Raw genomic sequence first — 106,327 nt, 5'->3', positions numbered from 1 at the left:
CTTTATCATCTGTCAGTTAAGCCCCATCAAAGATGTAAAAAACAAATTTTTTTAAGTCTCATCCTACAGATCTTGGCTTGGATACAGCCTCTGCAAAGAGGCCTTCCCTGCCCACCCAGGCCAACGTTGCCCCTGTCTGTCACCTCACCCTGGTTCTTCCCCTCAGGGGACACACCACGCCACCATTTGAAGCTGTTGATTCACCTGGCTTTCCCCCTAGGATGGGCGCTCAGGGAAGGGGGGATTGTCTGATTTGCCCACTGATGTGAACAGGGCTTGGCTTCCTGCATGCTCTTTGCATGACTGGATGACCAAGGGCAGGGGCCCTGGGAGGCATGGCACGCAACAGCCCTGCCTCTGGGGCCTCCCTCCAGGAGCACAGTGAGGATGCGGAGAAGGGCAGGCACAGTCCTGAAAAAGACACCCAGAACAGAGTGGCCGCCTGCCTGTCTGTACTGTCGTCCAAGCTGCCCCTGCAGGAGAGAGGAAGGCCGCTCTCCCAGGGACCAGGGACCCTGATCCCAGAAGGAGCTGCCCATGGGTGCGCGGGGCTCATTCAGAAAATCCCCCTGGGTTTTTCTCCTTCTGTCCCTCCACACCCCTGGGGGAAAATCAGCTCCACACCCAGATCTTCTCTCCTTCCCAATAACAGCCAGGAGGCCTTAAGGCCTGGTCAGGCCTGGGCCTCACCAGGCATGAAATCCTCAAGATCCGGGAAACTGAGGCATGGACCCAATTCAGGCCTCAGATAGGTCTGGAGACTCATGGGGTCTGTGCTGGATACTGGGGCTGTGGCCTGGGCTAAGATAAATCTGACCGTTATCATCCACAACTTCCAGGTATGCCTTATTAACTAGCTTCTGGTTTGCTTAAGAAGGTGGTCCAGGGTGTGAGGGCTCAGAGGGATCTGAGAGCGTGAGACCCTTCTGCCCCCAACAACCCCTCCCCAACCTGCTTTTCGCTGAGATGAAGCCAACGTCATGCAGCAAGTTCTCGTGGGGGTGGCCCCAGCCCCAGCTTCTGACCCCCTCCAGCCCTCTTGCCAGCACCTACTTTATTGTGCTTATTTGCTGCTTTGGGTCATCTGCCTTCCAGGGAAGAAGCAAAGGCTTGACTCCAGAGCTTCAGACCCCGGCAAGGGGGGCAGGCAGGGAGCTGGAGGGTCTGCTTGGCCCTGACGACAGGGGCTAATGGGACGTCGGGGGCTGGGGAACACTTGGCCTGTTTACATGCTGACATGCACACACATATACGTGCACAGCTATATCAGTGTGCACGCCTCCCAGAGCCTCAGCCCCTGCCATCCCAAACACCCGGGACAGCTCACCTACCCCCTACCTGGAAACAGCCATGTTGTATGGCCAAACAGGTACAAGGGAAGTTAATGCCTTGAGAAGGGCGGGACATGGTGTGCCACCTGCCCTGAGCCCACCTCCCCGGGGTCTGTGTGTCGGTGGGCTGACACTTGCTTTTCAAATGCCCACTAGTTAGCCACAGACAACGTCCCAAAGGAAGCAGCCTGTCCTTGTGTTTTCTTGAGCCTGAGATCTGGCCACTTGCTGGCATCCCACCCAGGTGCTCGGTAGATGTTAGAGCAGCAGCCGCCTTGGCCTGGAGGGACCCTGCACAAGGCAGCGGGAGCCCTTCTCAGCCGTGTAGAGCCCTTCCAGCTCTGTAGGAGCTAGCGAACTGGGCCAAGGAAAGATACCATCAACAGCTACGTGTGCAGGCGGATGCCGCTGTTCCCAGAACCCTGAACCCCCTCTCCTCGCTGTGCTCCAGGGGCCAGAGCTTGGCCATCCAGGCTGCGTGTCTGGATGCCACCAGGACATGGAACTCTGCCAGGCCCGTGGTCCCTGGGACCAGCCAATGGTGCAGTGTCCCACAGGCCTGCAGGAACAGGAGTGTTTGGATAAAAGGAGCAACTCATCCCCACTTGTTTGAAGGGCGAGTAGCGGGGATTTTTATTCATTCATGGATTCAATAAACACCACAGGTGTGGGGTCCCCAGGCTCAGTGCTGGGATACATCAGTGACCATAACAGTCAAAATCCCCTCCCTTTGAAGATTTTCCAGTGAGGGGAAGACAAACAACAAATAAAATCAATGAGTAAAGCACCTGGCATATGAGAAAGGGAGCAGGACCATACAGAAAATAAGGGGAAGACAGGGAAGATGGGGTGTGCTGGGGGGAGGGGCACAACTTGAAATAAAATGGTCAGGAAAGGCCTCACAGAGAAAGTGACTTTTGAGTAAAGACATGAAGAAAGAAAGGGAGGGAGGGACGCAGGCCAAGGGGGAGGGCGGAACAGCAGCCCCGCCACCCTGCGCTGGGAGCGAGCCAGCCGGGCAGCTGGCAGGGGTGCGGCCAGAGGAGCTGTAGAGGGTCAGGCAGGGCCTGTGGTCGCTGTAAGGTCCTGGCTTTCACCCTGGGTGAGACGGGGGACAGTCAGGGGCCTTGAGCAGAGGCAAGGCGTGAGCCGACCTCGGTTTTTCTGGGCTCACTCTGGCTGCTGCCCTGAGAGTAAATGGCTGGGGGTAGAGGCAGGAAGGCCGGGGCGGAGGCTGGCTAGGGTGTCTAGGGAGGTGATGGAGGCTGGGCCAGAGTGAGCAGCGGGGGAGAGGGGAAGGGGCAGGATTCTGGGGAACTTGGAAGGGAGAACCAACCGATTTGCTGACAAAGCCAAGGGTGACTCAGGGGGTTCCGCCTGGGAAAATGGGAGGCTACTGCTGCCTTCCACCTGGGTGGGAGTAATTAGTTCCCCACTGGAGACTCTTAGGAGGGGGGGCAGGTGCTGCACCAGGTGGTGGTCAGAGAGGGATTCCCTTTGGAGGCAGCATTTCAGCTGAGAACCGACGGTGACAGCAGGCTGGGGGTGGAGGTGGGGGGCGGGGCAAGAACGGGGAGAAAGAGGGCTGCTGCGAAGACCTAGTGAGGGCACTTGGGGGGAACTTCCCGCGGCCCCGCCGTGCTGCTGAAGGCGAGGACAGGGCGCTCCAGAGGAGGCCCGGTGGGCAGGCCTGGTCCAGGCTGCTTACTCAGCACTCCGCTTACTCAGAAGGAAGGAGGCTTGGCCCTCGAGAAGCCCAATCAGACTGAGAAATGGAAATAGGTAATAAATAGCCGCAGATGAGTCATCTCAAGCCCCGGTTCTGAGCCTGCCTTGCAGCTCTCCCCAGCCTGCATCCTTCCCGGGAGGGGCCCCTGATTTCAGAATGACCAGGTCAGGCAGAGATGAGCCCCCAGGGCCCCTGGGCTGGGAGCTCGCCCCTGCAAAACCCCAGGTGGCAAGGCAGCTTGCTCCTTGCAGCAGCTGGGGCCCATCACCTTCCCCAGGGCTCAGATTAAAATAAACAGCACACAGAAAACCTGTTTGAAGCAATCACTGCTTCAGAGTTTTTAAAAAAGAGGAAAAGGAAAAGGAAAGCCTTGTACTAATAAAATGTAATTTGAGGTAACTGGGTGTTGTTAAAAAAAAGTATTTGGGAAAGTCAGACAAAGCTGGGTTCAAATCCCACCTCTGTCCCTGCCACAGCTGAGCCAGCTGGTTAACCTCCGTGGGCCTCCGTTTCACCCACTTTACAGGCTTATGCAAAAGCTAAAGGAAATGATACATCTTAGCACAGCGCAGGGCACACAGGAAGCTCTCGAATACTCGTTGCCCAACCACTACAAAGACAGGGATCTATTCTCAGTATGTGGCCCACAGACAGATGAGGCTGCCGCCTCCCCGTGGCCCCCAGGCCCCCCGGTTGCCCTGGAGTTTCAGGACCCCTATTGGAAGGCCAGTTCCCTGAGGGCCGGGAATTTTGCCTAATTTCTTCAATGCTTTTTCTACCCAGAGCATGGCACAATTAATATTTGTTAAATGAATGAATATAGCCATCCTGACTAATAATAATTGTCAAGCAATAGTGTACCTTGCCACGGTTCCATTGATCCAGTTGCTAAGGAGACAAGGAGCCCAGAGGGATTTAATTGTTTACTGCCGTCCGGGCAGCATGCAGCCCGAGCCTTGTGTTGAATTGGTCCCCTGGCCGTCAAGTCCCACCGGGTGATGTGGCATTGGCCCAGGTGAATGTTGAGCATAGGTCTGCCTGTGTCACAGTTTAAGAGATGCCCCAGTTTCATAAGGCTCAATCTTTGTCCCAGAAAGACATTACCTTCATTGCCCTGGAATGGAAGCAACTCTCCGTTGGGGAAGAAGTGGGAGACACCTTACCATCCTGGAAGGTAAATAAACTGGTTCTCTGACTCACGGGGAGACACTGTCTCTAGCTCCCAAAGCTGTTTGCTGTGCGACCATCCTTGAAAAAATTGTCCAAGACAAAAGGTAATATAAGACATGCAGAAACACCAGGGAGAATTCTCCCCCAACAATAATGCTGAGCACCGTTTATTGAGCTGCTACTATGTGCCTGCCAGCCAGCACAGTAAGAGCCCTTGGATAAGCTGGCTATTGCTGCTGTCACAGAACACCACAGACTTGGGGACTTGAAGCAACAGAAACTTACTTCTCACAGTTCTGCAGGTTGGAAGTCCAAGATCAAGGTGTCAGCAGGTGTACTGCCTCCTGAGGCCTCTCTGGTTGGCCTGCAGGTGGCCTCTTCTCTGTGTGCACATCCCTGGTGTCCTTTCCTCTTAAGGACCCCAGGCTCATTGGATTAGGCCCCACCCTATGACCTCATTTAACCTTAATTACCTCCTTAAAGGCACTATCTCCAAATACAGTCACACTGAGGCTTAGGGTTGCAAGGTAAGGATTTGGGTTGGGGGGGTACAACTCAGTCTCCAACAGCTCTTATCTGCAGGAGCTCATTATTTCCACCCAGAGGTAGAATGCCATGAGGCAGGCGTTGCAATAGCCAATTTATGCATATGAAATTGAGTTGAGGTGAACTGTCCAACATCACACGAGAGAGAGAAAAAGCGCCATTTCGTGCTATTCCAGGGAACAGCACGTTCTCCATGCCCCCCTTCCACCAGCTCCACAGAACAGTGGAGAGGAAGCGGGAAGTCATGAGATTTGGGGTCTGAAAAGTCTTGAAGCAGGAAGAGGCTGCTTTCTCCCCGGAAAGTTCTAAGACTTTCCCTATTTCACAACCTTGAGGTAACGGGGGCAGGGAGCGCCTGGCCTACAGTTACTGTGCCCGCAGTGGCAAAGCAGACCGAAGACACGCTGAAGGGGCCGGCACGGCGAGCCCCCGATCGGGGAGGAGCCGCACATGCGGGGCAAGCAGGTGTGAGCATCCCGGAGGAAGCTCTGCGCTCGCCGGTGACCCCGAGCCCCTGGAGGCGCTCCTGCTCTACGGAACGTCAGACCTCTCCGCCCAGGCACGTCTTGAACTGCTCACAGCAACTCCCAGCTGAGGCGGCTGAATGACACGCTCCTGCCCTCGGGGTCTGTCCGCAGCCCCCGCCCCCGCTGGGACGCCCCTCCTGGTCCTCCCATGTCCCGACCACCTTCCAGGCCGCAGATGGTGGGGCTGCAGGAAGGGCAGCACATGGGGAGGCAGGAGGAGGCCCGGAGGCGTGGGGCTTGAGCTACAGCTGCTGACGGTGTCGAAACCACAAGAGAGAGGGGCTGCAGAAAAAATCCTTCCCAGTCAGAATGAGAAGTGAGACCGAGAGAAACTGAGTGAGGAGCTCTCGGCAAAAGAAAAGCCAAACGTCGGCTTCCATGAAAGAAACACGGCCCCATGGACTGTTAAATGAATGACTAAGTGCTGGGGCCACCGTGGCACTGACAGGGCACCTGCAGCATGTGTGCGCGCATGCGTGCGTGCATATGCACAGGTGAGCATGCTGGAGTGAGAGGTAGGGTGAGCGTGAGGGTGTGTGCCCACAAGTGTGTAAGCATGAGAGGGCACGTGCCCTCAGATTAGGTGTGTGTATGGACGTACGAGGAGGGTGTACACAAGGGGGTGCGTCTGCTAGGCTGCCATAGCCAGGGCTACACACTGACCGGCTTGAACAACAGCATCTTATTCCGAGTCCTGGAGGCTGGAAGTCCCAGACCAAGGTGTTGGCAGGCCTGGTTCCTTGAGACCTCTCTCCTTGATGGCCGTCTCCGCACCACATCCTCACATGGCCTTTCCTCTGTACCGCTGCATGTCTGAGTCCAAATTTCCCCTTTTTATGCACCAGTCATGTTGGACTGTAAAGACTTCATTGTAACTTGATGGTTTTTTTAAAAGACCTTATCTGTGAATACAGTTACGTTCTGAGGTACACAGGTTATGGATTCAAACTATGAATTTGCGGGGGAGACATTGAGCCCATACCCCTGAGGCTTTTGCTGTCCCACAAGAACGAACTCCTGCAGCCCAGACCCAAACTGCGGGCCGGAGCATGAGCTCAGCGGGCCTCTCGTGGGCCAGCCCCAGCACCAGGCTCTGCCTTTTTCATCAGCCAGCCCCTCGTGAACTGGGACTTTCTGAGGGCGGCCAGAACAATTCCCACCAACTGGGGGGCTTAAAGCAACTGGAACGTATCCTCCCACAGTTCTGGGGGTCAGTAGTCCAAAGCGAAGGTATCAACAGGGTTATCCCTCCGGAGGCTCGAAGCCTCTGGAGCACCTGTGCCTCCCTGCCGGGCTCCAGTCAGCAATTCCAGGGCTCCTCGGCTGGCGGATGTGTCCTTGCAGTCCGCCTGTCACCACACCCCCTTCTCCGTGTCTGTGCGCTTTCCTTTCCATCTCTTACAAAGACTCCCATTATTGGAGTTAAGGCCCTCCCCAATTCAGAACCATCTCATCTTTTCTTTTTTATATCGTTAATGTACAATTACTTGAATAACATTATGGTTACTAGACTCCCACCATTATCAAGTCCCCCCAACATACCCCATTACAGTTACTGTCCATCAGTGTAGTAAGATGCTATAGAATCATTACTTGTCTTTGTATATACTGCCTTTCCCGTGTCTCTCCCCCGCTACATTGTATCTGCTAATTGTAATGCCCCCTTTTCCCCCCTTGTCCCTCCCTTCCCACCCACCCTCCCCAGTCCCTTTACCTTTGGAAACTGTTAGTCCATTCTTGGGTTCTGTGAGTCTGCTGCTGTTTTATTCCTTCAGTTTTTTTCTTTGTTCTTATGCTCCACAAATGAGTGAAATCATTTGATACTTGTCTTTCTCTGCCTGGCTTATTTCACTGAGCATAATACCCTCCAGCTCCATCCATGTTGTTGCAAATGGTAGGATTTGTTTTCTTCTTATGGTTGAATAGTATTCCATTGTGTATATGTACCACATCTTCTTTATCCACTCATCTACTGATGGACACTTAGGTTGCTTCCATTTCTTGGCTATTGTAAATAGTGCTGTGATAAACATAGGGGTGCAGATGTCTTTTTCAAACTGGGCTGCTGCATTCTTAGGGTAAATTCCTAGGAGTGGAATTCCTGAGTCAAACGGTATTTCTATTTCGAGTTTTTTGAGGAACTTCCATACTGCTTTCCACAATGGTTGAACTAATTTACATTCCCACCAGCAGTGTAGGAGCAGAATCGTCTCATCTTGAGATCCTTAATTATATCCATAAAGATCCTTATTCTGAATAAGGTCACATTCTGAGGTTCTGGGCGGACACATCTTTTGGGGCCACCAAAAAAAAAAAAAAAAAACACTTCGTGCAGACCCAGGGGTGATGCTGCTTGCTCCCGAGCCCTTTGGCAGCTTGTCCAAGCTGGGGCCTCCGGCGATGAGCAGCCCTGGGGGGCCCCGCCCCTGAGAAGCCTCCAGCCAGGAAGGCAGGCAGGTCCAGGGAGCCCACCTGGTCCTGGTCAGGAGACATGGGAAGGCGAAGGCCAGCATGGGGGTCTGGTGAGGGAAGGCTTCCAGAGCTGAAGGGCGCAGGGAGCGCATGTGGCCGGCCATGGAGACTGAGGGAAGGTTTGGCAATAGTTCCTGAAGGCAGGACACAAGAGAGTCTTCCCTCTGAAGGAGGCGACGGACGGAGGCTTGTGTAACCCCCACGCCCAGTCAGCTATCTTCCCGTGCTGTGTCACAATCCCACACCCTGAGTTTGAACCCAAGGATTCCTGGAAGGACCTGAGTGGTTTCCAGGCCTCTGACCCTCCCATCCCAGCTCAGGAGGGTTATGCCTACCCACCCCCAACCCACCTCTCCCAGGCACGCAGGCTTATGGGAGCCCACTTGGGCCGGGGAGCTGGGGCAGAGCCCTTATCATTTACAGGAGAAATTACCTAGAACTTTCCCCTTCCCTCTGTCCTTACTGCATTTCAGGCCAGGTGTGGCAGACCTCCCCAAAGACAGGACCCCCACCTTGCTATACATAATTGGGTCCTTGCTTTTAAATAATAATATCTCATATTTGTTAACCACTAAGTGAGTGCCAGTTACTGCACTAAGCATTTCATTACCTGATCATGTCACTTAGTTCTCAAAACACCCGTATGAGGTAGGTAGCATTATAGTCCCCATTTTACAGATGAGGAAACTGAGGTTCAGAGACGCTCACTGACTTGCGCTGAACCTCAGGCCTGTGATCCAGGTCCAACGTTCTGCGCACATATCTGGCGCTGACTCCACACACATCTGGGAAGGTGTTCTCTCTGCTTCTCCCTCTCCTGGCCAACTTTGGCAAGAAGAGCCAGGGAAAGTTTGTCTGAAATTGTTGGGAATACAGAGGAGTGGCGGCTGAGTCACTCTCTGGGCTGAACTTTCTGATCCTTTAGCCCTGGGGGCAGAAGGGATCCAGCACACCAGATATTAGATCTGGGAGAATTCTCAAAGCCCGCCCTATCCCCCTTCTCTCTCAGCTGAGAACAGCCTCTGCCTTGGGAGCTGTGGACCCCTCTGGTCCCTGCCGTAACAGCAGGCTCTGTTGAGTTTCAGAGGCTGTGTTGGGGGATTTCTGGGGATGGACAGAGAAGCCATCCGCCTTTAGCTGCAAAGGGGGCCTGGAAAGAGTACCTTGTGGTCAGAGCTCAGCCTGGTGCCACGAGAGGGGAATGTCCCCAAAAGCCACCACCAGGCAGGCACCCAGTCTCTGAGACCCGATTTCATGCCACCTCCACCAGCCACTGTATGGTCCCACAGGGCGCAGGCCTCCCCTCAGGCCTGCAGGCACAGCCTACCCTGTCCACACTCACCCTGAGGCGCCAGCCACTGGGAAGGCCCGGGGCGCCCAGAGCCCTGCCTGCTGACTTCACACCTCCTCCTCAGCGGTGGGGACAGCGCCTCCGAGTCAGTGAGCCTGGGGAGAAGGCTGCTCGCACTCTGCATGTGCCTAGCAAGCCCCAGGAGGAGGTGGGAGATCGATGCACCTGATACTCTACATCCTTCTCCCCTTGGGAAGGTGAGCAAGAAAAACTGCATTCAGAGCCCCGTGCAGATGATGCTGACCCTGCGACAGGGTGAGGTGGGGTGGGAGGCCAGGAAGAGCTGACGACTGTGATGTCTTACCGTGTATTGTCCTCTTCTCCACTCAGCCTCTGCCTGCCCCAGGTCCCCAACCTCTTACTGCCATTATCACCCCGTACAGATGATGAAACTGAGCTGCAGGAAGGTTAAAGGATGTGCCCAAGGTCACAGTCAGGAAGCAGCCAATCAGTGGGGGGAGCTCAGAACCCCAATTTCTTGGTGGCTGTGCTCTCTGCCCCTCCCCAAGATCACTTCAGAGTGGCACCCAGTAGGAACTTTCATGGCACCAAAACGTTGTGAATTTTCAGAACATCAGAATGCTACGTTCAGAAGACACATGGGGAAATAACTCCGGCAAGTCTAGTGTTTTGTACTTGGTGCTGTGCGCAGTCCGTCCACCTTCACGAGGTTGGACAAGTAGGAGCAGAGTGGTCATTCAGCCCTGCCAGGGAGATTCGCCCTCCGAGATGGCAATCAGATGCGTCTGTCCTTCAGGAAGTTGGAGGGCCCCTTGGGGAGCCAGCTGGTGTTCACTTGTCTCCATCTGCACTCCAAGGGACTGGGACACACAGCTGCTGTCACGTGCAGGAAGGTTCCGGGATGGAGATGTCCCAGCTGTCCCCAGTCACTCCCCACCTCCCATCCTAGAAGGCCAGACCTCCATGATATGCCTGAGACCTAGGACAACATATGACATGCTGAGACTAGGCCCAGCTACAGTGTACCTGCCAGGGCCAAATGCCTGGGACACAATTAAGGTCCCAGGGCTGTGTGGCCTCTATCTGCCCAAGACCTGGGGGATCATTCGTGAAATCCTTCACCCCACGTCTATTTACTGAACACCTATCATATGCTGCATGCTATGCTAGGATACAGGTAAGATAAGACAGGCTTGGTTCCTGCCCCAAGCATCTCACAAGTAGTTTGAAGGATATGATGGATAAGTAGAGGCAGAGCCATGGGGCCTCAGTCTCAGGGTGCCTTAGCCAGTTCTGTGGGATGAGGAAAGGCCTCTGAGGAGCGACTTAGGAGCTGAGTCTGTGTAGGAATTTGGTGGTAGGCAGAGGGCTTCGAGCAGAGGGTGCAGTATGGATGGAGACCTGGAGGCCAGGACGGGCCAGCAGGTTTAAGCACCAGAAAAAGCTTCAGCAGGGCTGCGGCCTTGCTCATGAGGGGTGCCAGAGGTGAGGGGTGTGGAAGAGGGAAGTGAGGGGCCAGCCCTCCTGCCACCAGACACATTTTCTGTGCTGGCTTGTTTCAATCCGTGTCCCAGCACCAGCATGGGGGCTCGGAGGCCAGGTCTCTACTGTCACTGCTGTCTGGTCCACCTCTGTGTCTGCAGAGCCTAGAATGGTGCCTGGAACCCAGCAGAAGCTCAATGCATATGTAATAAAAGAATCCATGAATGAGTGAGTGAATGTCCTGTGTGGGTCCGTGTGTCTGTGCTGTGGTCATGCAATGGGGAGGCAGGCCCTTGTTCTTATTTCTAAATGAAACTCAGTGCATTAAGTTTGGAAGCAGGTGATCTTGTTTTTTTCCTTTGGGATTTATGGAGGGTCCCCCCCACCACACACACACACAAAATAAGTTAATTTGGGGGAGGGAGAAAACCATGTAAGGTGCACCAGGGTGTGCGCCCAACCACAGGGTGGTTTACTTCCTTTTGTGCACAGGAAGTAAAGCTTCCTCCCCATCACCTTCATGAGGCAGGTGGGAGACCAGGTGAGAGGAAAAAGCCAAATCCTGAATACAGTTCAGGAACTGCCTCTCAGAAAACAGGAGAAAAACAAACAAAAAAACCAAAACAGTCCAACTAAGAAAAGAAATACCATCTCGCACTCTTGGAGCTTGTTTTCTAGCAGGGGAGAAAGACTAAGTAACAACCTCACAATGGGTGCTTTAGCAGTGTGTGAGGGCTGAGGTGGAGATGTGCACGGAGGCGACGTGCGGGTGGGGTGTGCCGGACCAGCGGGGCCCGGGGCTCAGGAGGCCTCTAGAAAGGAGACACTCCAGCTGAGAAGTAGAAAGCAAGTAGACGCTGGAGGGGATTGGGGGGGTGGGGGGACAAGAAGAGAGATCTGGTGACCCCAAGTGAGAGGGAGGGAAGGGCCCTGGAGAGCTAAGAATGGCTCGCAGGCACCTGGGAGGGCAGTGGGGACGTTCTGGGACCGTAGGGGTGCAGGCTGAGTGGGGTAGGGCTGGAAGACATGAAGCTCTGTCCGGGGGCCTATCTGCCTGTGACCTTCATTGCTGGGGCTCCTGAGGGTTGCAAAAGCCTTGTCCTCGAGCTGAAGCTGTCATAGAGAGTGACCGTGCAAGAGACAGTACAGGTAAGACAGAAGCCCAGGGCACAAGCCCCTCCTGGAAGCATTCACAGGCTGGCCAGCGGCCAAGATCGGGTTATGATTGCTGTCTTTCCACCCCAGCTGATCTTTCCAGATGGCCTCAAGGAGGCCACCACTGAGACCACTGAGATCGCTGGCTTATGCAGAGCCCAGGGGTCAGTATACAGAAAGACCGGATTTCTTAGACTTAAGACTTTTTGGATCTCCCTAATTCCAAGATACAAATTATTTAGCATTTGAACATCCCTGAAATTAGCACTATCTCACGGTGCGAGTGGCAGAGTTTAGCACCACTTTTCCTGGTGGTACAGGAAGCAAGGGTGAGTCCATTAATGGCATCACAGCTTTGATGAAACTGTGTGGAGAGCCTGGGCTGGGTTTTTTTTGCACATGGAACTGACTGGAAGCAAGCAGGCTAGAAGCCCTGACAACTTAATGGACCCAGCATTGCAGTCTGGACTTTCACAGGGAAGTAACGCTTCTATCTTGTTCAATCTGGTGTTATTCTGGGTCAGCTAAACTTCTGAGCTAATCCCGGCTATAAATTTTGTTATTTTTGTGTAACAGAAGGCTCCCAGATTATCTTCTCCCTCTGGCCAAAGAATTGCTAACAAAACCACTAACTCCAATAGGCTCTTTGATTTAAAGTTACATGTGGGAACAACAATAAAAACCCCAACAACCTTATTTTAGAATGAGCGAAGGGCTTGAACACAAATTTCTCCAAAGAAGACATACAAATGGCCTAGAGGCACATGAAAAGATGTTCAACATCACTAATCACCAGAGAAATGCAAATCAAAACCACAATGAGACACCACTTCACACCCATTAGGATGGCTACTATCAAAAAAGCCAAAAATAAATGTGGGTGAGGATGTGGAGAAACTGGAACCCCTTTTCACTGCTGGTGGAGATGGAGAGGGGCACAGCCGCCGTGACGCACCTAGGGCACTTCGGCAAAACTCTAAACGCAGAATTACCATAGGATCCGGCAATCCCACAGCAGGGCAGATACTCAGAAGAACTGAAAGGAGGGACTGAGCTATTGGCACAACCGTGTTCACAACCACAAGGTGGAAGCAACCCAAGTGTCTACTGATGGCTGAAGGGATAAACAAAATGTGGCAGATTCATACAGTGAAATACTACCAGGCCTTAAAAGGGAAAGTCTGACATATGACAATGTAAATGAACCTTGAGGACATTATGCTAAACGAAAAAGCCAATCACAAAAGGACAAATACTGTAGGACTGCATTCATATGAGGCACTTAGAGGGGTCGGATTCCTAAAACAGTAGAAGGTGGCTGCCAGGGGCCGGGGGGCAAAGGGAGGCTGTTTCCTCGCTATGGAGTTGGCAAGATGCAAGAATTTCTGGGAATAGATGGTGGTGATGGTTGTACAACAGTGTGTATGCACTTAATGCCCAAGAACTATACATATAAAAATGGTGAAAGTGGGAAACTTCATGACACATATGTTTTATACAATTAAAACAAATTTTTCTAAATTAATGAGAAAAAATTATATGTGGAAGAGACTTAGCTTCTCCAGGTCCTGTAGTCAAGTGGGAAAACCTGCTTTGCTACATCTGCCTAGACACATGCAGTTTGGATCAGATAGGCATTTGAACAGTAAAGCCTTTGGGGGGGAACACATGCTCAACAGGTGGCCCTGTGCCCTATCACTCTGTCACCTGAACTGCCATCCACCAAAGGCACCTGAGGTTGGAACCCCAGATCAAGTGAGAGTAGATGTCAGGCAAGAATTCAGTGCCTACAATCTATTCTATTCATGGCCTGTGTCATGCCTAGGACCTGGGAGCTCTGCGTGCCTGCCTTCCACCTGGGGGCTGGTGGAAGGCAGGTGACAGGCCCTAGAGGATGGTAATACTTACCAAATATCCCATTTGCCCCCCACAACCACATCTCAAGCCCCTGCTATCAGGCAGGGCCCCTGTGATGAGTTCTGGCCAATGAACCATGAGCAGAAGTGACCTGTGTGTCACTCTGGGCTGAAGCAACCGGTGATGTCCCCCAGGGTGGAGCCTCCATCGGCCTGGGCCCCTGAGAGACCATGTCAGAAGCAGAGTCCCACGTGATTCATGAGGGACAAGTGGTGTGAGCAAGTCAGCAAAAAATAGCCTTTATGTCAAAGCACTGAGATGTGGGGTTAATGTAACCCCGCTTATCCAACCACACGTGCTGTCAGCACTGGAAGAGAAGGTTTCCATGGCCTCACAAGCTCTGGTGGAAGGCGGGAGCCCCACGCCTCAGCCTAGACACCCCAGCAAGCACAGGCCTTCTCTGGGCTCACCAGCTGCTCCATTTGTCTCCTACAGAGACAGGGCTTCCCTACTGCTCACCCCGTGGGGGGAGGCCGGCACTGCTTATGATCTGGGGGGATCTGGGCTCTCTGCCAGCGGGCCCCCGACTAGTGCCTGGCCCTGTGCCTTCACCTGTCCCCGCTGCGGCTCTGATCACCCACGGCTTCCAGGGCTGGGCTGGAGTGGGAAGAGGAGCCAGCTGGCCCGATGACTCCACGATGGCCCTTCTGCTGACGGACCCCAGTGTACAGGCCAACAAGGGGAGAGCTCGTCACTCCCCGCTGCCCACGGGCACCTGCAGGGGTCAGCCTGAGACTCCGAGCCCCTCGCTGAGATGGTGGCCCCAGCCTGCCTTGGGGACCCGCAGCCCTACCTGGGAGGCCATCTACCCAGAGTTGGAAGGTGCACAGAGCCACACCAGGGTGCTGGATGCAGGCGGCCCAGTGCAGGTTGTCAGAGGTACCTTTCCCAGGTGAGGGGTGGGCAGGCTGGGGACAGGGCGCCTCCCAGGAATGTGGGCTTCAGCAGGACAGACCCAGCACATGCGAGCATCTGGAGCTGCAGACAGCATGGAGCTTTATTGACAAACAGGTCACAGAATCCCCTCTCCCCCCTCACCCTGGAGTCCCCCCACTTTGACCCCAGGTAGGAGAAAGGCCTGGGCCCACCCACCTGCCCAACTCTGTGGGCTGAGGCCTTAGTCCACCCCCAGCTGAGGCCGGGCAGGGCTCCCCTCTCGTGGGGCCCCTGCCAGAGAGGCTAGAAGCAATGGTGGGGGCACTGTCTCCAAGTGGCTGGTCCTCGGGGCTTCAGTTGGAGGACACGGGGCTGGGGGACCTGGGGTTCTGACCAGATCAGGGTGGGGCATGAGACCCAAGTTGACAGGGGCTGGGACAGTGAATGGAGAGGTGTCAGCGGGCCACTTTGGGAGCAGACTGCCCCCAGTCCAGCCTCATTTCCTTCTGGACTTAAGAGTTAGGGTTACCTCCATGGGTGAGGTGTGGTAGCCAGCGGGGAGTGGAGGAGCCTGGGAGGCTGTCTTGGGTCAGGGCCCGGGACAGGCCCTTGTAGAGACGCTTTATCAGGCTCTGCCCTTCCTGCCCGCATCCTGCGCCCGGGGGCAGGGGCTGTGCCCTCCCCAGGGCTGCCCCAAGACGTCTGTCCCTCCTGGGGCACCCTGGACCACACCACGTGGGAAGGGCCGCTGGCCAACAGCTGCTGGTGCTGAGCCTCGGAGGAGACACAGGACCAGAGGTCCAGGCTCTTGGGCGCTGAGCTCCTGTCGGACTTGGGAGGGAGGACGTCCCAGCCCAGCAGGCAGTGCTGTGGGGAGCAAGGGGCTAAGGTGCCTGGCCGGGCGCAGGGCTCCCCCACCTGGGCGCACCTTCATCTGGGACTGGCAGCATCCCCTAGGATGGGGGGTGTCCCCCATGAAGGTGGAGGGGCCTCCAGTCACGGTGGCTCCCCCGGCAGGGCCTCTCTCTCCTGAGCCCCCTCACCCAGGCCTCGGGCCCTAACCTGAGGTGGGAGGAGGAAGGCCATGGACACTGACGACAGGCCCTGTGTGCCAGTCTCTGGCCCAGGCCCCCGACAGGTACTGAGTCACTGAACAGCCCCAGCTCACCCCACAAGCCTGAGGTGCCTCTTCTGCACCCCTCGTCGCAGCTCCCCGGCCTCACCTGGGACTGAATACCCAGGGAACACAGAGGGACATCTCTATGGGAGGCACCACGGAAGCATACGGACCTGGGTGCAAATCCCAGCTCTTTCACCTGGCCGACCTTGGCTACGGCCCCTCCCTCTGCCTCAGTCTCCTGGTCTGCAGAGTGTGCTATAGTGGAACCCACACTCGCAGTCACCACGGGGGTCCGTGAGATAATCCTAAGGAGGGGAGGCACTGCACACAGAGCTCAGCGCTGGGGACTGTGTGCGTCACGCCGGCGTGCAGGCGCGTCACTCATCCCGGAAGCCACGGGGTGGGTGGGGTGCCCCATCTCACTCAGGGGACAAGCACAGCATGGGGTGGGGCGCCCAGCCTGAACTCGAGCTGGGTCCTCTTCTTCCTTAAGCCCAGCTTCACTGTGTGGCCTTGGGACAGTCCCTAGCTCTCTCTGGGCCTCGGGATCCATCTGGGGACCTGGGCCAGACAGGGGGCAGCCCCAGGCCCTTCCCCACCTGGCCCCATGTGGCTGCTCACCCGAGGCAGGGCCAGCGTGTCGGAGGCATCGAAGCTCTTCCGCCGATGGATGTGGTACCGGTGGGGGGGGTCCAGGACAGACAATGGGACACTCACCCTAGGCGGGGGGACAGTGAGGGCATTGCCCCAGGTGCCTCCTGGCTGCTGCAGGGCCCCAGGCTCTGCTCCTCTCCTCAGCAGCTGCCCCCCAGCTGCCCCACAGGTGCCCTGCCTGCTCTGGCCACTCACCTGACCTGTGCTGGCTCTGCCAGGGTCTCAGGGCCCCGTTGGTCCCGTGGTGTCCTGCACAGGCGGCAGGGGGTGCCAGGATCCGATGGCACCAGAAACAGGCGCCGGTTGACACGATAACTGTACACGCCTGCAAAACCACGAGGAGTAGCTCCCCGCCGAGCTGGGGCTCCTAAATCCCTGGGCCCCCTCGCTGCCCCCAACCACATGGGCCCACCAACTCCTCCACGGTCCCAGGGGCCTGCTCACATGCACACATCAGAGCACACACACACACACACACACATGCTCACATAAACACTGAGCTCACCCTGGCCCTCCAGCATGACACACGTGTGCACAAACACTTGCTGGCATTTCTACATGTGCAAATGTCACGTGTGCAAACATGAAGCACAGCTTCATATGGTCACCCTTGTGGACACACGTTTGTGCATCTATCTGTAATCATGCACACAGGGCACATGCACATTATTCACGGGAACACCCCTCGCACACACATGTACATACACATACGTATGCACTGTACGCTGCAGAGGCAAACCCAGAGCAGTGACACAGGTACCCGTGTGACTGCGCTGGCACCGCCACACACCTAAGGCATCCATGCATGGGGGGCAGGGGTACATGGGAAATGCGGGGAAGGGTGTGACAAGGGGACACAGGGCCAGCCTCATCCCCACCCCCATCCCCACCCTGGGGCTTGCCGTCCTGTCAGGACCCCCGGCATCCCTCTCCAAGTCCCCAGGGCACACAGCAGCCTCCTCAGGGGCAAGCCCCTCAGACTTCCACCAGGATACAGGGCGCCTGCCAAGGTTTATACTCACATTCGTGCTCCCACTCCACACCACTGCTCCCGGGCAGGCCTAGGAACTGGGATCTGTAAGGGTGAGGGGGGTTAGCAGGCCAGGGTCACAGGGTCCCTGAGCTGCCCTGTCTCCCCAGGGCACCCCTGCTCACTCGGGGTCACTGTTAATACATTCTTCCTTGTTGGCTTCCCGGAACTTCTGCAGCTTTGAGAAGAAGGCCTCAGGCTTGCTGGTGACGGGCGAGATGTTGTCCAGAGACCCTGCAGTGGGCAAAGCACAGCGTGGCCACTGGCCGAGGCTTAGGGGGTGCCCAGCGCTGGCAGCCCAGTCCCCCTGCCCTGCCCTGACCATGCCTCAGACAGACCTGAAAGGGACCCTCCACTCACTGTTCCTATTGGTTTTGTCTCAGTGTCTGTCTGTCCTGATGTGTAACCATCATTCATGCAAAAAATATTTACAGAGCCCCTACTCTGGGCCAGACACTGTTTCCTGTGCTGTGGAGAAAGCAGTGAACTAGGGAACGAATGAGGCCGGTGCTGAGCCCTCATGAGGCTTACATTCTAATACGGCGGCAACAGACAAGCTGGTGACAACTTGTCACCAAGAAATGAGATAAACACCAAATGGTGGCACCTGCCAGGAAACGAAAGAGAACAGAGCCAGGGAACCACACCGGACAGGGCAGAGGTGCCAGGGAGGCCTCTCTGAAGAGGGGACACCTGAGCAGAGACCTGAGCGGGGAGAGAGGGGGCCATGTGGACTCCCAGGCAGACAGACGAGCAAGTACAAAGGCCCTGGGGTAGACGTGTGCTTGGTATGTTTGAGGAACAGCCAGGAGGTCAAAGCGGCTGGAGGGAAGTGAGGATGACGGTCGAGGAGACGAGCTGGAAGGTGGCAGAGGGTTTGGGGACAAGGAGTGACACAATCAGATCAGCTGTGTATTTTCACAGGATTCCCCTTCTGGCTGCTGCAAGACGAAGGGAAGCAGGGGCACCAGTTAGGAGGCTGCAAGAGGGCGTCCTGGCAGAGAGACGTAGTCAGACTCCAGAAATACGCTGAAGGCAGGGCTACTGACGAGCACTAACGGACTGGAAGATGAGGACGCAAACAGGAGAGGAGAGACTGAGGCCGACCCCAAAGTACGGCCTGATTATTAGTACCTGGAGTTGCCATCTACAGACAGGAAGGACTGAAGAAGCAGGGGCGCTGGAAACCAGGATCTTTATTTTGGATGTGGGATTAATCTTTAAGATACCTAATGAGCAACACGGAAATACACAAACCAGCACACAAGTCTGGAATCCAGGGGAGTAGTGCGGGCTAGACCTAAAAACGGGCCAGTACCGTAAGAGCCGAAAGCCTCAGTCCTTAGGGGAGCAGAGGCGGGACAGCAGACAAGACGGGCCCTGCGGCCTCGGGGGCCTGGCCGTGGGAACAAGGAAGCGGGCCCAGCGGAGGAAACTAAAAGGAGAGCCAGGAGTGTCCAGCCCTGGGAGCTGAGGGACGAGTCTGAGGGAGGAGGGGGTGGCTGCTGCGTCCCTCGCTCTGCAGGGCCCGTTACGGCACAGACAGAGAACCGAGCCGGGAGCCGGCAGCCGAGGTCCTGATGACCCGGGAGAGGACAGCGTTAGAAGGTGTTGGGAGCTAACGCCCAACTTAGGAAAAAGTTTTTCCAGTCCTCTTTTCCAGAAAAGTGGAGAAAATGGTCAGTAACTAGAGGCAAACAGAGGAAAAGAGAGAAATGTTTCATCAGCATGGAAATATCGGACGGCAGCTGTACTCTGACCAGAGGGGAGACCTGGCTAAGTTTCTCCGTCTCCTGGCACCTCAGCCTTCTCCTCTGCCAGCAGGGATAAGAGCACCTCCCTCCTAGGGTTACCGTGAAGAGCAGGGAGCCAAGGGGGTCAGGCAGCAAAGCTCTTGGAAAGCCAGGCACATAAAAGCACTCGGTATGTCAGTCAGTTCTCATGGTTAGCCCAGGGCATTTTTCACATGCTGATGGGGCAGAATGATGCTGGAGGGAGGAGAGACTGCAGGAAGCCCGCCCCTGGGAGCCAAGAGGGGATGAGGCAGGGCACAAACATGGGGACAGGCCTTAGATGATGCAGACACATGCCCTTGGAAGGAGAGCGCAGCCCACAGGGGCGCAGGGCAGGCAGGGGGCAGGTGCCTCCTGGGGACGGGGCCTGTGTCCCCACCACCGCTGAGTTGCAGCAGCCCCACGGACCACCTGCCTTTGGGCAGTGACTCAACTTCTCCGTGCCTCAGTTTCCTTCTTTGTGAAGTAAGGATCCTAACAGCAGCAGCCTCTGGGGGTCATCCACTCACTCACCAAGTACTGGTCGAGGGCCTACCATGAGCCAGGCACCATTCTAGGCTCAGGCTTGGAGACACAGCAATGAGAAGACAGCCAGGCCCCTGCCCTAAAGGCGCTTATGCTCCACCACAAGAGTCAGACGAGAAACAAGCGAGAGGATTTCTGAGAATGAATGATATGAAGGACACACGAATGACTGATGCCACAGGCATGGGTGCAGGGGTTGTGGCCCTCTAACATCATGCTCATGGAAGGCCTACAGTTTGAGCAGAGTCTTCACTAATGAAAAGGAACCAGTAGGAATAAACCTGGGGAAGTGCGTTCCAGACAGTAAGGACAAAAGCGCAAGGCCCTGAGGTGGCCGTGAGCGTAGCAGGTTCAGTGACCAGCAAGGAGGCCGGCAAGGCCGGAGCGAAGCACCCGGACAGACAGTTAGAGGTCATGGTCACAGGGCCAGCAGAGGCCGGGCCATACATCCTAAGTCTAGATAGGACTTTGGATCTTACTCTAAGTTTAAGTACTCTGAGTGGCATGATCTTATTTCTGTTTAAAAATTCATTCTTCCTACCATGTCAAAAATGGGTAGTAATGGGGGCAACACAGGCCAGGAGACCAGTCAAGAGGCCACTGAGGTCTGGGGCAGGGCAGGGCAGAGGACAGTAATGTGTAAAGAGATGAGACACATACATAATTTTTCAGTGGCATGGCACATAATAAATGTTAAAAAGTATGGCAGCTCTGACTCACTCATTCATTCAATGAGAGCCCCAGGTACATTCTCGGGGAGCCCCATCTCTGTACCTGTCACTGTACCAGGGTCCGAGAGAGGAGTCCCAGCACAGAAGGTGCTCACTGAAGAAGGTGGAACAGCCAGAGAAACAGCAGCAGGGCCCAGTCGGGGCTCAGGCAGGTGCAGAAGCAAGCTGGGCCCTCCACCCCAACCCCAGGCCTGGCGTGTGGGGGGGACGGGCCACACCTGCAATCCAATCGTAGCCCAGGTACGGTCTGAGGCGCCAGCTCTCCTCAGGCACTGGAGGTTCCTTGCTGAAGGTCACTCTCTGCTGAGAGGAAGACAAAGAGGTGCATGCGGTAGGCCAGCAGGCCTGGCCCAGAGGAGGGCCCATGTCCTAACTGATGTCCTGACGTGGGCCCCAGGGCTCAGCCAAGGACTTGGGAGCTGGAAGGTAAGAGTTGGGCCCCCACCCCCTCTACTCTGAACACGTCTGGCCTCTGAGCCTTGGTCTTCCCATCTGTATAATGGGGCTCATCGCTTTCTTCCCAAAGTAACCACCACACTTATAAAGCACTTAGGCTGAGCAGACATGACTCAAGGTATCTCCCAGAAGCCTTTCACCCTGCAAGGGAGGCTGCCCATGAGTGCATTTGTTAGGGAGGGAAACTGAGGTACAAGGAAGCTCCCATCAATGGATACCCCACTCTTCCAAGTTACCTTGGACAGCATACTTCGTTGATCCAGGGTGGATCTCAGTGAGCCCAGGGACTTCTGGTACTGGCATGTGCCACGTGAGAGGGAGATCACCCTGGAGCTGGCCCTGCCAAGCCAGGACACATCACAGGGATCACCCTGGTGGGCGTCCGGCAGGCAGGAGGCTCTCAAGGCCACTGAGGACATCTCTTGGGAAGATGGTATCTCTGAGTCGTAGCTGCTGTTGGAGTCCGGGCTTGACTGGAACAGAGAGGCCCAGTCACCCAGGAAGCGGCTCAGCCACCTACCCAGCTGGCCTATGCCAGGCATGAGGCCTGGTCTTCATTCCTGTGCCAGTCTGTGCAGTGTCCCAGGTCAGTCCCTTCCCACACTGGGCCTTGGTTTTCTCATCACAGCAAACTAGGCACGCTGCCCAGGATGGGCCTGGAGGCCTGAGGGCTAGGCAGCGCCTTCCTCACCCCCGGGGAGTTTCCACAGTGGGCACTCACCTCTGAGGCTGCCTTAGCCACTGACTGCTGCACAGCCTTCTGCCCAACCCACAGCTGCTGCATGAGCTCCAGGTTGAGCTGCCGCAGCTGCGCCAAATCCTCGGACTCCACCATGGCGAGGGTTCTGTCTGGCCTCACCCGGCAAGTCACTGAGCACCCTCAGGGCTGGGTTCTACCTGAAGCGAAGACAGCACGACCCAGGCCTGAGTTTGAATCCCCATCTGATACTTCCTAACTGTACATCCTCAGGCAAGTTATGTAGCCTCTCTGTGCCTGCTTCCTCCTCTGCCAAACAGGGATAATAACAGTACCTACCTCATCAAGTTGTTGTAAGGATTAAACTAGATAATGCATGTTAAATCAGTGCAGTGCACAGCACACAGTAAGCATTCAATAAATACCTATTATTATTAAACTGGCCAGGGAGTGTTTCCTTACATGCCAAAAGACAGCAATCTCCCTTTAACAACCCCAACTATAAGATAAGTTTAATTTGTAGAAATCAATTAAAGCAAATCTACAATCATGAAGCATTATAACTTGTGAATGCAACACAAATAAGGCTTCTGAGGGGGCTCTTTCCTGCCCACTGTTCTTCTTCCCTTTCTTTTCACAATGAAGAAACCAAAGTTCAGAGAAGTTAAGCAGCTTGCCCCAAGCCACACAGTTATTAAGTGGCACAGCCGGGATCTGAGTCCAAATCTGGCTCCAGGGTGCATGGTCACTCCACCCTCTCTCTAGCGTGGAGGGGGGCCTGGGAAGCCTCCTTCTCCCAGCCTTGGCCCTCAAGGACCCAGACTCAGGACACACAGACGCCTCTGGAAGGGGATTCTGCAGGCTGGGGAAAGATGCCTCACACTTGGCTCAGAGCCCCAGGCCCAGATCCTCCAACCACAGACGGTCTCCCTCAGTTGGCATCATCCTGGTTTTAACACTGGGTCGGGGCAGGCACGCTACCCTCAGAAACGGGGCCCTACCCCAGCCTCCTTACACCTGCCCTCCTCACCCGAGGACCGCCCACACGGGAGTCCCCTCCTCAGGGCCCGGCTGCAGGGACCAAAGCAGAGAGAAGCCACACTACACTGGGACCGCCCATCCCCACCCCGGCGTACGCCCTCCGCAAAGTACAAACGACTCTGGGGGCGTGCAAAGGAGGCAAACAGCCTGGTCCTCAGGGCCGGGAGTCCCGGCCCCCGCCCTTATCCGATCGAGCAGTTCTGGGTCATTCCCTTACAGGCCTAGGGTCTCCGTTTTCGCCCGGGGCTAGAGAACTGCCCGCACGGTCCTCCGGCTCCAGCCGCGCGCCGGTACCCTGGACTGCGCAAATGCACCGGGAGGCGGCGTTCAAACAAGAACCTGGAGCAGCAAAACTATCAGAGGCAGTGCCGAGGTGCCGCCTCCCCGTCCTTGCCCACGGAGGCGCCCGAACCTTCCCGCGAGCCCTCGGTTCCAAGCGCCCGCCGCCCGGTCCAGCAGCCACGGCCAGGAAGCTCCCGGACTGCGCGGCCTGCCACCGCCTCCGCCCAGAGCTCCGCAGGGCAAGTGGCCATCTGGGGTCGGTGCCTGATCCGGCCTCCCCGATTGGTCAGACAGGGGACGCGGTCGACACTCTCCTGCGAGCGTTACTACGCGTTCCGAAGAGGCGGTTTCAAAATTAAGGCGGGGCTGAAGCGGGGGCCAACAGATGATTGGTCGACCTCTGATTTCGCGTACCGGCCGACGATTTTCGGAATGGGGCGGGCCCCGGAGGGCTGGCTCGGATTGGTCAGGAGCGGGCACGCTACGCCGCGTTCGGGCTGCGACAGTTTCAGAGTCTGCACCGGGCGCTGCTCCCAGCCAGCGGGTTGCAGCTAGGGGAAGCCAAGGGTAGGCTGGGCGGCAGCTGGCAACCCATTGCTTCATACTGTCTTTCAAGGAGTTATCGTGCTTACTCCGTGCCAAGAGGCATTGTACTCGGCACTGAGAGGCAGAGAATTAAAAGGAGTCCCTGCCTGGAGGAGGGGGAGAAGCAGCAGGCTGTACGACAAGAACACAGAATCTTATAGCACAGTCTGTGAAATAAGAGCAAACTTATATGGAGTGACTAGTCTGCGCCAGGTAGTGTCCATATGCCAAAGAATGCCAGCCTCATAAATATACTTTAACGTGGGTATTGTCCCATTTTACGGACAAAACAAAAAACGAGACCATGAGAGATGAAGTGACTTGCCCAGAACATTTTTTAAATCAGTGTAATTCATAAAATTAACAGAAAGAAAGCAAGCGGAAAAGTCATCTCAATATATGCAGAAAAACCCACCAACCATTGTCCATTTTTCTTAGTGGTTGGAGGTGGGATGGGGGGTGCCACAATCCATCTTCTACCTTATATATTTCAGCTTTTGACCAAATCCAGCATTCATTTCTGATTTTTTAAAATATCCCAAGCAAATGAGGACTGGAAGCGAACTTCCTAATCCTGATAAAAGGCATCTAGGAAACACAGTTAACAGCATATTTCACAATAAAACACAATGTTTTCCTCCTAAGATCAGTAAATGATAAGATTGTCTGCTCCCACCACCTCAGATTGTACTAGAATGCTAGCCAGTACAATAAGGAAAGAGCAATAAAGGCATATAGATTGGAAAGGAAGAAATAAAACTATTCTCAGACAGCATGATAATAGAAAATCTCATGGGATCTACAAAAAAGATACTAGAATTGTTAAAAAGTTTGGCAAAGTTGCAGGAGACAAGATGAACTTACAAAAATCAATTCATTTCTATATATTAGCAATAAGCAATCAGAAATTGAACTTTTTAAATACGGTATTTAAAACAGCATCAAGAAATAGGAAAATGAAATACTTAGGGATAAATCTGACCAAGATGTGCAAGACAGACATATGATACAAGTTAAAGAAGATTTAAATAATTGGAGAGATGTTCTGTTCTCATGGGTTGAAAGACTCAAAATTTTTAAGATGTCAAGACCCCAGATTGACCTATATGCTCAATGCAATCCCAATCAAAATCCCAGTAAGTTCCTTTGTAGAAATTGACAGTTTCTAAAATTCATATGGAAATGCAAAGGACCTAGCTATCCATAACAATGTAATCAAGAGAGTAATTGGCATCACAGTATACAAATAGATGAAACAGAATAGAGTCCAGAAATTGTCTCATGCAGGTATGATAAATTACTTTTTGACAAAGATGCAAAGGCAATTTCAGCAGAGAAAGGATAGCTTTTTCAGCAAATGGTGTGGGAACAATTAAATATACATATGCCAAAGACAACCAAGCCACAAAACAAAAATTTTTTAAAAGCCCTCTATATGTTTATACCATGTGTACTCAAAATGGATCATAGATCTAACTGTAAAACCTAAAACTATAAAGCTTCTAGAAGAAAACACAGGAGAAAATCTTTGTGACCTTGAACCAAGCAGAAATTTCTTAGATATGACACCAGAAGTACAATTTACAAAAGCAAAAACTGATAAATTAAACTTTATCAAAATCAGTAACTTCTTTGAAAAACAGCTAGAAGAGTGGAAAACAAACCACAAGATTGGAAAAAATTGCATCTCGGAGTTATATAAACAACTCTCACAACTCATAAGAAAACAACCCACTTTTTAAAATGAATAAAAGAATTGGACATTTTACCAAAAAGATGCAGAAGACAAAGAAGCAGAAGACAAGATGCTCAACATCACATAAAATTCTCCTATTGAGGCTTGACAGAGACCATACAGCATTCTTATCCACCACAAGGACCTCTAGCACCAGCCTTCTCCCCAGTCTGGTTCTCTGCAGTATTCTCTTGCTCTGGCCTCCATTCACTAGAAAAATGTAAAAACAAATCACAAAGAGATGTCACTATATAGTTATGTGTCCAAAATTATGGTATGTCAAAGACTCTCTATTCCAAGTGCTGGTGAGGATGGGTAAAAAGTGGAACCCAGATGCACTACTGGTAGAAATGTAAAATGGTACAACCATTTCAGAAAACAGTTTGGCAGTATCTTAAAAAATTAAATGTAAACTTACCATATGACCCAGCAATTCCAGTTGTAGGTATCTACTCAAGATAAATGAAAACATATGTCCATGCAAAAACTTGCACAAGAATGTTCCTGGCAGCATTATTCATAATTGTCACACAAAAATGGAAACAACCCAAGTGTTCATCAACTCATAAATAGATAAACTGAATGAGGTATCCATACAACAGAAACTATTTGGCAATAAAAAGGAACAAAGTATTGATACATGCTATAACACGAACCAACTTCATAAACATGATGCTAAGTGAAAGAAGCCATAAATAGAAGACCACATATTCTATGACCCCAGTTACATAAAATGTCCAGAAAAGGCAAATGTGTAAAGACAGAAAATAGATTATGGTTCCCTGGGTCTGGGATGGGAATAGGGAGTTAATGCAAATGGACACAAGGGATCATTTTGGGGTGATGGACATATTCTAAAATTGGATTGTGGTGATGGCTACACAACTTTTTAAATTTGTTAAAATGATTGAATTGTACACTTAAAATGAATGACTTTTATGCTATGTAAATTACATCTCAGAAAAACTGTTAAAAAATGTTAAATATACACCTACTACACAATCGATTCATTTTACTCCCAGACAGTTATCCAATGGGGGGAAAAACTGTCCATACAAAGGCTGGCATATGAATGTCCATAGCAGCTACATTGTAAACCCAAATGTCCACCAAGAGGTGAATGGATAACCAATATAAGACTGTATATCAATCATACTTCAATTAAAAAAAAGAGGTGAACAGATAAATTGTGGTATATCCATACAATGGCTACTACTCAGTAATAAAAACAAAATATCAATACACACAACACTATGCACACATCTCAAAATAGTTATGCCAAGTGGAAAAGAAGGTGTAGATACTGCATCTTCCAACTACATGAAAACAATTTCTTAATGGTGGCAAATGAGCTGGCTGGTGGTCAGGGGCCTAGAAGGAAAGGTTTGGAAGGCTAGAGCCAGGGTGAATGGGAAAAGGGAGGAAGTTGGACCAATGGTAACCAATGGGAGGGGCACAGAGGGTTAAACCTTCATGTTTCACGTTTCAAATTCATCAGAGAATGTCCTCTGCAGGGGAGCCAGTCAACAGCCAGCTGGAATGGGTGATGAGGCTGGTAGATGTCAGCCAGCCTCTCTTCTCAGTCACCCAGGGGCAGGTACAGGGCCCTAGGACAGAGCAGCCATGACGACAGTGTGTAAGGCGTGAAGTGAAGTGGCCTGGGCTCCTCTTGGTCCTTCTGCTGCTAAAGGCTCTGAGCCCTAAAGGCTCCTGTAGGTCCTGCAGCTGCTGAACGCCTGGTCTGCCAACAGCAGGGCCAACACTGAGCCCTCAATGTGCCATCTCCAAGACACCAGCCAGCCACTGGGCAGGTCAACTCCATCAAACCCCCTTCCACCCAAGGGGAGCAATTTGCATTTGTTGAAATGGACATTACTCCAGATATGGGCTTTCCTGACCTGTCTGCAGGACCTTCACCCCACCACCATCTGAGGGCTTGAGAGGGCCTGATGGGGTAACACGGCATGCCACATGTTGCTCACACATCTTGCTCCCAAAAAATGTTACGTATTTTGGCAAAATGTGGAACAACGGCCAGCTAAGGGATCCATGGATCTTGCCAGAAACTCCAATGCCCAAGTGACATAGCCTGAAAAGCTTAGCTCGGGGGTCATCCCCTGCAGCTCTCTTCTCCAGGCAGCTGTGTCCCCTCTGGCTAGAATGCACGGTCACAGGAAACAGAGGGTGTAAGTAGAGGCCCCTCTACCCATCACTCCCAGTGACCCATTTGTGAAATTTGTTTCCCGTCCCTGCAAACATTGGCTCGGCTGGGTGGGAGGTTCCAGTGCCTGAGGGCAAGAAGCCTCGGCCAGGAAACACAAGAGGGTCCCATCAACTTGAAGATGTGACCATCACCTGGTCTTTGGGCCCTTCCTCCTGGTGGACCAGCAGGCAGAGGTCTGCTGCACCGTAGGGGCCAATAGGTTCCGATCACATGAGTCCAGGCTGCTGTTACACAGTGGGACATGGGTTGGTCACGCATCCCCTTGGGTGTCCTTGTTCCCACACCCACTGATCACAGTGAGCGGCCACTATGGTAGTCACAGCCCAACCAGGGTAAGACAGCCAAGGGCTCAGACCCCTGGCAGTAAAGGTCTGGATCGTTAGTCCAGATAAGGGGAGTCTGGAATGGGGCGGGTGAGGGCCGGCTGCAGCAGCAGGGCCTACAGTTTGGGCTGCTAATCCTGAAGCAGAGCTGTGTTGGCTACCAACCCAAAGGGGACTCTGTTCAGACTTAGGCCTCCCTCCCAGGGAGGATGGAAGAAAAGGAAAAAGTAGCCCCGAGTGGTTGGAGGGGCGGGCTGTTTCACCCCATCCTCCTGCACCCCTGCAGGCCTTCTTGGCCCTGTTTGCCTTCTGTTCTAGCTCTGTCCGGGCTGAGCAATTTCATGCAAGCACCACACACCACACACCACGCCCCTGCCCAGCACCTGCACCCCTCTCATGTTCACCTACTCCACGGCCCCTGCCCAGATGCATTTACCACGCACCACGACCCCTGCCCAGACCCAAGCCTCTCACCTCCCCCACCCAGCATGGGCCCCACCTTGGCACCCAAGCATTTATAGATGCAGCCCAGAAAAAGGGGAGTCACCGCCCTGGGGTGCAAAGCTTCAACCAGTGGGGAGTGGGAGACAGTGGGTAAATTCATCCTTCTTTGTCCCCACCAAGAAATGATGCTGAAACTTGTCCACATGGCTTCTCAGGGTCCCAGTCTGTTAATTCTGGAGTCACACTTAGTGGCGGCCACCTCCGTAACCATCCTTCTGCTAGCTCTCCCTCCTTCCAACTTCTCCTTCTCTCCCTCGATGCTCCTCTCTGGGGAGGTTCTACAGAATAAAACCAGGGCTCATGAGCCTCTGCTTTAGACCCCGCTTTCCGGGGAACTCGGTCTAAAGCACCATCCATGGGCAGACTCCCAAATGTGTATCTCCCCACCAGATTCCACCTGGGCTTCAGGTTTGCATATCTGACTACAGAAAAGGGAACTTGAATTTAACACATCCAAAACAGAACTCCTGATCTCCCCCAACTCACTCCACCGAAGCTGTCCATCCTACCACTGCTCAGGACCAAACCGAGTCATCCCCAACTCATCCAGTCCGACAGCACGTCGCAACATTTCTATCTTCAAACGTCTTCAGAACCTGACTACTTTCACCACATCCATCCAACCCACCAGCCCCAGGTACCATCCTGCCCTGCCTGGAACACTGCTGTCACCTCCTGCCTGGTCTCTCTGCTTCCATCCTTACTCTTGTTGCACTCTTCACACAGCAGCCCAGGGGGACCCCATTAAGATGTGTCAGCCCAAGTGACTCCTGTGCTCAGAGCTCCCCAGTGGCATCTACCTCACTCATAGTAAAGCCAGAGTCCTCCCAGTAGCCTGGAAGGCCCCCTCTGCCCTCAGTTACCTTTTTGGCACCTATCTCTGGCTACTCTCCACCTCCCTTGCTCTGCTCTGGCCACAGTTTGTTAAGATATTGGGCATGCTCCCACCTCAGGGCCTTTGCTCTTGCTGTTCCCTCTGCCTGCAATGCCCAACCCCAGCTATCTACAGGGCTTCACTCCCCTGCCTTCCTTCATTTTTCTCCAAATGCTGTCTTCTCAGTGAGGCCTATCCCAGCACTCAGCTGCAACAGCCCCCTGACCCTTCCCGCCGCACCTCCCTCCATGGCCCTGTCTTCTGGCATACCGTCTTTCACTCAGTTGGTTTCAGCTGTCGCTTGCCTTTCCCCACTGGCATACCAGCTTCACACAGGATGGGGTTTTATCCACCTTGGTTCCTGCTCTATTGCCTATGCTTAGCACATAGTAGGCACTCGAATATTTTGAATTAGTGAACTTCCTCATTTGTACAAAGAAGAAAATAGAAAAGAAACTTGAGTTTTTTAGAGGATTTGGGTTCATGTATATGACACATTCTAAGCTCTCCATAAAAGTCGACTGTTCTAATCTCAAGCCTAAGAGGCTGACTCAGTGACAGAAAAGCCTGTCCCGGAGGACAGAGTAAATTTAGCTGACATCTGTGAAGAAGGCTCACACTTGGAACAGAGAGGTATTTTCCTGGCTACATCCTCTGTGCTTAAATAGGGATGTTACTGCAGAGCCAAAAATCCCAGCCTCTCTTAACTCCCCAAACCTCTCTGGGAGGCTAAGGTAGGTTGAGAAACCACAGGCATGCGGCTGGCCTTGACTGGAAATGAGGAACTAGGGGGTGGGGAGGGAGGTGACAGGGTGTAGAACACCCTTTTTCAAGCTACAAGGCATCGCCCAGGAATAACGGAACAATTTAATGGCTTGCAAATAGCAGCTTCCTTTTTTTTTTATTAAGGTATTATTGATAAACACTCTTATGAAGGTTTCACGTGAAAAAACAATGTGGTTACTACATTTACCCACATCATCAAGTCCCCACCCAGACCCCAATGCAGTCACTGTCCGTCAGTGTAGTAAGATGCCACAGATTCACTGTTTACCTTCTCTGTGCTACACTGTCTTCCCCATGATCACCCCCACACCATGTGTGCCAATCATAATACCCCCCAATCCCTTTCTCCCTCCCTCCGCCACCCCTCCCCTTGGTAACCGCTAGTCCTTTATTGGAGTCTGAGTCTGCTGCTGTTTTGTTCCTTCAGTTTAATAGCAACTTCTTAATGAAAAAATACCTGTACATTATAGAAAAAGTAATAATTGATTTAAAATTTTGGTTTCATTTATGTGTGCACGCATGTGTGTGTGTGTGTGTGTATCGGACTGTGGTGTATTTTTAATTGTGGGTCAGGATTTTTTTTTAAGTCTGAGAGCTACCAAGCTTTGCAAAATTCAGACTCGGACTCTGACTCAGGCTCCATCACCCCTCCAACTGCAAGACTTGAACACTTGAAAGTCCCTTGCACTATGCTTACCTAGAGGAAAGTTCCAGGGGCATTTGTTAGTTCTGTCCCCCAATGTTAGAGGGCTGATGAATGTGTACACTGTTATCAGGATCTGTTAATTTATCAAGTATTTACTGAACTCTGATTCTGTGCCAGACTCTAGTCCAGATGTTGGCATATACTTAATACACAACACAGATAAAAATCTCAGCTCTCACAGAGCTTATGATCTAGCAGGTAGAGACACAGAACAGCATTATGGGCTAGTTCATGACAGTTATGAAAAAATAGATGTTACATATGTTGCAGGGTAAAGTTACCCACAAGTGCCAGACAATAGGGAAAGAGAGAGGGATTTTTAAGAAAGTGGCCTGGGTAGACTCAGTCAACGAGGTGACACATATTGGCAGACTTGGAGGTAGTTAGTTAGCTGTGGTAGCCATCTGAAGAATGGGCAGAGGGTCAGCCATGGCAAAGACTTCAGGAAGTATGTGCTTAGTGGTTTCAAGGAAGAGCAAGGCACCAGTGTGGCCAAAGCAGGGGGCACCAGGGAGTGAGGGGCAGCCAGAAGGAACACAGATCCCGAAAGAACTTCAGGGACTTGGGCCTCAGTTCTTGGCCAGATGGGTAGCCAGACAGTGTTTCTGAGCACAGAAATAACATGAGCTGAGTCCTGCCTCCATTCTGTATCAAGGTCACTCTGGCCCTGGCATTGGAACCAGCATAAAAGGGCAAGGGTGAGAGGAGGGGACAAGGGACAGGCGCAGGTCCACTGGGGCAGAGCAGTGGAGGGGGTGGGAGGGGGGAAGTGGGCAGGGTCTAGATATATTTTGAAGACAGAAACTGGCAGGTTAGATGCAGTGAATGGCAGTGGAGTCCAAGCGGACGCCCCAAGTTTGCAGCCTGGGAATCTGGAAAGATGCTGCCACCATTCACCCAGACGTGGAAGCCTCTGAAACAGAAGAGCAGTGAAGGCAGTGGGCAGCACCAGAGCCCAGGGTACAGGTGTGGAGACCAGGGAGACTGACTCGTCACACCCACAACCACTACTGAGGGCCTTTCAAAGAGAAGAAAAGGTCACAAGTTCTCAGAAGGCAAACTGGGGTGGACCAGTCTGACTCATTACTGTTTAAGTGACAAATGAATGGTTTGGAGTTACAGTGAAATCTATAAAGAAATCACTCTAGATTTCCTGGTCCTTAAAGATCAGTTACACTTTTTGTTCTGAGAGCACCCGACTCCTTGGTAAGAGAGAGGAGGAGGGGCCCAGGGGCAGATCACAGTGGGAGCTTCCCCTAAGCAGAGTTAAGGTCATTTCAAAATAGAGCCTGCGGACTTGGTTATGTCAAAGAGAGTTTGCAGAAAAGCAGTAAACCGAGGGGGCCCCACAAAGGGTTTCCAACTGGGTTTTATTTTAGTTTTCAATATTATCAGCAATGATATAGGAGTAATTGAGGCAAATATATCACCTTAAATACATCAAAGAAAAAACTCAGTGTGTCAAGCACACCTTGAACTCCAGCAAATGAACATAAAAACAGAGATCAAAGTTAGCAGCAATAAATTCAAGTGCTTTTTGCCACACTTCTTTCAGAAAGCATCTCCCCCTTAGTGGTATACATTTAACATACTGTATATATGAGCTCAAAATGCCATTCATTGCCCAGTGGCTACATTCAAAAAAAACTCGTGTAGTTACTCTAAATAATTTTTCCCAAAAAAACCCACAAAATTCATTGGAATTTGGAAATGTGTGTGACACTGATTCCTCCTGACATGTGAGGTGACCACCACCCAAGCCTGGCAGAACAACTGAGAACATCCTCGCACAGCATGCCAACCTTGACTAAGTCCATCACTCCGTTCCACACACCAGGGTAACTGAGGCTCTGAAGGACAGCTGGATACCTGGAGAGGATGCCACCTGCATGGCCACCCGCCAGTGAACGGAGGCCACCAACTCATTCCCCTGAGTCAGGAGGGCAGGTGGATTCCAAGACAGACAGGCCCCAAGTCTCTGCCCGAGCCCCACCTTTCTTGGAGGGAGGCGCTGCTGGTTTCTGGGAAGTTCTCTGACCTGGGCTGCAGAGGCTGTCACCCCAGGGCTGCTGGCCCCAGACAGCTCACACTTGGGAAACAGGAACCTGCCTCCACTTCAACCAGTAACAATCCCCAAACTCAGCAATGGGAAACATTTCTCAAAGTCAACATGAGGCCATGTGTGTGTCAGCCAGAGGCTCGGGGGTTGGAGGGGTGGGGGAAGGTGCTCAGCTTCCCAGGGTCTCTCTGCCAACGGCAGCCTTACCAGCACAGGAGATGGTCCGGAGGGTGTCTGGACTGGTGGCCAAGGGTGCTTGGGCCAAGGTGGGGCTGGGGCTGCCAACATGCCTCTTAAGGGGTATAAAAGGGATGCAATCAAGCTAGTCGGGTGGCCTCTAAGACTTACGAGCCCCCACAGAGGGAGGTCAGAGGGCCCTGCTCCGCATCACTCCACACTCCCCAGCCATCCTGCTGGGCGCCTCTCCTCGGAGCCTGCCACCGAGGCCCCTCTCCCACCACCTTTCCTTCTGCGACATCCTTTAAGCATCTGACGAAATCAGCTTTCCCCAGGAATAAAGACAACCAGACTACTCAGGACCAAAACCAGAACAAGGGACACAGTGAGGAGGGAAGCAAGTCCCTCCTCCTCACAGCAGCGGCCACTGCACTGCCGGCACGTGCCCCGGGACACACCCTCTCCCCTAAGCTGCTCTCCTGCCTCCAGCTGCCACTGCAGCATCTTTCTTACCCCTTGGGTGCAAGGCCTGCCCCAGCCAAATCCAGGGCCTACTGAGACACATCTGAAAGGCTCCGCAAATGGGGGAAGCATGACTGCTGAAGGGCTGAACGAGTGCACAAGCCACCGTCCTTGGGGGGCAGACCCAGCCTTCCTGGAACGATTTCCGATGCAGTCTGGGAAGAAAATCCAACATCCCTAAGTGGCCTTTCTCTGCAGGTGTGCTGGGTGCATGTGGCAGGGGTGTATGGCAAAAGAAGGGGGTGTCTGCCCAAAACCCGTAAAGGCTCTGGCCAGGCATCACACACTGCTAGCAGACCCCACGAGCTTATCAGGCAATCAAACGATTCTCAGTAAGTGGACCTGACAAAGCGGAGAAAAGACTCAGCTCCTTAGTACCATGCTGTCTATAGCTTGTCATTAAAAAAGTCTCCTTTTGGGATATGAGCTGGAAGCTCTTCCTGCAACAGCCGGCGAAGGGGCGGGGGAGGGCAGAGGACTAGCGCTGAAGGGCTCATGGCAGTATGAGACGGTGGGTGCTTTCGTTTACACGGCAGCCCTGGAGGCCACGCAGCTGGCAGCACCGGCCCGTCCCCTGCAGGCCCCGGCTCCCACTATCTGCTGGGCTGCAGGTACTGGTGCGTGAACATGTTGAGCTCGCTGTCCAACCATCCGGCCTTATTCCTGCAGAGACATGGTTATTTTGTAGTGGAAACAGCTGACCAGAGGTAACAGCACTATGCGCCAAGCACGGTTCCAAGGAAACTCGACACGTAGCCTCATTTCCTTTGATGACTGCCCCACTTTACAGATAAATGAGGCCCAGAGAGGGGAAATAACATCCTACGGTCACACGGTTAATCGGGTGGAGACAAAAGCCAGGCTTTTCTGACCCTCAAGCCCTGTGTTTGCTTCACCTGGGCCCACAGGCAGGTCCCTGAACTGCTGGGAACCCAGTGTTCCTGTCAGAGTGCGTTGGGCTGCAATACTCAGCACTTTGCAGGTGTACCCTGCCCTTATGTGTGACAAGCAGCAGACACACACTTACGCCCCCGTGATGAGTTATCTCAGGGGTATGTCCCTAGAAAATGCTGTCCTAGGCTGGCGGGCGGGAGGCACAGCCACACATCAGGGACAAAAAGCCCCCTGGGCTGCTGAGGGCACTGGCGCTGTGCCTACTGGCACAGCCCCCCTCTGGTGCTGACGTCAGGGGCAGGGGCAGGAAGCACAGGGTCCCCGTGTACTGATGTTATCTTGGGCCGAGGGCTTCTGCAGAGCACTTGTACGTGCAGCTCTGTGGCTGTGTCCTGAAATCTTACTCCATTTTACAGACGAAAACGCAACACAGGCAAGCTCAGCAATTTGTCCCAACGTAAGTGCCTGGCCCAAAGCCCAGGACTCCTGAACCCTACGTCTATCCTCTCTCAGCAAACTGCTGATGGAAGCTCAGACTTTCAACAGAGACGTCACGCAGACCTGGGTTCCATTTCGGGATCTGCCAGTTGCCAGCCACCTACTCAGTTTCCCTGTGGGTAAAAAGGCTGATACCCCTTCCCTGGACTCTGACAGAAATGGAGTAAAGTGCGTGGCGGGTCTGGCCCAGTGTCCACAGCACTCTTGGACTTCAGGCTTGAACTTACTGTGGGATCCCAGACAGGTGACCTCACCCCTATAGGCCCTAATTTTCCTTTTTATAAAATGGGGATGACGACAGGCCCCCGAAGGGATGTTGGAAGCTGAGTGGAACAACATGTGTCAAATGCCTGAGCTGCTGCAGTTAAGGAGCAGGTGCCCGTGGGCTGTAACCTCAGGAAGCCACAGTGCTTGGTTCCTCTGCTGCCACTGTGGCCCCGGCTGCAAGTGCCTGGAGGGCAGTGACAGCGTCTTGAATCTCCAGCACTGGCACCGTATCTGGCACCCAGCAGGGGTTCAGCAGACACCTAACACATGAGCGCACTAAATCCCCCCCAGAGGTTATGACCATGGCAAGACACAGAGAGGAGGCTCAGCTCTTAATGTGTCCAAGGCCCCTGCTGCCAGGCCAGCCTCACCTGAGCAGCTTTGCTTTGCTCTGAAGTGAATCAAGAACCTCAATTTTCTTGTTCATGGCAGAAATTTCCTGCTCCAGGTTCTCCCGGGTGACATCAACTTGCTGGCACAGATGAGCAAAGGTCCCAGACAGTTCTCTGAGTGGGGAGAGAGAGGGATCAAATGGGCCACACAGCTCTTTTGCAGAACATCATTAGTGTCTAAATCCGACCCAGAGCGGGACGGCAGCTGGTCCATCTGTCACCTGCCGGCAGCTCTGCCCGGAGTCAGTCCTGGTTTGACCACCGTGGGTCTCCCCCACCCACCCTCTGCTGAGACTATGGACATCACCATCACCATCCACATTCACAAACACCACAGAGTGAGACCCAGCAGCACAGAGCAGCGTGCCCCAAGTGGGGCACAGGAGACCAGGATTCAAATCCTGACTCTGTTGTTAAGCAGCCAAGTGGCAGGGGACAGGTGACTACTCTTCTTGTCTCCTCAATTTGAAAAAGGAGATGCCAAAAAAAACAATGCCTACCTCAAAGGGCTGGAGGAGAAGATGAAACATCAGGTGCAAAATGCCTAGCAGAGGGCCTGCCACAGAGCAATGAAAGGCAGGCAGCTAGCCATGCACCCCCACCACCCAAATCAAGCAACCGATTCCCACCTGGCCTAAGACGCTATGAAGACAGGGCTGTGGCTTCGAATTTCAAAGCTACATCCACAACCCAAGCCCTTCAAAGACAACCTTCAAAAACTTCTACAAGTAACATCCCTCAGCTTCCTGTGTCCCGTGTCTTCCTTCCCTGGGGGACCAGAGGCCTACATGATCCCAGCCCTGGACATCAGGTGTCCCTGGAGAGACCTCTTTCCCATTCCTGGCCTCAAAGCTGGCAGTGCACAACGGAAGGCCAGATGATGCTCAGGACCCAGTGGGCTCCAGGCCAGGTTATAAGGAAGCCTAGGGAGACATCCTGAACCACTGGAGCCGGTGCCAGCCCCTCAGGGCTGATGGGGCCACTCACTGCTGGACCTGGTGGCTGCAGTTGGAGCCGGTGTAGCTGATGATAAGCTGCAGTTTCTCGCTGGCATACTCCACAAACTGGCGCTTGAAGGCCCTCTCCTTGGCCTTGGTGGTCCAGGTCAGACGCTCGTAGACATACAGGAGGCCATACAGCCCAAAGGAGAGGGCAATGAGCCGCCAGCCCACCGCCTTCCACACCTGCAGAGGCATGATGGTCAGCCGGCATAGCCTCTCTGCCCACCATCTTGGCCTGTCGCTACCAGAACTTTCCCAAGAGCTCAGGGGAGCCTGTGCTTCTACTCAGAATACCTCTTCTGATGTCTCTTTGGTCCCACTGAGGCCAGAAGGGCAGTGTTTTGGACACACTCTAGTTTGGAAACAAGGGAAGCTTAGTGTTGGCTACGTGATGTGACTGGTGGAAAGGGCCAGGGGGAGGCGGGTGGGAGGTGTTAGGACCAGAAGCACAGATCCAGGCACACAGAATTCTGACAGCTAAATGCTGGCGTGTTCTGAAGCTACATTCCAGTCTCGTGATGAGTAGAATTCAGCACACCATTCCTCAGTGGGTGGCTTCTTTTGGTTTGGTTTGTAATACTTTGGTTCAAGGCAGTGTGGTTATAATCAAAGAGCACTAGACTTGCAGCCAGAAATTGGGGCTCCAGTGCTGCCTACCATCCTGGATATGTGACCCTGAGCAAGTTTCTTTATGCCTGTTTCCTCCCAAAACAGGCATAATGGTTTCTGCCCAACTCACAGGGTTGTCTGAGTAAAACAAGACCATGTACAAGCATTACAGAGCCATCAAATGTCAGTGTCTCAGCCAATGACCCGCTGCCCAGCCATAGTCTAGGAGAAAAGAAACCAGAGTGTGCTGCCTGAGGAGAGGGGGCCTCGGGGGGGGGCCCTTGGCTCTGCCACACCTGGTCTTACAAGCCCATAGTGTCACAGTTCCATTCTGCCACCAATCTACAACTCAATGCCCATGAAAGAGAGAACTTCCCACATCACCAAGAAAATTCAAGGTATGAATCAGTCTGGCTGCTGTGTGTCCTATCAGGACATGGAAGCACCCCAGTTATCAAGAAGGCCACCTGGAAAGGAAGAGACAAAACTAGGAGGTGGAGGGATGGGGTTCAAAGGCTGGCCTCTTTTTGCCTTAACAAAACCCCTGTAGTTTTGCTCTCGATTTCCTCACCTACAAGTGAGAAACTCCTGGTCACACCACCTCTCTAGAATCCAGGTCTGTCACTTTCTCTCCCCACCCGTCATGTAGTATAGGCCCTACAGGGGAAAGAACATGGCCGGTGGCGGGGGTCAGATGGGGCCAGAGTTCAGTCCTAGCTGTATGTCTTCGGCAAGCCTACCACAACTTTCCTCTTCCATAACATGGGAATGGTGCTGTCTACATGTCTCATTTGTCAAGTGAGACTTAAATAGGTCAATAAATATACATTAAAAAGCTAAGGCTGCACAGCTGACCACAAGATCACAGCGAAAAGTCTTTGCTGAATGTGAAAATGCTGTGCTCACTGTGAGAGGCAGGCATGCCCACCAGAACGGTGCCCCTCAGTCCCTGCCTGCCCGCCCCACCCCCAGCCTTCCCCAGCAGGGCTAATCACTGACCACTCCTCCGACAACGAGAATGCCCATGGAGGTCCTAGATGTCAGAGACGCCAGGCCAGTGACCATGGAAACCATGAGCTCTTCCTGGGTGAGGGAGCCCTGTGGCAGTGGAGGCATGCTGGGGTTGGCTGGCGTCAGGGGGACGGGACGCTGCACCTGGAGAGAGAGGTGAGGAGAGGTAAGAAGAGCTGGGCAAGCCTTCCATTCAACAGACCTTCAGTGATTCTCAAGGCTGAGTCCTGCGACAGGGACACAGATACTAGCTCTTCGATTTCAGGAGGGAAAGTGAGCTTTGCGTGTAGCAAAGGATTTAAGCTTCGTAACAGACCTGCCAGCCCAAAGGTCAGCAGTGTGGGGACCCTCTTTCAGAATGGCTCATGTGTGGAGGCGGGGTGCACAATGACCTCGTGAGATGACCGCGGTGAGGGGCTTTGCTTGCCTGGTCGTTGTAGCCCATCAAGGCACGGCGGCTGTTCTTGGGGCCCAGGAACCTGTTTACCAGCATGGTCCACCCGAGAGAAAAATGGAACTCAATGTCCTCCTGGAAGTCAGCACACAGCTTGTCACAGTTGAGGTCATAGCTGAGGGAGAAGCACTGCCGAGGGACCAGCATGTCTATCTGACTCCGCAGAGACACAGGAAGGAGCGGTTTCAAGCCGTCTGTGAGGGACAGGAGTGGGTAGAAAGCACATCAGCTCAGGCCTGTACCACACCAGGGCCAAGCCTCAGAATGGGGGCCGACCCAGCTACTGCCAAGGATGCTGCCCAGAAACCAGACCTGGATAAGGGGGCCTGTGGGGCTGGAATGTGTCACTCGGGCGTGTGGGCCAGCTCTCCCTAGGGATATGCAGACCGAGGATCCACACCTGACATTTACGACTCGTGTGCACTTAAGGAGCAGGCCAAGCTCTCAACCTGTGAGTCCCAAGTGGTAACAAGTTGGCTCACTGAGTCCATGTGTGGATGAACATAACATACCCAGAATCAGAAGGTATCAAGATAACTCATCAGAAAGGTGACAGATAAGGGAAGGTCACTCTTTCTGCAGACTTGCCTCTGAAGCTGACCTCCAGGCAGCCCTGAGCCCCAGTCCTGAGTCCCTCGGCAACACTGACCTATCATCTCCTGCTGCATGGTTTGCAGGGAGCTGGTGATGGCCGTGGAGCAGCGGTCAGACATGTTTCGGCCCAGCCCTTCCTCTATGTGGCGGTGTAGTTCCTGCAGCCAGAAGAGAAGTTAAGGAAAGCAGGGTTCCCCCGGCATCAGGAGTTCCTTCTGGGGAGCCAACAACAAGGAGACCCGAGCTGGTCAGACTACACCCACCAGGTGACCTCAGAAAACTGAGTGGAACCTAGGTCTCATCCCCCTCCTAGCCGAGGGGCCCGCACACCTGGCAGGGGCCAAATTGGTGTCTGCCTAGCAATTCCACATGGTAGCCAAAAGGATTTCAAGGGGGTCCCTGCCAGAGCACCTGCTGCTTGATGACTCACATTCTTATAAACCTTGAGGACTACTGGCGAAGGATGGAAATCCATCTGGTACTCATCCACCAGCACAGAGAGGCGCCTGATCTCCTCCGCCATGGCAGTTGACACCTAGAACAGGAAGAAGCACACTGCGGGTATGAAGGAAGACTACTGTTCAACTCTGCAGCACCGAGAGAGAGCCTAACAGGTTCTACTAGACCGCGTACCCTTCCCCTCAAACCAGCAGTGTCCTGAGCTGTTCTATGGAATTAAGCTTCTCAGGAGAAAGGGTGTCGGAGACTGGCTGACCAAACACTCATCCAAGATATGGACAGGGAGGCCCAGCGGGCAGCTCGCTCAGGGTCACACGGTGGACGGACCAATGCAACTCGGACGCTCTACATTCGTGAACCAGAGCCACAACTTCCTCTGGAAGGCTGAGAAGCCCCCTAAGATGAGGAGGTCTGTTTTCTCACCTTTCCAGCACCCTGGACTCTATTTTAAGTCCCACTCTCCCCCGGTACTTCCTCCCTGCTTCTCACCTGCCTCTCAACTTCCTCTGTAATCTGCTTAATTCTCAGTTTGTAGTCTTGTGCCAAGAGCTCCAACTGCTTGTCAATAAATCTCAGCCGCTCCTGCCGCTCTTCTCGCAGCTCCAGACAGTAAACCCTGAAAGAAAGGGTGCTGGTTACAAGACCCAGGTCCGCAGCCAACTAGGCAGAGGAGCGAGAGGGGACACCAGAGAGCCTGAGTGGGCCCCAGCTGCGCCCCCGGCCACGGTGAGGCCAGGGGGCTGTGGCAGTTTCACACACATACCCAGGGCACATCTTCCCCGTCCCTGGCATGAGGGAGAGACACACCAACTGACTCCCTCTAAGTCTTCCAATTTGGAAGACATGGTGGTGATAGAGAGGGAGGTGTTGTCAGGGGTTTAGAGCAAGTTCTGCCAATTAATATAGGTAAAAAAAGAACTCAACCTCACTAGTGATCAGGGCAATGAAATTAAAAAGAGGTATTACCCTATCCAGAAGCTTGGCAAAAATCACATCTGAAATACTGGTAAGGGCTGGGGAAATGGGAGTTGCAGTGAATCCTGCTGGTGGACTACGAGTGGGTTCAGATGTTCAGAAAGCAACAAAGTACAACTGGGCGAGACTGACAAGGTGTACTCCCCAGAGGAGGCAGTGCCACCTGCAGGAATGAGTCCCAGGAAGCCTCACCAGTGTGCACAAGGGCACGCACACACTGGCGCCCGCTGCAGGAGGGTGTGTAATAGCAAAGTAATGAAATCTAAAAATCAATCTATGGGAAAATGGGGTCTATGCACCACGGAGTACTCGACAGCACTGAACAGTCATAAACTCCAACTCCATGTACCTACAAGGATAAAGGGCAAAAAAGCTGCTGAGCGGGAAGAAATACAAGGTGCAGCAACACGCACAGTGTGAGACTGTTTCTGCACTTAAAGCCTGTACAAAGCAACGTGATATTCTTCACTATTTACATAAAAGGTGCTTTTTAAATGGACAACAGGATTACAGGCCAAACCCATGACTGTGGCTGCCTGAGTCGGCTGAGTGACACTGGGACAGGGGCTGACGAATCAAAGGGTGTTTAACATTTTTGCCTGTTTCATTTTAATATTAAGCAAACTATCAATTCTGTGTGGTAGAAGCAAGGTATTTTAGTATTGTTCTCTGTATTCTCCTATATCTTAATTTCTCCTAAGAAGAGCTACTTTTAAAAACTGCTCTGCTTGCGGCCCTGAGAATGGCTGCAGGACACGGAGCGGGGCTGGGCCAAGGCCTCCACTACAAACACGTCAGGTAGCCCCACAGGGAGCCACGCAGCACAGGCCAGACAGGCCAGGCAGTCATCCAGTGTCCCCTCGCCAGGCGGCTCCACATGGATCTAACATGGCCTGGGGGGAATCCAAGGACTCATCTCTGGATGCAGGGCTCTAAGCCTGGGCCCGTTCCCCAGGCAAAGGGTCAGCGATCACTGCCTGGCACTCCCCTCCGCCCGTCCACGTCTCGGTCTTACCGCTGCTCCTGTGCTGCGATGTGCAGAGAGTCCATGATGAGCCGAACTGCCTCTGCGATCTGCTTGGCCCGGACGGTGTGCTGCTCAAATTTGGTCTTCACCGCCGACTGGGAGATGCACTCCTGGAACAGAAGAGGTTCTGAGGGAGGAACAGGCCACCAGGGGCCACTGGTCTCGGGCCAGGCTCTGGCCTTCACTGCCAGGGACAGGGCCGGGAGAGGTAGGGAGGCGCAGACCCTCAGATACCAGAATCAAAGGACTCACCTCAAATCTCCTCTCAAAATTCTGAAACTCAAACATCCTCACTTGAAAGCCTTCTGCAAGAGCGCCCCCTAGGAGAATTGCACCACATTAGTCCGAAAATAACTTGTCCGCACAGGAAAATGAAATCCCCCAAAGCCAACCAACTCAGGGCACTTGGCTCAACACTGGCTGGACAGCACAGAGCGTCCCACTCGAAGCTTCGCACCAGCTCCTTCTCAGGGCCGTTTCCTACCAACTGACTGGGCCCAAGAGCAAATGTCTCAAACACGAGGGGAGAGGAAGCAGTCTGTTCCATCCTCACCTCCTTCGGGCATGCCCTGGGCCTTCTGGATCCTGGCATTGAGCACCTCCTTGGCAGACACAAAGAAGATGCGGTCCCCAGCCTGGCCGCGATCCACCACGCCCAGCTCATCCACCAGGAAGCTCGTACAGCGCTCCATGTGCTGTCGCCGCACCTGGACCCAAGCAGATGGTGTGCGTGACCAGGTGGTGGAGGCGTGTGGGCCCCTCCTCACAGAGCCCACAGCCTCCAACTGCCCCTGGTCAGGAAACAGGGACTATATTCACATGACTTGGTATTCCAAGGTACAAACAGGGCAACCGTCTCCCACCATCCCTGCTGTCTGACCACCAGGCTCCACAGAAGCAATGCCAGGGGGTTTCTCGGGGTACAGCCTGCCAAAGATGTCTTATGCATAAATAAGCAGAAATGCTTAAACATGCCTCAAACTGCCTTTTACCAGCCCTTCTTTGGTACCCCAGAAGGAAAGGAACTGGGGGTCAAAAAACCTAAACCTGGGCTCTATACTGATAAACCAAGTCCTTCCAGGACCCCATTTACAAAGTGAGTGGATACCACCTGAAAATCCCTTCTAGCCTTAAGTCCTAAGACTAGCACAGAACTTAAAAACGGCAACAGCCTCCTGTGGACAGCTGCCACGTGACAGGCACTTTTCTCAATGTTAACAGATTCCATCCTCTCAACGACTACTTCTTAGATCCATGAGACAGGTGAGGAATTTCCCAGAAGGCTTAAAGAATTTACCAGTCACCCTGGCGAGCATCAGCCTGTGGACAGCACACCTTATCATCCCATGTTGCTAATCTGTTACTCCTTTTTCTTTCACTTCACACATAAAGAGTAAAGAATTATGAGTTGTCTATAAGAACCAGTATTCTCCATTCCTCTTTCCAATTTCTTTCTTGGATGTCTTGGGAAAGCTGAGCCTGCTCTATAATGATTAACCCTTTATGAATGAACTAGAGTGAGCACTGGCCCCAAACGAGGATGCAGGGAGCGTGGTGGGGACATTTTGCAGATCTGGATGCAAGGCTTGCGAGTGGAGGGACCCAGGGACGTGAACAGGGAGATGTGAAGGGAGGGTTTTTACAGCCATCAGAAGACACCACAGCGAGTGCATGGACACTTGGGAAATCTCTGGTGATGAAATCCATTCTGGGAAGTCACAAACCTGATGGAGCCTGGGCGTGCAGGAAGAGCCCCAGGTGGGTGTGGGGTGGCACCCCCCAAAATGCTTAGTAAAGGGGCACCAACCTCCTCCATGTACTCAGGCTCCGAGGCAGACGCGTCCCAGCGGTTGTTCAGGATGAAGATATTCGGGCGAGACAGGCGCTCGCTCACCTTGTGGAAGAATTGCTTTTCCTACATGAGAGGGAAAGACCTCTGTGGCGGAGTGGCTATACCAGCCAAGGCCCTGTCACCCACCTGCACAGACATCCTAGGAGTGTGGGAAAAGGCTGGAAAGGGGTACCGTCTGCATCAGGGTGGACTCCGAGTTAGCCACCAGCACAAACACATCCGCATCCAGGCAAAACTTGTCAATCCAGCTGTCCAGCTCTGTGGTGACATCGATGCCAGGGCTAAAGGGGACAGCAGTAAACCATCATCAGGCACACAGTCTATGAGCCCTATCCTCCCTGCCTTCAAGAGACCTGAGTCAGCCAGGCACAGCAGAAATCTACAGAGGTCGTTTTGGATGGAGTTTCATCTCTCATGTTGTATCCTTCCAGACTGTCTGAAGGTTTCTGTCACATCCATCTGTCACTTTTATAACAACGTAATGATTTGTGACTTTACCTTGGGGATATATAGTTAAGGCAAAGGCTGCATTTATGGGCAGCTAGTGGGCACTACAGTACCACACTGCTTGGTACAGTTATAACCGTCCACAAAGCAGAAGCAGAGTGTTCAGGACGAATCACATGCAACATGGGCCCCACCCCCACACTAACACTGGGCACTGGGTTGAAGCTGAAAACCATCCCAATTTTGACACTCCTTCTATCCCTCTTCACAAACCACCACCGGGAGACCTTCAGGCACTGATGCCAATGGACACAATTACTAGACCCTCGGGAAAATCCAAGAGGCAGGAGGATTTGGTTGAGCCAGTTTGAAAGGCAGCACCCTTAAGCGCAGAGCAACCACCAAACGTGGGGGACCTAGGCCTGGACGACCCAGAAATAGAAACATGGTGCCCTCCCAGTCTGGACATCCTAGGGAGGCACCTTCTCTCTTACCTGTCCATCAACACGAGGTCATCCTTCAGAAGTGGGCACTTGGAGTTGGGCCACATTACACTCACCAGGCTGCCAGCATGCAGCTGCTCATCCTGGTGGAGGGCGTGGGCCAGCTGGTTCACAGTCTGACGGTGGAGGAGGGAAAGGAAGAGCAGGGCTGAGGCAGAGCCGCCAGCCAGGCTCCCTGTGCTGCCTGGCTCGGCACAGCAGCCCGAGACTGCTGCCCGATCGCTACCCCTTTTACTTTCACACAGTCAAGAGCTGGGAGTTGCCAATAAGAACCAACTCTTCTTCACTCTTTTAACCTTCTTTCTTGGAGGTTGTCCTACAGCTGAGGTTATTCTGCGTTGATTAAGTCCTTATGAATCAAAATGAACATCTGGTCCCAAACAAGAATGCAACTGACTCTCACAAAAACAAAAATGTGCAAGCCCCTAGCTGATATGTCAGAATCACAGAGCAAATTCAGGAATCCCTTTCTGGAAAGAACATACAAAAAAAAAACAACCAGGCACATCATCTCTTCACAGCAAAGAGAAAGGTCAGATGGCTTGCCTGGCAATACAGGGGGCCTCTGCACTCCAGGTTTCAGACCCTCCCCGAACTCCTGCCACCTCTGGACAACCGAGCTAGCCCGGGGCTTCTGTCCCCACCACAGGGCACTGTCCGCTCCTTAGAGGGCTGTCGGTCCTGTCACAATGGTGTGCTGGTTGGTCTAAGCCCGGACTTGACCTGCCAGTATGCCCAGGGCAAAAAGCCAGGTTGCATGCCACCCCCAGCATGGTCCCCGCCACGGCCCCCTCACCTTGACGCTCCTCTTCTCCTCTGAGCCCTCCGTGAGGAGGAAGGCCTCGTGGCCATCTGTGCCCTCCACCCGCAGGAAGCAGTTGGTGGTGTGGCCGATCCCAGAGGGCAGAACTTTGTCCCAGAGCATAGCATTGATCACAGTGCTCTTGCCATTGCTCGTCCTACGGGAGATGCTGGCTGTCAGCGAAGCTGCTGGCGTCTGAGTCCTGGGCTTTCACGATGAAGTTAACCAGCCTGGAAGGCCAAAGCCCGTCCTGTGCAGTGACACCAGTGCCCGGACAGGCAGGGCGGGTGTGTGCTGATGAACATGGATGGATAAACACCTCCGTGCCTGCTCCAGGCTCATCACTGCAAACTCATCTGCTCCGGCCCGCCGGCTCACCGGGGTGAGGGTGAGGCGACGGCGACAAGATGACAGCCCCGAGGAGCTAAGCGCCACACCTGAGGCCACGGGTCATCAGGGGCAGGACTCGAGCCACACGGCCTGTTCCTCAGGCTACCACTGTGAGGATGGCATCCAACCTGTCTGGGTGGTGGACTTTTTCCCTATATTGGATTTTAATTTTTTTAAAGGTATTAAATATAAATTTTTTATATTTGGTCTTTGTCCCCCGTTTCTGGCACAGAGCTCCTAAAACTCTTAGCATTCCCTGAGTGAAGGGAATGTCATTTACAGGAGCCCTTTGGGGCACACCTGCCTTTGCTACGCTGAGGCCCTTAGACAGCCTCAGGATGGGACTGGCCACCAGAAAGATTAGAGGGTTGGACCTGTCACCCCTGCCCACTGCCCTCTGGGGAAAGGGAGGGGGGCGTGGTTTAAGCTCCATAAAAACTCTTGAACAAAGAGCTACAGTGAGCTTCAGGGGTATGAGGCACCCCCAGCTGCACCCCCAGCTCCATGGGACAGAAGTCCCTGTGCTCGGGACCCTCTAGGACCTCTTCATCTGGCTGCTCATCTGCATCCTTTATAACATCCTTTATAATAAGCCAATAAATGTGTCCCTGAGGTATGTGAGCCACTCTAGCCAATCAATCAAACCAGAGGAGGTCATGGGAACCTCTGATTTACAGGCAGTCAGTCAGAAGCACAAGTTTCCAAATGCAGTCTGAGGTAGGAGAGGTCTTGTGGGACTAAGCCCTTAACCTGCAGGATCTGATGCAGCCTCCAGGCGACAGCATCAGAACTGAGTTCAAATTGAAGTCACAGAAATTGGAACCTGACGAGAATGGAGAACTGCGTGGTGGCTGGACAACCTTCCAAAGGTGCTGACCAGGCCTCAGAGTGGGACAAGGAGATCTGACGGTGAGAACAACAAACTTGTAGAAGAAAACAAGGGGAAAGCCTAGTGACGCTGGATCTGGCAATTTCTTATATATGCCACCCAAAGTATAAATAGATAAACTGGACATATCGAAATAAAAAATTTCTATGCATCAAAAAACATTGTCAGAGTGAAAAGGCAACCCACAGAATGGGAGAAAATACTTCAAATCACATATATGATAGGGGATCAATATCCAGAATATATAAAGAACTCCTACAACTAAACAGAAAAAAAACTAATCACACAATTTAAAAATGGGCAAAGGACTTGAATAGACATTTCTCCAAAGATACACAAATGGCCAATGAGCAAATGAAAAGATGTTCACCAGCACTAATGTGGGAAATGCAAACCAAAACCACAATGAGGCATCAACTCACACCCACCAGGATGGATACTATCAAAGACACAGAAAACAAGTGTTGGAAGGATGTGGAGAGACTGGAACCCCTATACACCGCTGGTGGGAATATAAAATGGTGCAGCCCAGGAGGAGGGAGGGCTTCAGGGAGGGCCTATGGCAAACAATACAGTGGTCCTCAAAAGATTAGAAATAGAATCACCACAGGATCCAGTAATTCTACTTCTGGTTATATACACAAAAGAACTGAAAGTAGGGTCTCAAACAGACATTTCTATACATACGTTCTCAGCAGCATTAGTCACAAGAGTCAGAAAATGAAAGCCACCCAAGTGTCTATTGTGGATGAATGAATAAAGAAGGTATGTTACAGACATACAGTGGAGTATCATTCAGCCTTAAAATGGGATTCTGACACAAGCTACAACACGGATGAACCTTGAGGACATTAGGCCAAGTGAAATAAGCCAGTCACAAAAGACAAATAGTGTATGATTCCACTTATATTGAGCTCCCTGGAGTAGCCACATTCATAGAGACACAAAGTCCCTAGGTGGCTGAAGAACAGTGGTTGACGGGGGCAGGGAGAAGAAGCGAACGGGGAGTTAATAGTTTGTTTTGCAAGATGAAGAAGTTCTAGAGATGGGTGGTGGTGATGGCTGCACAACAATGTGAGTGCACGTAAAACTAGTGATCTATACATTTGAGAATGGTTATGATGGTAAATTTTATGTGTATTCTACCACAGTTAAAAATAAAAATAAGGAGAGCAACGAACTGAGGCATGCCGGCTGCTCCCAGCCCTAGAGTGCTCAGGCTGTGATTCTGCACAAAGTCCCTCCGCCCGCCCAGCCGGGAAGAAAGAAGCTGCGAAGGCTTGGACTCACCGGCCGAAAAAAGCCACTTTCATGTGCCGCCGAGCCAGCACCTCGCTGATGCCCCTCACTCTGGACAGGTAACTTGTGACATCCAGAACCTGTTCTTCTGTTGTAACTGGGTCCAGTTCTGCGTTCCTGTAGGTGTCTGGGGTGGAGATTGAAAATGGGTCAGCACATGGTCCAAGGAGCTCCACAGTCACAAGTCTTGGAGGGGATGGAGTCCGCCACCAAAGACCAAAGCCCCCTGCCACCGCCGGCCCCAAGAGCCGGTTCCCCACTGGGGGGCCGCTGAACGGAGCTAAGAACTGGGCTTGGGAGCGAGGCCGCCTGCGTTCCGGTGCAAGGAAGTGGTGGTTCTTCCCTCTTTTTGGCTTTGTGACCTCAGCCAAGTGAACCCTACTGGGTCTTAGTTTCCTCTCCCATTAAACAGACAGAAGAAGTTCCATATGCAACTGCTGCGAGGACTAAATGAATGACACCACAAAAACGGCCAAGAGCGGTGGCAGGAACAACTGCTACCACTTACTTAAGTCATTTTTACTTTACTTAATGAGTGCTTTCAAAGTTCTCACTACATATCACACTCTGATGACTTTTCAAACAGTGTCATTTAATCCTTCATCATTCACCTGCCACTGTTAATAACTGGCAGAACCGGGACTGGGACCAGGCAGCCTGGCTCCAGAGTCCGAGCTCTTAAGCGCCCTGCCCCCTCCACGAGGCCCCTTGTAATCTGGCCCCATTGCTGCCTCAGCCGAGGCTCCTGCCAGGCCCTGCCTCACATTCCACATCCCCATCGCACACACCACCTCGTCATTACTCTGGGCTTTGCTCGGGGCTGCAGATCCCCTCCTCCGACTCCGGAGAACTGATGCACTGCCTTAGGGGGCCCTGGCTCATTCCCACTTAGCCTCAGGTCTCGCCTGGACTGCACAGCCCCCGGAAAGCCTTCTCTGACTCCCCCACCTGAGCCAGGACCCCTTGTTTGTGCTCCCCATTACAGCCCCCGTACTTCTCCCATCATAGATCGTATCTCAACATAGCGTAGCCAACAGGCTCACCTGTGCACACCACCTACCAAGCGATCCCAGCACCCAGCGCTCGGCAGGTGCGCAATGTTTGGGACCACTGCACTGCTTTTTCCCAGTGCCCTTGACAGGAAGACAGGTAACAAATTTTGATAGATAGGAGCATCTGAGCGAGACGCTGCCCCTGCCCCACCTAGTACTTGCAGCAGAGTAGGCTGGTGAGCAGATGCACGCCTGGCACTGCTTAATGCACTCTGAGTGCAGCAGACTGTTTATGGCCCCCCACATGATGGTACATGGCATGATGGTATATGGAGGTGAGGCCTCTGGCAGGTGTTTAGGTCATGACAGTGGAGCCCTAATGAATGGGATTAGCGCCCTTATAAAAGAGACCCCGGAGAGCTGACTAGCCCTTTCTGCCATGTGGTTACATGCGACATTACAGAGAAAAGATCAGTCTAGGAGGTGGGCCTCACTAGACACCCAATCTGCTGGTGTCTTGACCTTGGACTTCCCAGCCTCCAAAACTGTGAGAAATACATTTGTTGTTCATAAGCCTCTGGTATTTCTGTCACAGCAGCCCAAACGGACTAAGACACTTGAGAACCACCGGGCTGAAAGGCCCCGTCCCTGAGAGCACCCCCACAGCACCCAGAGCATGGCAAGTGTATCAGAGACTGCCCAGTGAGTTCCCCCTGCAGCTGGTGCTGTGCGGGAAGTGACCAAACCAACAAGGCCCCCAGGTCTGCTGACTGCCCCTGCATTAGACCCGCCAGCACCCATCCCTGTTGTGGGTGCGGGCCTGCGGCCTGTGGAGGGCGCCCCGGGAGAATCTGGCTCTCAAGCATGTGGCTACATTTAAAGGAAACAGCCAGCAAGTCAAAAAGCTCTCATTACCTGCCCTTTAGAGAACAGTCCCAGGGCGGTCGCCATCCTCTCTCCTAGCCTGGGCAATCCCAAACAATCTCAGGATCACTCCAGGCCTTTCCCTTCCAGTCCACCAATAAGAAAGGCCTCATATTTTTACAAAAAGAGAAATCATCTATATTTGCCCTCTTACAGCACTAAACTATGTTTTCTACCTTTATCTTGCATCTACCTACCACTTTAGCATTTTATTAAATAAATAATAATAATAATAATAATAATAATAATAAGGGAGAAATGTGGGATTCACATATAAATCAAGTATAAAAATCAAATGAATAATCATATCTGACCTGATTGTTTATAGTTCATGATGCGTGATCAAAACCGAAAGTTTCTGTGATATGACTGCCCTTGCACTGTTCACCATGTAAGAACTTGTTCACCATGTAAGAACTTGTTTGTTATGCTTCAGAAGATTGGAGACTGTTGAGAACTAGGCTTGGGGTGGATTAATGATTGTGCATTGAGTCCCCTATACAGAATTTTATTGTTGTTAACAACCATTTGATCAATAAATATGAGAGATGCCCTCTCAAAAAAAAAAAAAAGAGAGAAATCAAAATACCCGTTCCTGATGCTATCACTTAAACACCTTCATCACACACGTTTGTGCACAGGACTACCTGAGTAAGTGACTCGGAGCATCACGGAGGGCCAGTCTGGGCTCCGGTGTGCCCCACCTCTGCGTGCACAGTGCCATGCACACCAGAACCGCTGCTGAACAAACAGGTGCTGAGCTGGAATAAGTTCAACTACAGGATCATAACTTTAAAATTCAGATTTTTAAATTTAACAAATACTTAGGGAATCCCTCGTCTTGCATCGAGCACCATGCTAAGGGCAGGGCATGAATAGCCTTTCCTTAGTCTTAGTCTGTGTGGATTGCTGTAACGAAACACCACACACTGCGTGGTTCACACATAACAGAAATGAATTACTCACAATTCTGGTGGCTCGGATCAGGGTGCCAGTCTGACTGGGCGAGGGCCCTCTTCCCGGTCACAGACCTCTCGCTGTGTCCCCACATGGCAGAAGGGGGCTAAGGGAGCTCTGTGGGGTCTTTTAGAAGAACACTAATCTCATTCATGAGGGCTCCACTCTCACGACCTAAGCACCTCCCAAAGGCCCCACCTTCACACCACCACACCGGGCCTTAGGATTCCAACATGGGAATTTGGGGGGACACAAACATCCACAGTACTGCGTACAGACCCTTTCTTTAAAAAGAGCCTTACGAAGCAGCCTGACATGTAAACCAACCAGAAGCCAAGTCAGTCTAGTGAAAAGCAGAGTGGAGAGAAGTGTGTCTCCGGGGCATTTCCACTCAACTTCTAGGGTCTTCACACTAGACTCCGAAAACCCCTGGTCTCACCTGAGCCCCTGTTTCACAAATGAGGAAACCAAGGGCAGGTAGCGCTCAGCTCCTGGGTCTTCACTGACAAGCCCAGTACCCGAGCCAGGTGTGCCTGCTGGAGAGGGAGCCTGAGAAAGCAAAGGGCGGGGCTGGCACTCAGACCAAGTGAGGCCCTGGGAACCCGTCCTTCTCTGCTGACAGAGCAGGGACTAGCGGTTGGGCCCAAATTAGTAACTAGCGGAAAAGGTGCTGGTGACGGAGGTTTCCTATTCATAGTCCTGTTGTCTAAAAATATCAGTGAGAAACACCCTGGTCAGGGACGACCAACACCCAGATGGTACCTGGCATTACTGGTGGCCAGAACTGGGTCAAAGAGAACACCTGGGCTTTGACGTAAGAGACACCGTAAAGCCCTACTGGGTCATTTACAAGGTCACCAAACAATTTTCAAAACCTCAATCTGCTTGTCTTTCAGATGGGGATAAGATTCACCTACCCCTCGTGATCAAATGAAACAGACACGCAGACTTCTTAAATGACAGGTGCCTTGTTTTCCTGGCCCAATCTCCCTAGAGCCCAACTCCACACACCCCGAGAGCAGAGCACTGCTGACAGGGACAAGCCGTCTGGGCATGAGCTCCCCAAGAGCCGGGCCATACCTTCCCACCCCCAAATCCTGCCACCTAAACAGCAAAACTGACACAAGTGGGCCTAGCTGAGCAGATTGCCTTTCTCACCTTCAAGGAAGGTGGCACTCTCCTGGATGTAGGCCCCCAGCTGCTCAAAAATGCCATTGATCTTCTTCTTGGCAGTGACAAAGTGCTTGAGTGGAGAAGCATTCACCTCAGCCATGTGTCTCTTATCCTTCTTGACCGTGACAATGGAGTTGCATCGAGAGAAGAGCAGGGACATTGCGCTGCAAGAGAAGACGACATAAGCCAACCCAGGAACGCCCAGCTCGGGATGTTCTGCTTGGGGCATTTGCAGGCTGCAGCCAGGGCATCTGGGACCAGGGTCCACCAAGAACATGGGCCCTCCAGGGCTAGGTCAGGGACGGTGAGACAGAACCAGTGTCTCACAAGGAGGAGGGGACCACTGAGGACATCCGGGCCTGTCTCCCTGCCACACGGTGTGGGCAAAGACAGTGGAGCCAGTGCCTTGTGCTAGCTGTTCCTTTCCTGCTGAACAGTGACAGGCCCTGCCTTTCCCACTGGTGACAAACAGAGAAGCTGTCCTCTTAGTCATAGGTAAGAGTGTGACAAAATCTCACATTTCCTATACATTCTACAACATGTAGAGGAAGCACTGCATGTTGCAAGCAGTGAAAACAAAGTGATCTTCAAGATCAGTGACTCCCGCCACCCTCCCCTGGCCACTCTGCTGGTCAGGTCCCAATGGCCCTAATTCCTAACATGTTTTGTTTTTTAAAATTTTGTTTTTGGTGACAGTGAGGGTGGTGGACAAGGAAGGGTGATCCTCAAATGAGAGATGTCTGCTTCTACAACTTACTTAAAAAACATTTATTGGTCTCTTATGTTACCAATGTATGTCCTGTAGAAAATATGGAAACTAAAGGGCAAAGATCCCTAACCCCAGCCACCTGTGACCAGCACTACCGTCTGTTTATCATCACAGCCTCCTTTTGCTGGGGTAGCTCTCTTGCTCTTGACTACTTGCACATCTTTGTACCTAATTTTTTTCATGTAGCAATAGTAAGTTAGGGGCTTTGAGGCTTCACCCCCAAGTTCTAGAGATCTTTGTCCAAAGTCAAAAGAGGTAGGTAAACCAAAGAAGGTGACAGCCAAATGTGGCTGGGAATCTCTGGTTCCCAAAGTGAGCCACTCCTCAGAGTTCCCACCATGCACAGAGCTACTTCCAAAGCAGAGCCCTTAGATCCTGGGTCAAATGGAAAAGGCCCCTCTGGGGACAGCTGTGTGTGTCCAGTTCCACCCTCCCCAACACCCAGCAAATTCTTGCCGGCCACGCCCTCCCAGCTGCCCTGATCACAGCACCATCAGCTCCCCACCCAACCCGGCACTCGCTCAATCTGGAAATCGAGAAGCCAGTGCTCATGAGTTAACATACATGAGAACCTTCCCAAGGGTGCCAAAGGGTACTGAACAAGTCCCTGAGAAGCAGAGAGAACATTCAGAAAAAGTACATAACTGAAAACTGGCTCTTAGGAACCAACTATCCCAGAGTGGGCAGAAAGACAGACAGACCCACAGGGAAATGGAAACACACAGGTTTGGCCTAAACCTACAAATTATTTTGTGATGTTGATGAGTTCTGAGCAGAGAGGAGAGAGGAGCAACTGTCTGTCCATCTCTACCTTCCTCCTCAGCAAAACACCACAACTTTGAGTATGAGTGTCTTAGTGTGGAGGCCACGTGTCAGGGGCTTAAACAAGATGGCAGGGCTCTAAGAAGGGGAACCTGGAAGAGAATACTACTGGCTCCTCTAAAGCAGAAAAGGAGAGTGCACCGAATCAGGGTGCCCGAGATCCAGCAGGCATGGCTCTCAGAGAAGGGATGCGCGCAATCAGAGGAGGAAAGCCACTGAAAGAAGAAAAGGGTCTGTGATGGGGCCCCATGGAGCATCACAGGTGACGGATTCTGGAATCAGGGGTGGGTTCAAATTGTGATCGTACTACTTCCAGGCTGTGCTCACTGGAGTGACTTCTTTAACCTTAGAGCCTTGGACTCCTCGCGTGTACAACAAGCATGACACAGGACTGTGAGAAGACTCAGGGGGACACAGCACAAGCTCAAAGGGGGCTTTAGGTGTTATGAAGCACAACAACGACAAACTCCACCAGCGAGACCATGGTGGCCTTCTCCTCCAACACCCAGCCTACAGGGAAGGGCGAGGCCAACCCAGAACACCCACAGCTCCCTCACCACCGCCATGGGGATGGAGGCAACAGGTCCGCCCAGTGGGGAGGACCGGCAGTGCAGCCCCAGAAGTGACCTGCTCACAGGCAGCAACTTCACTGAAATCAGCTGGGCTTTTAGAAACAAGTGCTTTCAAGTTCTGGTCATTGTTTGCAAGACAATGGTATGAAACCAAAAGCATTAGTGTTTGGTAAGTGCAAGATTCAAGGCACACACACTAGTAAAAGCTTTGCAGTTCAAGGTTACAAGTCTGCTTGGAGTTCAGCTGGTTGAGGAGCTGACCTGCCTCACCTTCCCCAGCCTCCAGCTGTGTGCCCCAAACCTCTTGTGGAACCTACCACCAAACCCTCCAAACTGATTTCTCTCTGGCTGCAAATTCTCGAGCTGAGATTGCATGATTGTGTTGCACATGCTGCTTTCAGTCTGGAATCCTCTCTCCTTTCTCACCCATTTTGCACACTCCTGCTGTGCTTAAGACCTGACCACAGTACCATCCCCTCTGTGAAGCTTTACTGACATCTCCATGGAGGACATGCAACTGTATCAGACTTCTGGTTTTTTTACTCAACTGTCTGTCTAATCTATGAGCTTCTAGAAAGCCAGTCCTTGACATAAAGCAAATGACCTACTTCCACTTCTACTTTCCTCCTCCACTGCTGTGAGAAACATGGCTTCATTAGTGAATGCCCCTTAAGTGGAGTACTTTCTTATGCTTCCATCCCTGGAACACACAAATCTACTTTTTTCTTAAAAAGCAGCTTTTGGCTAAGCATCTACTAATACTTGGAGCTCAGTGAAATCAAGAGAGTTGAACAAACCTTTCAGATTCCAGCATTTAATCCTTCCAAAGAGCAACCTGGACACTTTATATAATGTGTGTAATGAGACCAAAGTTACAAAATACATGCACATGAGCCAAAACAAGGCTCCCACTGTCTTGGGGCTTCGCCTGCTTTCTTCCTATCCCTTCAGAGTGGCGGGAAGCAGCTGGGTTCCTGTTCCTCCTCTGGAAAGCCCTGATAGTCCCCACTTCACTGCAGAGCTCACCGCCGGCCTGTGGGGCCAGTCCCCTAGGCAGAGCTGGGCCAGAGTCCAGCTCCAAAATCAGCTACGGATTAAGCGACCTGCTTCAAACTTGCGCCTACCGAGAAGTGTTCTTGAGGTCATGGTTTCAGATAGTTTACAGCCAGGATTTCCCAAAGTGTGGTCTTTAGAACTCCATGGCACCCAATGTTCCATGTCAAAAGGATTCCATAGCAAAATCAATTTGTAAAACACTATATGCTAGTCACCCTCCACTGAAGCACATGAGCACAGCAAAGACGCCAGGAAGGCAGGCTTAAAGAAACTAGTTTAACTGTGTTTAATGCAGCATTTCATAAATGTATCTGATGAAACCCTTCTTCTATGCAAGAATTTTTTAAATCCTCGGGATCACACTTTGGGAAAAGGCTCATTCATCCTGATAGTCTCCCACTCCAACCCAAAAAATGCACCTAAGATCAGAACCAAACCCAATTTTAAAATTAAACTGCTATTAGCACTCCAAGCTTTGCCTCAACCTAGGCCATCAGTTGTGGAGGATTAGGTGTCTTGAATATAGAGAGGGCAGTAGCAAACAGCACTGCAAGGTGTGTTTGGATCCTAAGCACAGTCCCAGAATCCACACCACCTCCTTACCCAGTTTTATGCACAGCAACTCCTAGCAGGGAAAATAAAATGGATCCACGGATCGTCTGTTGGCACAACTGGAACAGAGGAGAAGCTGAGAAATTGAAACAAAAGAGTATACAGGGTAAAGAGGGCAGAGTAGACTCTTGGAAGAGCTGTGAAAAGGAGCCAACGTCTGCTGGACAGAGAGGGAGAAGGAAGGGCCAGCACAGCAGAGAACAAACAAGGGAGAGAGAGCCTAATGCTTCAGGGAGCTCAGAGCTCCCAGCCATTTGCTGAACTGTCAACCTTTAAAACAGTCTCTCTCAGCAGTCAGTGAAATCCTCCGTAAAGCAGAAAAGACATAGTTTTTTTCCCACATAGGCTGGAAAACTCTGGCTCTGTGCAAAGATGACCCCATCCAAGAGACCTGCCACTGGATGGCCAGCAGGCACACACCCCTCTCCTCTCAGGCAAGATCCAAGTGCCAGATGTCACAGCCACCACTTACTTTTTAGATGGTAAAAGACCTTCACAGGGTGGGCATCATGGACATGGCAGGAGTCAAAAAGATGAAAAGAATCTGAATTCTCCTCTGTCCTGTCTCCGTTGAGGTTGGCTACTGATTACGCTGACTCCACGAATTCTGACTTAGTTGGAAAGAAAAAGGGACGTGTCAACACGCAGCAAAAACCTGGTATGCAAGACATGTCTAATCAGGTTTAAAACCAAACAAACTCATCCCTGAGGAAGCTTACTCATTGAGGTATTGGGGTGGGAGCGAGGAAATGCCCTGGGGGAAAAAAAAACAACACAGAAGTGTGAAGCCAATCCTGGGTGTGCACCAACACGTGTTCAGCCACGTGCTGGTGGAAACAGAGGATCCGGTAAAAGGCGCATCCAGAGGGGGGTGAGAGGAGGGGGAACCAGGACAAGCACCAGGCTTGAGGGCTGTGGACTAAGGACTAGAGACGGGAGGACAGGGGGTGGGGGAGGATGAGGAAAAGAAGGGGAACTTACTGAAAGCTTATGTGACAGATGCTGTAAAAATATCTTACTTAATTTTCAATTCTATGGGGAAAACAGAGGCTTGGAATACTTAAAATATTTCTAGACTGCTAGTTAAGAGAAGCCAAGCTGGGAACTGAGGTATCACCTCCCTTTGACTCCAAAGTACACTTGCTTGCAACTTCCTGGAGCCGCCTTACTCCACCCTTGGGGGGGTCGGAAGGGCAATGATCAGAGCGCAAAAGAGAGAAGATAGAGACATTAAAGGAAAAGGGCAACGAAGGATTACAACAGAGAATACCTTCATGCATCTAAACAGCTAATTCTTTGGCATGTTGTGTGTGCCTTCTCGGTGTGTGCTGGGTGCTACAGCTAGGGATGGGTAAAAAAAACAGCTCCTCTCCTCAAGCGGCCTACCGCCCGGTGAGAAGTCAAACAAGTAGACAGACAACTGCACAAGGCTGCATGCAGTAAGTGCCCAAAGTGGGGGAGGGCAGGGCAGGGCTCTGTGGTCATGAATGTGGGTACTTATGTGCTGAGTAAATGCTAGCAAATATAGACTGGATAACAGACGGGGGAAGGGCAGGGATGCAACGTGGCCGTGAAGGCTGGGAAGACGGGGGCGAGGAGGCCCCGGGGGACCCCCACTCCCAGTCCGCAAGCCCGCGTCCCGCCCCCTCCTCTCAGGGCAGCGGAGGGCCCGCGGCAAGGCCGGAGTGTGCGAACGCCCGCCTGCCCGGATCCCGAGACTCAGGAGCCCCAGCGTCCCACCGGTCTAGGCCGGCCCGCTCAAGATCCGCAGGGCCAGGCCGGTCCCCACCACCGCGGTGCGCTCGCCCTCTCACCTTCACCTTCCGGGCCTCGCGGCGGCCATCATCCCTCCAACGTCACCAGAGAGCGCCACCCCAGGGAGAGGCGGGAGGAGGAGCAAGGACGCGAGCGTCACCAGTCGCCGCCGGTTTGCTGCTGTGGCTCCAGAGAGCCGGTAGACTCCGAGCTCAACCGGGCCGGCCCAGTACTTCTTATGGGTCAGGGGTCCGTCGATTCAACGCCTGGAGAGGCGTCTCGGCGCGGTGCTTAGCCGCCTGGGCGTCCCTAGCCTATAACGTAAGACGAGGGACTCCCGCTGCTTCATGGGAGCTGTAGTCCCACCGCAAACCTTCAGGGCTGGTGTGGGCGGGGCCTCGAGCTGTCTAGAGGCAAAAAAAAAAAAAAAAGGGGGGTGGGTGAGAGGTTCCGCTTTCTCCTGTTGCCCCAGGGGCTGACCCCGAGGCCCCGACCAGTTTTGAATCCTGGCTTGAGTTTTGTAAGGTTAGAGAAGCGCTCTCAAGAGGAAGACAAGAAGCTTCCTTGGGCCTGCCCTTCAATTGATTTTTGAGGAAGAATAGCGAGTCTCTGAACGGATACCAAATATGCATCATTTTACTTAAGCTTCACAACAGTCCCAGAGGCCCAGCGGGGAGATTCCTGCAGCTCTCCGGGCCTCCTGTACCAGGCCCTCGGACTCAGCAGGAAGCAGCAGGAAGATCCCACCCAGGTCTGCGTTCTCCATACCTTGGCCACCAGTCGCATGTGGCCCCTCCTGAGAGGTGGTGAGTGCGAACTGAGTCGTATGGCAAGCCTTAGAATGAGAAAGGAATGTAAAGGATCTCATTAATATTTTTGTATTAATTGTGTGCAGTGATTTTTTTTTTTTTTTTTTTTTACTGTTTAAAATGTGTCTACTAAAAAAATCTAAAATTACGTTTGTGGCCTGCTGTGATATTGTGGTTTATAATAAATAGACATTTGATCTTCATCCACTGTTCTTGTGAAATGGGTGTCTTTTGTTATTCCTAACAGGCCCCTTTCAACGACACCTGAGTTCATGGAATGAGGTGACTTTTGGCAAGTCCCTGAAGATGGGGGCTGGTTACCAGAGGAACCAACACTATTATAAGAGGGTTGGAGTTTTCTGCCCCATATCCTCAACCTCCTGGGAGGAGAGAGGGGCTGGAGATTGACTTGACCACTAGTGGCCAATGCGTTAATCAATCACACTTAGTTAAGGAAGCCTCCATAAAAATCCCTGAATTTATGAGGCTCGGAGAGCTTCCAGGTTGGTGACCATACAGAGATGCCAGGAAGGTGCTGGGCCCAGGGAGGGCATGGAGGCTCCTTGCCCCTTCCTACATACCTCGCCCTATACATTTCTTCTATTGGGTCATTCCTAAATTGTATCATTTTATACTAAACTAGTCATCTAGTAAGTAAACTGTTTTTTTCTGAATTCTGTGAGCCATTCTAGTAAATTGATCTAACGTAAGGAGGGCGTCATGGGAGTTTCCAGTTCATAACTAGTCAGTCAAGCATAGGTAAACAACCTGGACTGGTGATGGGTGTTTAAATGGGGGTGGGAGGAGTCTTGTGAGACTGAACCCTTAACCTGTGAGATCTGACGCTGTCTCCAGACAGAGCATGTTAGAATTGAAATAAATTTATGCAACACCCTTTCGGTGTGGGGAGGAACTGCACACATTTGGCAACTGGAAGTGGAGTATGTTGTGGAGCATAAACAATAGTTTTTCTCTGTAGTCGCATTTTTGGCTCACATATTTCTGCTGAACAGCACAACTCTATAATCATGGTAGAATCTTGCCACTAATACCTCAAATTGGTACCTGTGGACCTATCGGTATCACTTTCCAGTGAGGCTGGTCAGAGGGAGCTGTCCAGCCCCTACTGCCCTGAGTGAACTAGTAACCTGTGTCCTGTGGGGCCACAGCCAGATGCCAGCTGTGGGGTGCAGCCAGGCCTCTGGGATGTGGCCCACACCAGGCCTGTTACTGGCCTTGCCATGCTGCTGTCTCCCTCTTCAAGCTCCCTGGCTTCCCTATAGGACTGTCAATTCTCTGAAGGTAGCAAGTGAATTCCATTTCCCTCGCCTCCTTTGGCAAAATCTTGCCAGAGTCAGGAGAAGGCCTGGAGCATCTCTAAACATACCCGTTCTGTCCATTCCCTCCTGCAAGCTCTGGCCTAGGCCCTGGTCACTTGCTGGGACTGCTGCAGGAGGCTCGGGTCCATTCCCAGCCTCCTAGTCTGGCCCACCATCCAACCCCCAGGGGTTCTCTCGAAAGCCCAGTTTCAAGCCATTAAGCCCTGGAAAACGACTCCCCGAGTCTGGCTGACATTGTTACTGGGGACTGGGGAAGGTTGCGGGGCAGGGCTGGTGTGCAACTGTAGGAGACCTTTTCTTTCTACATTACCCATGTCAATTTGAACTGACTCTTTCACAGTGGACAGGATTTACATTTGTAATCAGAAAAAAGTAAGTTAAAAACAGACATGCCAAAGTTGAAACCACAATGTTGCTCATGTGAAACCTTCAAAAGACTGTGTATCAATGATACCTTAAAAAAAAAACATGAAACATGCTTATAATATGCAGACCAGCTCACAAAGGACACCCAAGAAACAGATTAGGCATGGTTGCTTCTGGGGAGAACTCTGCAGTCGGGGGTGAGATGGGAAAAGAATTACATTTGTCCTGTTTGAATTTATCATGGGCCAATTTAACAAACAAAAAACTTAAAATTACCTCTAGAATGAATACACAAAACCCCTGAGTGACTCCAATTAACTAGGTACAGTGCAATTCTCCTTAGCCTGGGAAAATGGGCTTTTACAATCTGACCATCCCCTACCCCACCCCCACCAGGTAACTTGCTTTTTACAACCCACCTGAGCCTTGCTGGCTCCAGTCACCTGACCTGGAGTCGCCCTGCCTATTGGAAACTTCCTCCGTGTCCAAGGCCCAGCTTCGAATGCATCTGCCATCAGGCTTCTCAGTCTCTGCATGGGTGATCTTTTGGGTTGGGTAATTCTTTGTCTGGGAAAGGAGCTGTCCCGGGCGCTGCAGGCTGTGTAGGAGGCATCCCTTGCCTCTACTCACTAGTGCCAGTGGCATTCCATTCCCAGATTTCTGGTTGTAACAACCAAAAATGACAAATTCAGACACTGCCAAGTATCAACTGGGGGGCCAAACACATCCTTAGCTGAGAAGCATTGTGTTGCATACACTGCTGGGGCCTCTTGCTCCCCACAGCAGTTCTTACAGCCATTGAGGCACTTACCACACTGCTCCCCAGTAACTGCATTTGGTTCTTTCTGTCCCTACTGCTGACTACTGGGTACATCAGGGACAGGGACCAGATTTCTTCTGAAATCGAATTCAAATCCTTGTTCCCACCATTAACTTGTTATGACCTTAAGCCAATTACCCGGCCTCTCCAAGCCTGCATTTCCTCACCTATAAAGAGGAAATATAGCCCCTACCCTAGAAGGCTGTGTGCTGAGTGCCTGACATGTGCAACGGCCAGCCCACAGCAAGGGATGGAGAGCTGTTAGCTCTTAGGAACAAAGGCACCGAAGCGGTATCAGAGCTATAAGGGTCCGTCCAGGGTATGGCAAGGGCCACCAGCACTTCTCTGTTCTCTGATGTTCATGCTTGCAGGAATGGCAGCAAGCAAAGGCTTCAGAGCAAGAGAGACACTTGATGAAGACCTGAGGATGAAGACGCGTGCCCCAGGCAACCAGCCCGGCTCACATGCAAGGCTTTACGGAATATGCAAGTGACGCTGAGATCACACGTGACTGGATTTGGGAAATATGTCACCGTGTCTGCCAACACAGCATTTCTTGCTACACGTGGGCTCTTAAAACCTCTCCCTGCAGACACTGGCCTTGGCATGCACACACTCATCCATGCAAGCAGCTCCCACTTGGTGGTTTGAGACCTTTAATAGAAACTCTCCTGTCTCTGACAGCCTGTCCCTCTCTCCGCAGGTAATCAGGACAGGGGGATGCACTGCAGTGTGTGGACATCACTCCCCTTCCCACAAGCAAGGGTCAAGTAGAGGATAGATCTGAGGCACTGATGTTTTTCCTTCTCCCAGGAGGTTTTCTGAGTCACCATCTCCAGGGCACAATGTTTTTGGTCTCATGACAGGAGCCATGGAGGAAGGGGCTTCAGCAGTCCTGGGGGCAGGGTAGGGACTTGAGTCTGATCCAGGTCTCTGTGTCCACCCTGAAACTTGAAGCAGAAGTCCCCGGGGCAGCAGCCCTGCCTGGAGACGCTCTGGAGCCCGGCTTCTCTCCCCGAGGCTCTCTGGGCAGTGTGTAAGCCCTCATTCTGCCCAAGTCCCGTCCCAAGGAAGAAGCAGAGGAAGGGTGACTGGGTTTTTCAGGAAGACAGGCGGGAAAGGACGAGTTGCTACAAAACCGTGAAAGTGATCAGCACCTCCCAGGGCGGGGCCAGAGCACCCGGAGAGCCCCAGCCAAGGAGGTGCGCTCTGCCTCTGGCCTGCAGCCCAGTCCCTCTAATGGTGGCTCCAAGGGCAACGGGAGGTCCAAAGCCTGGAGGCTGGCCCGGGTTCTCTGGGACCCTGAGGCCCCAGAGGCTGCTGGGCAGTGGTTGTTGGCAAAGAGAAAAGGTCCGAGGTGGGCAGGCCTGGCCAATTACGGATCAACGAAGGAGACAGCGATGTAACGGGTGCCCTTGGTGGTAGGGAGCCCCTCGTGGTAGTGCGTGAGTCGCCCAGGGTGCATGAGGGTCCAGCCTTTCCGTGGGGCTCGGATGGAGCAGTTGTAGCGCAGGAACCGACAGCCCCCGCCCTGGGAGACAGGAAGTGTCAGTTCCCGGACAAGAAGCTGGGCCCTTCCCCTGCCCCCATTCTCCCACCTGAGCCCCCCAGCCAGACGGCCCTCAGCATGACCTGCCCAGGATGCCTGGTGGAGTGACAGCCATAAGCTGCCTAGGAAAGACACTCAGCAAAGATGGAATGATCAGAGCACCAGCCTTGAAGTCAGGCAGACCTGCACAAATGTCAGCTGCATCCTTTACTAGGAAAATTGGCATTAAACTGCACAGGGTTGTGAGAATTCTATGAAATGATGCAAATAAGAACTCAGGGCTGTGTTTCTCAACCTCAGCATTATGGACATTTGGGGCCCGAAAAATTTTTTTTAATTGTGGTAAAATACACATAAACTTTATCATCGTAACCATTTTTAAGTGTACAGTTCAGTGGTATTAAGTACAGTCATACTGTTGTACAGCCATCACCATCACGGGGCACGCCAGGTAATTCTTTCTTATGGGGGGCTATCCTGCACATCCCTGGCCTCTACCCACCACACACCACTAGCAGCCCCATAGTTGTGACAACTGAAAATGCTTTCAGATATTGACAATGTCCCTTGGGAGGGGAGGGGAGGGGTGAGCCAAATCATCCCCTATGGGAACCCTTGATACATTGTAAACTCTCAAAAAAATGATAGATGTTTTTATGGGTGTCCTTCACAATGCTTAGCCCAGAACTGAGTCCCAAAAAACTCTTAGAAAATAGTAGCTTAAGGAATGAATGAGTGAGTGAATGGCAGGCTCCCTAGCTGATCACACCTAGAGGCCTGCAGCCCCCAGAACTGCTCCTGCCCTACCCTCAAGTCTTCCTGCTTTCCTGAGCTCACCCCTCCAGCCACAGGCCTGTGCCGTGCACTGGGACTAACCCTGCTCTGCCATTCCCAAAGCAGCCCTCTTACTTCCAAGAATGATGAGATTCCTAAACTCCTTATTACGAGCAGCTATCATTCCTTGAGTACTTACTACAGAGCCAAGTGAGCAATTACCCAGAGATACCCAAGTAATTTTCACAGCAATTCTACGGACAGCACTCTGTTAGTTTTCCCACTGAAGATATGAGGAAACTGAGAGGCTAAGAAACGTGCCTGAGGCCACAGATGCGGAAAGGGGAGGCAGGACCCAGATGCGGGTAGTCCGGCCCAGGATCTCCCATGCCCTTGATTTCTTGTGTCAAAATTCTTCTCCCTCCCACCAAATTGTGCTCTGAAACCCCCCTTTCAGGAAGCCTTCCCCATAGACCTGGCACCTTCCCCTCTGGTTCTCTGGCACTGGTGTCCCCTGGGCCCCTGTAAGCTGCTCACCAGCCAGCTCTCCCTCCTGCCCGCCCAGGCCGATGTGAGCCCTGCTCACCTCATAATCCAGCCCGACCCGGTTCAGGGCAATGTTGATGGTGAAGGTGGAGGCATCGTGGTGGGGCATGAGCGAGGGCTGCTCGTCAGGCTTGTAGCGGACGACAAAGGCCAGGTCGAACTGGGCCTGTGTCAAGGAAGTGAGACGAGAGAACTCAGCACTACAGAGAGGCCACGAAGGGCCCCAGGCGGCAGGGCTGCACAGAAGGGCACTCTCATCCAGTCTGCTGCAATGTCGGCTCCCTGAGGACAGGCCTGTTTAATGCTGTGTTCTCCGGTGCCTGGCTCCAAAAGGTTTTCAATAAAAATGTGGAGAGGCAGAGGAGGTCAGGAAAGAGGGAAAGAAGAGAGGGAGAAAGGGAAGAGGGGAGGGAGGGAGGGAGGCGAAGAGTAACAGGGTGGAAGGAATGAATCTGATTGTCACACCCTTACTGGCAAGTGTCTAGGCTGGTGATTCCTTGAGGGCAGAGCCCAGGCACAGGCAAAGCAGGTGTCTGCAGAAAACCAGGTGAAAAAGGAAGTGACGGAGTGAGGGAAGGAGCAGGTGAGCCGAGAGGTGGCCAACAGATACACCTGCAGCAGAGCTAAAGAGAAACTGAGGCAAGGACTGGGGATGCTGGCCAGCTAGCTGAGGCCCCCACCTGCAGGGCCCCCACCTCCAGGGTCCCCTACCTCCAGAGACCTCTTCCACCTCCAGGGGGCCCCGCCTCCAGGGGATCCAGCCTCCAGGGGACCCCCACCTCCAGAGGCCCCTACCTCCAGGGGGCCCTGCCTCCAGAGGACCCTGCCTCTAGAGGGGCCTGCCTGGAGACCACATATTCAGGCTTCTCCCCCAAGGTGAGAACGCTTTTCTCCCCGCCCCCAGCCACTGCACCTCCCGCCCTCATCCTGGCTGCACCCCAGAACACCCACCCTGGTGTAGTAGCCCGGGTAGAGCTTCTCCGTCACGGGGGCGATGTACTCCACCAGGAACTTGTGCCACTCCCGCTCAAAGCTGATCTGGTTCATGTGGATGTCGATGGTTGGCACGTTTTCATAGCCACCCTGGATGCGGCTGTCCTGGAGGGGACGGAGGGCAGTGTGGTGAAGCCGAGTTCTAGGATGGCCCCCAGTTCCCGCCACCAGGTGAACAGGCCCTGTCTAACCCTCTCCCCTTGACGAGGTTAGGTTATAGGGCAAAGTGAAGGGGCTTTGCAGATTGAATTAAGGCAGCCAGTCTGCTGGCTCTGTGCTAATCAGAAGGGAGGCTATCCTGGGTGAGTCTTTAAAGGAGGATCTTAAAGAGACCGTCTCCTGTGGCCAGGAAGAAGCAAGTCACTACGAGGTCTGCAGCTGCCAGGAAATGAACTCCAGCCCATGGGCTGGGAATAGGACCCCGAGGCTCAGATGAGACCCCAACCCCAGCTGACACCTCAGCTGTACTGTGAGACCCTGGCCAGAGGACCCAGCTCAGCCCCGCTTGGACTCTCGACCCACTGAAAGCCAGAGAGAGTAAGTGGGTGTTGTTTAATGTGGTTACGCTTTGCGCTCATTTGTTACACAGCGTAGATAACCAGTGCATGCTAGCTCAGGCACTTGTGTCCCGGGGCTAGCTCAGTCACTGGGGAACAGCAGCTGGCCGGACCCCAGAACCGTGGGCTATGCCAGTACTGGGTTCTGGAGATTAGCTCAGCCACCACAGCATGTGGAGTGGGCAGGTAACCAGAACCATAAGTTAGTTCAGCTGCTGGGTCAAAGGCCAACCAGTCTCCGAGACACCCAGGCCCAGGGGCTCGTGTGGCTTTAAAAACAGTTCCCGAACTTTCCAGGATGAGCACAGGCATAGGATTCCTCCGTCAGGGAACGCACAACCTCTCACATGCGCCATGCCACTTGCTTCTGCTGTCTGGTGATCTTGGCACTGAAGTCACTTCCTGATTCTTCCTCATCCCACACTCGCTCATTCCTGCCCATCCCACACCTGGTCTGGGGAAGGATGCTAAACCAGTCCAATAACAAACCAGAATCTGGAGACCTAGCACCTTAAGATTAAGGCAGCTCAAAGTCACCCAGAAGCAATGGCAGTCTGGGGACCAACCCTGCATCCCATTTCTCAATCCTTCTACTCTTAATGCCTGCAGGCACCCCTGCCAGTGCCCCCATCTAAGGAGTCCCAGAGAGGCTGGCTAGCTTGCCAGGAAAAGAGCCCAGAGAGTGGGCACGGGTGGAGGGATGGCTTCCCCACAGCCCCAGCCCAGGCGTCTGGGGCCCCACCTTGTTATCCCCCAGAGACCACTGGCCGTAGTGCTCCATCTCCTCCACTAGCTCGTCACAGGCCGTGTCCGTGAAGATGGGGAACCAGTAGACGTCCGGGCAAGGCTGGGGAAGGAGGGGACTCAGCCGCAGGTGTCCAGAGTGGCACCACCACATCCTCCCCGCCTCCAAGGCCCTCTGCAGAACCCGACGCAGCCGAGACCCCTCACGCGGCCCATGCCCTGCCCCACACCCCCTTCTGTGAGCTCTCCAAGGGTCCCCACAAGCGTCTCCATGGAGCAGGGGCTCAGATAGCTGCTGAACGAGAAGGAAGCAGAGCTCAAGCTGGCCCTTCTCAGCCAAGGCCACAGAGCTGCCAGCACCGGCCCAGGAAAGGGACCCTCAGATGGAGGGAGCAGAGGCCCGCAGGCTCCAGAAGAAGCAAAGAAGCACTCGCTTCTTACTCCTGGCTCACAGCCCACAGTCGAGGCCAGATTTAGGGACATTTTCCTCGTTCTTGCCTGGGCGCCTGAAGCCCCTACAGGCCCAGCTGGAAGTACCAACAGCATCCTGCTGCCCGCTCTCACACCCCAGGCACCACCAGGGCACAGAAAGGTGCCTCCCCTCCCCGTCCAGGCCAGCTGGTTTCTCCCCTCTGCCCTCCCAGCCCTGCGGCAGGTGTGGGGTGTGAAGCCAGCAGCTTTGTTCCCAGGGGTGCCCGTCCTTACCGTCTCCACCAGCTTCCCTGCCAGGGCCTTGGTGTAGTTCTCATGGATATACTTCTCCTTCCAGTCCTGTGGGGAAGGGGAGTGGGCCGGGATCCTCAGGCCTGACTCAACTCTGTGGGGTGCTCCAAGAGGGGTTCCACCCCCCAGGCCCCCTGCAGGGTGAGGGACGTGTGCACGCCCGAGGGAGCTGGTATGCACCTATGCCCACTGGTTGCATGTGTGCTGTTTGGTGCACAAGTGTGCCTGCAGGAGCTGGTGTTTGCACATGTGTGTACCCAGGTGTGCATGTGTATACAGGTCTAGGTGCAGGGATGTGCATGTGTCTATGTCAGCCACAGCTTAAAACATCTAGAAACACTGTCACAACTTTCTCTTCCTCTGACCATCACAGCACCCTCAGAAGTGAGTCGGGCTGGGTAGTATACCCATTTTAGAGCTAATGTAACGAAGGCCTCAAAGGTTGAGAGGCTCAGCTAAGTCATAGCCAGTGAACCACAAACAAGGCTTTTGACTCCTGGACCCTCCTCCACTAGGTGGCGCTGCCTCTCAGTACACCCTCCTCTCCCCACCCAAATCCTGCTGGGGGGCAGCCCCCAGGGGTGGAGGGAGGCAGGTGGCCCACAGGGCCCCAGCCACTGTCTGCCTCTGAGAGGGAGGTACCTCGGACACAGGTTCACTAGGGTCCCTCGCCCTCACCCCTGTCCGCCCACTCTGGGCCTTACCTCTGGGTTGCTGAACACCTCCCAGAGGTCGTTGTGGAGGTGGGTGGTCTGGTAGCTGTCCAGGGAGAGCAGGTGGCCAAAGGCGTTCCGGTTGGTCAGGAACATGAACACGTCCTGGGGAGAGCAGGCCAGATAGAAGAGACACTCCCGGCCTAAGATCCTGGGAGAGGCATGACTACAGCCCCCTCTGTCCACCGGGCGGCAGTTCACACGATTAGAGAACTGAGTGTGGGCCACCCCACCTCCCCAGTGGCCGGCCCAAACCGGACACTGGGAATGCGATCAGGAAAGGCTTCCCGGAGGACTGAACAGGAAGGAAAGAACGAACATGTAAAAGAAAAGGATGGTGTCCAATCCTGAAGTTTTGGCCACAGACGAAAACATCATGCTGTCACATATTAAAAAAATAACTACAAGAAAACATCAGGTGGCACACGGGGATAGGGTAAGGGTGTCTCCTGGGCACAGTACTCGGAGTACATTTAGATGGAAAATTTAGTTTTCTTTAGCCTCTGTCACAAACATAAATAAAATAGATGGTGTGAAAAGTGGGTCTGTTAAAATGATCCCCACAGACCCGGAGGACCAGCCCTCATGCCCAGTGCCCCGGGTGCCCATCCAGGCCCCCTGGCAGCCTTTGAGCAGCCCTGCTGGAATCCCAGAAGCTCCAGGGCCTATGGTGACAAGGGACAGCCCACCTCCCCCATCCCAGGGGTCTCGTCCCAGCCAGGCTGACCTGCTGCCGGATATTGGCACAGAAGGCCATGTCAGGGTCCAGCTTTCGGTGGTGGAACAGGTCTGCCTGCTGCAGCTCAGCCCGCAGGGCACTGCCCTTGATTAGGTAGATGTTCGAGATGTAGGGCACATTCCAGACCCCGCTAAGGGAGAGAGAGGAAGATGGAGGGGCCAAAGGCCAGCAGTGGGGGTCACAGGCTGGGAACCAGGGCCGGGGGAGAGGGAAGTCACAGACTGGGAGGGCAGGACAGTACTGGTTTGACACCCGGGGGCCCAGGGTAACTGTCAGGAAGTCCTCTGTGTTTCTGACTGCAGTGCTCCCTGACTTGGGCTCAGCAAGAATTTGTGGACAAAAGGACAGGAAGCCAAGAGAGGGGGTGCAGCAAGGGCACGAAGCAGACAGGTGAGGGTGCCCCAAGCCCGCCCCACAGGTACTCACACACGCCGCCCCTGCACTATGTCCACGTAGTCCTCCGAGCGTGCGTAGTAGCCATCAGCACTCAATGCCCCCCAGAAGTTTGACCACAGCCTCCCATGGCGGGTCATCAACGGGGCGATGACGTTCCTGAGGAAGGGAGCACCTCAGTGGGAGCCCCTCTGCCCCCAGACTCTGGGGCAGATCTAACTGGGTATGGGGCAGGGATGGGCAGCCTGTTGACCTGCAAGCACCTCCCTGGGGCAAGGTGTGTAGGAGGGTTTGGCTCTCCGGTACCTGCTCCTCCCACAGGGCAGCCAGGAGCAGAGGGTGGGAGGGGGACGGCTTGTGGCTTGTGGCAGGGAGGTGGGGAACATCATACACCAAGACAAGGTTTGCAGAAGGGGCAGGCCCAGGGTAACAGATGAGGTCAAGGCGGCAGAGGAGGAGAAGGCAGGGGAGGTGCTCCCACCCTGCACACAGGCCTATTATGAGCCGTGCTGAGCCCCGGAGCCCTGACTCTGAGCCTCACTTATTCTGCTCTATCAGCACTCGAAGGGTTTGGGGCTCCGTCAAGGCCACATCGGCATCCACGCTGAAGTAGTAGGTGCAGCCACGGTCCTGCCGGCACAAGTCCCTGCAGGGAGGGGGTCACAGGGTCAGGGAGCTGGGGCTGTGGCACCAGCCTCCCCACCCAGGATCCCGGAGCTCCACGCAGCTATACTCCCCAGCCTGCCCCCTGATCCCCAGGTACCAGCCAAGGCTCTGTACAGGCCAGACCAGTCCTGGTGCAGGTTGGACCAGGAGCCTCAAACGTCCCTCTGGACTCTGAGACCCAAATCCTGGGCTGCTAAACTCTCAAGATGAAGGCCCAGAGCTTTACTGTCTGGGGCTAAAGAGCACAGTGGCTCTGCCTTTCTGGAAGGTGATTTGGTAACCTGTACCAAAGCCTTAACAATTGATGTCCTTTCTATTTATCTGGTCCAGGGCTCAGTCCGCAGTCCAAATCCAGCTTTCTGCCTGGTTTCATAGAGCTCATGACCTAAGAGTGGTTTTACATTTTTAAATGGTTGGGGAAAACAAATCAAAAGAAGTCATGTGAAAATAATGAAATTCAAATTTCAATGTCCATAAATAAAACTTCGCTGGAGCACAGCCATACTCGTTTGGGCTACAGCAGCAGAGCTGTGGCTGCAGCAGGGCCCACAAAGCTGATTTACACAGATCTATTATCTGGTCCTTTATAGGAAGCTTGCCAGTCTTGGATCCAGACTGATTCTTCTATAGGCAATACAAATTATTTGTTTTAAAGATAAAGGAAAAAAAAATCAATAATTGCATCTCTAATTGTCAGCATTGATCTGCTCTGGCCCTCCAGTCCTTCCTCTTCCTCTGATTTGCTTCCTGGACCCAAATGACACTGCTCAGCCCTGCCCAGAGTCCCTAGGTTGGCGGGACTATTTCCCCATTCGACAGACAGGCTGAGGCCGCGAGAATGGCAGGCATCTGTTTAGAGACCGCACGGCCTTCTCAAGTCCTGTCTCTTGGCCTGATGCTCCTGACGCCACGGCCCCTCTGCTCACAAATCTCAGCACAGATAACAATGGAGGCCTGGCCCCCAACTCACGCGCCCATGTTCCTGGCGTCAGCGTTTGACATCCGCACCTCGGGGCCCACCAGTTTCACGGACTGATACTCGCCACCATGCTCTGCCAGGAACCGCTCCACCTGGGCCTTATGATGTTGCTCCTGAGAGGTGCGGTGGGGGGTCAGGGTGAGAAGGGGAGGAAAAGGACACAGGGTCTACCCCTAAGGACCACAGCGCCTTCTGCTACTGCAGGCTGCTCCCCCTCATTCCCGGTGCATCCCTGGCCATCTGCTTTCCCATCTCCAGACCTTCTGCCTGGAGCGTCCTCCCCTGGCCATCCTCTGACCATCCTCCCTGACCAGGCCCACAGGCCTCCATCACCAGGACAGTATCCCCCCACCCTGCAGGCCCCACATCCAGAGTCACTGATTCTGCTGATCAGGAGTGTGGCCCAGGGATCTGCTTTGTTACAAAACACTCCAGGTGATCCTTGGACTGTGTTTTGAAAGACATCAGTCTACCCAGGGCTCCCCGCATGCAGAAGAAGAGCAGGTCTTTAGAATCAGACCCAAGGTTTAGAGTGAAGCTGGGCTCTGCTTCGATTAGCTGCATGCCCTTAAACGAGCCACCTCACCCATCTCAGCTTGTTTACCTCCCTTGTAAAATGGGAGGGCAATCGTGACCCCAACAAGTCAGGCAGAGAACACAGCAGGTCCTCAAAGACTTCCCGTGACAGTCCTTTTCCTACAAAGTCACAGTTCTTGGGTGTGCTATTTGCTGTCTGCAGGGAGGCTGGGAGCCTCCCAAGTGCGGCTGACATCTTTCTGGTTCTATGAGGCCTGTCAGCCAGGTGAGAGTTGAGCCGAGCAGGGGACGACAGGCCCCGGGGAATGGGGTGCAGACTGTCAGGGCTGAGAGATCCGAGAAAGGGGTGACGCTAGATGGGGCAGCGGAGAGGACTTTCAGGAAGACAAGGGCCTTGAGAACAGCAGGATTTGGAAGGCGCAGCTGGCATCCCCGCTAGGGAAATCGGGATAAGCAAAGGCAAGAGGGGGGACTTTATCCAACCAGGAAGGAAAGGCAGGAAAGAAGAGAGGGCTGGGAATTCTGAACCCAGGCCTGCTCCTGACAAAGCAGCTGGCCTCAGGGTCCTCCCTGATTCCCCAGAAGATACTAAAACCAATCTGACTGTCCCCAGATCAAACCTGGAGGGACTGATTGAGGCAGGGGAAGGATGACAATGACAAGAGCTAGGAGCACCTCTTAGGTGCCTCCTGAGTGTCAGGCACATCTGTGTGCTTCACACGTCAGCTTGTTCACACTCGCAGCAATTCCACGTGGTCAGCTCTATCACACCCCCATTTAACAGATGAGAAAACTGAAGCACAGAGAGGTTGAGTGACATGCTCAAGTTCACACAGCCAATACAAGCAGTGGCACTAAGATTCAAACCTAGCCAGTCTGACTCCAGAGTCAACCCAGTGGTGGAGGGATACAGCCCACTGCCCACTTCGACCAGGTCCAGACAATGCTGGTCCAGTCGGTTCCCCAGAGGCCTCAGCCACCTCATGAGACTGGGCCCTTAATCCAAGTGCCTGCTACTCACGTGGTTGTGAATGAAAAGTCGCATCCGTTTCTGGGGGTAGTGGAGGCGCAGAAGCCGCTGGAAGAACAGGGTCAGGAAAGGCGTGGGCTGCTCTAGGAACACACCGACCAGGACTGTGGGCAGAGCTTCATCCTGTATGGGGAGGGGCGGCACAAGAGTCTGGCAATGTCTAGCCACAGTGCCACTGCTGAGCCCTAGGGTGCCTGAAGCACTCGGTGCCAGAAACAGAGGCATTTGGACTTAGCAGGAACGGGACCCAGGCCAGGGAGCTCCAAGCAGGTTGTGCAGTGGGCAGAGGCAGGACTGGTGGGTAAGCCACAGGTGGGGGTCCCTGCTGGGGATGGGGAGCAGTGTGGAACCAGACTTGGAGCAAGGACAGGCTGATGGCATGCTGTTGGGACAGCATGGCTGGCACAGGGTTTAAAATGAGCCACAGTTAAGGAGTAAGGTCGGTGCGGTGGGAAGGGGGCTGCAGGACAGGCTGAAGCAACTGGAGTTTGGGCATCTTGGGGAAGCTGGAGCTGCATGTAGTCTGAGAAGGCTTCCAAGAAGAGGTGCCTGGGTAAGGAGGATGGAACCCCAGAAAGGGAGTGACTCCTTCACCGCCCACCCAAGACAACAGTCTCTTCCAGGAACCACCTGTCCTCCCCCATCCCAAGGAACCAAGCCCCATGTCCAGCAGCCTTACCCCGATGCCCTTCAGGCTGCGCAGGCCCTCGTCACACACGGCGCAGCCAGTCTCAAAGGTCCAGAACCGCGGGATGTAGTTGCCCAGGTAGTTCAGCTGCAGCTGTCAGAAGTGGCGTCTGAGAGGATCCGGGCCAGCCTCACCCGCCCATAACCACCAGGTCACATCTCCCTGGGCCCGGCCCTCTACCACCCCTAAGAGGGCAGGAACGTGACTGTGTCTAGGGTGGGTCTCGGAGAGCATGTTCTGTCCCCCTGGAGGTCACCGAAGCTGCTCTGAGGGCTCCGCACTCTCCCACATCCTCCTCTCCGGCTCTCCCAGGAGCTTGGGAAATGCAGGTTGCTGGGCCCCACCTCCCCAGCGATTCCAATAGAGCAGCTCTCGGGTGGGGTCAGGGATTCTACGTTTTCAACCAGCTCCCCTTCCTCTCCTGTCCACACGGTTCCGACATGGGTGGCCGAGGACCACATTCAGTGAAATGTGCTGTGAGCCTGGGGCAGTTCCCTAGGAGGCAGTTAGGTCTGGTCTGCACCCCGGCCCCTCACAGCTGCAGGAGCACAGGGACCACTGGGTTTTGTCCATTACTGACTCTGCCTTGTGCCCAAGTGCAAACATTCAGTAAATGTTTAGTGAATGAAGAAGCAAGGGTGCCCTGAGGTGATGGGGTACATCTGACTCGGGGTAGCCCACCTTAGGCTTAGACAGGACAGTGGCCTCCTTTGTGACCTGTGGCCCAGCAGTAATGGACAGGGCATCACTGACCACCACAGGAAGGTAACAGGTGTCATGGTGAACTCGGATGTGACCATGGAAGCAGTGAGCTCCCAGTGGGGCCCAGGTGGCTCTGACCCAGAGGAGAAGCTGTGGGCCCCCTCCCACTCTCCCCAGGGCCTGGGGCCCCTCCCTACCTTAGTGGGCCCATTGCCGTGAATGAGGACCGGGAGGGTGTCATAGGCTAGGTTCCTTGCTCTCACGTGGCCCATTTCAAACTTGAGCACGACCTCATCTGGGGGTCAGAAAGCACAGCCCTGTCCAGCACCAGGCCCAGAGGCCAAGCTCTGGGGCTGCAATGCTGGTGTCAAATCCTAGCTCTCCCTCAGTGAGTGGCATGTGGCCCTGGGCTAATCACATCACCTCTATGAGCCTCAGTTTCCTCACCTGTAAAACAGGGCTAAGAGCAAGAGGCTCTCGTGTCCCATCAGCACTTAGCACCACGCCGGCACAGGGTGAGCACGGAATCCACAGAAACCCCCGTTATTTATTGTGATTACTTATTAGAGCCAGAAGCAGGGGAGGGGAGAAAGCAAAGACTTGAAACGTCCCGGCCACAAACAGAGCTCAGAAAAGCCCCAGGGACAGAGTCTGGGAGGCACCTGCTGTGAAAGGCACATGGTGCAGCACCAAGAAGATGCCAGCCAAAGAGGAAGGCGTGGCCGGGGCAGGGGACAGACCCTGTCCTGGTGGAGAGAGGCCCGCGACACGGTCCTAATCCTGTTACACAGAAGACAACGGGAGGAAGCTGACTAGTCAGTTGTAAGATGCACAGAGGCCTTTCTCCGAAGCCTGAGAAGATGCTGGGGAGGGAGGCCACCTGCGGAGGGGGGTGATCTGGACCCAGCTTCTTAACCTAGCTTCATGAATTCCCAAAAGCCACAGGCAGAAGGGTGCAACGTGGGAAGGAGCCACAGCGTTCAGCAGCGTCTCAAAGAGGCCCACTCACCCCACTAAATTGCCAATCAGTGATCTGGTCCAACTTCTCTTTTCTAAAGATGGGAGACCTGAGACCTGAGGGGGGTGTGTGTGTGTGTCTGTGTGTGTGTGAGACTTGCCTAAGGTCACCCAGCAAGATAGTGGCAAAGCAATGTCATCACCAGCCACACACTTGGGGCCAGTCCAAGGGCATTTATGGTTTCAAGAACCAAGTATCCTCTCTGCTTCCGAATCTTCCGTGAACTCCCTGCCAGCTCATTGCCCATCCCCAGGCCAGGAAGCCATCACCTGGGAGGTGGGAGGACAGGGGAGGGAGGTAAAGCAGGCTCACCTGCAAGGACCAGGGAGGACGCAGGGGTGGGCTACCTGTTGTGCATCACCACCAGCTCCTCCCAGGCTGAGTGGCAGCCCGCTCGCTCTGGCGTCTGGCAGGCTCTGCAGACTCAGCCCTTGGCCCTCCTTTCTCCACCCCCAGGGAGACATGGCTCTGCCCCAGGATATCCATGTGGCCTCTGGGGACCTGGAGATGGGGCAGGCCACCTCCCAGCACAATGGCCAGAGAGAAACCAGCCTGTCTTCCTCCTTGGGCTCAGGCTCTGCCTAGATCCTCAGCTCCTTCTTATCATCCCTCTCAGGACCCCCCTCCCCATGGGGGCTGCTCACCCAGTGCTCCATCCAGGTTCTGGAAGATACGGCAGCGGTGGTCCAGGGTAACATTGATCTGCTCCTTCGGGAAAGAGGGCACCAGTTTGCAGCAGGGCCAGGCCCTGGCAGAGGACAGGGCTCCATCAAGCCCAGTGTGGGGGGGACCTGCCCTTCCATCTCAGCCACTTCCTCTTCCCACACCCGCTTTGCCTCATCACATCAGGGCAGCTGGGAGCCCTGGAAAGGCCAATCAGAGGCCGAATCCCTGGGATCTACTGGTCCAGTGGCTCTATTCACAGAGAACCAGAGATTCTCAGAACTGGAAGGAATCTAAGGAAACAGCTGGTTCAACTAAAACAACAACCATAATAACACTTGTTTAGCACTTTCCTATTTCCTAATCAGTAGTCTAAGTGTTAAATTAGTTTAATCTGCACAACATTATTGTGAGAAAGTCACTGCATTTTACATTTTAAAAACAGGGCACAGAGAGGTTGGGTAACTTGCTGAAGGTCACACAGCTAGTAATTGGCTAAGCTGGCATTTGAACCCAGGCAACCTGGCCCTGAGGTCCCTGTTCACTGCACAATGCTGCCCCTTTAAGATCTGACTGTGTCTCATGGAGCCCTAGGCCAGGCCAAGGAACCACAAGTGGCACTCTAGGCTTGAACCTCATTCCTTAGAGAGTAGCTCCACTTCTATGTCTTAGACCCTAGGCTTCTACAAGTAATGTCATTGGAAGCAAAGGGGGAGGAGGAGGAAGGATGGAGTTAACAAAAAGATCAAGTTCATAGTTTCTACTGTACAAGTCCAAATGCTTCGTTATTTCACGGATGATAAAGATCAAGGCCCAGAGAAAGGAACCAACTTATCCTAGGTAACACAGCTCAGCATGGATAGGAGATTAGGGAGGTAAGCAAGGCAGAATCTAGGAATCCTAACCTCAAAGGGCTCCCTGAGTTTCCTGCCTCTCCAGAGGACACTAGCTGGGTCTGGAGCTACGCTGGCCCACTTCTGCCATCTCCACTCCCCTAGTGGGACAGGCTCAGAGGCCTGGCTTCTGGGGCCCAGGTTCAGCCAAGATCCCATCAGCCCCTTAGGAGCTCCCCAGGCAGGGTGGGGTAGGGGCAGCTCAGCCTGTGGGTTCCTTTCAGCACCATCTGACATGAGGTTGTAAACGCCTGTCTCCTCCCCAGCTCGAGGGTCCATGAGGGCAGAGACCCCTCCTGCCTTGTTTGTTGCCATGTCCTTGCCCTGCACCTGACATTGTCTTACACATGACAGGCATTCAATAAACCTCTGCTGAGTAAATGAGTGAATCAAGGAATGGATAAATGAGGGTGTCAGTGCCCAACCCAGGCATCAGGCCTCAGGGGAGCTGCTCACAGTGCAGCCTGGTCCCTGGGATCCAGTGTCAGGTCCCCCAGCACCGCCCCCACTCCTCAGCCCCACCCACTGCCTCTTACCCTCTTCTCTGGGTCCAAGAAAATCTTGGTATAAAATAGCTGGTCACTGTCGCTGTCCTGGCCCTCCCACTCAGCCACCAGTTTGCGGAGGTTGGGGGCATAACCGATGAAGCCTGGGGGTTGTGGCAGAGGACACACAGAGACAGACGCTTAGCTTCCAGCCTCTATGTCAGGGTTCTCTTCTCAGCCTCCCCTCTCACCCACCTCTCAGACCTTTACCCATAAGCCCTGACTGCCTCCTCTCAGAAGTCCTCCTCGATTGCGGGACGCTGTCTATAGGCTGGAAACAGCCTGCAAGTTAATGCCACTTGGCCACAAATTCCCACTGAGCCCAGAAAAAAATATCAAAGATGTTCACTAAACTGCACCAGCTCAGGTGCTGGGTACCACATAGGTAGTAAATGAATGGATTAGACAAGGAGTCCCTGAAGAGCAGAGCTGGTGGGGCATAGGATTGGAGCCTCTTTTCTACAGTTATCCGGGAAACTTGATCCACAGAGGGGCAGAGGCTGGGCCAAGGTCACAAAGCACTTGGGGACTTACAGAGAAAAGTGCAAACTACCAGACAAATCAGTGATAGGAGAAAAGGCGAAGGTGGGCAGCCAGGGAGGGCCCCAGCCCAGGGAATACCTCCACCCCTGGGCCAGGGCCAGGCCATCTGGACTGTGCTAATTCCGGGCCAATGGAAAAAAGTGGCTGCCAGGGGTGGATCCCCCTCTGGCGAGAGGACTGTGCACTGGAAGCCACTGAGTGCTGTGCGTGGGTCTGAATATGGATGCTGGGTGGAGGATGGCCAGAAAGAGGTAGAGGGTGGGGGCTGGCGGGGCAGTTCTAAGTCTAATGCAAATGGCCAGGAGCCAGTGAGGCGGTGGTCGTGGGCGTGGATGTGAGCGGGCAGATTTCAGGGATCTTGCAAACTTGCCCACAGACTTAGGTGGGGAAGGGGGAGGGAGGAATGGGGTACGGGTGACGCACAGGTTTTGTCCTGTGCGGATGGGTGAGGAAGACTAGAGCGAAGCAAGTTCCAGGCTTAAAAAATCAGGTATTCTACTCAGGACATGCCGAATTCGGGGCCTGTGAGACGTCCACGTGGGATGCCAGGCAAGGGAGGCCTCGGGAAGGCGGCGGAGGGGTCCCCCTGGAGCCCGGCCAACCTCCCACCCCACGGAGGCTCCTCACCACCGGAGCCCAGGAACCTCTTGCCGTTGGACACCGCGGGGTACTTGGCCTCCAGCCTGCGGTCGGGATAGATGAGCTCCTCGGCCGAGAAGATCACCCGGCTCCTGGACTGCCGGAACTTTTTCAGGAGCTCTCGGGGCCCCGATGCAAACAACACATCGTAGCTGTAGCCGCAGCGGGGAGAAGACGGCGCGGGGCGGAGGTGAGGAGGAAGGGAAGCCGTCCGCAAACCCCCTCCTCCACCCCACGCCGGCTCTGGCCACATCTGGGAAATGCATCTGCCGCGTTGTCTCTGGCCCAGACCCGTTTTCCAGCCCCAACCTGGGCAGAAAGATGGTCTCTCTAAGCCGGGCTCTTCTCACTCAAAGCACAGCTCCCCACGGCTGGACAGGTCCCTCCTCCTATCTTTTCAGCAAGGGTGGGAGCGGGCCACACCAGAGGGTCTTTTCTGGGGTTCATAGACCCCCTAAAGCTGTAGGCAACCTTGGCTAGCGTGATCCCCCCTTATCCCTGCTGTCCTGGGAGGGCCTCACTGTAGAATATTCTTCTATCTCTCCACCGGGGGGACCCGCCCAGGAAGCCCCCGCTACTTACCTGTCTGTGAATAGAATGACCAGGTTCTCCTTGTCTGCATGCTTCTCCAGAGCTTTCTTCAGCAGCCGGACCTTCAGCCCTCCACCTGCAGACGTCTCCTTCTTCCCATTCCAATCCTCCCCCAGGCCCAACGCCTGCAGAGAAAGGCCCCTTAATGTGGGCTTTTGGTAAAGATCTAGCCAGTCATATTTCTATCCTCACCCAGGGAGTGAACATCTTTGCTTCTGTCTGTCCAGCACCTCCTCCCCTCCCCTGTGGGGAAACCATTCTACAACCGTGCAAGGCCGGCTGGGTTCCCGGGCAGTCACGTGGCCGTACCTGGCCAATTAGAGTGTCCCATTCTTCCCACAGCCATGGGTTTGTACATGTGACCCAAGCATAGCCTATCAGAATCTTCCCTGGGACCGTTCCATCAAAACTATGGAAAGTTTAGTTATTTCAGGTTGAGAAGCTATAGCAGGGGCAGTGGTGACCTTGCCACCATATAAGAAGAGTATGTCTGCAAATGAAAACAAACAAGGGCTAGAGATAGAAAGCCAAAACCATCACCATGCTGCTTGAACCCCTAGATCAAGCTATGCCTGAAGCAACCCTCTGCTTCAACCCTCATTCACGTGAGCCAATACATTCTTTCAGACTTAATGCTGCTAGATTGCAGCTGTGTAGGCAGGGCCATGGTCTGTTTTGCCCACCATTCTGTCTCCAGGACCTACCGCTGTGCCTGACACAAGGAAGCGCTCAGGAAGAAGGAATGTGTCCCTGCAGGGCTCAGCCCCATGGACTACACACAGAGGACACCAGGCCCATGCTATCGATGGGCTGGGCATTAGCCTGTGTTTCTTTAGAGCAGTGTTGATACAGAGAAGATCTCCAGACTATGGCCACCCCCAAATCACCAAGAGGGATTTATGGAAATGCTAATTCTCAAGACCTACCTGCTAAACCAGCCACACACTCCCAGGTGAGTTTTAAGCACATTAACGTGAGCACCACAACATGCCTCTCCAGTCCCATTTGCCCCACCCTGTCCATCTCCAGCACCCCCTAGACTTTGCTTATGTTCCTGTTCCTCTTGCTTTTCCTAGCTCATCTTCATCCTTCAGACTTCTAAAAGCCTCCCCTGTGGCCCCAAGTCGGTTTGGGAAAGGCAGACACACAGCTCCGGGGCTCTCCCACCACCCCGCCCAATGACCCCTCACCTGGATCTTATAGTTGAAGAACTGGGCTGAGCGCTTGAAGCGTCGGAACCCCTCGGTCTCTTTCGTGGCCACCGTGAGGACTAAAAGGTTTTCTAGGGACAGAGGAGAGCATTGTGAATGGAATGGAGGATGAAGAGGACCGGCAGGAGCAGGTCGTTGTTCCCAGAGGATGTGTCAAAACCTGGCAAGATGTGAATTCCCGTCAACCTATTAGAGACAAGGACCCAGGGCCAAGATAGGAAGGGATGCCCCTAAGATCATGCAGCTGGTTAGCAACATAGCTGGGACAACCTGGGTCTCCCTCCTCTCCTCCAGGGCCCTGCCACCTGGTAACTGACCAACATGTCAGGAAGCATCCGGAGCAGAGCTGTCAGCACCATGCATTGTGGGACTGGGTCTCTGGATTTAGGGGGCTCTGGCCTCACACGGGGCAGAAGGAAGGATTTCCTCTGAATGCTGAGCCCCAAGAGGACCTCTCTGGCCGATGTCGGACAGTAGCCCATGGACAACCACAGTTCTCCATGTCTGCACCCAAGGCAGATAATGCTCACCAATCCCCACAGTCTTTCTTGCTGAGCCTCACTCCGCCTTGGGTTCTCCTGACAACATGAGAACCAATGAGAGTTGGCCGGGAGTGGAAACCGACATGAAACCCTCCCCCTTGGCCAGAGCAGCTGCACTACCTTTATAACCTGTACAGGGACCCTGTAGTGGGGCTTCACCTCTGCAATACAACCTGCTTGCAAGACACGTCCCCAGACAGCATCCCTGGGAGCCCTGGGGAGGCCCAGCCCAGACCACCCTTTGAGGCTGTGTTCTCTGAGCAGTGAAGGCTCTGTAGCTGGCCCGCCTGGTCAGAATCCTAGCTCAGTCCTTACCAGCTGTATGGACTTGGGCACGTCCCTGACCCTTCAGAACTTCAGTTTCCTCTTTGTAAAACAGGGACAATAGTACATAATCCCCCCTTATCTGCAGGGTATTGTTCCAAGCCCCCCAGCAGATGCCTGAAATCATGGGTAGTACTGAACCCTTAGGTGTACTGGTTTTTTTCCTATATGTACATACTTACAATAAAGTTTAATTTATAAATTAGACATGCTAAGAGGTTAACAACAATAATAATAAAATAGAACAGTAGACAGTGTAGTGGAATAACAGTGATGTGAGTGTGATCTCTCTCTTTATCTCACAGTACCTTATCGTAACACACCTTTCTTGTGATGTGAGATGATAAAATGCCTATGTGATGAGAAGATGTGTAGTGAATGACATGGACATAGTGACACACCAAGAGGCTACCGACCTTCTGACGTTGCATCAGAGGAGGATCATCTGCTTCCAGGCAGGGGTTAAGGTGGGTCATGGAAACCACAGAGAGTGAAACTTCCGATAAGGGGGCACTGCTGTACCCAGGGCTGCCGGACTAGTTAAATGAAATCAGGTCTGTAAAATCTTTGTTGGGATGCTAACACAGGCTGAGAGCTATTACTGCTGCTGATTAGTGAGAGGCAAACACCTTGCTCTGGCATTCAAGGCCCTCTCTGATCAGCCCGGTGACATACTCATTCATCCTCCACTGAGTGGACCTTCCTCCAGCCAGGGGTCTCATGCTGCTGGGCTCCCCCGCTTCTGCCACAGCCCCCTCTCTTGCACTCCTTCCCCTAAAGAAGCCCCAGTCCACCTTCCTGCGGGTCCCAGGGCCAGTGACGGCGACACCCCTTCCCTGCCACCTCCTCTATGAAGCCTTCTCTCAGATTTCTCCTGACCCCTCTCCTGTCCTCAGAGGCAGGACTCCACTTGGCAGAGTTCATCGTTGCTTTACTGGGTTCCAGGACTTCACAGTTTTCTGATGAACCCACCAAGTGGCCAGGCCAGCAGAGGTAGGTAAGGCCCCCCAAACCTCTGCCTCTACAGGAAGTCAGGAGGAACCTAGGCTAAAACAAACGGGGCCAGGTTGGCAGAGCTGGCTGAGAAGAGGGGCAGACTGCTGGCCCCAGAGCAGAGGGCTGGCAACAAGCCACCCAGCAGGGATTAGTAGGAATCTGCTGGGGCTGTGCCCAGGGACCTGGGGCAGTAGGGGTGGAGAGGGGAGGCCTCACCACCTGACCCTGAGGTCCAGGCAGGAGGGGTGCTGCTCACACTTGGGAAAGGGCTCCCCCAATCCACCCCAAGTGAAGAGAGCCAGAGGCACCAGCTCTGAGGCCTTCTCATAGACAGGGGCTGTGGAGGACAGCAAGAGTGTCACATTTCATGGGTGGAAAAAGCCAGCATGTGTCTGTGAAAGATTCTGGATTCTCAGTTGGACCAGAGCCCCTGAAGGCAGACAGTGGGGAGGCGCCAGGGAGGGGGCACTGTGTCCCGAGGCTCCTTTCCTGAGTTCCTGCTTCCAAATAACAGTAAAGATGGCTAACCTTTATTGACCCTTTAGTATGCTACGCTCGGTTCTAAGCATTTATACGTACTGACTCCCCACTTTACAGTTAGAAACCCAAGGGTCAGAGATGATGAGTAACTTGCAGAGGGGAGCCAGGAAGTGACAGCCCCAGGATTCAGACATAGAAGCGTAGACCCAGAGTCCCCTCTCTGAACCTCTGCATGCACTGCCCAGGCCTGGGACAGTGAGTGACCAGACCATCTGTCTCAAGAAACTGCCTAGTTGAGGCGGATGGGAGAGCCCCAGGCCACGTTGGACCCTCCCCACATGCCCAGCCTGTCTCTCTTCTCTGTTTTCCTGGTTGCTTCCAGGTACCCCAGTGGAGCCTTCACAAACCCTAGGTTTCTTGGGCCAAGAACCCCACAAAATAAACAGTCCAGAGGGTCCCACCCTGCCTGCATATCAATATCACAAGATAGACTGTGAAATACAGACCCCTGAGCCCCAGGACCAAGGGTCTGAGATGGGCCCGGGAGTCTAGATTTTTCCTACATTTCCTAGGTGATTTCTGATATCAGCCACATTTGGGAACCTCTGATACAACCCATCCCCCAGACCTGACTCTGGGCCGCAGCTAGGGGCCTGGGAAGTGGTTCACAGCAAGAGAACTCCAGGCAGGCCCCTCAAGGGACCCTAGCATTATCTCTCACCACCTTCACAAAAACTGCCGCAGTGTACCCAGCCTGCATCCCATTCCCTTGTCCTGCCTGCAAAATGCACTCCTTCCCCTAAAGAGACCCCAGTTCACCTCCTCTGGGAAGCCCTCCTTATCTTCATCCCCTTACCTGGTCAGTCGTTGGCCTGTGCAGTCTCAGTGTGCCTCGGTATGCCCAGCAGGGGATGTACCAGTAAAACCTTTGCCAGGCCAGGTCCACATCTTTATTTCTGGGGTCTGTTTCCTTCTCCCTCACCACGGCTGGGACTGAGGGTGACTTAGGCCTGCTGTGCACTGGCCTTGGGGAGCACAGTGGGAAGATGATGCCAGCAAGTATGACCACTGGTGGAGCCCTCACACTAGGTGCCATGTGCCGGGGGCAGCGCATTACATTCATCATCATGTTTAACTATCCACGCCGTATCCAGCCCCCCTTCTACAGGTGCAGCAACTGAGACACAGAGAAGCCAAGTAACTGCCGGGGGTTACAGAACCCTGAAGTGAGAAGGGGATGAGCTGGAATTCCAGTGCTGGAGCTCTTGGACCTCTCCATTCCCCCGTCCGACATCCCGCGAGGCTGGGACTCAGTAGCAAACTGAACCCAGCATTTCCAGCACCTTCTCTCAGGTTTTCCCGATGGGGATTTTGGCTCCAGTCACTCTGAGGTCTTTTCCCAACTCACTGGCAGGTCCAGCCAGAGCTCAGGCAACCGGTAGGGTGTCAACGTGGAGGATTCTGAGCGTTTGGATTCTAAGAATTCAGTTTCTGAGCACCAGGCCCCGCCCACCTGCTTTGGTCTGGTTCGGCCACAGGCTTTCACTGAGGCCAGTGCTGGCATGAGGTCCGACACCCAGGGCTCTCAGGCCTCCTGACCTGCTGCCCAAAGTCCAGCAGTGGTTTCCCCAGACAGACAACCTGTGATGCAGGGTCAGCAGAGATAAATGAGAGACAGGAGAGTGGGGCGGCTGAGACAAGATTGCTGAGCAAGTAACTTAACCTCTCTGTGCCTGTTTCCTCATCTGTAAAATGTGAGTAATAACAGCAATAACAGTACCTTCCTCCAGAGACGCTTGTGAGGATTAAAGGAGCTAATGCCCATAACGAGCTTAGCACAGTACCTGGCCTTAGTGGCCACACAGGCTTCTGTCCTAGGGAAGCGCCTGAAGGGAGAGAGCTGTGCGTGGATGAGTGCCGCCCTGGGGTCAGGGATGGGAGCAGCGGCCTTCCTCAGAGCGAGAAGGACATGGCCAGGCTGAGCCAGGGGCTGGGAGAGTGCAGGCAGCTCTCTGGGGTCCTAGAGAAGGCTGAGAACCCAGGCCTGGTTCAGCTGGGCCCCTCCTCCAGCCCAGGAAGGGGAGTGGGTGGGTGGTCAGTGGCTCCCAAAGCTTTGGCCTGACACACCCCGTCTGCTCTCTGGGGAGGTGGGAGGAAATGAAGCTCCTCCCCTACCCTCCACGGATATGGTCCAGCCCAGAACCCTAGGCTGTTCAAACCATGACGAGGGTCCAGAAGAATGGCAGGAGATGGCCATTCCCAACCTCCCCTCCCACTCACTTGTGGCACCTTGTGTCCCCTCAGAACCCCCGTCTTGGCGCACATACACACATCCAGCTGGGCCTGCTGGACTCCTGGGACAACTCCTTTCCCTGTTGTGGAACAGCAGGACCTGGAACCCCCACCCAAGCCCAGCTGACATCCCCGGAGCCTCAGAAGCCAGCAGCTGTCAGGCCCTGGCTGTTTCTTCCCTCTCTGTGGTCAAATCAAGGCCTGTGGGGAAAGGCGCAAGCCTAGGGAGAAAGTGGGGACATGCTAGAAGCCACTACAGAGGGAAGGACCACAGGGCATCTGGGCCGTTTCATGTCCTCAGCTCTGTGGAAATTCGTTTTTCTGGGTTTTGCTTTGTTGAAGGCCTTTTCTGTCCCCCACACTTGTCTGGGGGCTCCCCAGGACAGGACAATGTCTCCTCCCTCAGACACAGGGTCCTCAGGGAGCAAAGGGCTGTGTCTCCTCCCTGATCACTGGGGGTCAGGGCTATTATAGGGCTCCTAGCCAGTGAGTGGACCCAGGTTACAGGCCCTTTGCACACCCTGTCCTCAGCCAGCCCAGCCCTGTCCTCAGTACCTCCTTCACTGGATTTTTTTGACTTGCCTTACTGCCCTGCTGGGATACTCCAGGAGAGATACACCAGGAAAAATGCTTCCATGGGCCGGGCATTGAACCAAACCTTCACCAGCAGGCCTCATCCTGTGAGATCCTTTAAGAGCTCTAGGACTCAAGGTATCATCACCCCCATTTTGCAGGCTAGAACACCAAGCCTCACGGAAATTAAGCACCACTGGCTTTCTCACGAGAGATAAGTGGCCTTGGACACAACCTGGCACAAAGGAGGTACTCAGAAATGGTGGATCTCATCCCTTCCCTTGACCCACAGGCTGGCCGCACCACCACCCCACCCCCTCTAGCTCCCAGGTTCTCCAGGAGAGCGGGCTGAGGGAAGGGGGTACTGTGGAAGGTCTGGCAGAGTTCACCTCTGCTTTGCTGGGATTTCCCACAGTCTGTACTCCCCTCGGGGCTCTCAGATACTCAGTGGGCAGCCCTGGACCTGGCCTGGGGAGAGCTGGAGAGGACAGTAGCCCCTGCTCAGGATACTGGGACACACTCTGAAATCCAATCTGACTTGGGGATGTAGAAGGAGCACTAGACCTGGAGCCCAACAGATCTCAGACCAACCACTCCAAGGCTGGACAACCCTGGGCAGTCACTGCCCTCTCTGAGCCTCAGTTTCCTTATGTGCAAACTGGACAGAGTTAGACCCACGCAGCAGGGGCAGAGCAGACCACAGAGGACACAGGCAGACATGCATCAGCTCTGCAAGATGAGCCACCCCTTCCCCCTCATCGCAGTGTTTGTAAGGCCTGGTGACTCAGAGCTGGGCTCTGGAACCATACACACTGGGGGTCCTCCTGGTTCCAAGCCCCACAAGCTGTGTGACACTGGGCAAGTTAATTAACACGCACCGGAGGGCTGAGATCACACTTCACCGATGCACAGCCCATAGTAAGTGCTCCACTAATGGTAGCCCTTGCCATTATTATTATGGGTGCAATTATTTTTTGACCCTCTCGGTAATCAGGGGCTCCACTGTCCCTCCGCTCCCAGCTGCCACGAGTGTGGGAACCGCGGCCCTAAGAGAGGAAGTGATTTGCCCAAGTCATCAGCGAGTCTGTGGACAAGCAGGCGGAACCCAAACCCCCTCAGAAGCCCAGGCCTCCGGCACAGACCGGTCCTTAGGGAGATCCCAGCCCCTCCCGCCCCTGACCCGCCTCCGCACCCCTGCCCTCCTGCCGCCGGCCGGGCGCCCTCACCCTCCGGCTTGGCGTCGCCCTTCGCTTCGGCCAGGAGCAGCCAGCCCAGCGGGGCCAGGAGCAGCAGGGGCCGCATGGCAGTGGCCTAGGGACGTCTGCCCAGCCGGGCGGCGAGAGCAGGCTGGAAACTTCGCGACGGGGCCGGCAGTCCGGCTGCCACGCACTGGGCCCGCCCCGGGGGCGGTGTCGCGCCGCGCCCTCCCCTTCCCCTCCGCCCGCCGCCCCCCTCGGGGACGGTTTTCCTCCAGACCTGCCCCAACCGAGGCCTCCCCGAGTCCGGGCAGCTCCCGCGGGCCTGTCCCCGGGGCTCCCGGGTCCTCCCGCCGCCGGCCTCCTCCGTGCCTTCTCAAAGCTGCCTCGCACGGCGGAGAAGCGGAGGGGGGGCAAGACACCCATTTTTATAGCCTTGATTGCGCCCCAGGTCATGGTATCCTAACAGCGAGCCTCAGTTTCCTCACCTGAAAAGTGGGGGTTATAATGGCATCTATCCACCGGGTTTTGCACGGGTTGAAGACATTGTTACCTGTAACGCACTTAGAACTGCCTTAATGAGTCTCAGCTCTTGAGATTTCATTAGTCGCTCCGCAAACTCGTGGGCGTGAGGATCTGAGCCGGGAGTGGGCGAGGAGGGGACGGCAGTGTGTTCAGAGTGATTCACACCCTGGCGAGACCCTCCTGGCTGCTGGAAATGTAGAAAACGCATCACGAGGCCCCCCAAAGGAGAATCGCTTAATTTACCTGATGCGCACACGGAACGTCTAAGCTAAGGAAGGTCTTGTTGCTGAGGTCACATTGATGAATGAATGAATGAATGAGTGAATGAAGAGTGGAAAAGGAAGGAAGGGAGGAAGGGCCAGGGAGGGAAAGAAGAAATTGTTTAGGGCCTTTTTACAGACGTGGGTCTTCAAAGCCCAACAAACAACTCAAGGTTCTCTAGAACAAGGGCTCCTGGGGCAGATGTCAGCTAGGAGTATCCATTTCTGGCGGGGGGGGGAACCCTCCTTTCCTTGGAAGGGACCTTCAGACAGAGGTCTAGAAGCCTCTTTCCAGCAGCTTAGTTTCCAGAGGAGCAGGCAGCAGGTTCAAACCTATTGAGGGGCAGGGATGCCCTCCACCCCTTGCACTCTGGGGCAAAAGGTGGAGGGCGGAGGAGGAATGTCATGGACAGCTGTGAACAACACAGAGCAGGCTATGCTTAGGTGCTGGCAGAAGGAGAAATCAACAGCATTCTAAGATTTCTCCCGCAAGGGAAAAATACTGTAGACTACCAATACGATGTCAAGTGGAAAAAACAGTATGAGCCCACCCAGTAAAAATACGTTCTTAGAGATACAATGCACAGAGACACGCTAAAAGAAAATGACAGCCAAATGTGACTATTTCCAGGTTGTGGAATTTTATATATATATATATATATATATATATATATATATATATATATATATATATACACACTTTTTTATATATTATGTTATTGCCAGGTAGTTTTTATTTTATTTATATTTTTCAGTTTTTAGATTTTTTAAAAAATAAATATATACTATTTGGACAATCCAAACAAAGCCAACACATGCTGTTTAAAGCAGATAGATGCAATTCCTGGGAACCTTGAAGATTATTCCCTTGCATAGAGATTTACTCATTTTATAGATGGTACAAGTGAGCCCAGAGAAACCCAGCCACAAGCTCAAGGTTACACGGCAAGTAAGGGGAAGAGGCACGAATGCATTCCAGGGCTTCAGCCTCCCAAATGGGACATGGGGTGGGGAGTTTCTGCAGCTGGGAACAGGACTTGGTGCCAGAATCCACCGGATGTTTTTTAATTCAGGAGGGCGCAGACAGAAATTCCAGATCCTGCAAGGAGGAAATGGAGGGCTGAGCAGAGAGGAGAATGAACGATGTTGGCTGGCTCAGATTTCAAAGCGCTGTTCACAACAGCCCTGAGAATTTAGGTAGTATTGTCCCCATTTGCAAAATGAGGAAGGCGGGGGAGGGCTCAGAGAAGCGAAGCAGCTTTCTCAGTGTCACACGGCTAATGTGGGACCACAGTAAGGTAGAGATAGCTTTGGAACCCTGCTCTCCACACCCCATTTTCTGGGACCAAGGAGATCCATGATGGTGATGTATTGTGTACAGAAAAAAATCCTTGGGCAGTGGACTTCCATGTCCCAACTGTCCGGAGTCATTGTGTATCAGGAGTGGGACTCAATCTTGGAGGCTTTGGACTCTCCTGGATAAAGGATTCACCCTGACAAAACAAAGCCTGCCCTCCATTCCTTTGGTATCTATTTCCTGCTCCCTTTACCAGATCGCTGCAAGTTGAATCTGGTCCAAGCTTCATCCCAGAAAAGGGCCTGTCTCCTTACCCAGCAGTGGCTGCCGTCCAGATGGAGCTCCCCGTACGTGCAGCACGTGTGGGACACAGTTAAAGGCGCCGGACTCTGCTTTCCCAGGAACGTGCAGAGAGCATAGCTGGCCTGGAGGGTGGTGTCTCGTGCCATGAGGGACTTTTCCTGTTTAATCTCCTTTTATCCATTTCCTTTTTTAACCCAGGGGAAGAGCAATGGCCTCAGCCACACTGTGCTGCCAGCTGCCCTCAGCCTCCTCCCCCTTTACACCCATCAACTAGTCCCCCCAGCACTTGGCTTCTTTAACAATAAAAATAATACCAACAACAGGATTCCCAAGCTGTTCTCCTAAGTAAAAAAAAGAAAGTTGCAAGCATATGCCATATACTAGAAATTCCATGAAAGGAAAAATGTGGATATATGTCTGTGTATCTGGAAGCAGATGGACTATGCCAGAGTATCCAAGGAACACGTAGAGGTGGAGGCATCTAGGGAGAGGAACAGATGGGCTGGGGCACCAGGAGACAGGAAGACTTAACTTTTCACTCTCTGCTCTTCCGCATATCTCAGATTCTATCATATATGGGTGTTTCCTGTTTCCTAGTCAAAAGATAATAAATGATGATTGGTGGTTTTAAGCCAGGCAGTATGCTAAGTGTTCCATGTGTTTTTTTAGCTTTAATCTCGGAGTTAGCCTACTGTTTTATAACCCCCATTTTATGGATGGAGAAACTGAGATGCGGGGAAATTAGTTGACTTGCTAGCAACGGGATACAGCCAAGATTTAAAATCCAGGCAGCCTATGCCAGGTCCTCACCCTTCACCCCCTGGCTTTGTTGTGGCTATGCTGCTGGTGCTTGTCTGTGAGTCTTCTCCCCTGCAGTGTTTGAGAGTGGCCAGGGAGTTAAGAGCACAAATAATGAGGGTTCCTTTTGACCTAGGAACCTGTTTCCAGGAATTACTCCCCTAGAAGCATTCACACAAGTGGGCCCATTACACAGTTGCTTGTAATAGCAGAAATAACCTTGTGCGTTTACTTTTACTGAGCTCTTACCATGTGTCATGCACCTTACATGCTTTGCCTGCATTAACTTATTTATTCCTCAAAAACGTGACAGAGTCATTTCATTTCAGAGTCATCCCCATTTCACAGGTGGGATCTAGCCTGCTCTGGTCCTTTGTTCCCACTTCACTGGGCCTCCCAAAAACTTCTGTCAGCCAGAGGGGGTTGGATGGATCCTGTGTCTCTAACTGTGTAGGTCATGGATTCCTGAGCATCTGTGAACATATACTGTGGGGTTTGTGAACTCCTAGTGGGAATTAAGAATTATGTTTATGTTTTGATAATAACCTTAAAAAAAAAAAAAGGTAAGTGAACTGTAGGATCACCTAGACAGGCACCTTCTTACAGGACGCTGGCGTTGGAAGTCAGCAAACACATCCATGTCTGCTCACAGCCCACAGGAAGTCACCTCAAATGACTGTTTAATTTTCAGCAACTGCGATGCACTGTTTGGCTTTGGAATGGCCCAAAACCAAAGTGGAAACAATCGTCCCATTGTCCACCCCGCTACCCCTACTGAATTTTTCCCCCAGAAACAAAGCAAAATTTCTTTTGCATTGATATTTACAATTTAAAGGCATTTTAAAAATATGAAACTTTAATGTCTTATGTTATTTCATAAGTTAAAACTCCAGGTTGCCATCAAGAAGACAGCTTGGCGTGGCAGAGAAACGTACAGTTCTGGGCCAGATTTGTTTCCCAGATATGCTGTACACACCGCCAGACAGGTCTGGAAGAATTATCATCAAAATATTTCCTAGGAACTCTAGTTTACAGTGGCTACTTTCTCCTTTCTTTTCTTTTCTTTTTGTACTTTTCTGTACTGTTCTTTATTCTTTTGCAGTGAGGATCATCATTTTTAAAGAAAAAAAGTTAAAAAAATTTTTTTTAAATTATAAGGTTGTTGATTCCATCAGTAGCAAGAGGTGCTCAACACGTGTTCGCTTTGTCTGGCTCGGCATTTATTTTACAAGCAAGCTGGCTGCCTCTGGCACCCTTCTTTCCCCAGACCCTGTCCTCTGTAGGCCCGGGGACACGTGGTCCAGCCCCGGCAGCTCCCGCCCCTTTCTCCCCGTGGCTCCGCCTCCTTCCTTAGGCCCATCCCTGTCCCCTCCCGACTCCCTCTTTTTCCATCTGTCGCAAAAGACTCGGCGGCGCTTGACTGCTGGTGTTGCTTGACGGCCGGAGGCGACGGAGGAGAGGGAGGAAGCGGAGGTGGCAGCTGCTGCGGCGGTGCGGGGGTGCTCGTCGCGGACCGGGCCAGGGAGTGAGGTGCGGGCTGCCGGGTCGGTGGGCTGGGCGGCGGGCCCGGCGGCCGCCCCCGCGCCGCGCCCGGCGGCCCGATGTGGCTGCAGCAGCGGCTGAAGGGGTTTCCGGGACTGCTGTCGAGCAGCTGGGCCCGCCGCCTGCTCTGCCTACTCGGCCTCCTGCTGCTGCTGCTGTGGTTCGGGGGTTCCGGGGCGCGGCGGGCGGCGGGCGGCCTGCACCTGCTGTCCTGGGCCCGCGGCAAGCCGGGCGCCGCCGAGCCCTCCGCCTGCCTGGAGGCGGCCACCCGCGTCTGGCGCGGCCTGCGGGAGCGCGGAGAGGCGATACCGCTGGGCCCTGGAGTGCCTGCCCTGGTGGCCAACGGCTTTCTAGCCGTGGACGTGGCCGCCAACCGGCTGTGGGTGACCCCGGGGGAGCGAGAGCCCGCTGTGGCACCGGACTTCGTGCCCTTCGTGCAGCTGCGCCCTCTGAGTGCACTTTCTGAAGCTGAAGAGTCAGTGCTGCTGCTGCGTGAAGGGCTGCTGCGCCGGGTGCGTTGCTTGCAGCTCGGAGCCCCAGGTTCTGGCCCTGCGGCCGCGGTCCCTGGGCCCGCGTCGGCCTCTGGCCTTGTCACAGGATCCGGCCGCGACTGCGTGCTGCTTCAAGAGGACTTTCTGGCGCACCGGGGCCGACCGCACGTCTATCTGCAGCGCATCCAGCTCAACAACCCCACGGAGCGTGTGGCCGCGCTGCAGACCGTGGGGCCCACCGTCGGCCCGGTCCCCAGAGCCTTCACCAGTACCCTGGAGAAGGTCGGAGACCATCAGTTCCTCCTGTACTCTGGCCGGTCCCCGCCTTCTCCCACGGGGCTGGTGCACCTGGTGGTGGTGGCCGCCAAGAAGTTAGTGAACCGGCTCCAAGTGGCTCCGAAGGCACAGTTGGATGAGACGGTGCTGTGGGTGGTGCATGTTTCAGGCCCCCTTAACTCCCAGGTGCTCAAAAGCAAAGCAGCCAAGGAGCTCAAGGTGCTCCAGGACTTGGCACGGAGGGAGATGCTGGAGCTCTTGGAAATGCCAGCAGCTGAGCTGCTTCAGGACCACCAGCGCCTCTGGGCTCAGCTCTTCAGCCCAGGTGAGTCCTGGCCAGTGCTTGGGCTTGGCGTTTGACCTGGGGCTGACACTCTGCTCCACCACTTAGTATCTGTGTGATATTGGGCCAGTCGCCTAACCTCTCTGGGCCTGGATTCAGTAGTAACAGTAGCACCCACCTCAGAAGGCATTTATGAGATTCTAATGAAATACCAAATACAAAGGGCAGGTCTTACTGTTTATTTGTTTTGTAGACGGGGCCTGATTTGAGCAGAGTGGTTTTTGGGGTCAGTGCATAAAGGATAAACCAGCAGGCAGAGAGAGGCCTGGCGGATCTCCAGATTCTTTCTTCACTTTCCCACCATCTGGCCAGGACATGCCAGGGCTTCTTGGCATGACTTCCGCCAGGTTGAGGTATGTGGCCTTTGCTGCTGCAGCTTTTCCCTAGGAGGTAGTGGAATGCCGTCTTCAGCAGGTGGAATGCTCTTGTCAGATGAAGACTTTCCCCCTTGACGGTTTAAGAAAAGAAAACCCTATTCTAGTTGGGAGACAGATTTTGGGCCCCAGGGTTCTAGTTGTCCTAATCCTTAGGTTTAGTTGTTCAAAGAGTTTTTAATTCATTCAACAAGTATTTATTGACTGCTGCAGCCAGGGAGTGTTCTGTGCATGAGGGATACAGACGTGAATAGAACAAAGTTCCTTTTCTCATGGTGCTTCCTTAAATTCTGGATGGGAAGACAGATGTTAGAAAAGTGAATATTTGAATACATAGGCAAAATAACTTTTTAGAATAAAAGTTCTATGGAAAAAAGTTAAATATACCTGATTGAGGGTGACTGGGGTGTGGTCAGGGTGTGTGGGAAGATAGGGGAAGGTGGGGCTCTGTCTAGCTCCATTTGTCAGGGAGGCCCCTCTGAGGAGGGAACACTTGAGCTGAGACCTGAAGAGCAGGAAGAGGCCACGTGACAATCTGGAGGCGGCCAACAGGGCGGAGGCCCTAAGGCAAGGGAGGAGGTTTGGCTGAGCGTGGCTGGTGGGTAGAGGGCAAGGGGAAGGTGGCATTGGCCAGATCCTAAAGGGCCTTGTAGGCCTTGGTGAGGGTGGTGAATTTGATTCTAAGTCGGATGGGAAGCAGAGCAGCGACCATCTGATGCACGTCTTTAAAGATCCCTCTGACTGCTTTATGCAGAAGCTAGAGTATAGTGGGGCAGGGGAGTCTGAGACCATACGAGGTTTTTGCAGGAGCCCAGGTAAGAGAGGAGGGTGGCTGGATCCAGAGTTGTGACCGTGAAGACAGACATGGGTGGATTCTGATGCTTTTGGAGGCAGAGCCACTGGACTTGGCTGTGGACTAGCTGTGGGGAGTGAGAACTTGAGGGTGACTCCTGAATTTGTGGGGAGTGCTTGAGCAGGTCTGGAGACAATTTAGGGAAATACTAGTTTGGGGCTGGAAGCACTCAAATCACATCAGGTTCAAAATGCCTGTCAGACGTGCGGGTAGAGACACCAAGCCGGCAGTGAGCTGTTTTGAGTCTGTCTAGAGTTCATACAAATTTGGGAGATCTTGGCTGTGCCCGGATGTTACGTAAACCTACAGGACTGGAGAGAGAGGTGACAGAAGCAGCCCAAGACTGAGCAAGGCATTGATGACAGCATTCTGGAAAGGGGGGACTGGACTTTTACTTGGCACCTGGGAGTCGGTGCCAATTCCTGGCTAAGTCTGTGTTGCTGGGCTTTGGCAGGAGGCCCCCTGCCTTTGAACAGGATTTTAGGTTTCAGGGCCACAGGGTTCAAGGTGGTCATGTAAGGAAGCCAGTCAGGATGACTCTCTCTTACTCGAGGGACACTGCAAGTACCGCTTTCATCCTTAGGGACAAAACCTTTGAACTCTGTTACCTGAACTCAGTCTCCCAAGCATGCCGTTACTCCTTAATGTGCAACCTTTGTGGCATTACAGGTGTGGAAATGAAGAAGATCACAGATGCCCATACCCCCTCTGGCCTCACCGTGAACCTGACGCTGTACTACATGCTCTCCTGCTCATCGGCCCCACTGCTCAGCCCTAACCTGAGCCATAGGGAGCGAGACCTGATGGAGGCAACGCTCAACTATGAAGATCACTGCTTCAGTGGCCATGCCACCATGCATGCTGAGAACCTCTGGCCGGGCCGGCTGTCCTCTGTCCAGCAGATCCTGCAGCTCTCTGACCTGTGGAAGCTGACCCTGCAGAAACGTGGCTGCAAGGGGCTGGTGAAGGTGGGTGCCCCAGGCATCCTACAGGGCATGGTGCTCAGCTTTGGGGGGCTGCAGTTCACCGAGAATCACCTCCAGTTCCAGGCTGACCCCGACGTGCTGCACAACAGCTACGCCTTGCATGGCATCCGCTACAAGAACGACCACATCAACCTGGCCGTGCTCGCGGATGCTGAGGGCAAGCCGTATCTGCACGTGTCCGTGGAGGCACGTGGCCAGCCCGTCAAGATCTACGCCTGTGAGGCAGGCTGCCTGGACGAGCCTGTGGAGCTGACCTCGGCACCCCAGGGCCACACATTCTCGGTCATGGTGACACAGCCCATCACGCCCCTGCTGTACATCTCCACCGACCTTACGCACCTGCAGGACCTGCGGCACACACTGCACCTCAAGGCCATCCTGGCCCACGACGAGCACATGGCCCAGCAGGACCCTGGGCTGCCCTTCCTCTTCTGGTTCAGTGTGGCCTCCCTCATCACCCTCTTCCACCTCTTCCTGTTCAAGCTCATTTACAACGAGTACTGTGGGCCTGGGGCCAAGCCCCTCTTCAGGAGCAAGGTATAAAGCCCATGTGTCTGTGTCTTCAGAGCCCGATACCCCGGCCTTAGCTCTGCCCTGAGTCTAGGACAGGGTAAGGCCTGGGCAGTGATGGGATCCTAAGCCACTGCCCTTGACCCTCAACACACAGAGGAGTAAGTGTAGTTTGAGAGGACGTCAAAAAGTGACTTCCAAGAGGAGACCATAGGAGGGGAGAGCTGTGGAAATCCGGGCATGAATAGATGAGTCAGCCGGCCTCCCATGGAGTGGCCAGCCTCCCTCCTCCCCCACTGGATCCCAGCATTCAACATAACTGGGGTTCGCTGGGTTCAGAGGTCATCCCTCATCCCTGTGGGGGCCTGCCCTGTGGGTCATCCACCACGGTTCCTGAAACAGCCTTGCCCCCAGGAGGCTGTGAGTTTGACCACAGTGGCTTAGGCCTCCCATCTGGAATATATCTTGGGGATCAGGACTGTTGTCTTTGTCTCGGGGGAGGTCACGTGCTCTGCCCTGCCTCTCAGTCTCCTGGGCCTCCCTTGCCAGGGTTTCCCAGGAGAAGGTACACAAGGGTGTCCACTGTCGGCAGTCCCAGGAGAAAGTGCTCCAGAGCTGAGCCTGTTCTCCCTTCTCTCTCTTCTCTTGACAGACGGTAGTGAGCAGAAAGATAGATTAAGCTCTAGGTCTGTGCTGCCACGGAGTTAGAGAGCCAGGCTTTAACTCCCAGAAGTTTAACTCTTAAACTCTCAGAAATGCCTTATCACCTCCACACAGGGCTTTGTGGCTTCTGGTTTTTAGATTCTGGCCTGAGGCCAGAACTTGAGAAGGAAGTAGTATTCGGCATGAAGGTGTGGGAGAAAGGTGGCGGCAGGTCTGAGCACCGCAAGCATGCAGAACCCAGGGGAAGTCAGATCAAAGGGTCGCGTGCAGGCCGCGGTCCTGGTTCGCTGCCTCTTGACCAGCTCTAATAAAACAGTGCTAAATTTGCATTGTGGGGGTTTGGCAGCCTCTGCTAATAAGCAAGCGGCTGCTTTCCCTTGCTAGTTCGTGGGCGTCTCTGCTCTTAATTTGGCATATACCCATCCACCCTTGTTTCTCTACCAGTTGGGATCAGGCCATACTCCTTGATAGGGTACTGCCCTGTGTGCCGCAGTTTACCCATGCTGGAGCTGGGCCATGCCAGAGCAGAGCCCACTGAACACTTGGCATCAGCCTGTGGAGGTGCTCGGGCCGCTAAATCCATGGTAGTTTTAGCTCGTCCCTGGGCCAGGAGCTGTCTGCAAGGCCGGACCAGAGCCTGGGTGGGGTGCCAACAGGGCCATCTGCTTCTCTTTATATTTCTGTAGCTGTCCACAAGGGTTGGCAGGGAGCAGTAACAGCTTGTTTTGTTAATTGAACAGGAAGATCCCAGTGTCTGAGTGAACCAATGGTCCCGCTTTCAGCCACCATTTGCACAAGACACCCAGCACTGAAGGTCCTGCTGCTACAGACAAGGGATCCTTTGAAAGCACCCGCCCTTTTGTGCCTTGCTGGGGACACACCAGTGACGCAGAAGCACGTGTGGATGCTCAGGAGTTTGCATTGGGGAGCGGGAGGGGAAGGGCCAGTGGACTTTTTGTAAGCTTTCGACTCAATAAAATGACCCACTATGGAAAATACTTGAAATTGAACTCACTCCTTCCACCTTCCCCCTTTCTCTGTCCCAGGAAATAGGTCCTCTTTGAAAAGACTCTTGTCTAGGAAAAATTGTGTTCTTTCCTGACTGAATTTTTTAATTTATTGCTGAGATACTGCTGGCTGGCTTTCACATACACTTTAGACAGTGAATCTTGGCAGTGATTTCTGAGCGATGCCACCTTGGCAGCATCGGAGGCCCCGCTGGCTGCCTGCACGGAGGGTGCGGTTCGGGTCGTCCTGGAGGTTGCACCTTCTCTCTTTCTTGAGCCTGTGCAGATCTGTGGTTTTGTACTTCTGGGCTTTGGGGGAGGCGTTTACCTTTCTAGTGATCGATGATTGTTGGTTTTGAAATACCAAAGCTTTCTTTGTTCTGTTTTTAAATAAATCTTTCAAACTTCCATGATCCGTCTGTGTGTGATTGACATCTCTGGAGACGTATCTTCCTCTGTTACCAGACCTCTGGGTAGTGTCTGCAGCAGCGGGGCCAGCCACCCAGGCCCCAAGTAATGACAATCCTGCCTCCCTCACCTCCCGCCTTTTCAGAGGAGTGTGCTCAGGAGATGTGGGGGTGCTACCTTCCGCTCGCCGGGGGTTCTCTGGACCACCCAGCCGAGTGGGCTGGTCGAGGGGCACCGCCCTGGTCCCTTTCCTACCACGAGGCCCTCCTCTGCCTGCCCTCTGGTAATTGAATAGCCAAATGTGCCTGCTCTGGGTTTGGCTGGCCATAGCACTGGACAGCCAGAAGAAAGCTGGACTGGGCCTCCTGCTGGTTGTGTGCTGACACAGATCTGACGCCCTGCCTTTGTGGGGAGGAAAGTGGAGCCACCCAGAGACGAAAAAGGGACTGAGCGGGGCGCAGCCGTGCACCCGGGAGGCCTTGATCCTCAGTGTGGTTTCTCACACAAGTGTTCCAAGCAGCCTGACTCACCAGGAGGCCTGGTTTGCTGCCAAGGAGCTGGATGTCTGGCCCACAACAGCTGGCTAGGAGGGAAAGTAAACAAGTGTCTCGAGCTCGACTCCGAGTTGCTCTGGCTTTCTGGTGTCCTCTGTTCATGCACCTGCCACTCCTGTTTGGCACAGTGCGGAGCTCAGAAATGCCTTCTTTCCCAGCCATGGATCATTGGCTTGCCCATTTATTTCCCAGGGGGTGGAAACCTCATGGGCGCTGTTGGGTGTGGTTTACGGTGTGACATGCCCTCCAATTGCATTAACCTAGAAGCTGCTTGACAAGGGCCACACTTCACAGTCCCCACCCACACCGTTTAACTTGGAACCTGGCGTGTTGTAGGCTCCATAAGCGCGCAAATGAACCCAGGTGCCTGGTGCTGAGAAATACCGATTGAATGACTAGAATTCCAATAAACAAATATTTGCCAATTACAGCTCGCGTGTAAGTGCCCATCATGTGCAGGAGGTGTTTAATTTCAGCGCTGCCAGGGTGGGGAGGAGGTTGCTGGGGTTAAGATCCCAATTCCAGAGAGAAGGAAATGAATAATGTGCCCGAGGCCGCGCAGCCATGCAGTGCCGGGATGAAGTGCCCCCTCCAGCTCCAGGTAGGTGCAGCCTCTCTCTGCGCCCGTCCGTGGGCCTTCCTCCAGATGGGAAAGGATTTTCTCTCCTCGCAGGATGGCAGCAGTGGCTCACGCTAGAAGAATCTCGGCGTCTGCCAGGAACCTGCGCAGTGCCTCCCATTCGGCAGTCCTCGCAGAGAGGAAGGTGATCGGGCCTCAGCAGGGAGCAGGCCAGGCCCTACCCTCAGTGGGTCCGCCTTGCAGCCCAGTAGTCTTGGCCTCTTGGGCCGGATGCCCCAAGAGGTTTTATCAAATTGCCTTCTCGGGAGCCTGGTATGGAAAATTTAATGTCACACTCCCCAGTGCTTCCCAACAGCTGAAAGGTTGGCTGGGAAATGGGCTCCCTCCCTGGAACCCTCCCTGCCCTGCAGGCCTCCTGTGCTCCACCTCACATCCTCTCAGCACCCCCACCCGCCTTCCTCTCCTGCCGTGGCTGCCACCACAAACTGCGCAGGTGTCGCAGCACCTTGCCTCAGCTGCCCTCCCCTTCAGGAAGCCGCTGGGCCCTCTGGGTGTGTGTAGCCTTGATGCGCCTGAAGGATAACACCGCTCAGAGCAGTTCTTTGCCCAGGGGAGACAGAACCAGTGGACACGTGCTCCCTCCTCTGTCCTTTGGTGGACAATTCTGGGACGGAAGTTATACAGCTCCTCAGACGGCGCCGCGGGATCAGGTCCCCGCTGCCCGCGGAGGTGAAGCACTAGACACCAGGCACCCTGATTTGGTTTCCCCTCCCTCTGCTTTATCTTCCCCAGGCGCCACTCCTGGACCCTGGGATCTTTTCTCAAATGAACTACCTGCACACAAGCTCTTGCCCAGACTAAGAGCCTGTGAGGCCCTTGGCTCCTCCGGAGATTGTTTCTGGGAGGAAGTTGGGTTCTCCCAAGGGCACTGTCAGGGGCTGACTGTGTCCCCACCAAAATAACACTGAAATCCCACCCCCAGAGGTGATGGTGTTAGGAGGTGGGGCCTTTGGGAGGTGATCGGATCCTGTGGGTGGAGCCTTCAGGAATGGGGTCAGGGCCCTGAGGGAAGGCCCCACAGAGAGGCCTCGTCCCTTTCCCGCCAGGTTAGGTGAGTTTCAGAGGGGAAGACAGCCACCTGCAACTGAAGAGGCCCTCAGCAGGGCCTGACCACGCCGGTGCTCTGATGGCGGCCTTCCAAGCTGCAGAGTCGCATTTCTGATCTATGTAGGGCCCAGTCTCTGCGTCCTGTCAGGTGCCAGGACCAGCTAAGACAGGCAAATTCTTCGAGGGGAGGAGAGGAACTTCTTGGAGGTGGAAAAGAGACTAAGGAGTTTCATAGGCTCTCAGATGAAAAAGAAACCTCAGAGCTTTTCTTGTTCAAGAGTTTGTGACCTGGCTTCAAGGGAGCTGTGAACAGCTGGAACTGCAAGATGTATGTACATTTTTTTATGAAGAGAGTTTCTGTAGCTTTCTTCAGATTCTCAAAAGGATGCCTGACATAAAAGAAAGCCTAAGAACAAGAAAACTGGTACTTTGGGGGGCTTACTTTAATCCTGCAGCAGTGGTCTGAGCTTCTGACATTGGGTTTGGGGTCTAGCAATTGGGCAGATCACCCAAGTTGCTAAAAGGAGGCTCAGCTGTTCGGGCAGTGGGGGTGTCATCTCAGTGGCTGGGTGCTGGCTGAGCAAACAGCCTCATCCTGAACAGGCTACTATATCCTGACATTTCTGGTTTCTGGGAGCCTCTCCTCTGGATTTTCACCCAATGGAAACTTCAGATGAATCATTTGATTCAGTAAATTTGAATTCATTGTGAATCTTTTAGTAAGCCATGCAGAAAAAAAAAGTTAATTATAATTGGCTTAAACAAAAGGAAAAGTACTAATTCATATAACACTATAGTCCAGTAGGAGCTTCAGGAATGGCTTGACCCAGGACCCAAGTGACTTCAGTAAGATACATATCCGCTCTACTTTCTTCAGACTGGTTTCCATCCTCAGACTGGCTGGCTACCCTTGTGATAAACAACATGTCCACAGTTATCACAAGCCTGATGCCCTGTTAGTAAGGCCAGCAGAATCTGGGTCCCAGCCTACTGAATTCCTACCCAAAGTGCTGTGGTTCACCTCAGATTGGGTAGGTCATCCTGAGCCGGTCACTGTGGCCTGGGTGCAAGGGATAAGTTAATTAGGTTAGGCCAATCAGACCACCCCCTCAGAGCTGGGCACGTGGTCAATCTCAAACCACCAACCAGAGAATAGTAGGAGAGGGGTGGTTCCCCAAAGGAATTTAGGACAACACTTAGCAGAAAGGAGGGGGAATAGTTGCTTGGCAGCAAAGCATAGGTCTCCAGGGTACCTGCAGAGTAAGTTTCACTCCCATTTTACAGATGAGGAAAGTGGGGCTCTGAGACCATGGGCACTAAGCCCTGGAAAGGGGGGAATAATAAAGACAGTCCCCAACCTTATGGAATGCACAGTCTAAATAGGGAGACAGATAAGAAGCCAGGCAATTACACCATGACTGGGGCTGGCACAGCTGACCTCCACTGGAGGGTCAGGGTGGCTCCCTGGAGAAGGCTGGCACCTGAGGATGCTGGGTGTCAGCCAGGCTAAGGCATGGGAGAGGACCATCCAGGCAGTGGGCAGAACATGAGTGAGTGTACACAGTTGGGGAAGCTTAGGGAGGCAAGGGGACTGTAGTGCTGCAGTTGGCCTGGCGTGTAGAATCTGTGAAGGGCAGAAAGTGGGCAATAAGATTAGAAAACTGGGGTTTATTGACCTGTGTTGTTGACTTCTAAAGGGAAAGGCTAGGTGGGCTCTGGCCTGAACTCATGGCAATAATAACATTACAGATAATAAGTAACTCTTACCATGGACATTATCACTTCCTCCTCTCCGGTTACTGTCATAATTTAGCCAATCTTTACAGCTTCCCCCAAAACCAAGGATCGACAGTTTTACCACCTATTTTTAAAAAGCAGAAACTGAGACCTAGGGGAACCAGTGGGTGCCCTAGGAGACGACAAACCAGGAGGGGGCGCGCAGAAAGGCTGTGGCTGCTCTCAGAACAGAAACTTCAGAGGAAAGGTAACTCGGCTGTGTTTCTGGGAGGGGAGCTGGAGGTGACAGAGCGAGCTCTGGGCTAGGAGTTAGGGACCTGGGGGGCATCTCCAGCTCTGTCAAACAAGTGAGTTAAATGTTTACGCACTGTTTCCACCATGTAAAATGGGTCTAATAACACCTTCCAATTTCATAAGACGGATAGGAAGTCCCACTAAATAAATGACTGTATGAATGTGTTTGATGAATTCCAAACTCCCTATCCTCACAGCGAGATCTGTGTCGTGTACCTGGAGGCAGGGTGGAGGCAGGCGAATGCAGATCAGGGCTTCTGAACCTGGGGTCCACGCACAGAATTCAAGGCGTCTGCTTTCCTTGGAGCAGGAAAACGTCTTTATTTTCATTAACCTCTAACTGAAATTTAGCATTTCCTGCCATGATTAACTTTGGCATTTACGTCATTATCACAAATAGGCGTCACAGACATGTTCATACCTGTTACAGTATGATTTGAAATTAGGGGAATCATGAGACTTGGTACGTGTTCCCAATATTTGCTTTATTCATAAAGAAGCACATATGTTACCAATCACAGTCTTGTTTTTAAAGTATATTCAAAACTTTGAAATTACGGATCATGTTTAACATACATAAAAGTAGCTCTAATTGCATAATAAGCCTCCATCCATCATCACGTCCTGACCACCATCAACCGCTTCTCTTCCACTCACATTATTTTTTCCGTAAACAAAATTTTACTATTGAGGGGGTTTGTGTACTCACATTGTTGTGAGGCAAATCTAAGACAAATACCTTCCTTCTTAGATATTGCTGTATTTACTTCTGAAATACAAGTTTAAAAAAATGACCATAGTCACAATATGATAATCACACCAAAAACAGTAATTCCTTAATATCATCAAACAACCAGTCACGTTAAAAAATGAAGGGGTTGCATAAATGTAGTAAATGTTTAAAACAGTGCTTGTTTAAACCAGGATCCCAAAAAGTTCTGCACGGTGAGAGGGGTTGATAAAGGCCTTTAAGTTTCTTTCAATATATAGTGGTTTTTTTTTTCTTGCAATTAATTTGTTGGAAGAAATCTGGTGGTTCGTTTCGGAGAGGTCCCCGAAGCCAGGACTTCGCTGATCGTATCCGTCTCCTGTGCTCTGCGCTTCTGGAAATTGGTAGTCAGATCCCCAGTCTCGATCAGATTCAAGTTTGGTTTTCCCTGGCCGACTGCCTCATAGAAGTAATGTGCTCTCTCGGGCAAGTAAAATCTAGTTCTCTTCTTGCAATGTTAGCAGCTGGTGTCTAGCTCTCTTCGGGCATTAGGGTAAAAAAGTGGTGCTATTTTACTTCTATCACTCCTTCATTTTTTTTAGCTGAAATTCTGTAACAGCAAAGTTGCCCTCTCACCAAGTAGATAGTTTGTATACGTAGGATAAATGCTTAATTCTTTCTCTTTACTTAACAATTTCCAAAATAATGAATTGGTTCTCTTCTATCCTGTAATAGTGACTGTATTAGGGTTTTCCAGAGAACCAGAACCAGTAGGATATGTACAGATATATAAAAATGAAGATGTATTATGGGATTTGGCTCATAGGATTATGGAGGCTGATCTGCTGTGGGCAAGTTAGAGACCCAGGAAAGCCCGTGGTGTGAGGTCCAAGAGTCAAGAGCCAGGAGCCCACGTCCTAGGGCAGAGGCTGCGTGTCCCGGCTCACACCCCAAAACCAGCTTTCCCGTGCCTGTATAGTCAACATGTCCACTCTGCTCCAGGTGTGACTTCACACCTAAACACAATTAGAAATGTAGTGGACCTTTGCTCCTTTTCTTCGTTGTTTCTGGAAGGAGCTGGAGATAGTAACCGAATAAATCGACAGCCACACCACCACCAGCCAGGAACATAGCAAGTAGCTTGCAAGGTTGTGTAAGTCGATTTAATAAGTCCATAGATAGAACCAAGGAAATACAGTATCTTTTTTAACACCATTGTCAGCCTTGTTCAAAGACAAGGCCTCAAAAAATTAGGTAAAAACTCAGAATTGTTCCTCTCCACGGAAATCTTTAGTAAAAGGCGAAAGATTTATGCGATCTGAAGAGAAACCAGAGCATAGGTTGATTTTGTGACACACGTCCCTCGGGTAACTGCCACTCCTAATTCTATAATGGTGATTGTTGACACGAACGAGATGGTGACATCCTGCTTTCCTCAGACAACTCTATAAGATAAGTTTCAGTTTTTAAGAAAAATAGTTTGAAGAAAGAGGAGAATCTAGTTATTTTTAAATCAGAAAGTAGTCCTGTGTGCATTGCATTATGGGTACGCTAACGAAATCTTTCGTCACTCTCCGGTTTCCGGAAGTACCTTAAATAGTACATTCATTTTTCGTGCAGGGACCGGGATTACCACCAGGTGGCAGAGCGGAGGCCAGATTTTCAGGATTATGGACCTGAGCCTGCTCCAACCAGAAAGTCAGTTTTGTAATTGTCACTCCAAATACAAATTTCTTTTGCATTTCAATACATAAAATAATAAAATTAAACTTGGAAATAATTATGTAAGTCCGGGGCCAGGAAATCCTGGGGCAAAATACCTCTAAAACTGAAATCAGTTAAAGGGAGAAATAAAGTTTAAAACCCGTGTATTGCTTACAGAGTGCAGTCCGGGCCCTTCTCTCTTTCCTGCTCCAGCAGAAGCAAAACCGGCCCTCCTCTTCACCTCTCAGGTACAGATAAGCCCTCCGTTGCCCAGGTAATTACCCATTGATATGGAGATGAACTTCTCTCCACCCCTGAGGATTGCAAATGAACTAAAGCCAGGCGAGATATTCTGGAAAATGTTACAATTTTATCCACAAATTTCCATCTATCCAACCATTCATTAACAAACGTTTATTGAGCACTGTGTTCAACCCTATGCTGGGCTCCAGGGATGGAGTGATAGCCCTAACATTTCATCTTCAAGGAGCCGGCTCTGTGATGGGGAGCCAGGTGTGTGTGATGAGCACTGATAACAATACTCGATGACATCTGAGCAGGCACTAAAAGATTCGTAGAAGCTGGGCAGTTAGGGCATTCTAGGCAGGAAGGCACAGTGCTGGAGGTTATAGCCAGATGACTTGGTGCCAAACTAACAGCCTGAATTTACTCTGAGTGCAATAGGGAGGCACTGAAGAGTTTTAAGAGATGAACATGATCAGATTTGTGTTTTAATACCATGGTTCTTTCCAGGTCCCAGGGCCCTCTGATCTGCATCACCTGGGTTCTTGTGCGAGGTGCAAATTCTTGGGTCCTATTCCAGACCTACTGAATCTCAAACCCTGGGAACCACCAAGTCCGCCAGGTGATTGTGATGCAGCTAGGTTGAGAAAACTATTCTGGTTAATATGTCAATTGTAGGAGAGGTGAATTAGGAAGCTGAGCATTATAGCCAGAGAGAAAAACATGGTGGTTTGGGCATGGGAGGGTGGGGTAAGGCCTGGGAAAGGGTGGGAAGAGAGGAGAGAAAAAAGTCTTGGTGGGTTCTCAGGGGATGGTGGCAGAGGGAGGGGTGGTGCAGAGGGGGTGCATGTGAAGGAGATGAGGAAGATGCCAGAGAAGCAGGAGGAAAACCAGGGGCAGGAGCTGCACAGAAATCAAGTGCAGAAGAATGGAGCAGTTGGTTGTGGTAAATGTTGCCTAGAGGTCAAGTAAGGTGGAATGCAAAGGCCAGTAGATGTCACAACTTGGGAGTCGGTGATCTTGACCAGAGGATTTCTTAGAAGCCCAACTGCAGGGAGGGAGTGGGAGGGGCTGGAGTGGAGGCTCAGAGACCAGCAGGAGGCGTGTGAGGTCAAGAGAGGCCTCTTTCTTTCTTTGTCTTCAGGAGGGTCTAACCACTGCCGCGGAGAAGGCAGTGCAGAGGGGGAGGCCAGGGTGCAGGAGGGAGGAAATAAGTAGCAGGTAGGTGGGGGGAAAGGAGGCTGGGACTCCAAAAAGACTCGTGTTAAAATATAAATTCCACACCTATGTAAATGTGCACAAACATATTAGAAAATACAGATTAATATCTAATATTGAAAGAGCATTCTAAGCCAAAAGGATGTGTAAATGTATATGACATTTTAAAATTCTGTCAAAAATAATAAAGCAAAAGGGTGACCATCAAACCAGAGCAATACTCGAAATAAATATCAAAGGGTTAATATAGTACTATATAAAAAACCCTTATGAATTAATAAAACAAAACTGCAACAGAAAATGATTGATAACAGAGAGGAATAATTTCCAGGAGGAATATACATGTCTAATAAGCATGTGAAAACATGTTTTGCCTTACTTCTAATCAGAGAAATCCAAGTGTAAGCAACTCTCATATGTCACATCTCATCTATTAAATTATCATATACTTAAAAATTATAGTGTTCATGGTACAGTGAAACAGGAACTCATCTACTACACATAGAAATAGAAATTGGTAAAATTTACAAGTGACTGGAATGTCACCTGGTAATCTGTATCAGAAGCCTTAAAAAGAGTACTTTAAAAGTTCATATACTTCAAGTATACTTCAGCAATTTCATATTTGGAAATATATTCTAAGGAAACAAATGCGGAAAAATATTTGCATATAAAACATACACTTTTTTTACAATGAAAGTAAAAATCAGAAAAACTGGAAACCATATGAACATCTAGTCATCGGAAATTAACTAAATTGTGGTAGTTCAAAATAAAATATTTTGAAGCAATTAAAATGTTTTTGTCCCAAGAATATACAATGACATATTAATATGTTTACAATTCATTAGGTAAAAAAGAAAGGTACAAAAGTATAAAGATATCCCAATTAGGTAGAAAGATGTATGTGCATATAAAAAGCTTGAGAGTAAACATCAAAATATGAAAAATAATAAACAATTTATGCTCAGGGATAAGCAGCAGTTATCAGAAAAAAATCCCAGTTAAGTGTGGGCAACCTTAGTGTCCCCCCAAAAAGTCTAGGGCGCTGAGTTGGGGGAGCAGCAAAGAGCATAAGAAAAAGGTATAAATAATGATCAAATGTGCCAGTCTGTGATGTCTGCTCATAGAGGTACCCAAAAAAGCACTAGAGACATAAAAGTGTGTCTAGTCTAGGAACCGAAAGCAGAATTTGATCACCCAAGGACGAGGCTGAGAGAAGCACTGTGAGCTCAGGACCAATCTGAGTCCTTGAAATAAACCCTACATGGGGGCTTCCTAGGGGCACAGGGGGCCTCAGGGAGCCCAGAGATGAGGCTTTGGCCTGCCTGTCGCTGTTGCCCGTTTCAGCACCGTGGACAGGGGACACCCTTGAATCCAGGCAGGCCCTCAGGGTCGGGTTGGCAAAGAGAGGTCTGAGATCTGGGGTCTGGGCAGGAGAGGACATAGTCTCTTGGCCACGCTTGGCCCAGCCTAGACAGAAGCCAGGGGCTCCACTACCTGCAGAGGATGAGGGAAGGAGGGAAGAGGCAAGGCAACAGCAGGGCGCCAGGGACACCCTAAGGGGAAACCAAGGCTGGAACAGGAGAAAGGGCAAAGTCTTTGAGTCCCCAAATGCACGGTCCTCCACAGAGGGGTCCTTTCTCCAAAGTGCAGCCCTTACCAGTTTCCACCTCCTCCTAGCTTCCACCACCCCACAGGGCTCTGAGCCAGAACGTGAGCCTAGATCCCTCGTCAGCCCTCCCAAGCACCACCAGGCTGCAGGTAATTCGATGCAGCACTTGACCCAGGCGGCCCCTAAACTGTGGCTGAATACAAGTCAGGGGCCTGAACCTTGTGCGGCTGGGGGTGGGCACCGCTGATGGCCGGGTGTGCTCTACCGCCCCATGGGTGTTCCTCAAGGTGCTCCCTCTATGCTTCTCCCAGTGGGTCCAGACGTCTGGGCATCTCAGGGAAGGCAGCTCTCTCCCCTAACTCTGCGTCCCCATTCCCTGTCCCCAACCCCAGCTCCCACCTACTAGCCCAGTTAACTCCC

At 52.8% G+C, this 106,327-nt stretch overlaps 4 protein-coding genes and 1 non-coding gene across 15 annotated transcripts; 1 reads left to right on the top strand and 4 right to left on the bottom strand.

Annotated features, from left to right (window-relative positions):
• Positions 1–7,656: 7,656 nt before the first annotated feature.
• Positions 7,657–23,182, bottom strand: MIIP (migration and invasion inhibitory protein). 6 transcript variants are annotated; one of them, XM_057499735.1, is made up of 11 exons: positions 22,977–23,182; positions 21,548–21,723; positions 21,063–21,299; positions 20,589–20,673; positions 17,447–17,555; positions 17,314–17,366; positions 16,487–16,616; positions 16,259–16,355; positions 14,525–14,619; positions 8,484–8,600; positions 7,657–7,939 (listed from the first exon to the last, which is right to left on the bottom strand). In XM_057499735.1, exons 2-11 carry the CDS (start codon positions 21,659–21,661, stop codon positions 7,786–7,788), a joined length of 1,191 nt encoding a protein of 396 aa, XP_057355718.1. In that variant the 5' UTR covers positions 21,662–21,723; positions 22,977–23,182; the 3' UTR covers positions 7,657–7,785. The 6 variants fall into 6 exon arrangements, with proteins under 6 accessions (XP_057355718.1, XP_057355717.1, XP_057355719.1 ...); XM_057499734.1 differs by having other exon boundaries at positions 7,658–7,939; positions 22,782–23,182; XM_057499736.1 differs by having other exon boundaries at positions 7,658–7,939; positions 20,589–20,670; positions 22,782–23,182.
• An 8,752-nt stretch (positions 23,183–31,934) lies between these two features.
• MFN2 (mitofusin 2) lies at positions 31,935–57,535 on the bottom strand. 4 transcript variants are annotated; one of them, XM_036925133.2, is made up of 20 exons: positions 57,396–57,535; positions 56,054–56,192; positions 55,573–55,657; positions 51,736–51,914; positions 47,696–47,831; positions 45,121–45,283; positions 44,316–44,440; positions 43,547–43,655; positions 43,330–43,437; positions 42,076–42,229; positions 41,775–41,842; positions 41,511–41,632; positions 40,010–40,136; positions 39,492–39,596; positions 39,117–39,219; positions 38,441–38,661; positions 38,002–38,157; positions 36,380–36,576; positions 35,372–35,506; positions 31,935–34,004 (listed from the first exon to the last, which is right to left on the bottom strand). In XM_036925133.2, the coding sequence occupies exons 4-20, from the start codon at positions 51,908–51,910 to the stop codon at positions 33,935–33,937; spliced, it is 2,274 nt and encodes a 757-aa protein (XP_036781028.1). In that variant the 5' UTR covers positions 51,911–51,914; positions 55,573–55,657; positions 56,054–56,192; positions 57,396–57,535; the 3' UTR covers positions 31,935–33,934. The 4 variants fall into 4 exon arrangements, with proteins under 4 accessions (XP_036781028.1, XP_036781027.1, XP_036781029.1 ...); XM_036925132.2 differs by lacking the exon at positions 55,573–55,657 and having other exon boundaries at positions 57,396–57,534; XM_036925134.2 differs by lacking the exon at positions 55,573–55,657 and having other exon boundaries at positions 56,054–56,188; positions 57,396–57,529.
• A 3,769-nt stretch (positions 57,536–61,304) lies between these two features.
• Positions 61,305–85,703, bottom strand: PLOD1 (procollagen-lysine,2-oxoglutarate 5-dioxygenase 1). Of its 2 annotated transcripts, XM_036925136.2 has the most exons (19): positions 85,541–85,698; positions 79,087–79,178; positions 77,888–78,021; positions 77,294–77,457; positions 76,115–76,227; positions 74,667–74,730; positions 73,202–73,299; positions 72,294–72,395; positions 71,606–71,737; positions 70,039–70,160; positions 68,944–69,048; positions 68,436–68,561; positions 67,998–68,139; positions 67,262–67,375; positions 66,540–66,605; positions 65,833–65,937; positions 64,492–64,638; positions 63,581–63,706; positions 61,305–62,202 (listed from the first exon to the last, which is right to left on the bottom strand). In XM_036925136.2, the coding sequence occupies exons 1-19, from the start codon at positions 85,614–85,616 to the stop codon at positions 62,047–62,049; spliced, it is 2,184 nt and encodes a 727-aa protein (XP_036781031.2). In that variant the 5' UTR covers positions 85,617–85,698; the 3' UTR covers positions 61,305–62,046. The 2 variants fall into 2 exon arrangements, with proteins under 2 accessions (XP_036781031.2, XP_036781033.2); XM_036925138.2 differs by lacking the exons at positions 61,305–62,202; positions 63,581–63,706 and adding an exon at positions 63,737–64,073 and having other exon boundaries at positions 85,541–85,703.
• Positions 85,704–90,143: 4,440 nt separating this feature from the next.
• KIAA2013 (KIAA2013 ortholog) lies at positions 90,144–96,146 on the top strand. 2 transcript variants are annotated; one of them, XM_036925140.2, is made up of 4 exons: positions 90,144–91,327; positions 93,242–93,540; positions 93,616–94,095; positions 95,472–96,146. In XM_036925140.2, the coding sequence occupies exons 1-4, from the start codon at positions 90,295–90,297 to the stop codon at positions 95,487–95,489; spliced, it is 1,830 nt and encodes a 609-aa protein (XP_036781035.1). In that variant the 5' UTR covers positions 90,144–90,294; the 3' UTR covers positions 95,490–96,146. The 2 variants fall into 2 exon arrangements, with proteins under 2 accessions (XP_036781035.1, XP_036781034.1); XM_036925139.2 differs by having other exon boundaries at positions 90,145–91,327; positions 93,242–94,095.
• A 6,201-nt stretch (positions 96,147–102,347) lies between these two features.
• Positions 102,348–102,465, bottom strand: LOC118932194 (U5 spliceosomal RNA). Its single transcript, XR_005032646.2, has one exon. It is a non-coding gene; the product is annotated as a U5 spliceosomal RNA (small nuclear RNA).
• Between the last annotated feature and the right edge of the window lie 3,862 nt (positions 102,466–106,327).

This window comes from Manis pentadactyla, chromosome 4 (assembly GCF_030020395.1).
Source record: "Manis pentadactyla isolate mManPen7 chromosome 4, mManPen7.hap1, whole genome shotgun sequence".
NCBI classification, from domain to species: domain Eukaryota; kingdom Metazoa; phylum Chordata; class Mammalia; order Pholidota; family Manidae; genus Manis; species Manis pentadactyla.
The sequence above is the reverse complement of the archived record's forward strand: the minus strand, read 5'-3'. Positions and strand labels throughout refer to the sequence as shown.

What these genes read in the sequence shown, in the direction of transcription:
- MIIP (XM_057499735.1), bottom strand. Translation starts at nt 21,661, where the DNA reads ATGGTGGAGTCCGAGGATTTGGCGCAGCTGCGGCAGCTCAACCTGGAG. An exon ending in TGGCTAAGGCAGCCTCAGAG is followed by an intron (nt 21,300 to 21,547) that starts GTGAGTGCCCAC and finishes TCTCTGTTCCAG; the next exon opens with TCAAGCCCGGACTCCAACAG. An exon ending in CCACCCCTCACCTGGGAAAG is followed by an intron (nt 8,601 to 14,524) that starts GTACCTCTGACA and finishes TTCTTGCCAAAG; the next exon opens with TTGGCCAGGAGAGGGAGAAG.
- MFN2 (XM_036925133.2), bottom strand. Translation starts at nt 51,910, where the DNA reads ATGTCCCTGCTCTTCTCTCGATGCAACTCCATTGTCACGGTCAAGAAG. An exon ending in GAGTGCCACCTTCCTTGAAG is followed by an intron (nt 47,832 to 51,735) that starts GTGAGAAAGGCA and finishes TCTCCACCCCAG; the next exon opens with ACACCTACAGGAACGCAGAA. An exon ending in CAGAGGAAGTTGAGAGGCAG is followed by an intron (nt 39,597 to 40,009) that starts GTGAGAAGCAGG and finishes TTCCTGTTCTAG; the next exon opens with GTGTCAACTGCCATGGCGGA.
- PLOD1 (XM_036925136.2), bottom strand. Translation starts at nt 85,616, where the DNA reads ATGCGGCCCCTGCTGCTCCTGGCCCCGCTGGGCTGGCTGCTCCTGGCC. An exon ending in TCTTCAACTATAAGATCCAG is followed by an intron (nt 78,022 to 79,086) that starts GTGAGGGGTCAT and finishes CTTTCTCTGCAG; the next exon opens with GCGTTGGGCCTGGGGGAGGA. An exon ending in ACGGCAATGGGCCCACTAAG is followed by an intron (nt 72,396 to 73,201) that starts GTAGGGAGGGGC and finishes CACTTCTGACAG; the next exon opens with CTGCAGCTGAACTACCTGGG.
- KIAA2013 (XM_036925139.2), top strand. Translation starts at nt 90,295, where the DNA reads ATGTGGCTGCAGCAGCGGCTGAAGGGGTTTCCGGGACTGCTGTCGAGC. An exon ending in GGCTCAGCTCTTCAGCCCAG is followed by an intron (nt 91,328 to 93,241) that starts GTGAGTCCTGGC and finishes GTGGCATTACAG; the next exon opens with GTGTGGAAATGAAGAAGATC.